Here is a 144,179-nt window from a genome sequence, read left to right on the forward strand (position 1 = left end):
ACAGATGGGCCTCAAAAAAAAAGCCATTCTGGGGAAGAAAACATCATCTCTCAGCTGACACATTTAACTACTGGATCAAAGTGAGGGGAGTAACACAGGGAAAGATGATAAAGAAGAATTTCAGAGGGACTGATGCAGTTAACTGTGCTCTCTGAGAGAGCAGAGACGAAAAGGAACAACAAATTTGCTCCGAACTTCCACATCCATTGCTTTTCAATGATCTATTTTTTCTACATTTTGAGATTTGAATAAATTGAAGGCAGGCATATTTTTGACAAAAGCAGAAATAATAACAATTCTCTAAGCCCTTATAAATCTCTTATTTCTTTCCTTCCATTGTAGTATCTCAGGGGATTTCATAAGTATGAACTTCTCAAGTGCTGAAGTACTATTCAGCTTATTTTACTGGTGGAGAAATTGCAGCAAAGGACAGGTTTGGTTATGTGTCCAATAGGTCACACAGGAAGCCTTTGGCAGAAGTAGAAACAGTTACTTAACATTAACCTGGAGCCCTTGGCATTAGTCACTGAATGTTCTTTGTGGTTAGGAGGGAACAGATGCCAGCAGAGTTTAGCCAAGTGAGCCTGGGATTAAACAAGCCCTGATAAGCAGTGCTGATAGGCCATGGCGAACCACAGGAGCAGTAACACCACACCTCAATGGGATGTGCACTTTGGAATCTGACAGACAAAAGCTGAACAACATCCAGTGGATGGCAGTCAGCTCCTGAGGTGCAGCTGGAAACCAAGTGGGATCTCTCTGATCACTTTGCACCACTTGAACGAGACCAAAGCCACCCAAGCCATCAGGCCAAAAAGAATCCAGCTCAGAAAGGTTCTGCCTCCTCAGGAGTGCTGGAACAGCCCTTCTCCACAAAATGCTACACAGATCCTGGTGCTCAGTTTACCCAATCAAAGAGGACTCAAAATGAGGTGGGATTGTGCACGGCCCAGCTGTGAAACTGGGCAGCAGGGACACCCCAGTAGCTACACTGGGCAAAATCCCCTCAATGTCAGCCTATTTACTCCCCGTCAGTGAATGAAGCTGTAGCTTTGTCCTTGTGGGTTTCCAGTTTCATTTCTTTCTGCTGCTTGTGGAAATGTGAAACAGTTAACAACCTTGTTTCAATAATATGCAATTCTGAGGGAGGAAAAATTGGGACCTAAGGAACCTGGCTTTTTTTCCTACCCTTATTATAAAGTCATTTTTCAAATCACCTTTCTGACACATTTGTCCATATTGATTAGCTGCTTTTAGAATGACATTGTCTGACCTGTCTAAATCCATCAATTGCTCTCCTGCTGATGCTTCATTCCCAGGCTACTTTAGCTTCTAATGGTATGGTATGAATATTATTCATAAAGTCTTTTTGCTGAAAAGATCAATAATCACATACATCTTACGTTTGCATTCTGGGTGTTGTTCAAGAAGCCCTTTAACTGGCCACAGACTCCTCTATTTCCCTTTTATCACCACAGACTGTAAATGTTTCATTAGTAGCATTTAGAGAGTACATACTTGATACTATATCCCCAGGAGTTTCAAGTGAGTTATTAGGAACTTGTTCAGCATTAGGATTAATGCATATTCCCAGTAGTTTTCACTGCATTTCCATTCTGTGTGCCACAAACTCTACAGTTAAGTATGTTTTGTCCACTTAGAAACTGTTTGGTAGGGAAGGCATGCCTTAATTGTTCCCAAGACAGTGGGTAATGCTCTACTGATGGGCCTAAGGTTGAACTAATAGGCAAGTAAGATGCAGTTTAGCTTCAGCAGGTTTTAAAGTACTAATGAGGCACAATATAATGAAGTTAAGAACTTGTCAAGACAGGCAGTTCATATAAAAAGTAGAAATAACCTTTACAGTTTTTTTTCTTTTAAAAAAATTCAAGATTACCCCAACACTGAGAGGATTTATTCCACTTAAATGTTTTCTGGACTAATAGAATTTCTAGAAAAGGCTTTTTAAAACTAAATGCCCTGGTTGAGCAAGGAGCGAAATGTGTCTGCCTAAAAATCAATAGGTCAAATATACTTAAAAAATAGAGAGTTTTTTGTTTGAAGAGAGAGTGAGTTGGATATCTGTATTCCAAGCTGTTTTTTATGCAACTGCATGCCTATATTTAGCAGCTTTGCCGGCTGGGAAATTTTAGAGCTTTAAAAGAACAAATACTGACTAGTCACCATTTTAACTTTATGACATTTTCCTGGAAGCCCTCTCAGAACAAAATCACAACATTCTAGGTATTTTAGTAACTACAGGATTGATTGGAACTTCATTGGATTTTAACTACTGCATGCCAGGCTGTTGTGCTCAGTGACATAAAATATTTCATTTTCATTTTCTGACATAAAAGTCTAAGTGTCCTGCTGCTGAGATGTATCAATCAAATCAGAGGTTCAAATAGAATATTATCTTTATGCTGGCATGAGAGGGAAAATGATGCTTTACTTCCCAGTCAATCGGTACCAAATGTCTTCACAGTCACTAACAGACTTCTGCACACACTTGTGCAGAGCCATTACTTCGGGGTTCATAAAGTGGAACACAGCATTTCTGACAAAGCTGTAGCTTTTTTTTTTTATTTTTAGAACATAAAAATCTTGCTTGCTTCAAAAAGGAAAATCCAAACTCATTTTTCGAAGGTTCATTTTAAGACAGGCTTTGCAAACAATTAAAGCCCAAGTGTTTTGTGGGAAGAGATACTTCAGAGATGGTTGAAGAATGGTTCTAATCTGCCCAAGTCCATTTTTTTTTTAAATGAAGACCAGTGGAGAGCTGCAGTAATGGGTAAGTTACAGGATTTTTTATTTTGTTTAATGTGACCACCTCTCTGGCCATGAAGCACATGATTGTTGTGGAGAGGTGGAATGAAGTATTCCCTGCACTTGAAAAGCCCAAAGTATTTTAATGCAGAAGGATGAACAGAAATGTTTAATTAATAAGTATTTTGTCTTGTATTACATTTATACCTTAAGTGTGATTTTTCCTTCTAGCTTAGCTCACTATTCAAGCTTAGTACAGGCCTTACAAATTTAATTTAAGACTGAAGACCAAGTGTACATCCCTCAAACTCCTCTTCTAGTGGCTCACTGAACAGTGGCTCACAGACACTTTTCTTTCAGGAGACCTATCCAGCACCATGATAAAATTCCTCAGTCAGCTGAAATATTCAAATGAAAGTTGCTGCTGCAATTAGAGAAAAAGAGAAGTCTGGGTTTTATTTGGGCTTTTTCATGTCTTTCTGGTAGTAAAAGAATAAAAAGCTGACTTAAGTGCTTAAGTGATAGAAAAAGAAGATATGACCTACAGGTAGAAACCAGATCTGGGAGAAAGAGAGAGAAAAGAACAACTCCAACAGATGAAGTGCTCAGCCTCCAGGCTAGGCTGCCTGCTGATTTCCCATGACTTGGTGTGGGAATGAGCACACACCAAAAGGCCTCTATCAGACAACCAACTCAAATGTGACTTTTTGCACCTCTCAGTACCAGAATCCTTCAGTTCCTTGCTGTAGACAAGCAAATCCTCAATTTAGTAGGAATTCAGGATCTTCTTGAGTGACTCTCCCAATACAGGGGAGAAGGACCCAGGCTCAGCCCTCTGCTCCTGAATAAAATCAGCCTGGTTTTATTTAACCAGTCCTGGAGCACAGTGGGGCACAGGCAGCTTTTTGCACCTGGAAGCCACAGAGATCATTTCTGGCCATGCTTTTGATGCTTCTCCAGGCACAGCACCAGCTCTTCTCCATCCCTGCATACAGCCAGGCTGGGTAGGATGCCTCAGTTTTCACAACCAGACATCTGAGACTGCTCTGCAGGAAGGCATCAGGGAGCAAAACCTACCCAGTGAAAACGTGCAAACTTTTGGTGGTATCAATTGCTCCTTATTGTTCTTCAATGAGTTGTCCTTTTCTAAGGCAGATGTGAATCAGAAACTTGAAGAGGCACAAATGAAGCTCCCCAGGACTGGACCCTAATGGTTACTCTGGAGGATATTCCCCTCTGTACCATCAACACATGAAACATTTCCCTCACACAGAGAGATAATAATAACACTTCACTTTTGCTGACCCTTCACAAGATCATCTTCTTTGCAGCTTCTCCTACTCACAAGTCAGTTCAAAAGTGCTGCTGTCCTGTGCTTAACCCTGGCCCAAAGGACAAAAATCATTGCACTGGAAGGAATGCTGCAGCACTCGTGCTCACTTCCTCCTTATTCCTTACTTCTGCCCACCACATCATGGAGCTTTTCTACGAAGTACCAAGGAAGAGAGGGAGAAATCCAAGTAAAGGAATTGTTCTGAAGCTCTGCTGCAATAGAATTTATGATCCCTCCTTAGCAAATAACTGAGTAAGGCTTCATTAAATGTTATTGTCAGGATTTTCACAGTAATATCCTTTTTCATCTGAGGTAGATAATATTGACAGTGTTGCCAAGTAATTACACCAACAGAGCAAATATATGGCATTGTGCCCTTACAATTCCTCTTCTGGCTGCCCAGCATGCAGCTCAGCAAGCAAGGCTACAGGCCACTGACAGTAGAAGAAATTGTTTTATTTCTTAATTGTGAAGCTCCATGTTACAGAAATGCCACTCAGACTTGCTAAGCCTCCCAAATAAATAATTGATTACTTCATAGCTCAGTACAGTTACTGTACAAGCCCTAATGCAGAAGGGAACTGGCATTTGTTGGCACTTAGAGTGTGTTGGCAATCCAGGGGAAGCCAGACTAAATTTGTTCATGTGGTTCCCTCTTTCCCCAACCATTTGATCAGAGCACAGGCTCAGTGTGGTTGTGGGAACTGCCAGTTCAGTCAAAACCCACCTGTAGAACACACCAGCACATCCTTTGCAAGATCATCTTGCTCTAGCACTGCCAGTAGATTCTTGGAAATCTCTGGAGCTCAGTGAATGTCCCTTCAAATGGTGAACACCTTGTCTCACCTTGGAGGTCAACCAGTCACATATATAAATCTTAGTCCCCAGACTCTGTTCAATGTCACTTGGTCAAACCAATTTCCATTTTCAGATTGGAAGAACAAACAGTCTCCTTCAACATGAGACACGTTTTTAAGATGCTCCATCTCAACCAACATGACAATTTACTCTGGTTAGAAAAGGTAGGGATTTTTTACTGTTTACTCTGGGAAAAAAAAAATACAGTTATCTGCTCAGTGGATCAGCTACTTGGGTTATTTCTCCTACATGTGAAAACTGCCAAGTTGACAGCATGGAAGTCTAAATCCCCTACAAGACACATTTGTATAGTAAGGGAACCAGCAAGTTATGCCTCCCCACTGCTGAACCACAGTGTTTCAGGCCTCCTTTGGAAGCACAAAGAGCTAGGTTATAAATCCCTGCAGTGCCATTCCACGCCCGGTCTGTGGCTCTCACTGCTAAGCAGAGTGTCCATTAGTGTCAGCTGTAGCAGTGGATATTCACTACAAATATTCTTAGCTGGGAATTGGACTGCAAACCCATCCTCTCATTTCACACTGCAAACCAAAACAGTCATCATGCAGTAATAACTTTTGGTCACTGCTAACCCAGACCCCATCAAAGCAGTGACCTCGAAATGAAAAGGTCTCATCTCACTCCCCTTCCTTCAATTTCTCCAACAGAACAGCAACACCAAGAGTTCTCAGGATTGGAAGGAATCCAAATGTAATGAGTTTGTCATTGAACTTTGAGCTCTAAACTGGAAGCCAATGAGAATTGTTCCTACCATTCCTCTCAAGGATGATTAAAAACAACCCAAAAAATCAAACCCTCAAGGATTTAGTTTTCAGCAACAGGTCAGGAGCTGAGCAATACCTGTGAAACTCATCATCACTGACCTCAGGACATCTCTCACCACCAGCTGATAACATCCAACATTTCCTTATGGCAACCACCTTTGCTACATTCTGATTTATACATAGAACATTGCAGATTTTGGAATCAGTCCACTGTAACGGACCACCTAAATTACTGGGTCCTTATTTATTTGAATTATTAGTTCAAATTAATTGAAGAGGTTTGTTCCTGAGCCAATGCTGCTCTGTTAGCCCTGTACAACTTGAGTCAAGTGTTAAGGTTATTTGGAATAGCAGAGATGAAATTTTGGTGGGTTTTTTTTTTAATGTCTTTAATTTTTACTTTTAAAAGTTATAAATATTGCATTAACTGGGTTATAATATAGATAGTGATCTCTTTAATTTCCGTTCCTTATGGTCTGGTTTTTGGTTGGCTTTTTTGGTACAGCACTTGCTGCCTTTTCACTTTCAGAAAATCAAGCCCGAGAATTTAAAGTGAGATCTGTATATAACTATATATACATATATGTATAGATGTGCTATAAAAATTACAGCACAAATATCTACATATGCTGTGGGTTTTAAACACATTAATCTAAGGCTCTGAAAATATCCAGTATGTGAGCATTCTACTTTTAGGTCCATGGTATTTAAAATGGCCAAGGCTGGTTTTTGCATCGCACATAAGGCTTTTTTCTGTTAAAAAATAATAACTATAAATCTGTTTTCTCATGCCCAAGTAGTCCTTGATGAGACATGTGAGGAAATGCAGTGTGGATTGTCATGAACGGAGCAATAATCATAAAATTAGAAACAAAAGAATGAGACAGAACAAAGCTTTTTTTTTTTTTTTTAAAGATTCTAAATCACACACAAAACATTTGTTCTGCTCCAGCTCTTTGTGAACTAATTGGCTCTCCTGGAGGGACAGGTAATTGTACTTGACTACACAAGCTGTCCTGAAGCTCCCTTGGAAAGCTCCAGTAAGCTTCCAGTGTTAGCAGCCATCAAGGATTTCACAGGTCAGGCATCGGATCGATACAGCTAAAAGCAGCAGGGACTGTAATGTCGACAGCAGGTTTCAGAAAACGCTGCAAGTGCCAGTTTGTTCCCCTTCATGCAGAAGCTCAAGACAGCTTAATTAACCCTTGGAAAATACAATTTATCCAGAGGCTCTGCAGGTCTGTACTGGGCCTTATTGGTGAGCTGCTGGCAGAGATAGTGTAGCTGGCAGCTCTGAATTCCCATTTCCCCCTTCAGTGCTGTTCAGTTAGGATGCAAACAAGCCGTGATTTTGGGAGGAGGTGCTGGCCCTGTCCTGAGGAGCTGCTGCAGGAGGCCACGGCAGCGGCTGCTTTGTTAGAACTCGCTTGTGCTTGCAGCAGGAGCCTGGCCCAGCAGGAGCATTGATCACTCACGGCTTGGGCTGTGTGTGTGTGCAAGAAAAAGAGAGAGGGGGAAAGAGTCATCTCCCACAGGTCTAAATGCTTCTTTGCCCTCTTGTAAAGATGTTCCCTTGTTAGTTGTCTACTTTTACTGTCTTTTAATACCGCATGGCCATGAAAAGTACAGACAAGGTAATTTTCCACATCCCAAAACACCTACATTTTAGAAGACAAAGAACTTGCCAGGGGTGACAGACCAGTAAGAAGTTAGCTTGTCTGATGTGATATTCAAATTTGTGTCTCCAATGTCAAGCCAACAGGCTGAAGGGTTTTCCTTCCACAGCTCTTTTCAAGCTAAAGGAAATCTTCTAAGACATGCACAAAACAGCTATGAAAAAATACTCGAGTTTCTGAGGCTTGGCAGTTTTAACAAAGAAATCTGTCTGTGAATTCAGTTGAATAATTTATAATATAAACTATCTTAAAACATTAACTATACATTGATTATTTGTAGTTTTAAGGTCTATAATTTCAATTAAATCATGTAAATGTATCTTGTTCAGTTTATATTTACTTCCTTTAATGAATGTAAACCTGCTGCTTCTGTTCTGGAACAGTGAACTCTCACTGGAGAAAACAAGGTAGGCACCACTTTCTGTCTACTGGTTTGTTCTGTTTCTGATGGTAAAATACTACCTGAATTGAGTAGGATGAGGGAGATAAAATCAAATTAGAAATTTGATTTTTTTACATGAGTGCACACAGATCATCACATAGACTCACTCAGAGACTTGTGGCATTAACTATGCAACTCTGAATCCATATTTTCATCTTCGATAACCATTAAAGACATCAGAATTTACAATAAAACACAAAAATGATGAACAACAAACAACAAGGATTCTAAAAAAATCCAAAGCAGCTCAGACTGTATTCGTGATTGTTGTATTAACACCCTCACAAAAATGGCACACTAAAAGCACTTTATAGAATTATTTAATACATCTATGTCACAGTCCCCCTATCCAAGAAACCAGATATTAATTTTTCAGGATATCTTGTGAGAAACACTCTGCCAGAGGTAGTGAAAGATGCTGCTTGAAGGTTTGCAAGCAAAGGGGAATGACAGATACTTGACACATTTCAACCTGGCATATTGCTACCTACTGGGGAGCCAGAAGGTTCTGAGGTGGGCCCACACTCATCCACATTCGTATTAATGACAGGCAAGAAAAAATAAACCAGTGCTGGAATGATAAATGCAGGAGTGGGAAAGGGCTGGGCTGTGCCCAACAGAAATGTACAAAAGCAGGAATCCATTGCAGAGGAAGAACTTGGGTTTATTCATTCAAAGGGTTGTTTCACATGAGAATCTTAAATACAGGCACATTGCACTCCCCTCAAGAAGAGGGGTTTGCAGAACAATTGGCAACAAAAAAAGACAGAAATGGGTGGGAGAAAAGAAGTTTTATGGCTGCTTACACCAACTGTGAGTCTGTCTCCAGAACTGGAGGAAAAAAATCCATCCTGCTGTTTCCAAGTCTTTACTTGCAGTTTGGACTACAAGCAGCATGTGCTTGAAAAGACCACAGAATCCAGCTGGCTATCTCTGATTTGTGAGATGGAGCAGGATAAAAGAAGCATTGCTGAGCACCTTGCCCCAGTTCTCAGGAAGGCTTGAAACTGGACTGAACAACGTGCAAGATTGTGGTAGATGGTACTAAGGGAAGGAAATATGATTCCTGTTAGAACACCAATTAAATAAGAGAACCTTTCTGACTCCAGAGCACTGCAGTGCATGGAAAGATGCTGAGGTACACAGATATGAAAAAGAGAGCTGAATTCTTTACCTCTGCCACTATTCTCCTGCAGTTTCTGTTTTTCCTGTCACCGTATTTTTTTTATTTTTATCTGCACTTGCACTTCTGTTTTTACTGGTTTGGTGGTGTGGTTCTTTTGCAATATTACCTCTGTAAGGGCCTGACCTGTCCGGGAGCTCCTTGGAGCCACCACAACACACAGCAACACCTGACCAGCTGTGGAGTGTGGGAGAACAAAGCAATAAAAACAACATGGTGGAAACATTTTCTTCAGGAAATGCAAATGATTTCTGGTAAAACACCATGAAGTGCATCTTAGCATTTTCTGACAGTTCCAGAATATAGGAGGATCCTTAAGGAGGGCTCTGCTCTGATATATTCTAAGCAGTGTTATTCATTAGGACCTGGAAGAGCAAAATCTAAATCTGACATAACTCAGGAATTCAATTTTAATAATATCAACAAAGAGCTTTTACATTCCCACAATACAATTTAAAACCAAAATCCTCCTGTTAATTATCAGGGAGTGCAGGCTCTCCAAGGTTGAGTACCTATTTCTGTTTAAAGGTCGGCACTTTAAGTGCTCTAAAATCCACATACTTGCTCAAATTGCCTTGAAATTTGGTGTGTCTCACGGGGAGCCAAGGGAAGGTTAGAGTCATATGCTGTGGGTCACATTTGCCTGGGCTGTTCAAGATATGCTTGAAAAAGCAGCTTTTTCTAAGTGATAAAATTTTGATAAACTGTTTGGGTTTTTTTTCTTTTGTATTCTTGCATATTCTTAGTGGATCAAACCACAGTTCTATACAACATTTAAATGTTTGTAACATTCAACATTTGTCACCCTGGACAGGGAAGTGTCCAACTTCCTGATCCTAAGAGACTACAGAACTTCAGTATCCTGAAATCAATGGCTCCCACCTCCCTGGCCAACTTCCAAATGAGCTGGAGAGTACAAGAGGATGTCTGATATTAACTGATATTAACTCTGTGCCTGGTGGCAGTTTGCATTTGGTCCTCCAAAGGAATTCTGAAACCAGCTGATCTGATATTTTGAGTGCTGGAAAAATCAAAGCCATATTTTATCATGTGGGGTAAATACAATAAAAATTGGGGTTTTTTAAAGCAAGTTACACATATGAATTCTTGGCTTAATGAGACAGGAGAAAAGGCCTGGAAATAGTGACTGGGGAGACTGCAATGTTTTTAGGAAAGTTACAGAAGACAAACTCACTCATTAGTTTTATAGGACATATTTAAAATTCCTGTAACCATCCCATAATAAAAAAAAAAAAGAAAAAAAGCCCAAATGTTGGGCAATGTGGCATATTTGTGATTTCTCTGTTAGTAAGCAGGAATTTCTGATTACATAAAGCATCTGCTTGCTGATGGTGTTGTGAGGAAAATATGGTAGGAGCTGATGACCATACGCTTTGTTATTCCCTGCAACAATTTGGTGAGGGGCTGTCTCAGCTCAGGCCATGTGGTGTCAGCCTTACCAGGAGACAGCAAACTTGAGCTTTAGTGCTGCTTAAGCTCAGAAAGTCTTATATTATACATAAAAGGCAGGCTTTGTTCATGCTCCATGCACTGGGATCTGTTTGTTTTTACTGAGAGCTTTGGAATTGGCATTTACAGTCCAGTATCTCGGGCCTCTCCTTTTCCACTCTAACATGCCTGTAATTTTTGGGGGGCAATCCTGCCATAAAAAACCCAAAACCTTTACAGACCTTCTACAATCTATGTAGAATAGGACATCTATTTATGCTTTATTGTTATTAATCAGTAAAATGTTCTGAATAGTAATTGGCTCAATAATAAATGTGGTTTAAAAAATCTCAAATCTGTCAGTGTAGTCAGGGCAAATTAGAAGTTCAGGTGAAAAGAGTACTTGAAGACAAAATTCTTATTGTGGTATTTTGGCTAGCACCAAAAATGTGGTTTTTGAGATTGTGCTTGTACAAAATTTCGTCTAAGAAACTCCTGATAGGGGTATCACTTTATTGTGTGACTTTTTCTGTCACTGTTTTAGAGAACAAACTTTGAAAATCATTCTATAACCTTTTGGATTTGAGCTAATTAGATTTTTAGTACTTCATTCATTTATTTCCCTGATGTATCACATAAAAATCATGCAAAATACAAGCTTATCATGTCACAAATTTGTTCCTTTTACATTTTGCCTTTTTTAAGTTTAGTGATTTAACTCCTCTCACCCCTCATCACCGTCACCCACATGAGGCCAAATGATTTTGGAATGCCAAAAGGAAGATCACCAGAGCCATGAAAACTGACAGCCATTGCTCTATCCCAGAATCAGGAGACATACAGGAATGGTACAGAATTAGCACAAATTCAGGTCAGGAAAATTCACCCTACTGCTCTTTTGCTCACAGAGAAAGAGAGAAAAGAGTTTTGGTGCTTTTGAAAGGAACAACTGCCCTTTGCAGCAGTTTAGGAGATCTGGCCTAAACATTCTGGGTGAACTAACTTGCTTTTCAAATTTCACCAAGGTACACCAAGATATTCTTGGGAAGTGGAATGGCACAACATAAAGTTGTCTTTAGGCTTCCCTTCACTGCAGTGGGGTGGCTCAGACAGTCTCTGAGTCTCAGAAGGGTGAAGGAATAAAAATAATGATAATGGGATGATCAGCAGTTACCTGGAGAAGTCACCAACATATTTCTGCAGGGACAGAAGAGCTCACAAAACAAGAAGTCTCTGCTAACCACAGAAATTTGTTACTCTAGGTAACCACCCACAGGTGAAGTTAGTCCCAGTTTTCTTTTTAGAGGTGTTGTGGCTCCATTCTCTGACATTTTCAAGGCTGCCCCTGTGAAAGCCATCCTGGGAAACAAGCATATGTAAGAGGGGTTTTTTGCCTTGCTAGAAAGAACATAAGCACCATATGGTTAGAAAGGGACAGGCTTCAGTTTCTTTGTCAGCATGAGGACTGTGCACACTCCAGAACAGAATAAAGCTTCTGAAAGCTGTGGGAGAAAATGGTTACTGTTAGCTATTAACTCTGTAATTTTCTACATGTGCTGGGCAAGGATCCTGTGAAATAGCAGGAGTCTCTCTGCGGTTACAGGGACTATAAAGCAACCCTCAACAACTGTTTAGAGAGGAACCTGTTTTAAATCTTGAAAGCCTGGAATCACTTTATTTAGTCAGCAGTGGGGCAAAAGATGATTTAGAAATAGCTTCCTGGTGTGTCTGGAAAAACATCTGTATTTCATCATATAATGGAACAAACATGGCGTAGTTCAAATACAGGAATGGGTTATATAGATGATGTGTTCATTATAGGTACAAATTAGGAAGCTCCTTTGGGAAGATCAGTCTATTCTGAAGGTCACTGTCAGGTCAGATTTATTCCAAAGCAGCTTCTTTTTTACAGAACCTGGAACTAACATGCTTCTTTAATAGACTCAGCTTTTGTTCAGCTGAGTTTTTATTTGTGTTTTGCTTTCTAAGTTCAGAAAAGCCCTAAACTTAGGCATATTGCTGCTGTCTTTACAACATGGCAAGCCTTCACGCTGCAGGGTTACACCTGGTGAGAGCCCACACGTGCCAGTGCTGTCACTCTGCTCCTGCTGCTGCTCAGGCTCCTAAGCCTGCACTGAATCCTGTATCCCTGCAGCTCTGCTCCAGCCACAGGGGACATTTGGGAGCACAGGAGAAGCAGCACATCTGTCCCCAGCTGGATCTCACAGCACAACAAAGCAGCACCACCACTTACAGAAGAGTTAATGCTCAGCATGAGATGGAAATGCAGAGCTTTCCTGCAATGAAGTGAGAGTGTGGAGTGGTCTAAAAAAGAATAACTGAGAGGCAAGGTGGGGTTTTCCAAGAAGGGAGTGCAATGGGAAGGGAAAAGCAAGGGCAGCAGAGAGTGAACATGCTGGCAGCATGTCACACATGGAAGGGAAGGTCCATACATTTCTGGCTCTCCATACACATCTGTTGGTGTTTGATACTGGTTTCCTGTGGGACCCTGGAAGAGCACGACTCCCTGTGCACGTGGAAAGTGAAGACAGAGAGACTTCTGCCCCACAAGGAACTGGCAGGAATTTCAGCTCCTTGGCAGGAAGCATGGCTGCTTATGTGGGCACAAACCCCAGTGTTTCTGTGCTAAAAGCAGGGAGTAAAAGTAATCCATGCAAAAGTTCAAATACTTCACTGTGGCAAGCCAGGCTGAGGAAAACTACACAAAATCCTATCTTTCCTTCTCTGAGCAGTTACCCAAAAGCTCAGGAGTCTCAAGAGTTTATTCCGTCTAGAAGGCAGAACTGGCAATGGAGCTGTGTTCCCCCTCCAAGAAATTCTGTTCATCTGCAAAGAGCCCAGGATGCTCCATGCCCATGAAGGGGGCAGGACTCAACAAGAAGAATTATTTTTTCTCAAATTCTGTAAGTCCACAAAACAGGCAGTAAGTTTTATGGCATGGTCACAGAAGATCTTCAGATTAACAAATATAATAAGACATTTGAACATGGCAAGAAGCTGTGCATACCTCCAGCCCACCCTTCTGACAGGATTAGAATTTATAAATTCTGATTTTCACACCTGCTCTTGTGGGTGACTGCCTATTATGTGAATGTATAATAAAAAGGTCTTGTTGGCATAAATGCTTGGAAGTATCTTTGAAACCTTTCACCAGAATAAGTTGTGCAGAAAAGCTTCCTTTTGTTTAATAAACTAAGCTTTCATAATACTAGACTAAACAGATTCTTTAGATGTTACACAAACCTTAACAAAATTCAAATTATTCTAGATATTCTGTTCTATATGTTACAATTTACTCAGTGGGTTTATTATAGAAAAATGACAAATCATTAATAATTGTAATCCTTACACGACAATTTAACACTGGGTAAAAAACAGAAAAGAAAGCAAAACAGTTGAAAGAATTTTCATTTGATTTAAAAAAAAAAATTAAATTCTACATAAAAAGTTGGTTTTGTAGTGGGTTAGAATATTACATACCTGTCACAGAAAATACACTTCTATGAATAAAGATATAAAAATAGAATATTTAATTCTATTTTAAACACTTTTGTTGTTATCTAGAAATCATCTCATATGTCACTACTTTCTTGAGCTACTGACAACACTGACTATTTCAAAAACACAAAGCAAACACACTTTAAGACAGGCTTCTGGTTTGCTGCTTTTCTTGGAAATCAATGGTTTAATTTAAACAAAATAATGCAAAAACTCAACTACAACAACAAAACCCCTCACATACAGATGTCCTGTGAAAAAACCCAAATTCTCATGAAAGGTTGTTATATACCTTGGATAGGCATCTGAAAAACAGATGCAAGGTTCATAAAAAGCTAAATACTGATAAAGGTGAGTTTGTTTGGTTCCCTTTGCTTTAATATTCATTAATTATGTCATCAGAGTAATTGTCTCTGGTACCTCAATGAGGCAGAGACCTGAGATGTGTTTGAATTGCACTTAAACCCGGGGAGTAACTTCACTACTGTGATCACACCATAAAAAGCTCATGCTTGTACTCTCCTTTGAACTGCTTCCCCTTGCAAAAGTCCTTTACCAGGATTTTCCCCTCCTTTTTCTGATAATCCATAATCTTCAGCCTGCTGCAGACAAAAGACTTGCACCTCTGTAGTTTGATGCCTAAACTACAAAGCTTTTGTTTCTTTTGCAAAGCTGCAAAACCTTCAAATGACTTCATATATGAGCATCGTGTGTCACTTGGGACAGTCCATCCCATACCAGTCCATAGCACATTATAACACAGGAGTTGTTTTTTAAAAATCAAAAACCCCAAACTTGAAAGCCTGTTGTGTGCTTTAACAGAAGACTAAAACTCTGAAGAGCAGCAGAAAAATAATGCACTTGGACTTTTCAATGCTTTGCCTACATTTCTGTTTCATCTGCTTGTGTTCCTTGACTCATTCACATATCAGCAAAGAAAGTGACACTGATAAACACAGCCCTTCCTTTAAGCATTTATGGGTCTTACTGTGCATTTTGAACAAGGTTTTTGATATTTTCATTTTACAACCAATTAATGAAAGCCCACTCTGAGCTATAAAGAGGAAATAATGCCACGTTCTGAAAGATGTTTTGCATGCATTCTGCAGTGTTTCCACTTTAAAGCTGGAAAGAGTAACTGCAAATCAGATTTTGTTTATCCATTGCACCTTAAAAACACATCTTGGGGAGCCCTCAGGAAAATAAATGAAACATCATCCCAAGACACTGAAAACAAAGTTCCTTGAAGGCACAGAAGTCTTCAGCATTCCTACCCAAAAGGATACAAGCAGGTAGGTTCTTTCCTGATTCTCTTTTACTTCTCTTTTTACAATGTCTTTAAACCTGTGATGTAAAATATCTATTACCCTTTTTACACTTACTACACTTGCATGTCCTCTGCCTTCTGTTCCCTGGATTTCACTGCAGGAATCAGGAGGTGGATGACTGTCACCAGAACCTCCTCCAGAGGCTCAGCCTGTGTCTTTATCCCCATGATTATTGCTTGCAATAGACTCATTAAGCTCTTTTGTCCCCAACTACAGAGTTCAGTTGAAAGGTGGCTTTTATGCTTTCTCTGTTTAGAAATAACCTCTTGTCTAATCCATAAAACTCCTCCTTCCCTTAAAAGTTTGATTTTTTTTAAAAGCTATTATTATGCCAGTAATTCTTCTATTTCCATCAGGAAAAAGATCTCTCCTTGCTATCACAACAAAACTTTAAAAATCGAGTTACCCTTGAACTTTCCCAAATGGCCTTGTACAAAACATCCCGGGCTGGCTGATGAAAAGAACATAAATCTTTTAACACTCAGACACTTGAGTTCTGCCTTTCCCAACTGAAATGATAATGACTTTCCCACCACCCTGCCTCGGAGTGCTGCATTACAGCGCCACACAGGCGCTGTGTCACCGAGGGCAGCGTGGCTCCAGAAGGACACAGCTCAGCTGAGGAAGCCAATTCCTTGGGGAGCTGCAGTGCAGTCCCTGGTGGAGCTCATCAGCAATCCCAGGCACAGCTCCATTAAGGCTCTCTGCACTGACAGCAGCTGCTTGCTAAAGGAGATGAGCAAAGCCACGGGAGCAGGAGGGTTTCCACAGGGCAAGGCAACTTCTCTGCTATGGGCTGACACCAAGTTTTTGCTCAGTGCTGCCAGGAGCCTCCAGAGAGGCCGTTCTCAAAAGAGATCAAAGGTGATCTGGGCAGTTACCAAGCACTCACTCTCCTTTAATCAGGAAGCATCCACAGGAACACTGATAAAATTAAAGCCTTGCATTAGACAAATACAAAAGCATGGCAGCATTGGGGAGTGCTCAGACAGTGTGTTTGGAACTGCCTTACTCTTCCTTTTGCCAAAATATTAAGCCTGTAATAGTACAGAATAACTGGGGACAATAAATACCTCACAAGAACTAGAAATGAACTTCTCTCCCTTGTGCATTTAGCTATTAAAAAAGAGATTTAAAAGCCACAGTGAAACTCCACTACAGAGTCAAGGAACAAAGCACATGAGAGCTAGAGAATGACAAGATCATTGATAGCTTGAGGGAAACCTTGAGAACTTAGAAAGAAAGTGAAAATTAAGCAATTCCAATTCATCCACTTGTAGGGAACAAGTACATTCTGCAGGGCAGCAATACAGACTGAACTGATTTCTTTTTGGATTACAAAATTATGTTAAATGACAGAGCACAACTGCTGTGAACCCAAAAACAATGCATATTTCTGATTAACAATACAATGTGTATAGTTGAAAGGTCTAGAAATTCCAGAGAGATGTGAAGGTTGTGACAGCCAGTGTGATCATCCATTCTAATAATCACAAGCTATAAAACCCTCTAATGTCCACACCCAACCTCCTTAATGGGGCCAAATTTGTGGCCTGTCACAACTTGGTAGGATGGAAGAGCTGACAAGAATTGACTTGAAACAAAGATTACTTTTATAGTTGGGAAGAAAGAAATTAATTTCACAAGACCCCTGCACATCTTCCATAGTTCATATTTAACAGTCAGCACACAAAGCAAACCAAAATGGTTTCAAGACATTTTAAAGTCACCCCAGTTTTGGAATGCTGAGGTAAAGATTTGCTTCCTAGGACTTGAAATTCCTCTGGAATGGCCTTTTTTTGGCTGTGGTGCTCCTTATCCATATGTTCCTAGCATACTGCACAGTACACATAGCCCTTCTTTGATGTTAGTACTCTGCAGGCTCCTCTGCTGTGAGGGTAACATTTACCTTGGCTGCATTATTGCTCCTTTGCTCGCCTTGGGAATTCATTTACAAAGAGCTTCTTTATAGATTTTCTGCCACCTATTAGAATAGGGAATGTAAGTCCATTTTCTTTATGCATATTGTCCCTCTCATTTGGATTCAGGTGCCCTTCACTCTGAAAGAGGAGGGTTATGGCCCCCGGGGCAGAAGCCCAGCGGGGAGGCCGGTTGTCCAGGATAGCTCAACGAGGGTCCAGGATCGCCCAGCGGGGGTTCAGGCAGCCCAGGCAGCTATAGTGATTTGCAGCTCAGCTCTTTAGTGATTTCAGCTCTTTCAGCATGCCTGGGGCCGTCACCCTGGGTATAGCCGCAGCAGACGCAGAGAGAGAGGAGCAGCGCTGTATGGGTTCCGCAGGGTTCTTTATTGGGGTCCCCGCGAAGGTTCCAGGGACAGCTCTCCTCTGCCGAACCGGGCAGAGCTAGGGGTTTTTATACCTTATAGGGGGATTGAAAACTGTCCAATAGTAAAGGTCAGGGGAAAAAGTGGCCTATGGATCTACAGAGAGATAACAGGGTCCGAAGGCGGAAGAGAGGGGGCTTCTAAACCCTTAGTCATGCTGACTTGGTATTTCCTAGCTCAGGCTTCTGTTCTCCAAGGCCTTGCAGGCCTTGTGCCTGCTACAACTCCACTTTCTGTATTTAGAAAAAAGGCGTTCCCTATGGTTCTTTTAAAACAGTGGACAAGGCATGAGAACATAAGTAACACGATGACAATTACAAGAAAAACCCACAACATTCCCTTAACCAAAGATGCAACCCATCCCGTTAATCCCCATTGACCGAAGAGGTCATTGACCCAGTCTGGGGTCTGTTCTACTTTTAAGTCCTTCACAAGTCCCTTCAGTTTCTGGATGTTGGCGTGGATGGATTCCGAGCGTGAAGAGAGATTGAAGCAGCACATCCCTTCGAAGTCCTCGCAGCCATGTCCATGGGCGAGCAGCAGGAAGTCAATCGCTGCTCGATTTTGGAGTGAGGCGTGTCTTGTGGTTTCTTCTTCCTTTAAGAGATCGCTCAGGGCAGCAGAAGTAGCGTTAGCCTGCTTACTGAGCCAGCACCCAAGGTGATTTATGTCCCCCAGGGCCTTAGCTGCAGCAACCCATGGTAGGAATATAGAGACCGCTATCTTTTTAGGTTTGTTCCAATCGTATAATTTGGGATCGCAATTTTCATCAAATGCTGTGTAGGACCTTTTGTGGCGTTTTAACTCGCTCTCTTTTTTCCAATTGTGCAACAAGGTGATATTTGGAGTAAGGGTAGAAAGTTTTCCTAGGGTACAGGGACCTCCCTGGAGTCGTGAGGGGATCCCAGCCCATACTCTGTCACCACAGATGAGAAACGTTCCCTTGGGTAGAACTTTGGGATGGAGAGAGGACACAGAGATCACACGAGCAGTGTAATTACACCAATCGTGAGGGTTGTAGGCTTTGTTAATTGGTGATATGTCTTTTCGGTATGTGTTTTTGTTCAGATCAATTTCAGGCAAATTATTCTTTGGACGTCTAAAGTAAAATTTGACACAGAAGGTGGCCTTAGAGGACCCCAATAGATCCAATTCTTGAGGTTCCTCAAGAGCATTGGGCAGTATTTTTGTCCACTGGTCCCAAGTTTCTACCTGGTGGGGTCGCTTACCTGTGGTGCGGAGAAGCTCTGAATTATAGGCGGGCCAATCATCGGCTACGAAAGGAATTCCTACTAGACATGTGGAAAGTGGGTTATCAACGCTCCCCATGGATAAGCACATGTTATCCTGTTTTAATGTTCTTGCTAAGGTTACCCAGACATTATGGCTCGGCTGTGGGCCGATCCAACCGACGGCACATGGCACGGTGAGGAACATCCAGGCAGCAGTGAGGACAGCGCCAACGGAGATATTTTTCATCTTTGGGCAGGAATGGGGCTTCTGATAGGGAATATAAGCAAAACTTGTTATTTTTATGGTAGGAGGGGGGAGTTAGGGTTCCTTTCTTGTTCCTTTCCTCTGTTCCTTCCACCTCCCCCCTTTATTTTTAGTTTTTTACTGTTTTTTGGTTTTGTTTTTTTTCTATGGTGCTAAGGGTGGGGGAGTGGGTAAAAGTTTAGAGGCTTTTGGTAAGGGTAGATAAAAGGGATAATAGGGTTTTTAGGGTAAAAAGGGTATTAACATCTAATTCAGAGAACAGTTTGTTTTCAGGCTGTGCCTGGCCTAGGGCTTGATGCCGCAGAATGTTGTTCAGCTTTCTGGTTTGTCTGCTGCTGTGTGATGGGACAGTCGTCTCCTCCACCTGTGGATGTTTGGCGACGTCTTCGTCTCCAGGCCGAGCTGGTCTGGTTCTGAGGAGGTCTTGTGTTTGACTCAGGAGGATTCTTGTCACTGCTTGTGGAAGTGGTATTTGCAGTGCCTAGGTATGGTTTTATGTTTTTCCCTGGGTACCATCTTGGACCAGATGGTAGCAGAACACACGCGTATCCTCTTCCCCACGTGATGAGTTCGAAAGGTCCTGAGACTTTATGTGTTTCTGGGTCCTTCACCAGCACAGGTGGTTTCTCTGTGAGCTTTGCTTGGGTGGTATTTGCAAAGTGGCGAAGTATGGGTGGATCAGGCTCTGAGGTTGTACAGTTCAGGAAGTTGATGACATAGAGAGCCTTGCAAAGTCTTTCAACTGGAGAAGTGATTTTTGTTCCTCTCTGTTGCTGATTGAGGACTCTTTTGAGAGTTTGGTGTGTCCTTTCCACGATGGATTGTCCTGTGGGGTTTGCAGGTATACCTGTCTTGTGTTGTATTCCCCACTCACTGAAGAACTCTTTTAACTTACGAGAGGTATAGGCAGGTCCATTGTCTGTTTTGATCTCCTTTGGTACTCCCAGGGTTGCAAACGCGAGGAGAAAATGTTTTATGGTGTGCTGCGCAGTTTCTCCTGTATGTGTTGATGCAAATACTGCTCCTGAGAATGTATCAACCGATACATGCACGTACTTTGACCTTCCAAAAGGTGCAAAGTGGGTTACATCTGTCTGCCACAGCTGGCAGCTGTTTAAACCTCGGGGATTGACTCCCGTCCCCATAGATGGTATCTGGTAGTTTTGACAGTTCGGGCATGTGGCAACAATAGCTTTTGCCTGATCTTTTGAGAGCTTGAACATTCTGATAAGGGCAGGCACATTTTGATGAAAAAATGAGTGTGACAACTTTGCCTGGGCAAAGATGTTAGGGACATTAGCAGTCTCTATTGCCATGGCTAAGGTGTCTGCTTTCCTGTTCCCTTCTGCAATGAAACCTGGGAGGTCAGTGTGTGACCTCACATGCATTATATAGTAAGGTTGTTTTCTGTGGGAAATTAAGCGTGTTAATGTGGAAATCAATTGGTATAACTTTGGATTGGAAACCTCTTTGAGAAGAGCATGTTCTGCTCTCATAGCTATGCCAGCAACATAAGCTGAATCTGTGACCAGATTAAAAGGTTCGTCTTTGAATTTCTCAAAGGCTCTGACAACAGCTGCTAACTCCGCAATCTGTGGAGATCCCTCCACTATTTTTATGTCAGATTCCCAATTTTGGGTCTTAGGGTCCCTCCATGTCATTACCGACTTGTGGGATGACCCTGAGCCATCTGTAAAGACGGTTAGAGCTTTGAGAGGTGTCCTACTTTGGACTAATTTTGGAGTCAGATGAAATGTTACATCACGATTAAAAAGCTTATGTTTTGGGATATGCACTGAAATTTGGCCTGTATAGCTATCTAAGGCATACTGGAGACTCTCATTGGTCTGGAGCAAATGTTCCAGGTCCCCAGTGGTCATTGGCAAATATATGCATGTGAACTCACACCCTGCAAGGGAACGGAGGCGAGTTCTAGCCTTTTTTATTAAATGTGCCATAATTTCTTGGAAGGTGGTAATGGTTTTTGTGGGTTGGTTATTTGTAAAGATCCACTCCAGGATTAGTAAAGGGTCTCGAAGTTGAGTGTCCCATTGAAAAATCAGTCCATAGAACCTAGGTGCTTTTCCCAGAATGACGAACTGGAAAGGCAGGCTGGGCTCGAAACGATGGGCTTTGCGTGAAGACAGGGCTTCCTGGACCTTGGTGATGGCATCTCGGGCCTCTGGTGTTAGAGTGCATGGAGAGTCCAGATTCTCCTTGCCCCGAAGAAGGCTGAACAGTGGAGCGAGGTCCTCTGTTGTAATTCCTAGCAGTGGACGTACCCAGTTGATGGATCCGCACAGACTGTGTAAGTCTCTCAGGGTTTTTGGGTCGTCTCGGATGGCGAGCTGCTGGGGTACGATGGTCCGTTCCCGGATCTGGAGTCCAAGGTAAGTCCATGGGTTGGTGTACTGTATTTTGTCCTCACGGATCTCAAATCCTGCCTTTTCTATGGTTTCAATAGTCTTTTTAACTGCTTTGTCCAAGTACGTTTTTTCTGGTGCACAGACCAGGATATCGTCCATATAGTGATGGATGATCGCATTTGGGAATAGGTTCCGAACAGGAGACAGGATGTGAGCAACATACCACTGGCATATACTTGGACTGCACTTTAGTCCTTGTGGAAGAAAACACCAATGATATCTCTTGAGTGGAGCCTCTCTGTTAAGAGAGGGAACGGAGAAGGCAAACCGTGGAGCGTCCTGGGGATGCAGCGGGATGCTGAAGAAACAGTCTTTAATATCAATGATAGCAAGTGTCCAGTCTCTAGGCAGCATCGATGGTGAGGGCAGGCCAGGCTGAAGGGGACCCATGTCCTCGATGACCTCATTGATTTTTCGAAGATCGTGGAGGAGCCTCCACCTGTCAGTTCCAGGCTTTTGTAGTACGAAGACTGGAGAATTCCAAGGGCTGGTGGTCTCTACGATGTGGCCTTTGGCGAGCTGTTCATCCACAAGGGCGTGTAGTGCGCGCAGTTTGACTTTAGAGAGGGGCCACTGCTCGATCCAGATCGGGTCATGGCATTTCCAGGTGAGACGAGGAGTGTCTGGCAGTGCGCGCTCCTCAGTGGCCCCAATTAGAAATCCGGACTGGGAATACGTAGGGAGGCTCCCCACTGACATAAAATGTCCCGTCCATACAAGGTGATGGGGGCCCTTACCACGAACGGGCGGATGGTTGCCAACTTGCCTTCAGGCCCTTCGACGAGGATGTTGTTCTTGCTCCTCATGGAAACTGTAGCTCCACCGATCCCTGTGATCATGCCTGCCACAGGTTGTAGCTCCCAGTGTGCTGGCCATTCAGAGCGGGCGATGATGGTCACGTCTGCACCGGTATCCAGCATCCCTGGTAGGTGGAACTTCTCTCCTCTGCAGGTAAGACCGCACTCGATGACAGGCTTACTCGGTCCCACAACTTGTATCCACATTGCTGTGGGGTTGAGAGGAAGCTGTTCCCTGTGATTCTTAGGGAGTAGAAAGGCCTGTGCAAATGGGGTACCCTTTGGAAGAAAATATGGTAAGTCTGTGCAGTACACCTGGACAAAGATTTCTTGTCCCGGGTGCACTGTTTGTACTTCTGGAACAACAAATATTTCCTTTGGGCTATGGAGAGAATCACCTATAATTAGGATGTTAGAAGGACCTCCTTTTGGCCCACGTTTGCCTGTGGGAACACGATAAACATTGTCATTTTTAAAGTCAATGGACAGTGCAGTTACCAGCTGACGGCGCGTTCCCTTTGGTATTGCTCCGTGTGTTGGATCCTCCTCATGTGGTCTGGAATCTCCTGGGATGGTGCGTGACTGGGTCTGGGTGGCCTTTGATTTGGTGTCTTTGCGTGGGGCCCCACCACGCTCCGATGGAAGTTTCCCGGACGCGGCTGGTAGTACTGCTGATTCTGGGACCTTTGGTGGAAATTGCGAGGGTTCCTGGGAGGTGACCTCTCTGGACAGTCCTTTATAAAATGTCCAAAATCTCCGCAGTGGTAGCAGCGGACCTGATCCTTAGAAGCTATTACTGCATATGCACTAGAAACTCCTTCTGCAACACCCTTAGTCACTGCTTGGGCCACTGTGTCTTCAGTGGACAGGTGACGTGTGCAGCTTTCCAGCATTTGCTCTATGGTAGGTTCTTTGTCTATGGGTAAGGCTCTCAGAATTATTTTACATTTTTCATTCGCATTACTCATGGCAAGTTTACACAACAGTTCTTTTCTTGCCTCTGTGCTCTCTATCTGTTTTTCCAGAGCATCCTTAATTCTATCCACAAATTTGATAAAGCTTTCATCTATTCCTTGTTTGATAGTAGAAAAATATTGGGTGGGGGTGGAATCATCTGGGGTGAGAAGTAAAGAGGTTTTTGCTGCTATAGCCACGTCTTGTAATGTTGCCTTAGGTAAAGTATCAGCTTGGTCAGAGGGTTTCTGCAAATCCCCTTCACCAGCCAGCTGTTCGAGTGTAAAATTTGGCTTATCAGCATCTGCAGCATAGTTATCTGATAATGTTTTTAATTGCTTTTTCCAATGCCTTTCCCAAAGCATGTACTCGGCGGGAGAAAGGAGGCACTGGGCAATATTTTTAATATCGTGGGGTACCAGAACATGTGCTGAGAACGTAGCTTCTAGGAAATTTCTAAAAATATGTGAACTTCTACCATGTTCTGTGGCTGTATTTCTTAATTGCACAAGTTCTTTATTTGTAATAGGTTCCCATGTCTTTCTATTAGTGGCACCTCCTTTTTTCCCCTTCTTATATTCTACTGGAAAGGCAGTAATTCTCTGAGCTAATTGCCAGTCCCCTGCCTGTGTGGCTTCCATTTTTATTTTTGCCCAAGGATCTACATATTCTATTTCCAAATCAGAATCGCTGTCACTGCTGTCATCAGATGACGAGAAGTGAGAGCTATCAGGCCTTGCCTTATGTTTCTTATGGCTGGCTGGAGCTGCATTTGGCAGAGGTGCCTGTGGCTGGACCGGGTATAAGGCAGCACATGGCAGGACGTGGCTACACGTGGCACATGGCGGGGTGGCCGTGCAATGCGTGATACAGCATGCACAGGACTGGGGGGCGTGGGGAGGGGGGGCAGAACTGAGGGAAGTCTGGGGGGTCCCGACCGGGGGCTGCGGAGCGTGGGTATGGGGTTGCGCAGCGAGGGTATGGGGGCAGGGGGGGTGCGGGATGGAAGGGGCGGCGGGACTGAGGGAGGGTGCGGCGGGCACGATTCCGGCGGCAGGCAAAAGCGCGGTGGTGGGGGGGGGCGCGGGTACCCAGGCGGGCTGATCCCGTGCCGCAGCAGGGATGATGCCGGGGGCAGGGAAAGACGCGATGGTAGCGGGGGGGGCGAGGGCGGGGGAGGGAGTGGGGGCGGACGCGGCAGGGACAGGAGGGACGGCAAGGGGGGTGGGGGTGGCCTCAGTAGGGTCGGGGGGAGCAGGGGGAGGGGTGGGGTTTGGGTCAGTCCCGGCGGGAACTAGCGCAGATGCTCTCGGAGATAACGCAGAGCAAGGAGGCGCGCAGGATGTGGCTCCCGAGGGGAAGGCGGGGGGGAAGAGGGGGTGGGCAGGGGCCGTGGGCGCCCTGGGGTCGGGTGGTTGCGGCGCAGATGGCGGGACCCTAGGACCCAGCGGAGTGCTGGATTCCAGGGTGGAGGGGCTGTTATCTCCTCCATTAGCATTTGAAATAGGCGCTTCTGTTAAGTGAGATAAGAACTTTTCGTTTCGTTCGACAGAAGTTAGCCCTGAGGCTAAAATCTTTTTGTTAGTTTTTTCTACAGCCTTAGTTATAGCGTGGAACATAGGTAAAAACCGAGTTACAGAAAAGTCTTGGTTAGTTTGAAACTTATATATCGTGGTCCCAATTGTATCCCAAAAGGAGTCTAAGGTAATAGTCTGTGTATTAGTATCTGGGAAGTGGCAGAGAATCCATTTTATAAAACGTTTCAGGTTAGTTTTTGAAAGGTTACCTTTAGAAAAAGAAAAGTTGTTAGAAGATAGGATTTCTAGGATTAGGGAATATAAATCTCTCTCGTTCTGGGATCGTTTCAACGTACTAAGCTTTGATCCCATTTTTCAGTTCCCGCCAGCAGAAAAAAGAGAGAAAAAAAGAAAAAACCCAAAAAAAAAGGACCCGAGGAAAAAATATTTTTGCGCGCAAGAGAGGCTGTGTTAAACTTACACTTTTCAGCCTGTTGTGGGTCAAAGTTCTGCTGGGGGTCGTCTGCTCATCAGCCTCCGCGGACACTCGCGTGCCCAGGTGTCGTTGTTGCGGGTCGGCTGACGTCCTGTCCAGAAGAGTCCTTCTAAAACGAAGAGCTTCTCCTTCCAGGATCTCTGGCGAGCGGAGGCAGTGACAATTTCACGAAGAAATGCTGCTCCTCTGAAATGCCAGGTCCGGCATTCAGTTCCGCGGCCAGGCTATCACGGCGGTTCAGATGTTGGCCCAGGGGCCCCCCGCTGTTCGGGCGTCGGCTCTGTTCGGAGCGCCAGCTATGGCCCCCGGGGCAGAAGCCCAGCGGGGAGGCCGGTTGTCCAGGATAGCTCAACGAGGGTCCAGGATCGCCCAGCGGGGGTTCAGGCAGCCCAGGCAGCTATAGTGATTTGCAGCTCAGCTCTTTAGTGATTTCAGCTCTTTCAGCATGCCTGGGGCCGTCACCCTGGGTATAGCCGCAGCAGACGCAGAGAGAGAGGAGCAGCGCTGTATGGGTTCCGCAGGGTTCTTTATTGGGGTCCCCGCGAAGGTTCCAGGGACAGCTCTCCTCTGCCGAACCGGGCAGAGCTAGGGGTTTTTATACCTTATAGGGGGATTGAAAACTGTCCAATAGTAAAGGTCAGGGGAAAAAGTGGCCTATGGATCTACAGAGAGATAACAGGGTCCGAAGGCGGAAGAGAGGGGGCTTCTAAACCCTTAGTCATGCTGACTTGGTATTTCCTAGCTCAGGCTTCTGTTCTCCAAGGCCTTGCAGGCCTTGTGCCTGCTACAGAGGGTCAGCTCTTTAACACAGAGAAACTGCAAGACTGTACTTCTCAATCCAGACTGGATGAGATCTAGGCTGCACCAGGGGAGGTTTCCATTGCATATTGGAGAAAATTTCATCACTGAAAGGATTTTCAAGCATTGTCCTGGTAGTGGTGGATTCACTATCCCTGGAGGGATTTGACAGACCCTGTAAATGTGGATGTCAGGGATGTGGTTTAGCAGTGAACTTGGGAATGGTCAGACTTGACGATCTTAAGGGTCAACCTCAGTGATTCTGTGATTCTATTCTGTGTGAACAAGGGGATGGACTAGGATAGATTATTAGAGCTTAATGACCCCTTGATTAATTTGTTGTTGACATTTACTCAGAGGAAGCAGCAGAACAGAGAAAGGAGCCATAATCAAGGGGAAGGATGTCTCTGGAGACTGTCTGGGGTTTGGTGTGCATAAACAAAGTTAGTCCAAGCTTTCAATGGTTACGCTAAACAGCTGCTTCATTATTTATGTAAAAAGTAGTAGCATATGATGACTCGGATTCTTGGAAGGAAATCTTTTTTCTTTTCCTAAAGACATGCCTCTGGATTCCTGCAAGTGATATTTATATCCTTAAGGGATTTCCTCAAATGCCTTCCCATGGCAATCTACTTTCCATAAAGGCTCGATCTGATGAACCACTCAATTACAGTAGGTCATTGTAGTGATGTAATGACAATGTCAGGCACAGACACTTACACGAGGCAGTTTCATCTCAGACAAGTAGAAAAATTACAGTCATCTCAGCTGAATTTCTAGTTATTTCAGTCACTGTGCTTAATTTTGGAGTCTCTTTTATCCTCGTGGTGAAATTTTCTAGGTGGAGGCTGACACAGTAGCAAACAGTGCAGTCAGCACAAGGGTCTGTGCACCACTGGTTGTGCTGCTGGAAAGTTCCCTGCACCACTGAAGAATTCCAAGATGGTCTAAACATCATCTGCTTCCCAAATTTGTCTGTTCCCAATGGCAGCAGCAAGCCTCTTCCTACACAACCCACTGTGGGTACCCCCCAGGCTACTCTGTGACCCTGGCTGCAGGGTGAACAACACGAAGCCTTGAACATCTGCTCCCTATCTCAACCCTGCCCAGGAGAGAGTTGTGTAATCCACACACTCGTGATGATGCCTCTTGTGATTTACATCCTCTGTAAAACCTACAACGAGCTCTCCTTTGCTCCCTTGCTGCCAACTCTCTCCATTCTCATCTAATCTCCTCATCTTTGGGAATGTTGCTGCCATTTGGACTCTCTTCTGACTATCTGACTACTCAAGTCCCCTTTGACCTCACATGTCAAACATTTCTACTTCATTCCTGCACTTCAAAATGTATGGGAGACCTCAAAGAAATGTCCAGAGCTGCCAAAATTATGGACAGAGAGCCACTCAAGGCCATCACAGCTCCTTACTGACCCTCAAACACGTGGCAGTGTCTAAGGAAACATTCAGCCCAACTTTCTCCTACTCAGCAATTCCATGACAAAGTGGCCTCAGAGTTAATAACTGCTTTGCTTTTCCATGGGAGCAAAATTTATTAGCACAAAAAAAAGACTGTCAGACAAACATCCCCTCAACACTTACTGCCTCTGGCACTAGATTCTGTATTCATTCATTAGCACGTACAGATGAGTCATGAATCCAGAACGCAGAGATTGTCTATGAGGTGCTGCACAAAAAAAGTGAGAAAGATGGTTTCTACTACCATGAAACATCCCTGCCTAATGATCATAAACTACATTCCAAATAGCTGACACTTCCACCTCCATGTTTCTGCCGTGTTTGCTCTAGGAAAGATCCAGCCCTACCAAAGACCTGGGGATGCCACTGTAACATACGTCTGTTATTAGTGCAGATGAAAGCAATCAGGAAAAATGTAAATTGTTATAAAACTGCCAGACATTCAATAACAAACTGTTACAGCCTTCAAATGACAGGAAAACTCTGGCCTTGAGCAATCTCATTGAGCTTTGAAGACTAATAAAGCTTCAGAACTGGTCCTGCTTTGTGTACTGGTGTTGGAACAGATGACCTCAAGAGATTTTTCTTGGCCTAACTTACACAATTTTATGAAATTGTAGTTAACAAAGTGAAATATAAATAGTCTTGAACTTTTACACAGTATTAATTTACTCCTTTGAACTGTTACTTGTATATATGTTGCAATTAATTCCATGAGCAATGTAAAAGCCTTCATTAGACATGCTGTATCACAAAAATTTATGTATCATCTAAGGGATCAAATCCCCAATAAAGAAATTAATATAGTACATTACACCCTAATGCACAGAGAAACCAGATATTTCATCCAAAATCTTTATAACCACAGTCTTTTTATCATCATGTGCAACTCACAGACTCTCCCGTCTGGAGATGATGGTTTAATAGTAGCTCTTGGATCTGGACCTGTTCTTCCTTCTCCTTGTTTCCTTCTGAACTGGGGATGCATCCCCACCAGTATTTGGGCTATACCTTCAAAACAAAGCTCCTGATTGTCTCCCCTTATCATGCTTTGGTTTGTGGTACAAACAAGTTGTGGAGCAGTAGAAGTAACTCCATTTGGAGTGAATGAAGCCACGTTAATTTTGGAGTGAATATGTCTAGAAAGGCATTTCCTGGTGAGTTCTAGAACACTGATGCTGTACAGCTGAGCTGTCTTTTTCAACTCTGCACATCAAGCAGTACTGGAAAATAGTCCTGTGATTTCCCTAAAGGGTGAGCAAACCTGATCCATATATTACTGAGGATGGGAAGGGAAGCTGAATGTCATGGCCCACCCAGCTAACAGCAGAGCACTGGCACAGCAGCTGACAGAAAGCCCAGCTCCCTTCTCCCCTCCCTCCTCAGGCATCAAGATGGAACTGGAATGTCAGTAAATGAGAACTATTGCAAGCTCCTGCTCAGGGGGCCACAAGTTCTCTGAGTGGCCCAGCATGGAAGGAACCGTTTATGGCTTTCTTACAACCTCTGACACCCTATTTGCAACTTTGAGAGATGACTGCTGTAACTGATCCTAATGCCCAGCCCCTGGCTTGCTCAGGAATTCACAGTTTCACTGCTGGGTCTATATAATACCTTAAATATTGGCAATCCAGTCTCCATCCAGCAGTTAAAGCAAGTCTGGAGTGTACTGTAGCAAACCAAGCAGCTGCACCCTACACAGAACAGTCCAGCCTCCAAATGAAGCACTGAAATGAATCTCTCCAGTGCATCTTTATTGCACAGGGAGATGGCTCCAGGAAGACTCCATACACAGAAGCATTATTTTTTGATGGAAGGATTGGACTCAGCTTTTAGAAAAGCAGTGCTAACTGGTTTTCCTGTGCTCCACCACTTGTAAGCACCATGGACCCAGCTGTCCCTCCCACACAGCTTTATGTATCGTTCCATGTATTATTTATTCTTGGAAGACACAGAGCAACACAGAAGTCAGAACTTGTTTACATTTCAGTTATGGAATAAGCTATTGATTCTATTGCATCAAAGGCATTTCTGTTTGTTCAGCAGTCCTATGATCCACACACAATGAAAATAAAATTTAAAAAATTAAAAAGTTCCAATTAAAATAGAGTTGAGATAGTTCACCCCAAACATATCAGAGTTCTATATTGATTTCATGGCCTGTTATTTTTAAAGTGACTGCTTTTAAAACTTTTGCACACTGCTGCCTTAGCATTAAAAAAGTTCTGCCAAGTGTAGAAGTATGGAATTAGTGTACTTATGTTAAAGAAAATTAAGGCAGAATGCCCATATTCTTAACTTTGTTTCTTTAACAGACACTCATTCTTCATTTTTTCCTTTCAAATGTAAGAAAGCTTGAAAGACTTAAACCAGGTTTCATTTAATAAGAGAAAATAAGAAGCCTGCCACACAGAAAATTACTAAATTACACTCAGTTTAGGGGTTCCACTCTTCTCTTTTGCCTCAGGCTTTTGGGACATTAAGGCCACGATATAAATCCTGGTCAGTGCTTTTTTCTAAGTAGCAGAAACGAGAGTTTATTAGCATCACAGTGGTTGCCTCAATAATGACAAAACAGTTGCTCATTACTGCTCATTAGATTCATATTAGATTCATTTGCAATAGCAATACATCTTCTATTCATACTCGATTGCAAAACAACAGATATGATTTGACACCTGCTGTAGTACAGAATTCATTAGAAAGTAATAATACAAATAGGATTTCAATGGATGGACTTAGTCTTATGTCTCTGATGGGTCTAAAATTTGTCATTTAATGTAGAATTTATATAGGATAAATATCACAGCAGGCAGCCAGCTTCTCCAAATCATGTGCTCCAATAAAATGCCACACACAGAAGCAGAGAAGCAAAGAGCAGACAGACACACAAACAAGCAAATTAACAGTACCATATGCAGGAACAGACATTAACTTTTTCTTTTGATATCCCTAATAGATAAATGTACTTACTAATTTCTAGAGTCACAGAGAAGTGCAGAAAGCTGCATTTTCATCAAAAGATTAAGTCAACAAGTAAACAAGTTCGATTTTCCCTTGAAAACTTCCAGGACAAACAGCCCAGGATGCTCCTGAAACACTCGTTAAGTGCCATTGTCTTAATTTACTTGCATAGTGCAAAACCATTATTGTGTCTCTATGCTTCGGAAGCACCAAACTAATAACAGTGTTTAAATGAGCTGAAATCTCTTCTTTTTCCTAGAAAATCCTAGGAGGAAAAGACAAAATTATCTCCAAACTTATCAGTTCTTGCCTCCTTTTTTTTCCTGTGCAAGGGATGAAAGTATATGGAAGTAATAGGTCTTCATATCATGAAGCAGAGAGAGGTTGATTGCACAATGCAGCCCTGCATATCATGAAATAATTCACATTATAATAAATTCAGCCTCATTATTACCTTTCCTGGTATTTCGGAAGGTACAAAACAAATATCCTGTTTCTGTCCTCTGCCCAGCTCTTAATTCAAATATCAAATTAATTAATTCCCTACTATTTGCAGCTTATGCAAAGGAGTGTGTTCCTATCCCTCAGCACACCTAACATCTGAAAAAAACCATAATTTTGCTTACTCTGCCTCTGGCAAGAAACTTCTTCACAACTTCTTATCAAATCTGTTTCTTACCAGAACTCCTTCCCAGCAGATGGGTTCCTCTAATACTCAATCCAGTCATAATCTAGCTCTGCTCTCCACAGAAAAACTGGGTATGGCCATTGCCCTCTGCATTGTTTGAGATATCTTTCATGAGTTAACACTCAAGGACTGTAAAGATGAATTCTCAAAGGAAGACTACCAAACAGGTATTCTGAATTTCATAATAAAACACTTGATCTGATACAACCTAGAATCAGACCTAACTTTCCTACACTTCTAAAATCACACTCTGTTTGCCACTTCATCACTGGTTTTAGTTTTTTAATTGAATTAAAAAAACCCAAAACACCTCAAACCAGGAAACCAAAACACAACAAAATATAGAAAGTAGTCTCAACAATCAGGAAAGTCAATGGCTCCCTGATTTCTCCTGGGAAAGAAGGCATTGGCACCCTGCCTCTATTTTTTCTGGTTGGGATTTGAGAAATAACAATGCAAATATATTAATATTGCATGGTCAGGGCTACTTTCTATTAATATGCCATTAATATAGCAACCTTTGCACTACATTTAAAGATCATGAAGATCAATATTTATTCTGAGGTCAGGGAAAAAAAATCAATCTTGCAGTAAAATGAGTCATATTTAATATATCCTATCAGCATAATTAAGTTTATACATAAAAAGTAGCATTGATATGTGAATAATGAATGCCATGACAGATGAATTTCCCTTCTTGAACAACTTCATGTGGGTAATCTCAGAAATGGAAAGATTTCCATGGATAAAATGAAACAAATATGAAATAATTCCTGTAAGGCCAGTCAGTGGCCAAACCAGGATTAGGATCCCAGGAATTACTCCCATGAGAGGAATCTTCCTGATTCCCTTCTCTGCTCTGAGCACTCCCTGCAAACACAACCCATTCCCAAAACACCAATAAACTTACATTACCTCCTCACACATTTCTGAAAGAAAATAAAAATGGATAAGAAAACACTTTTTCTTCAGTGCTCAGCAATAATTGCTTTCTAAAGGTACAAGCAACAAAACCTCTGACATCCAAGAGAGGAGGAACATGCCCAGGCTCTGACCACCTTTGCAGTTATAGTGGCAGGAACAGGGAGTAACATCTCATCCCAACAGCCATGAAAATGATGAGAGAGCAGTATTTCAAAATTAAAATAATTCCTCAGTGAGAAGAATCCTGACCCTGACTGGGCACATTCTGTAGTTCATTCAAAAGGCAGGCGTTCCTTCTTACCTTTTCCAGGGCTTTTGGTGCTTTTGTTGCCAGGAAGTTTGCCTTCCTTGTATTGATTTCCTGTTCTGGTGAGTTCAGGGTGTAGAACTGGCCGCACAATTCCATGGGATGGATAGCAAGGTGAGTGTTAAAGGAAGGCAAGTTCCAGAGGCTAAAGTGGTCCCTCTGGAAGTGTGGGAGTCATTTATTCAGGCTACTTTATACTAAAGCAAATGACACCTATTGCCACTTCTCAAATGATCTGTTTATTTCAAATGACAGTTCCCAGATCTCCAATATTTTGTATTTTCTTTAAAGAGAGGACTAATTTCTTACCTGCTTTTTCCAAGTCTCTGCTTCTTTCTTCTGATCTGCTTAACACGTAAACACCTCTAATAGGTTGAACTTACCGTGAGGTGCAAAATACAAGAGCTGTCTACAAGAAAAGCCTTAATCAGTCATGAGTTTGGTAAATGATGCCTCCATGCCATCCATATTGAGTGTCCATTACTCCTGGACATAGCACATTAACTGACTCATTAGCTATTTCAAACCATATGGACTTGGGTTTGGGTGGGTTGCTCTGATAATATCCTGAGGTGAGCTTCCTAATTATCGTAATTACGTGATCTCAATCACTGGGCCAGCCACACAAAATAGAGTCAGGAGGCTCAGAAATGGGTGTCAGTGCACCCAGGCAATGACTGAGCTGAGGAACACGGCCCCTGGATGCTGGAGCTCCCTGGATACTGCAAGAAGTAATTACTCCCAAAGTTCTGAGGAACTGGCAGGGAGCAGCAACAATGGAGGGAGCCCGGCAGGAGCAGGGATCTGCACAGATGCAGGGACACAAATAGATCTCCCAGCACAAACTGGGAAGCGGTCTGAAACTTGATGCCTTGTTGTCAATGCTCTTAATATCGAGATGTTACATCTCTGGGGTAAATTTAGCCATGATATTTTAAGCATCAGTGAGATGTGGAGCAAAGCAGGGGAATTGAATGTGGGAGTGCTAAAATGTCAGTGTTAAATACCACAAAAGCATCACAATGCAATGGTGAGAGAAGCTACAAGTGCTCACCTACTGTAGGAAATTTAAGGGGTTTTGTGCACGTGACACTGCAAGATTTCATACAATTGACTGCAGTCTTTTATATTCGAGCTTAGGTTTGAGCAAGGAGAAGAAAAAAATTAAAATAAATGGAAGATGGACCAAATGTTTAATGCACAGTGCTTTAAGACAGAGACAGAAACAAATACAGCTTCAGGACAGGTTTGCTGTCCTGTTAAACACCTAAAGAAAGCACTGACTCCCTGAGAATCTCACCACACTCTTTAAATGCAGCCCATGATAAACCAGCACAGCTGATTGTTACTCTCCAGAACCTGTGCCAGAAAGACTTTGGTACTGGTAGGATTTGTGCATTTTTACTCTTATTAGCACATTCCCATTTCTCCTACTAGGATTTTTGAATTTGGCAGTAGTGGTAGCTGTACCACCTTGAAAGGAAATTGCCTCCATCATAATCAGGCTTTCCTGAAAAACCCAAATCCCCACATCTGTAACCACATCTGTAGTTATTATGGCCATTCATCCCCTTTATCACCTCCCCAAACTGCTAATTTGTAGCAACTGAGAAGAGGGCACTGAGCTTCATTTACCGGCCTAAATGGAGAACGGTTTTTTGGGAGGGCTGCTAATTGGTTGATTATAAGCAGGGGTAAAGAAAAAAGCCCCACCTCCAGTTCAATCCAACAGGGAAAGAGGATTTCTTAGTCCCACCCACAAAAAACGTGCATGTGCTATTAGCAGGGCTGAGGCTGTAGAATCAACCTCTAATCTGCTTGGAGCTTTTCTCACTAAAGCCTTTGGTCTTTATTTTTTAAAAGTATGTATGTGTCAGTTTTGTGTTTTAAAGTCTCTGGAACCAAACAATCAGAACTTTGCTGGTAACACACACCTTTTTGTGGGCCTGCTAGTTACGGCTTTTTATTAATAAAGATCTGGATTGAAAATACAAACTTATTCTTCAGGAACAGCCTGGTATGTGCAGGAACTTTTCTTTTAGTATTTCCTTTTTAAATATGAGTCATATGACTAGTTTCTATTACATTCCTGAGTGGTTGTCTTTGAGGATTTTAACTTATAATGACTGATAAGAGCTTGAAAATCTTTAACTTTGCATCTGTCCTCTCATTAAAAAAAAAAAGGAAAACCAACACAAAACAAAATAAACAACAACAACCCAGCAAACAAAACAACCAAAAAAACCCCTCAGAAATTTCCCACGGCTTGTAGGATAAATACCTTAAACCCTCTTATACCACATATTAACATTAATTGCACAAGTTGTGATAGAGCTCTAAGTTATTAAAGATGGTTCACTATTCCTCAGAACTCCATGAATTATTCACACTTAACCTGTTTGGGTTGGGTTTTTTTTTTTTTTCCCCTCTACCTCATCTGACTTTATTTCACTTTCTCATTCTAGTGAAACTTTGTGGGCAGGGAAAGAGCCTGGAAGCAGGAAGCCCTTTGATAATGCTTTCATTTCAGTTTAATCATGTTGATACCTCTTTGCAACAGCTGAGCAAAGAAGTTTTCTCCTTAAACAGAGGTTTGTCCTGTGATTCCCAGGCAACTATTTTGAGATAATTTTCATCTGGAAAGATCCTTTACCCAGGTAACACAACACTGATATTGGTGATGGTTTCTTTGATGCTGAACTGGGCAGCTGTAGTTGCTTTTTTAAATAAGCCAAACAACCCCAACACCACTCTCCTACAGTCTGTTTTGGCAATTGTTGCAAAGGGGAAAACTCTACCAAACGCTTTATGGAAAATTTGCATTTGTCTCCTTTATGGCTGAGCTTTCTGCTGGTGATTCTTCAGCTGGTCTTCTCAATAATGATAAAACCACAGAGTCTGCAAGTCTGATGAAGCCAAAAGAGTTGCTACATGAAGGCTTAATGGTCTTTGCAGTTGTAATATGTGTTACTACTTTTAAGTTTACTTGCAAATTATGTGGTTGCCTGATGTTTTGGATTTTGATAGTTCTTTTAAAAAAGACACAAATTCTTCCTTTAAAAAAAATGCTTAAACTTTTAAGTTTTATACCCTGTTTTCTGGAGAACGACTTGTACTCATGGTGTGGTGGTTCCCCCTCGGGTCTGCCTAGGTTGTGTGTACCTGGGTGAACGGACCCTATTGATAAAGCAAACTTGCACAAATTGGTGGTTCGTGATCAAAACTATGCCCTGGGATCTCGGGGAATAAAAACTCACCTCAGAGCGTCCTTTACTGCCAATTTACAATGGGATGGGGCTGACGGGCTCCTGGGTCAGCAGCATCTCTCCTCTGTCCCTGCCTGGAACCAGCCCGAGGTGGCCATCACCTCTTGCACTGGGCTGTTCTGGGGTGAGCACCTGTGTTTCTGGGTGGAAATGGTTACCCTTGGCCTCTGCCAGGAAGATCCTGAGGGAAAACCGAAGTGGCCTGAGGGAAGCGTGGCACCTGACAGTTCTGTGACTTCGCTGCACCTCCTCAAAGTGCCCGGAGAACAGTTTTGGGGTTTTTATTTTACTTCAAATCCTGTCAGCTGAGATTTTCTTTTTTTTTTTACCTCAGGCAGGAGACCGTCTGATCTCCTACATCTCTACGCACGAAATAATTTTTTTAAAGTTCCTCCCTCGCGAGGCGCAGCCTCAGAAGCGGGAGAGCGGGAACGCCTGGGGCCGATGGCAGCGGACGCCATCTCCCTCACGATCTCCCTGCTCCGTCTCCCTCCTCCTCCGTTCCCCTGCATGTCCCTGCTCCTCCGTCTGCCTTCTCCCGCAGCGAGGAGCCGGAACAGCCGGGACACACCGAGTTCCCGGGCACCATCTCCCGCTCCGTGCCCCCGGGGGGAGGCGGCGGTGGCGGCGCCTCAGGGCGGGGCTGTGGGAGGCGGGAATGGCGCGCGCCCCGCCCCGCCCCGCCGAGGGCCGTGAGGGGGCGGCTGCGGGAGAGCCCCGGCCCGGCCCGGGCTGCCCCGGCCCGGCCCCGATCCCCGCCCCGGGTTTCCCCGCCCCGGGTTTCTCGGCGGGAAGACGGCATCCCGCCAGCTGTTCCTCCTCCTGCTGCTGCTGCGGAAGTGCCCGGCTGGGAAGTTTGCGGCCGGCGGCGGGGGGAGGCCGAGGGGGCTCTGTGGAGGTGGGTGAAGGGGAGCGGGCTGAGGGACATCGCCCCCTGCTCCGTGCTGGTGGGCAAAGCACATCGAGGGGTGTTGTACCTTCTGGCAGCAGTTTTTCAACAAGCTTTCTCTTTCGTTTTCCCCTCCCTCAAGGTACGATGCCGCCCAAAGGTCCCGGCAAAGGCAAGCTGCCAGTCCCGCTCCCTAAAGACATGATCCTGAAAGACACCGAAGGAAAAACCTGGAGGCTGGGCAGACAGATCGGCCAGGGAGGATTTGGCCTGATCTATTTAGGTAAAATACTGCTGATAATTAAGAGGGTGACTTGCAAATTGCTTTGTAACTTCCTGTACTGGAAAAAGCGGTAACTTTAAAAAGTGTGGTTTACATGCCGATCCTTGTTCCAGTGTGGTTTTCTGAGCTGTTCCTGCTCCATTCCTGCTCATGATGCAGAGTGCTCTCCGTGGCCTGTCCAGCTCATTTTGCTTCATACTAATGTGCTTTTCTATGGATCTTGAGTGGGGCAACCAGGGTACCCCTGTGTCAAAGCACTGCCAGGTGATGCTTTGCAAAGTAAAAGTACTGTTCCTCAGCCAGAGTTTTGGCCTTATGCCAACCTCATGCTCTATAGCATTCTTTCAGTTTCCGGTTATTGGAAGTGTTATTTTCTGGCCAACAGTAAATTATTTTGACCCCGAAAGTGAAACAGTAACAATACTCAGCTGGGTGCTGCCTCTGAATTCATCATTTCAGCAGAGGGGGAAGTGGTGTTCCGTATTTGCTCTGGCCTAGATAAGAATCACTTATCTTCTTCAGTGATTCCTTCAGAATCACTGCATTTCAGTCAGTTTGTGCTCTGCTCTGTGAGGAGTGAGTAGTTGTGAAAGGCAGTTTGTAAAGCATTCTGGGTCACTGCAGAGGGTGTAACGTATGTTAGTGTTGCTGGTCTCTGTGAAAGGGCAAATCCTGTGTCCCAGGCAATATTATGAGCTTGGATGGTTTGGTTTTTATTTTTTTTCATGGCAGCATATAGAAAGTACTTCACAGTGTCTATTTGGAACTAAGTTGAGCTTGTTTGGAGCAGCGAAGAATCACCTAGAAGCAGTTTACTGCATTGTCCCTGAAGCCTAGCATGGTCTTTTTGAGTTACAGCAATGTGAATTCTATTTGGAATATTAAGGCTTAAAACTTAATAAGCAAGTCACTCCTATACACAAACAAGTTTCCTTTTATGTAGAAATCAGCTACACATATAGTAGCAAGGTTCCTGTAGTGAAGTTTCTGGTTTGGTTTCCCCTGGAATTTCTGTAGTTCACACTGTTCCTCACTGCTCTGCAGACAGAGCCAGTGGGAATGACAGGGATTTCAGCTAACAGATCAGATACAGAGGTGTCAAAGGGTAGGGCTCTTGTTGGAGTATTTTTCTTTTTCCTTTTGGTATATCTTATTACCTGTTATGACCACCTTTGAAACATTAGCTGGTTACATTTGAGAGGTGCTGTGAGTTGAGCACATGAGGGATGTTACCATGAGAAAATGGACCTTAGCATGGGCTAAGAAGTGAAGGTGACTCTGGGTACTTCCATTTTGAGTTGAAGGACAGGAAGATGGGAACCTGCAGAAGTCTCCCACAGACTGAAGGCTTTGAGGGAGCTGGGGATGCAGTGCAGAAAGCAGTTTGTAGTGGGTGTGGCTCTCCATGTGTAGGACTGGTAATGCTGTGTTCCTGAATCACTCAGAATATGACTCAGCCAAATCACACTGGATCCTGAGGGTGGCTTAGCACATGGGATTCAGACATGTGCTAAGTTTTGAGTTTTCTGCCTGATCACAGAGCCCACCAAGGTGATTCCTTATATTGAGGTGTTTGTTGCAGTTTGGCTCCCACTGAACTGAGGTGGAGAGCAGTCAGTGGATTAGAATGAGAATCAGAGACTCTTGGTATTACTATTTTCTGTGTTTTTTGTGACAGCCTGGCTGAGGAAATGCAGCTGCCACTTTTGTAGTGGCATTTGTGTTCATTTAATCCCTTCTTTCAGGAGGAACAGTGAATGCTACCTGCTAACTGCACTGAAGGCTCAGTTCCCCTTGTAGCTCATCAATTAAAGAGAAAATGGACATTTATCTCTAAGTATTGACACTGAAGCTTTCTTTTTCTTTGTCCACCTCTTGATCTCTGTGTTATGTATACCATTCAGCAGCTTTTTGGTGCCTTGATGCTACAAAATTTAGCTGTCTTTGAGAACCAGGGGGAGTGAAGTGGATGACAGATTTTTGTGATCAAGGTGCAGGTGCTTGGAGACACCCCCTTTTCTCTGTGCTGTTCAGACCTGTTTGTAGAACATCTGGAGCAAGGTGTGAGGACCACTAACTTTGAGAAGGAGCTGCAGAGAGGTGGGAGACAGGAGGTTCGATTGCCTGCCAGGTATGAAGAGCACAGCCCTTTTCTGAAAGTAAAGGTTAACTTTGCCAGCTATATCTTTTAATAAGTATTTTTACAGTGGCAGTGTAAAGATTTTGATGTGGTTGTTACAGCTTAATTTCCCATTAAGGGTATTCTATACTCCATTAATCCATAACAATGTTCTTGAGAAATTTTACAGTATCTCTGCAAAATCTATTTACTGGGGGTGCATTTTGTGGAAGAAGGTTCTGTTCACTAAGTCAAAGCTGCTGAAAGCCACTTACTGACCCTGAGTCCTAGGATGCAAATGTAGGGCTTTGGAACTTATTGTGTGCATGAAAGTTGATCATGCCATGATCTTCAGGTTCTGCCCTGCCTCACAAATGCTTTCCCTTGTTTTCTGATTCTTCTTACTCTTTCCAGTCTGTTCCAAATGTTTGTGTTGCTGGTGCTGATTTGCTCTCAGGTAGAGCTGTCACCCTTTGATGAGGGGAGCAGAATGGAGAGCACCTGTGGAAGGCTGTGGCATTGATGTCTCACAACTGGTTTGTAGCCCTGTGGAGAGCAGTGGAAAATGAACCAGGAGCTGAGGAGCCTTACATTCTCTCATTTATCTCTCTGATCACAGCCAGTAATTAACACCAATCTTTATATAAATCATTCTCTAGTCCTGCTGCAAGCACTCTATTAATGTACAATTTGGACTGAAAATTTAAATGCAGAAAGGTCACACAATGTTTTGTTAAGATTCCTCTGTCACGTGAAGCCTGCAGCATCCAGTGCTATCTATTTGCAGGCTTCTTTCTCATGGAAAGAGATGGTTCTGAAAAATAGAATATCTTTTTAAAATTTATGTACAAGTGTTTGTTAGATGGTGTCTTGTATGATAGAACTTACTACATTGTAAATGTGTTTTAATTTTATGAAGCTCGGGAAAATAAATTGATAAAGTCATCATTGAATTGTACCCTGCTTGGAGATCAGTATAGCCAGTGCACTTTCCTTTCCTTTTGAGGTTTTTTTCTCACATTTTCAAGGAAGAGAGAAATAATTTCTTCCTGAGCAGTAAGCAGTGATTAAATGTGTGAATATTGTCTTTTGATACTAGCAGTACAGTGAGCCCTGCTACTGGTGGAGGTAAGGAGGTCTGGTAGGGCCTCTTCTTTTAAGCTTGGTCATAGTGCTAGTATTCTGGAAATCAGGCTGAGGTGTGAAAGAGAGTTTGTTTCTGTTTCAGACTAACTTCCATGGATAATTTGTATAGTTGTGAGCAGGGATGTACCTTTGTCAAGGGAGAGAAGCATCAATGGACCCCTGGTCCTATTGTTCATTCCTTGGTTTGCTTGGGAAGCTGCTTTAGCAATTGCTTCTGGAGAAACAAAGTCCTTCAGCAGTTGCTTAAATTAAAATAATGCAGCAAATTAATTAAAAATGCAGTAAAATGATACCAAAAGATAAATTCAGCATGGTTTTTATTAGCTCAATGGAAGGATTGATCATAATAGCAAAGCCCTGTAATTAAAAGCACTAGCAGGTAAGTCGGGTTAGGGATGGATTTTTCTCAACTTCAAGATGTTAAAATACCTGCAGGTGTGAAGCTTAGTGTGAAAATAAATGTGTTAGAAGACAAACACCACTTCAGGAAGGCTCTTTTTGTCTAGTCACTAATATTAAACTGTACAAATAGAGATACTGCAAGCACCCTGTTTGTAGACAAACTAAATTATAAACTTAGCATGATTTTACTACTCAGAGGCTACTTAGGGCTGACTGACCTGCACCATCTCTCAAAGAGAAAATATTCCTTACCTTTACTAGTTCTTGCTGATGAGTGCTTCCTCTGGAATCTTCCCCCTTTCTTTTTCTTTTTGGGTCCCCTGCAAGCTGAAAGTCCTAACTTGGAATGTGTAACTCATTTTCCATGGTATTCAAAAGCCTGTTACAAAGCCTGCAGAAGTCATTGCTCTTACACTGCAGTGTTCTGCCACATCATGTGTGGGGATTCTTCTTCCATATGCTGAGTAATGCTGGGAGGTCAGGAGAGCAGTTTTAATTGAATTTATTTATTATTTACTTTCAGTGGGGGATGGAGGAGGAGCTTTGGAGGACAGCTAAGGTACCTGTTGCCTCGCAGAGGGCACTGCTTCAGTTGTCTTTGGCACCTGTACCCTACTGAAACTGGCATTGTATCTTCTGAGTGGGCACCATGTCAGACCAGCAGATGGGCTGCAGCAGAATCTTGCCAGAAAACAGTTTGTGCATCAAGTTTTAAATATTAGAGGCCTGGGCTCCCATCTGAGAGTGCTGTAAGAGCAGGCCATGCAAAGCTTTTCTGCCTGGGGTTAAAGGATGTGTCATCCCTATTCCAGCTTGAAGTAATTAACTTTGAAAGTCAAACAATTGGCTTCCATTAATGTGGCATACAAAACCTCTGGTGAGTCAAGATTAAGGTTTCACAGAAACACAAGTAAGAAATGTTGTGAAATTTCTTTACCAGTACTGTAAAACAGTAGAGCAGTTGAACACTATTTTGTCCCAAAATGAGTTTAGTTTGGTCTTGCAGAAGATGGATCTTGTGGAGGGTTATGTATCTGTAATCTGTATAAAACCCCTCTACATTCTTAAAGCCACCTGTAATAAGAATCTTGAATAAAACCTGGTCAGAAATGCTGCTCAGCAAAGAGGGTGTCCAGTCTGTCTGCTGCATCTATAAAGAAACAGAGAGGCTGATCTTCCTTAGGCTGCAATGAAAGTAGGGTGCAAACTCCCTTCAAACATGGAATGTTTCAGTTTTTGGGAAATACTGCATATTGCAGTGTCAGGGAGGGGGAGGCAATGTGCTTTGTTTGCCTTTAAACGTTTGCCTTAGCACCTTCCCTATGTAGGAGGGAGATGAATTTGTGTTTAATAGCAAATGCTGCTTTTTATTTACTTGTGTTCGTTTTGTTTTTAGGAATTCTATTGCTGCAGCTTGGGTCCTTTTTTATTGTTAGAAGCTCTGAGCAGCACTCCTTCCCTGCTTTTACCCATTGAATTAAACAGCTCTTGGCTTGACTTGAACAGGGTCAGAACTTCTCCAGCTTTTTTATAGGTAGCCTGTAACTTCAAAAATGTGATATTTTTGAGATTAGTTTTGATTGCTGCAAAAACGAAGCTGATGTATCACTCCTCAGGATTAGCTAATGACAAAGCAAAAATAAAATAGTAGCAACTAAAGAACTTCTGAAAATACTTTTATTTGTGTTTCCCAAACAAATATATCCTCAAAATAATCCAGCAGTGGCAAAGACACCAGCTGTGGACAGGAGCAGGGCTGTTTCTCCAAACTGCCAAATCAGTGCTGTTTTCTTTTCCACTGTGTAAACTTTGTCAACAAAAGTGGTTCTGTGAGAGCCATTGAAAATATTTCACCATATTCCAAATGTGACTGCCACAAATTAACTGCTAAAACTACAACAAGCACGTTTGAACTGGCAGAGGGAATTGGCACGTTCCTCTGAGTCAGGCTGCAATTGTGCTGTGTGGTTGTAGGAAACGGCAGTTCAGCCACAAACACCCTTTTGTTACCGTAGCTTGTTAACATTTAGAGAGTGCCATTAATTAAGAGTGTGGTACTCGGCAACAAAAAGGATGAAATTCATGGTTGAAGTGGATGATAAGACTGTGCTGTGCTGGGTGCAACCAGGGAATCCTGGACGTGGGTTAACTCCAGGTGAGATTTTTGTGCAGGCAGAGCAGTTGGAAATCATGGCTAGGATGTGAATCTTGCTGCACTGCTTTATTTCAGAGGGCATTTTAAAGCTGTGTGCCCCACACTGGTGTGCTAGCTGTGACTGTGGGTTGAAGGGGAGGAAGGGAAGGCAGAGCTGTGCCCTTTGCCCTCTGCAAATGTTTTGTGAGACTCCTCTTGGCATGAGGTGAAAGCAGCCACAGCTCCTTCACAACTACATCCTGCACCAGTGCTCCCAGTCATGCGGACAATGGTTTGTGCTGTGTGCCTGCATCAACACCCCTGTCCCAAGTGTCAGGGGTTGTGCATCTCTAGTTGACAAAAGCAGCATAAGCTGGGAACTTGTGCACTTGTTATGCTATTTTAAGGCTTTCTTGCAAACATAATCTCACCATATAGTGCTCCTGGTACCCTCTGTGAGTACTTATCTGCCATCAGAGACCTCCTGCCTATCAGCACTGCTCTCCTGCAGAGTCTCTGCTCACTGTCCTGCAGTCTAGCATTTAACTGATTGTAATATTATAAATAGCCATGTGCTACCACACAGAACGAGGCTAGCACATGGCTAATTACGAGTGTACAGTAATTAACTATGAGCTAAACTCGCAGGAGAGTATGTGGTGGTGGTCTATGAGGTATGTAATCAGACTGTTTGTTAAACCTTGGGAGCCTTTCCAGTCTGTTAAATAACTATACATAGTAATGAGACAATTTTTAAAAAACCATTTATGTTTATTTGTGGACAAAAAAATAGTCTGTCTTTTTTCTGAGCTGCAACTGGAGTATTGCTGGTTGGCATCTGAATGGGTAAAGTGGTGGAGCAAAAGGTGCACATGCAACTTCTGCTCATCTGTGGGGATGAGACTGATTGTCCCAGCATTGTCTGTGTAAGAAGTTTAGTGTTATTCGTGGGGACTGTTGTGCCTTGCTCCATGTATGTGCAGTAAAAATAATACCTTTTCTCCTTTTGTACACTTGAATGGGACTCATTATGTGGGGCACCTGTTTCAGTATCGTGTTGAGCTTTGACTTTTCTAAGCCTTTTCACTTTGTAACCATTGCTGGTTGTTTTTGGGCTTATTTTCCTTCAGGATGTGTGACTTCCAGTGTGACTCCAAAAGCATCCAAGCCAGCACAGTGGAAGAACCACGGGGGTGAAGCCCTTTTGCTGGGCGGCCGCCTGTTAATTGCTCCTCTTCATTAGCCTGACAGCTGTTACTCTGTTCCAGATTACCATGAATGAGGCCTCTCTTTATAAAATGTCAAGAAGTCTACAGGGAAGTTAGATCAGCCTCTTTCAAATACATTTAAATTTGATACTTGCTACACCTATCAAACCTCTGTTGAGTAACTTGGTATTGAACTACATTTTCTTATCAAGAGGTTCTTTTCTGACCTGTGCCAGGGAAGGGAGCACATCAAATTCTGTTTGGGTAAAGTGATGTTGTTGAATGCAGTGAAAGCATATGGGATGTGCTTCTTTTACTAATGTCTTCTATTAATACATATTCTATATATGGCAGAGAAAAATGAAAGATAGAAATGCCTGTGCCTTAATTCCCACTTCAGTACAAAAATATGGTAAGAACAAAGTGTACCAAAACTTCTCTTCTAGTAGGTTTAATGTGTGTTCTGGATGTGACTGTTACTTGTGTGAGTCTGTGGATAGTTCACACCTTCCAGGTCTACTGTTTTAATATTTTAATTTTATTTTAATGTGTTATTAGCACAGCGGCATTCACATGGGGAAGTGTCAGTGGGGAGCCTGTGGGTATTTGGGGTGTGTACCCTGCCAGATTCAGTCAAGATGCTGAATAGAATTGAAGGAAGATGGCAGCTGAAGGAGGCTGTTCATTGTAGAAGTATTTTTATGCCCTGACCATCAAAAAAAGTAAGCTTGGATGGTTTGATTAGATCCAAGTTTACTTGATTTTTATTATGCGGATAAAAGGGGTCTATTTTTGTGTGTGCTCATGGTTGAAGTGTTTCACACCTGGACTGTTGTTGGTATTTGATCATTATCAGAAGTTTGAAAGGGACACTTATTTCCTAGGAATTGTATTCTTTTTACCTTTTTTCAGTGATGATTCTAAAAGATGATTTAGTCTCATTAAATTTTAATCCCAGTGTAGCTCTATGTAGCTTCAGTAGTATCAGAGAGAGCTGATAGTTCTCTCAGGGTCAGAAGAAAATAGGATTGCATTGTCTGTGCACAGAGGTTCTGTCTCCTGGGCTGTAATTGGCACATGTGGTCAATTATTGTTTTGAAATCTCTACTTGCACTGAGAGGCACAATCCCTCAGCTCCCCTTTAGGCAGGTGGTGGCTGTGCTATCCCCAACTTAGGCCAGTGTCTAAATAATGCCAGAATAGAAATCAAGGTTCTAGGGCCAAATTAATTTGTGACAGAGGAAAGCAGACAATCCTGTCTAGAGGCATAATGTAGGTCAGAACTTCTAAGTGGTGTCTTTGTCACGACAGCAGATTGACAGCAACCAAATACAGTGGTTTTCCAATTGGCTGGAATGACTTAAACAGGGTCTGTCCTAATGGAATGGCTCATTGTGGTGCCAACTGCACTGAGGACATCCTGCTTACTCCTTAATTAACATCCAGGGGAGACTTCTGAAAACAGGGCTTCAAATTGCTTCTCTACTTGTTGATTAAAACTTCTCTCTGTGTGTTGGTTTTGTTTTATATTTCTTTGAACTTGCCAAAGCTCTGACCTTTAAAAGCAGGAATTCAGACTATCTTTTGGTGTGTATTTTTGGTTGCCTGACTCAGTGTTAGCACAGTCTTTATTTGCAATTACGTTTTGTTGCATACAGCTTGATCTCCATCTCTTTTTTCCTTTACAGCATCCCCTCAAACTCAGGTTCCTGTGGAAGATGATGCAGTGCATGTCATTAAAGTGGTAATGTGTAGATCTCATTTAAAATTATTAACTTGCATGCAGTTCTTTCTCTTAATTATCTGTCCTTAGTTTCAGCATTGGGTCTTTATTGCATGCTTGTTGCTTTTGGTGCTTTGGGTTTTTTATATCCTTTCCCTGCTTGGGGATATATTTGGTATTTCCATGACACACAGTATTTCCTTGACTTGATTTTTTTCCTTGATTACAACCCCTCCACAGTTTAGTAAGGAAAATTAGACTATGATCTCAAACACACCTGATCTCCAATATTTATGAAAGTAGTGTCCTAAATAATATCTGAAAGAATCTGTGTTGGTTATGAAAATGCATTGCCAAACAACTTTTCTTTTTAGCTACTTAAATTTCAGGTGACATGGAATCTGGGAGATAAAAGGGGTTTTGTTCTCTTGGTATTTCTTATATGCTTTTCTTAAGAAACTGTTGTCTTTCTAATGCCTTTTATCATACCAACTTTATTTGTTTCTCAACAGGAATATCTTGAAAATGGCCCCTTGTTTTCTGAGCTGAAGTTTTACCAGAGGGCTGCCAAACAAGAGCACAGTAAGTAATGTCTCAGCTCTGACTCGGGCAGGTGTAAGGACAGCTCTGGGTTTAACTACTTTTGTTAAGAGCTATTGCTTTAGAGCTCAAAAGCCAGTTCAATTCATATACCCTGAACCAGTGCCACTTGGTGCTGTGGTAGTTCTGGATTGCTGTAGGTTTTGTTATTTGCTGTAGGTTTTGTTATTTGGGTGTTGCCCTTGTCCTTTTGGTCAGAAAGGAGAACAGAAGCCAGCCAGCCAGGAAAGGGACACATTTATTATGTGCACACCAAGGGATGGACTCCAGAGACAGGACAGCCCTAGGACAGAGAAAACACTCCAAACCTGGAGCTCTCAGCTGCCTTTAACCCAATGTTATGTTCTTTTTATTATTACAGTAAGAAAATGGATGAATCTCAAAAAAATAAGATGTTTAGGAATTCCAGTGTTTTGGGGATCAGGCCTGGCTGAGTACAATGGAAAAAGGTAATGAGATAAATGGTAATTAAGCCTCAGTTTGACTGATGACCCATTTTCAAAAATGGAGATTTAGTCCTTTCAATCTGACACAAACTTGCGGTCATGTCTTAAATGATTCCTCCCTTTTTGTATTTCCTGACAGCTACAGGTTCATGGTCATGGAGAGACTGGGGCAAGACCTTCAAAGAATCTTTGAAGATTGTGGAAGCAGGTTTAAGAAGGAGATTGTTCTGCAGCTTGGGGCACGGATGGTATGCACAGAGAGAGAGGAAATGGCTGTGTCTCAGATTTGCTGAGTTCAACTAGAGAATCCTCTTGCTAATACAGCTCCTTTAGGTGGCTGCTGAGTTCAGAATTAAATGTGTAAATGCCATGTATTTTCTTAGTTCTCTGGGTTTTTTTAGGAAAAAGAAAGTGTTCAGTGGAAAATCAGGACTCCCCTACAGACTGAAATTTGGTCAAACCAGTTTTTTCTCCCTAATAGGTTAAAACACAGACCAACCACTTCAACCTGTGTGTCTAGACTGAGATGTGTAAGCCTATTCTCATGTTTCAACATGTATTGATTTTTTTTCAGTGTCTGAAGGGTATTGTATTAGACATCCATATTTGTCAAAGTTCACAATTGCATGCCTGAATGCCAAATTTTCAGTGTGTTTGCTGAACACACCAATCACACAGGCCAGGATTTGGCCAGTCTGCAAAGACCAGTTTTGTTCTCAAATGGTGTCACTGGCACATTCCAACAGAAAGTTAGGGATGTGCTCCTTTGTAACATGATTTGTGTTGTGAAATACTGTGAAGTGCTGCTATTGCTAAGCAGAGGTGGATAGAAAATAGAGTAGAGGCAAGGTCTTAAGTTAGAGAAGAGGAACTCAGACTGGATGCATTCAAAGCATCCCTTTAACCTAAATGATAATATTTTTTTAAAAAATTGAAGGGCTTTCATAGTCACATAATTGAAAAACTTCTAACACTGTTTGTGTTCTCCAAAAGTCAGGATTAGCTTGTCCTTTGTATGAGTTGCCAAGTGCAAATGTGTTTTTTAATAAGAATTAGAGCTATTGTGCCTCAGTAAGAAGCTGGAGGTGTTGATGCAAGGGGCTGTGACATCAGATGCTGGTCATGTAATCACTGGCAGGATCAAATGCATGCCAGACCTTTAGAAATGATGGAATAGGATCTTTGTAAGAGCTTGGTGTTCTCAGCATCTCCTCTGGTGTTTGTGAAGTACTGGAATTTGGCAGCTCAGGCTGTGTTGCCCTTGGTTCCCCTGTCTGAGAAGTATTTGGGGGCAGAGTGGAGAAGATGATGATGTTCTCTCCTCTGTTCTAAACTCTTTCCTAGTTGGATACTTTGGAGTACATACATGAAAATGAGTATGTCCATGGGGACATTAAAGCAGCGAATCTTCTTCTGGGCTACAGCAATCCACACGAGGTGAGCATGTTTACTTATCTACACTTCTACTCTACTGTGTTCATAACCATTGAAAATTTCTAAGTTTTGCAAATGTTTTGCTCTCACAATTCACATATTAAAAGGAGTTTATGCATGAACATTCACATCCCCTCACAACAGATCTGAGAGTGGCTCTGTGGAGTCTGAGGGCTGAGAAAGAAGCAGGACAAAGCTCTGCTTTGTTCCCTCTCTGTTTTGCTGACTGGGATACTGCTGTGGATGAGTAAACTAATGAAGAGGATAAATTGTGGGACCTGATTGCTGCTCTAGGTTATACCAGTTGAAGGATTGAATGTGGCCCATTGTACTTTCATTCTGGGAACTTCTAGATTTCTAATACTGCTATGAATTGTTTCTGTGCCCTAACTCTCCTGTCCTGCTCATTGTAGTGGATAGAACACATAAGTAGGATTAAAGTTGCTGCTCTCTAGCACTCTGAAGCCAGCCTTGAAATGGAAGACTTTGGGTGAAATGTTTTAAAACAAATCTTTTGGTCCTGTCGTATTCCACGTGCTCTTATGATGTCTTTTTTTCCTTCAGGTAATAAAATCTTAAGTATGCTTTTTTAATTGGAAAAAATAATTTAGGAAAGAAAGGACATCTCCAACTTCACTTAAATATAATTAGCTGTAAGCAATTCTTCTTTCAATTTTGGTTTCTCTGCTGTCATAAAGAACCAAATCTTGCAAAGCAGCTCACTGCCATTGGAGGTGAACCATCGAGTATATCTGCTCTTTTAAAAAGCTTCAAGTTAAATGGCTGAGTCAAATTTAACTTGTCAGCTTTCTGAAAGACATCATTTGAAACACAGCATGGCTGTTTAAGACAACCCTGGGTTTATACAGTGGGAGCAGCCAGTGCATAATCACAGTTTATGGTGTTCTGCTGAATCCAGAGGAGGAGGCTCTTTAGAGCCAAATTGATCTGCAACCATTAGCATAACTCAAATGACTTTTCTTTTGTCTTGGCTATTGTGTATTTTTATGACAGCAAGAAATGCTGCTGTTTTTCAAATTGCAATCACTTTGGAAGTGTCCACTTACAGTAATCATAAAATGTTAAAACTTGGAGCTGGCTTGGAATTGGGCAGATTGCTGGGTGGTTTTCTGATTTGTTTCATGTGTTATTTGTATAAAGATTGTGCTGTACTTGTAGTTTGCTTTAATGATAGTAAATTCATTGACAGGTTAAAAATGAAGTACTTGTGAGTTGCTGGACAGAGGTTTTAGCATTTTTTTTCTAGGGTTTATTAAAGAAAAGAAATCAGTAGATGCTCCAGTTTGAGTAGCTCCTAACTCAACATGTACAAGTGTACATCCCTGCTGGGAGGTTTGCTGTAGAATTTTGTTTCACCAAAATTTTTCTTCCACTGAAATTATTCTATAAAACATTTTAAAAAGTTCCCATTATAATTCAGAAGTGCTAATGGGGAGAATTTCTAATATTTGCTTGCATTTCTATGGTATGGATTAAATTTTCATTCCTGTATGTGTGAAGTGTTTGTGCCACCTTTCTCTCTCTGCCAACACAGTGAATAACTCGATTGCCTGGGTCTTGGTTGGATTTTTAAAACTTTTTTAAAGGTAAAATGATCAACCAAATCTCATAAACAGGGAGTGAGAGCATCTAGCCTGTGGCAAACTCAAACTCAGGAATACAAGCCCAGGGGCTTCTGTAGCTCCAGTGGAAGCTGGCATAATAAAACTGCCTGACCTAACGATTTCTGTTATGAGGTTTTTCAAAAATTTAATGCCAGTGGGTCTCTTTAGGGTCTAGGATTTTGAGAGAAAATATATTGTAAGTGTTCTAGAATTAAAGAAACTTGTTTTTAAAATAAACCAAAACCTCATAGCTTAAAAACAATATTTATCTCTATTCAAAATATATTTCCATATTCTGTTTTGGTAAAGAGAGATAAATCTCTGTTCAAAAAAACAGGTGTACCTTTATACTCAACTTTACCTTTTCTTGCAACTGCAGAAAGTCAGTGACAAATTTGCATCTAAGAACACACATCAGCAATCACTAAATGACAGAAAAAAATGCAATTTTCCTGTGTTAGACTTCCTGCTGCTGGTCTCTCTCTCTTCTGTAAATTAACCTGGTGAATTTACACCACAGCCAATAAATAAGAGTCCCCTTTCTCAAAGGGCATGTGAAATCCATACTGCTGTCCCCTACTTTCTGTGGCACGGCAGAGAAACAAACAAAACAAAGGTGCTGTCACTGTGTGACCTCCAAATGATGGTGGGAAATGGGGAGAGGCTCCCAATCGAGTGACCTCCAGGAGCTGCAGATGTGCTCAGCAGGAGGCAGCGAGGCCATTCCCTGAGTTACAGGTCACAGGATCAATTCTGCAGTCAATGGTTCTGAGCACGGGCCTGCACAGGGACTGCCAAAGCAGCACTGATGGACTGAGGGGAGTGCACAGCCCATGAATCTCACAGAGGCCTCAAAGGAAACTTGAAGTCATCAGACCTATAAATTACAGGTGAAGCTCAGTCTCAGGGCTGTGGAGAGTTAAAGATAATTTGTTGCGTGGTCCTAACTGCTTGTATGATAAAGCAGAACAAGCAGCATGGATAGAGACTCCGAAAGAAATTCAAATCCATTCATCTGATTTAAATGGAGATATTATTAAGAGGGGCAAGTGGTCACCAGACAAGAGCTTAAAATCTGCATTTGGAATGTATGAGGTTTGGGAGAGCACCTCTTGCAATCACCTTGTAGCATTTTTTCCCCATGGATTTTATGGGCAGACCTGTTGCAGACTCAAGTCTGTTTGGGTTTAAAAGCTGTGAATTTTAATTGCATGTGCACCTCAGTCCTGTTTTTAAGTGTTTCTTAGACCAAGACAGTTGGTCTAAGAAACTCTTATAGAACTCTGACTTGATTATCAGAGATAGGAGAATACAAAAATTGTTTCAGAAGATACAGAAATCATGCATTGATCTTTTGGGAAAAAGTTGCATGAAAGCAATTCTGACTTCAAGCTGTTTTTCATTGTGAGGTGAAGCATCCTGATTCCTGCTTTTTAGCCCATTGGGACAGACTTGCTAAAGTGCAAGTGAATTGAGAAAAATTCAGATCTCCTCTGTTCTCCTTCAGGGCAGAGATGCCCTGTTCCCCTTCCCCTCTCTCTGCTGGTAACCAAAATGGACCTCAGTCTGCCTTTACCCTTTTTGTGGTCCAGTGCCCAACTGAACCAGAAGCACTCTGGCCATTAGCAACCAATCTGCCTCTTATTAGTAGGTATCTACTTAATTATTTACGGGCATGACGTAAACCTAGGAATGGAAGCACACAGAGAAAATCACTGTACTTCATCCTTCCAGCAATAAATCTCCTGCTCTGTCCTTCAAGATAAAGGGAATACCATGAGAATCCAAAGGGCCAGGCTAGTAACTGCCCAGCTCAGTGCAGTTAAATATCATCATGGGTCCAAGTTGTAAGAATTGTGTGTGTTTAGCAGATATTTGGCACTTCAGACACCGAGCACTGTGAGGGAGTCATGCACAGAAGGGGCAGAGAATGGCTGAAACTGTGGCTGGCTGCTTGTGCTCACAAATAATTATTTGTGCCTGTGCTAACTCACTTGACCAAGATGGGTGTGTTTACGTGTGCATGAAATTCAAGGTGAAGACTTCAGAAATCTGGCTCATGGTTTGTAACAAAAATCTATTAATAACCGACCATGTTAAGCACTGCAGAGCCTGGTGCAAAGTGGGCTATGTAAAGAAGAGAAACCTGAACAAAAACAAGAGTTAAAGTAAGTGAATGGGGAGGAGTGTACAGTGTACCACAGCTAAACCCTGGGCTTATGGCCCTGCTACACCTTCATCATCCATGGTACCTTTTCTTATTCCAGTGTCCTGTTTGCCTTGATTGCTTTGCTCTGTTTTGTTCTTTTTTTTGTTCTTATTTGGGTTTTTTTCCCAAAAAAGCATGCAGATAAAAAATATTTATGGTATTGAAACACATACTAAAGCTCCCTTATTTTTTTTCAGTATTCTTTAATATTCATCTGCTTTTCCCCTTCCCTATGCCCTTAAAAATCCACAACAACTATGAACTCTAAATGAGCTACCTCTACCATGTTCTGAGCAAATTTGGAAGGGCATGCAGTATTACATTATCAAAAAGTGACAACTAGCTATAAAGAACTATATATCTTTTTAATGATGAAAGGGTTATAATGAGAATTGATGAAATGAAATTAATGGTAATTTAAAATAACACAGTCATTCTGATAATGGTTGTGGCAAGGTTGTAACAGTGCCTTGCTGGTTTTGTACAAGCTGAAGGGGATTGATTTTTGTTGGTGGCCAAGAGGCTTTGCCTTGAGAGGCTGCCATGTTTATGGAAAAAATCTGATGTGAAAATTATGGAAGTGATAAATGGCCCCTCTAGAAACAAGCTGAACTGGTACACTCATGGCCAACTTTTGAGGAGAACTGCTGTGATCAGATGTCAGGATCACCCTGCATGTGAGTGGCTTTAAGAAGCAGTTGCTTCTTTATTTCTAGGTCTCTCCATCTTCAGTCAGTGCAGGATAACTTGAAGTTCCTTCTCACTTCTAAGGGGGTTTTCAGTATAAATTGAAAACTGCTCTGCTGATATGGCTAATGAAGGTATTTTATGCAAATCCATTGGTTTAAAATGTGCTGCATTATGGAGCTGCCTTAAAAATAAAAAAGTACAAAGTTACTGTGATAGGATAAGATGGGGGGCAGTTTAAGTTTGAATAGCAAATACTTGAGGCTGCTTTCTGGGTGGCCTGTTGTTGGTACAGTTTGAAAGATCACTAAGGCTGGGCTGTCACATGGGAGTCTATCACATAAACAAGTAAGCCCAGCCCAAATCAGAGAGCTGCCAGAGGTGCTCTGGGTGTGTTTTCTTTCCTAACAGTTGAAATCTTACTTTAATGTAAGTCAGAGCCTTAATTTTTAAGGGTATTTTATCTTCCTGTCTGTCAGAAACCTGTAGGCAAGCAGAATCCAAAGCACACCTCTGAGTCTGGGAAGAATGCAGCTCCTAGGCTCCTCTCTCCTTCCCAGCCCACAAAGGATGCAGAAGACTCACAGAACTTGGTTTTTAGGGTAGTTTGAGTGAGTTCTCTGAGTGGGCTCAGGTAGGGCAGCACCAGAGCATCAGGAATGCACCACAGAACGGATGCAGGAGAAAATCAAATCAGTCAGCCCAACCAAGCTGATGCCCTGTCCCAGATTTTGTAGCCATCCATGCCTCTAGTCTTTAATCTTGTATCCCAGTTTGGCTGGGCTGTCAGGTGAGAAACATCATCAATAATCTTAAAAGCCACCTCCCTGCAGGAAGTGAGCGCTGCAGCCCGGCTTACACGCTCCAGATAAGCTCAGATCCTGCAGCAGAAACAGTAAAACCAAGAGACCAGCAATCCCAGGATTTGAAGCTGCCTGGAGCACAAACAGGAATCAGTAGTTCAACAGAATGTGCTACAAAGTAATGCATTAAGTTTTCTTGAGGCTTTTTTGTTTGTTTGTTTTTGCCTTTACCAGGACTGACGTAATTAAATTGCGAGTGAGTGCCAGGAAAGTTTGTTTTGGACTTTTTTAGGATAAACTGTTTTACAGCTAAAGAGGAAACGAAACTAACGTTCAAATAAGATGTTTTTCTTTATCGTATAAGATTTAGTAGAAGTGATCTGTATGCCTTCAGATGATTTTCAGTTTTTGCCCCAAAAATCCGTGGATGGAATGGTGATTGTGGCACTATTGCAGTATACATAATTTGAGCCCAATTTTTTTTCTCTTACATTGATTTAACTCTGTGTATTTGCTTCAGAGCAACTGAGAGACCACAGTTTGGTTCTGTGTCTCTTTAAAATGCATTCTAAATCCAGGAGTGGTTTACTGGGATGGCTTTCTGGGTTGGGGAGGGCTGGTGTGCTTTGCTTTGTTTTAGCCCACACTTTCAATAGTTTATGTGGGAAGTTAGTGACAGTGGCATTCCAAGGGGTTGGATTAAAGGTGGGCCAGTGCCCAGCAGCCCACAGGCCCCATGTCCAGTCCAGATGAGGAAGCTGCTGCCTCTTCCTCTGGCTTTGAAGCTGCACAGTAGAGTTGAATTGGAAGAGTCTCAGCTGCTGGAAAATCCAAATGGGGAAGTGAGTGTGCCTGCTTAAGTCTGGGGAGGAAGGGGTCCCATAAGCAACGTGAGGCTGCATAAAAGGCATATTGCAGTTTATGATGTCTGGATGCCCACCTGGAGAGCAGAGAGCTCAGGAACAAAATGAAATGACTGAAATCCTGCTCGACTCTGAAATAAGATAAGAGTATAGTAGTGGAAGGATTTAAATGGGGAGGGCAGCTGTTATAGCCCCCAGTTGTACATATTTTATCCTGAGGCACCATTTGGTTTAATAAAATTTAGATCTAAGGCTGTCCTTAACCTATCAGTTTCTTAAGACTTAATTATAAAGGTTATACTTTCAAAGGACAAAAGCATTATTCATTTGTCTGTTCATGTCTTCCAGGTTTATCTTGCAGATTATGGACTTTGCTACAGATATTGTCCCAATGGGAACCACAAACAGTATCAGGAAAATCCTAGGAAGGGCCATAATGGGACAATAGAGTTTACCAGCATAGATGCCCACAAGGGAGTAGGTAGGTTTCTTTTTTTTATTTCAGATGAGTGATTATAGAATGAGTAATCAGGCTGTGAGTGCTGCTGTACACAGGAGAAGCAGTGTTGGGGATTGCTCAGCCCCTCGTGTGGTGACCTCCTCGTGTGCCTGGGAATGCTTCCCCAGGGCTGGGGGAAGGGCAGCAGGAGGAGCCCTGAGAGGCTCTGCACACACAGCACTGGAGCAGCCCAGGACAGCCCTGAGAAGGGCTCAACATCAAACTTAATTGGTTTATGTTGGGAGCACTGGTCTGTGCTTGCTGTACCCGGCAGGATTTGCTAATGCTGCATTGTCAAGGAAAAGGGTTTGGAGTCTGCACTGTCCTTTAGGGAGAGCTGTGTCTGAGTGTCTCCATCTGTGTTATGGGAGGGTATTTCAAGATGACATTCCTTCTGCAAGGAGAAAAACCTTTTCTGAAGCCATAAAGTGTTAACTTTTTGAAATCTTTTTCCAGTAGCCTTTCATATATCTTACTTATTTAAACTCACTTTGATGGTATTGGAAACACATTTGCAGGTAAATTACATACATAGTCCTTTTATTGGATATTGATTGTACTGCCTTGCATTCCAAGGCAGACTTAATTCAACAATTCCCTAATTAGTTAAAGTCATAACCTATGTCTTGTATTCATTTACCATTAATTAAACCTTAGCTGTTTATTACGCTGCAGTCCAAATCCAATAGCAGACCCATAGAGCCATGGAAAAGGGACTGGGAGGTCAATATTGAAAATATATGGTGTAAAGTCCCACTGATGGCTGCATTGTTCACAATCAATATGGTCAATGCAACACAACTTTCTTAGTTGCTATGTCAGCAAGACAAAAAGTCAATTCTAATGTTATGCTAGTGAAAAAAATGGTGATTATTGAAAAACTTTGACTCTTGCTACAAAAGAGTGTTTTTGTTAACTTTTCTTTCCCCTTTCCCCTCCTTCACCCCAAGATCATCTCAAGCAGGAGGGGATGGTTTGGTGCTGCCAGCTCTGTGAGCATCAGTGTCACGAGTGATAACTGCAGAATTTGTGCTTGTTAATAGCTGCTGAACTGTTACCTTAAACTAATACTTTCTAACGAGTTTTAGTTGGCACAAACAACTGTATATTATTGCTTTTTCTATTAAAAGGACCATTGACCATGTAATGTAGAGGGTCTTGATAATTTGCTGGAGCTGTTAAAACCTGCAGTCGTTTAACTCTGGTCATTAGGAAAAATGAAATAAGACTGGCAAGTATTTCCTGCTAAGACAACTGCACCATTTCACCTGCTAGAAAATATTTTGTAGTGAGGAGAGCATCTGTTTTGGACTCTTCTGGCCTTCCCAAGCATGCAGGCTGTTTTCTGGAGACCTGACTCTGCCTGCTTTGCCTGGTGGTGTGAGTGGTGTGGCTGTGCACCGGTATTTGATGTGCAAGCTCTTTGAAGGGTAGGTGGAAGCTGGAATATTTGGGATTTGGCTGTTGGATAGTTATAGCAGCCAGTTTGGTAGTGTTTGTGGATGGGTATGTGATTACAGGACAGATAGTTCCTTCTATTTGAAAGTGCAGGGAAATTTTACAGACCTGTGTGACAAAAAGTGTGCAGAAGAAGTGTGAGGTAAGTTTTGCAGTCTGTCTTAGATGACCTCCTCAAAGAGTTAAAGTGATGAAATTGGTTGAAAGCAGAGGACTCCACAAAACAAAATGTCCAGAAAGATGGTTTGAGGGAGCTTACTCCTCCCCTCTTACACTTGAAAAGTGTTTCCTTGATAGCTGCAAACAGAAAATCCACAGATTTTTCTGGTGCTCCTGCTGGAAGAGACTGCAGAACATGATGTGGGATCTGGTATGTTGCAGAGCATCCAAACTCTTCACATGGAATGCCAGCTCTGACCTTGTGGTGGTGTCCTGCTTTTGGCTGGGACAGAGTTAATTTTCATGCCAGCAGCTGGTGCAGTGCTGTGGTTGGATTTAGGATGAGAATGACACTGATAGCACAGGGATGTTTTAGTTCTTGTGAGCAGTGCTTACCTTCAGTCAAGGACTGATGAGTTCCCGTGCTCTGGCAGTGAGGAGCTGCACAGGGAGCCGGGAGGGAGCATGGCCAGGACAGCTCAGCTGGCCTGGGGATGTTCCAAACCCTGGGATAGCAGGGACAGGGAAAAACCGGGAGGTTGGCAGGGATAAACCGGGGGGTTGGCAGGGAGGGACCGATCACTGCTCAGGTGGTGCTGAGCAGCTCTGTTGTGCATCACTTCTTTGTCAGGGGGTTGGTTCCTTTCTTTACTTTCCTTTTAATCATTATTATTATTATTAAAATTTGAATTCAAGTATTAAATTATTATTATCTCAACCCATGGGTTTTAACTTTTTTCCCTGATTCTCCTTCCCCTCCCTCCAGCGAGAGGTAGGGGGTGAATGTCTGTGTGGTACTTTAATTGGTGGCTAGGATTAAACCATGACAAACAGCCTGAATCCATTAAGATCAAACTGCCAGAGTTTCCCCACTTGCAGCAGAGCTCTCAACATCCCAGGGACAATCTGCATCTGCAGTGACTTCTGTTGGGGATTGCACAGGTTCAGCTGGCAGAGCACAGCAATGGGTTTCCCTGCTCTCTTGGTGTGAGGCTGAGAGGCACAGAGATGGCTTAGGGTGCTGAAAGGCTTCCAGCAGCTGGGCCAAAGGGCTTCTTTGTCCTTCAACAGTCTCCTGGATTCCCTACTCATGGTGCAGTCTCAGCAGTCTCCTGTACAAAGTGAGGTGGGGTGTTCTGAGAAGTCTTTAAAGACTGTTGGCATATGGAAGGTGCAGACAGCCTTCATTTTGTTGTCACCCAGATTTTCAGAGTGGAGTGCTTTGTTATTCCAATGCTCCAGGAGTATAATTCTGATTTTTAAAATGTTATTTTATATAAATGAGATCCTTTCCAGAGGGCATTTCCTGCATGTGTGTAGCAACATAAGTATCTCAGCCCCCCTGAACAGCATCAGCGGCTGTGCTGAGCCAGACAAATGAGAACATTTTGACTTGTTCATGAAGCAGCTACTGAATACATGCAGTGGTTTGAGGGACATGCTGAAGCTTTAACAAAATTAGGAATTTGTAGCTTTTAAAAGTGCCTCTTGGCAATGCTTGGAGCTGATACCCTCCTTGCACAGAGCCAGTCAAATGCATTCCCTTCCCAGTAATTTAAGTCAGTGCTGGAGTTTCCGTGGTTGAATGGAGAGTTTAACCCAGCTGTGTGCTGGGTTATTCCCCAGGATCTCTGTGGAGCTCACCAGGTGCAGAGTGTGCAGTCCACTGAGATCCAGAAAGGTTCCTTCCAGTGGCCACTGCAGGGAAACACTTTGGGGTGGTGGGATTGGTCTGTGTTCTGACAGCCTCTGGAAAGGCCAAGTGGGATGGATGTGCTGTTCCCTTGGCAGCTGCATCCTTGAGCTGTGTTTGGACTTCTCCTGGAACCAAGTAGGGCCCAGCCTGCCTCTGCCACAGGATCCAACCTACACCATCAGCATTCCTGGATTTGTGGCAGGATCCCATCCCAACCAGCACGTGGGTATTTGCAATTGAAACCCTTTTTATTGATGCAGATTTCTCAGGGCACAACTGCGTGGTTGGTTTTAGTGTCTCATTGGAGCGTGCTCACTGTATTCATTTTTAAAGACCAGCCTGTATAAACAGTATTGCATTTTGGTTTGTTGATTGATAATTAAGGAGAATTATATCTGTACTCATTGTACATTTAAAAAGTTGTTACATAGTTAGTGTTAAAAAGTAATATTTGGATCAATGCCTCCTATGGATTTTTGTAGATTTTCCCCTCACTGAGGCATGCAGTCAATACCTAATTTCTCTGGAGATTTACTGCACTTAACATATTGAGGTTCTTTTAAATACTCCAGTCCTGCGCATTGAGTGTGCAAGCCCAGTTTTAATTTGCTATCATTGATGAACATAAGAGTATGAAGTATCTATGCTGAATTCCCTCCAGCATATATTTGTGTTTGCCATCGATTCCAAGCTGAGTCCTCTCCCTTCTCCCAGCATTTCACAGGAACTGAGCAGTGTTGCCATCTCTTGCATCAGTAGAGACCCCACTGAAGCCTGTGCAGGACTGATCTCTACACCTGCAGGAGTAAAAGCTGCTTCCCACAGGAGTGGGGACTTTGGACAGGCTTCTCTGTGCCCCTCTCACGGAGCTGTGTGCTCCTTGAGCTCCATCAGAGCCCTGGGACACTGGGTTTGTCCAGGGCAGTGCCAGCCTTGGGCTGATGGCAGGGAAAGCCCTGCAGCCCTTGTGCTGGTTTTGAGCTCAGCCAGAGCTGTTCAGTGGTGTTAAAAACACAGCTCAGTGCTTGGCTGTTTTTCCTGTTCTGCTGACTAAAATATGTGCAGGGTTCATTTTGTGAGGAAGGATGTGCAGGAATATAAACACCTATGCCTGGAAACACATTCTTTGGGAGCCTGCTTCCAGAGAACAGAGCTCTGAGTGGCTCTGGATCAAGAGGTTGATTTGGCATCTGTCCATGCATAGTTAGGATTCAGAGGGAGCCTGCAGGATTTTTTTCTTTTTTTTCTCGGTCAAATGAATTATTGATCTGCTGCAGTTTGATATGTGTTTCCCAAAGACTGTGTACAGGACAAACTGTAAATTCTAAATAATAAAAGGAAAATATAACCAGTCTGGCAAAAAATGGGTGGAACTTTGCAGTGGGAAATAAATAAAAAGATGGTTTAGTTCCTGAGAGTTGGATTAGAAATGTGTGCCCAGCAGAGGAGGGAGCAGAAAGTGGTTGTAAGTGAAAGAGTCGTCACTAGCAAGGAAAATACTGGATGGGCTTCTACAGCCACCTCTGGAAGCTGCCAGGAATGTTCAGAAGCAGCAAAAATAAGATGAGAAGCGTTTACAGCTCTGTCACATCTGAGGACTGTGCCTGGGAATGGGCTGTTTAATTTTGGCTGTTGTTCTCTACACCAGGAATTCAGAAAGGTAGTGAATCTCAGCTGCTTGCCCACCCCTACTTGTCAGGCCCTTACCTTTGTGATTCTTTTTTTCTGCCACACAGATGTGAAAGAAGAGTTAAACTTCCTGTCCCCACTCTCCTGCCACATGTCCTTACTGCAAGCCTGGAACCTTTTGCTTCTGACCAGGTACCAGCATCTCCTGCCACCACCACTGCATCTCCCACCCAGATCTCGTGGTGACCTTCCCTTGCACCTCCCAGCCTTCCCACTACATGAACTTCTCCCCATCAGAGCAGAGCCCCAACCCTCCTTCTTTCAGCACATCCCATTGCACCAGCCCTGATGATTCCCTCCTGGCAGCTCTGCTGTGTGTTCCATGCCCATCCATCCCATCAGGTGTGTATCTGTAGGATCCCAGTTTGGGAGAGAGCGTGGCTGGCCCAGAAGTGTCCCCGTGTGCCATGTCACAGGCTGGGCTCTCTGGCAGAGCTGTGATGGTGCCATGGGTTTTTCTCTCCAGCAGTCCGTGGTGGTGGTTATTGTCAGGGAGTGCTGGAGCAGTGTGCCAAGCAGGGCTGGGCACGAGGAGAGCAGAGATGGTTCCTGGCTGCCTTTTGCCCTGTGTGAGGCTGGATGACTCTGTGGAATGGCCTCCAAACACTAAAATGTATCATTAATTCAATGTATTTCTCTAAACTCTTCTGTGGAGCCACCCACTATTCCATTGGTCATCATCCTGCTGCAGGGAGCTCCTCAGACTGAGCAGGACCTGGGGGAAGGAATACTGCCTCATCTGCTTTTTGGGGTTTTTTTGTCTTTTCATTTCTCCTACCCCTAATAGAGGCACTGATTTTTGTCAAGTCTTGTATTTGTCTGGTTTTTAATCATCTCAGCCTTGAGTTAAGTTATATCACTTTGTGATGATACATTTTTATCATAATTGTGTTTCACCATGATCATGTTAACCATGCTTTCCTTGGGCTTTTGCATTGCTGGCTGTGGTGTGAGTTCCCTTTGCTTGTGAGTTACCATAAATTGGTGTCCTGTAATGCCAGTGGGAATTGGAGGTGCCACTGCACATCCATGCAGTATGAGCAATCAGGATGATCCTGTTTATGAAAAGCTTCTAATCCAAAAAAATCACCAACAGTGAAATTACCATGTAATAGTGCTAATTAAAAACAAGAGAATATTTCATCTGTCACTTGTTAGATCTTTACAGCAGGCTGGAGAAAATCAGCTAAACAGAGGCCGTAGAGAAACCTCCCATTTTTACTTCTGTTTCAGAGGAGTTTCTGGGAGCAGTGGAGATTTGAGAGCATATTGTGGCTGTTGTGATATCCCTGATCTATTTGGAGATAAGAATCTGAATATAAATTAGAGTGGAGATAGCTGCCAAATTCAGTGTACAGAGATACATCATCTATTTTCTTCTCAGGTGAATTGCTTCAGTTATTCTGAGTTATTGGAGCCTGTGCCTGTGTGTTGAGTGTGTTTGTGGTATATCTAAAACTGATTTCATTGATGTGGTTGTGAGTTCATCAACTTCAGGGGAGTTGTTCCTGATTTATCTTGGCAGGACTGAGAAAAGAATCAGGCCTTAAATCTCCAAATTAAAAAATTAAACTTTAAAGACATTGTGAAATAAAATACCACTGATATCTTTCTGTTAAATACTACTTCATATGAGACTAAAATAATAGTAAAAAAATCCTGTGAGTGGAAAAGCAGAAATCAAACATCTATCAAAAAAGAAGAAAAAAACCCAGCAAGTTTTTTAGCAGAGAAGTAAGAATTTGATTTAAATAAGTATTGGTTAGAGTGTACACTCTTGTAACTGTGACAAGTTATCAAGCAGAATTGTTTTATTTTCACCTGGCTGTCATATTTAAAGTGAAGGCAGATTGATTTCTCTCCGTTGATGTTTATCAAGAATTCCTGTAATCTTCAATTGTGTGAGCAGATTTATTTTTGCAAGTAAACATATCATTGAAATTTATCTATTAGTGCTCGATTTGACATGAAAATCTAATAATTACATTGTCCACAGATCATACTAACTCGTTAAAGATTAATCAATTCCTTTTTAACAAGGATCTAAATGATTTAAAAGGTTGAGGGATTTCACTTATATGGAGCAGAGGGAAATAAGCAAGTACAACCAAAGAATCAAACGCTGACATTTTCAAGAGGTTCTACAAAAACCCCAAGTAAATGTCTGTATTTAGGAGCACTTGTGGTGGCCTGGGAGTTGCAGGGATAGGGGACTTGCTGTCTCCTGTGGAACTTTTCCTGTTGCTGCTGGGCAGAGGTGCTTTAGCTCCACGGACCTTTTTGTTGTCCCTGTGCCTGCTGTGGCTTTGGGCAGGTGTCAGCCAAGGCTTTTGCTTTGTCATGGCTTTGTCCCAGGAGCTGCAGGTGAGAGGGAATGTCATTAGTCATGGCCAAACTGTGAAGAAACTTTAATCTCTGGGACTGTTTTGTCAGAAAATGACTTTTCTTGGGGTAACACCTGAAATCTCATTGGTTTGCTGTTATTTATAGATGCACATCAATTAATCCCCCCCCGTGGAAAAAAGCTGTCCATTGGAATTCTGACAATTTTCCTCAAAAGGCCACTTTCTGTAGCCTCTCTCACACAAACAGGTGCCAGAAAGACATTGTGAAAATTAGAGGATCAGCAGTCAAAAACGCTGGTTTATATGGATCCAATCTGGAATTGCCATAATGGAAAAAAGAGTTGTGAACACGTGTGTGTGAATGGAACTGTTCCACAGTTACTGGGAGATTTATGGCCAGAGAAATCACTACAGAACAGCAAGTGGTAGAGATTGTGTTTTTATTTTAATATGGGAGCCAAGTCTTGCATTAGGACGTTGCTGAATCCAGGGCAGGAAATAAACGACGCCCAAGGGACAGCGCAGCGGTGTTGGATCCAGGGCCTTTAATAATCCCGAGCCTAAGAGCAGTTAAGATAGGGAATGTATAAAAACTAATCTGCTGCTTTTACAGTAATGTGTGTACAGCAACGAGGGACAGTTATGATGTGTTGGCACCGTGGCTTTTAGCAGATGACTTCTTAAATTAAAAGATAAGTTCACCGAGTGACTTTCTGGAATTTATTTAATGAAGGCCCATAAAATATGATATCTGTTTACAGCTGGATTAACAGCACAGTGCTCAGCTACTGGTCTTTACACTGGATAAAAAGTGCCAAACAAGTCTGAACTCTCCTTTCCTTCTTGGAAAGCACAAATTCGTTTTGGAAAAGCATAAATTTAACTTCTACATCTGTCTGTCTTTAATCATGACAAGCAGTTTCTGGTTTTGTCGATTCCATGTGGTTTTGACGTGCAAACTGTAGGCTGCAAGTCAAATCCTGCAGTGCTCCTGCTTGCTCAGTTTTAGCAAGTTTGGTTTCCTCTGGGTAGCAGCAAGCACTAGCAATTCTGTTGATATTGCACTTTTCTCCTCCCTCTTTCTCTAGGAAAAGCCAATCTATAGATTTGACTTCAGTTTTTCTGCAGAGATGATGCTCAGGGATGGGATTAATTTTTGATTTAATTTTGTCTCCTGTATTTGTGTCTGCCTGGAGTGTGCAGAGAGTAAGTTGTTCCTGAAATAACTTCCTTTTTGGAAGCAGCAGTGGGAAGTTCACCCAGGACTTTGCTAAATGCACATTTTGGGCTGTGCCGAGCTCCGCAGGCGCTGCTGGAGCCGGGAGCAGGCTCAGGCGAGTCAGTGCACACTAGATGGCACTTTTGTCCCAGCATCCGAGTTCAAACGGCTCCACGGGAGAACAGGAAAGGCCATCAGTGTTTAGTCTGCTCTCACAGAGTCCCTGCATGACCAATGTGGACCCCATGGACTTCCTGGAACATGTGTTAGCAATTTAGCAGCAGACATTTATTTCTTTGTTTTACTGCTTGGCTCTTTGAGAAAGTGTTGGTACTCAGTTATGGGCTGTCTGGATCATGTCAGAGGCCATGGGGATCAAGTCCATGTGACAGGCCAGACTGAGGAAGGATGGAGTTGGAGGAGGTGAGGAAGCTGACCCTCACTTGAGCAGGAACAAGTCACTGCCTGTCTGTGGCCTGTGGCCAAATGCCGGGGCGGTTCAGGTCTAATACAGCTGAACAAACAAAACACTTTGCCCGTTTGGCTTCTTCATATTTCATCAGCACCAGTTCAATCAAAGTCTTTTCTATTTCCTAAGAAGAGGTTCCTATTCTTAATTGTATTTTTTTTCTCTTCCCCCCTCCCCCTTTCCCACATTTTAGCCCCATCCAGACGAGGTGACCTTGAAATCCTTGGCTACTGCATGCTGCACTGGCTGTGTGGGAAGCTGCCCTGGGAGCAGAACCTCAAGGACCCTGTAGCTGTCCAGAGTGCGAAAACAAAGTAAGGACAAACCCCCCCACACATGGACACAGCAGCCTGGAGCCCTGCAGCATCCTCACTGCTTCCCAGGCCTGGGAAACACAGCTTTCCATGCTGTAGAACAGCACCTTAGGAGAAAGCTAAAACAATTTTCCTTAATTAAGAGAGATGTTGGAAGCAGTTAAAATGGGAACTTTATGTGCATGTCTACCCTCCTTTGCATGTTTATGTCTGTGCTGCTGTGAGGAGAGGATGGATTCCAGTGCACAGCACACAGGCATTTTGTCTGCTGTGTATTTTTCCAATACTCTTTTTTTTCCCCAAGAAATCATTTGTAAATTAGCACGGGCCTTGGTGCACATACAGAAGGTTGTTGTGTGGTTCCATTAAACTTCACGGGCGCTTTGTAGAGACCGTAGTACAAACATCTCTTGGAGGTTTTTCCACATGTGCACTCAATTTATTTAACTTTCTATATGATGCTGTTTTTCTGTAGGTTTTTAACGTTACATAAGCCTACTGCCATTACAAACAATTAAATACCAAAACACTAAAGAGCTTGGTGAAAATCTTTCCTTTTTCCCAGCACAACTTGGAGCAACAGTGCATCAGTGTTTTCTTCCTCTGCCCTCCCAGCCTGGACTGCAGGCAGTTAACTGCACGTGGTACCTGTAGCAGGCTCCGCAGCAGAGGAGTTACCCAGAGCTGTAACATGACAATGCAGGAGGCAGCAAATTTTAAGTAGGGCAGGTGACAGCAGAGGTGCCTGCTGGGGCTGGCCGATCCCCGAAATCCTCGCGGGCAGCGGCTCCCGGTGGCTGCAGCCTGTGCACGGGCTGAGCTGCATCCCAGCTGGGGATGTTGACACCCTCTGCTGTGTTTAATATTTCTCCTTTTGAAGTTCTGATCATTACACAGCCCCCCTGCAAGGTAACACTTATACAATTCAATGGGAAATCAATTTAATCAATCAAGCTGCTCCACGGATTCTTCCCTTTCCTTTAACCCTTGGTTGGCTCATGTTTTCAGGATGCTGGGCAAAAGGAAGCTTCAAAGAAATGCACAGAAAATTACACACATTCCACTTATCCAAATATCTTCTTACTCTAATTAATTGCATGCCTGGAATTAGGTATCTTGCCCGAGTTATCCCTCTTATCTGTCTTAATTTTCAGGTTCTTCTGGGTGCTGGACTGCCCAGGATGAGGGCTGGTCTTATTCCTGTTTTTAGGAATTGATGCCGAGCTTCTTTGCTGTTCCTGTTTCTGGATGAACAGGAATTCCACCTGTGGCCCTACTGTTTATGAAGCGTGTGGCACTTTGGGTGATGTGACCTCCCTGTCCCCTTGTGGTCCTGCCATGCCTGGGTGTAACTTTGGCAGCCATGTGCTCCATGGCAGAGGGACCTGATGCTGAATGATAGGAAGGCAGAGCAGAGCTGCTGCTTAAATTCCAAAATAGAAATGGGAATCATCAATCTGAAATCAGAACAAGCCATTTGGCTCAAAGGCCTTTTGTTTTTCCTTCTAAAAAGCTTAAAATACATGCAGAGAAAAAGTGCAGTTTTAGGTGTCAGCTGGTCTTGGTGAAACTAGCAGTGTGCAAAGAGTTAAAAATGGAGCTGGTGAGGGGAGATCTGGGTTCAAAAGCAGTCCTGTGAATCATTAGCTATCCTGGAGGTCCACTCCCTTTGGAGCTGAGACTTGCTGTCTTCCTAAATCCCAAATGAGGAATCACCTGCTCCAAAAGCACATTAAACTGTTGCACTCTGGTGTTGTTTCAGACTTATGGATGAGCTCCCAGATTCAGTGCTGAGGTGGGATTCTCCTGGAAGCAGCTGCAGTAAGTGTTCTTGCACCTGTACCCTCTGGCTCTTCCTAAACACAGTTCAGTGTCTGACTCTGGTGGGGAGCTGAAGAGAAGGAAAGTAACACAAATTGAACAAAGTCTTTGAAAAAAAAAAAAAAAGAATCTTGCTCAGTCTGTGCTGTATCCCATGGAGTGACATAAGGGATCTTGGCCATATGTAATCCAAGGTGTTGGGAAGCAGTGACTATCTTGGAAACAGAAGTAGCTGTTAGTATGGAAATAGTAAGCAACTGTCTACCAAAGGTTTATTGCTCAGTCCTCAGAGTTTGAAAAAGCAAATGGATGCACAGTTTGTCTTGTCTTGTTTCTTCCTTCCCTGAAATACAAAAGTAACCCAGGGAAAACACCAAAGGTCAGTATCTATTTTTGATTTATTCCCTTATTTTCCTAGCACTTTAGTATTGGAATTACTGGAATGCAATGTGTATTAGGTGAAATTTATTCATGATGTGTATACATATTTAATAAATCTTTCCTGCTGGGATTTGACCAGATGCTAATATCTGGTGTAGCACTCCAGTTTTAGGATACACTTGGGTCTTCAACTGAAAGAAAAGTTTGAACCCCCCATATGTTTTTCCTACTAGCATTATTTCTGCCCATTCGGTGGTTTCCCTGTTTTTTGAACCACTTGATGGAAAAATGTTGCTGCTGTTGGACTGTTTTGGGATGCAATCAGAAAAACAATAGTAGAGTTTGAAGAAAAAAAAAAGTTGTATTTTTCCAAAACATTTCCAGTATAGTATTTATGCAGATTAAAATAATACTGTTCAGAGTAATTAATATTTAAGGGGGTATTGTGATCTATCAAAGACTTTCCTCTTTTACACAGAACTATCAATACCTGTTGGTAAAATGTTTTAATTTTTATCCTTGGATAGCTGTCAGTGCTGTGGGAATTAGTGCATGAACATAACAAGATGGAGCATTTCAAGCCTGGCTTGTTTATCCAAGTCTGTCTTTTCCTTTTCTCCTCCCAAAAAGACAAGACATTGTCAGTTCTGTGTTTTGAGTGTGCCTTCAGCTGAAATTGTGTTGTCTCGCTTGGCATCCGTGTTGGACTGAGATCCTTTCTGAACTTCTGGGGTTGCACTCAGTGAAATTCACACTCAAATCTGCTCTACAGGTGAAATAGCCAAGTTTCTGGCCTCTGTTTCTGGCTTAGCTTATGCTGAGAAGCCCAAGTATCAAGTGCTGAAGAGAATCCTGCTGGATGGCCTGGAGTCGAGCGGGATGCGCTACGACGGCCCTCTGGAATTTTCCACGGCAGCAGCAGCAGCAGCCTGTGCACGGAATCACCTTGCTGCTAAGGTGTCCAGAGTGAGTGAGACAGCCCTGGGAGCACTCCTGACAGCTCCTGCCTCTTCCCTTCCCTCTTGGAGAGGAGGAAATAGTTAAGGCTCTCGAAATGAGACTGACACAGCAGTTCTTCTGCCTTAAATACACCATGTTTGTTAATTCCTGTTTCCCCTGGCTTTGCTAAAAAGTGGAATGTCAACCCTCAAGGAGGAAGAACTGCCATGAGTCCTTTTGACCCACAGGCTCTCACTTCAAAGCAGTAGGTCTGTGGAGAATGATTTACTTTCAGGATAATGGGGAAGTCAAGGACTTTGTTCACTAACATCTTGAAGACAGGCCTGAATGCCAGTTTTTTCCTTCGTCCCAGATTAAAAGCAAAGTTACCTTTATTAGTGACAGCATTTAATTCATTTTCTTGCTTTCAGGCTGTTCTTTGTCATTTGCCTTTATCCTCGTGCAGCCCCAGTGTGGAGGAGATGTTCCTGTGGCTTTAGCTGTGCTGTTGGTGTGCACTGGCACAGGGTTTTCCAAGTGACACAGCTCTCCTGCGCTGTTTTCCTGCAGTGCTCCAAGTTAATAAAGCCCAGCTTCCCTAAGCAGAGAGGGAGGCAATTAGCAGTTTTGCTGGGAAATGTCAGTGCCGTTGTTGCTGTGGAAGTGCCCGCATGCAGCAGCCCCGTGCGGGGCTCTGGGGCGTGTGCAATAAGGCAGGGTCAGGGTCCCATCCATTTTTAATATTCCTGGTGAACTTTGGACCATCACAAGTGTACGTGAGCCAAGAATGCAGGATGCAAACTAATGTGACTGATAGGCTGCGAGATGAATGGTGATTCAAGTATCAGTGCACAGATGGTTCTGATTTGCTGAGTTTTGTAGCTGCTGCAACTGAAGACATAAAATATCCTTCTAGTCATAAATTAGCTCTTTGGAAGCAAAACCTTGGCACCAGAGCTTTACAACCTTCAATTAGTAGGGAAAGAAGTATTTGAATGACTGTGGTATTGACATCTGTAGGCCTGCATAGTAATCATTCCTAATAGAAGAGAATATCTGTTTGAGGGGGTTTTGCATGGCTAATTAACCACCAGTGAGAATATGTAATTTTTTCATGATCTCCTGATTGTCACCTTTCTCTCATGATACAATTAGATTTTATTGTAGCAAGTGCCTCACGAACCAATTGTCAGCACTATTTACGTATTGTGGAAGGCAGAACAAAAGTTCATGTTTAATGAAAAGGTACTGGGTTTTGATCTTGGTAATTACAGATACTTACTTTAGCACTTTTATTGACTTTTCTGGTTTTACCCCTTTTTTTTTATTTTAACAAAACCAAAAGCTGTTTTGGTGACTGGACTTGTGTGGCTGTGATGATGACCACTGTGCCCTCACTCATTTGAGGAGTTCTTTTAAGTTTGCACTGTTTTGTGAACTGACTCGGAGCATCAGGTAGCTGTGAACTGATCTCCAGCTGATCCTGCTGGATCTCTGTTTCACAGGAGTCTTTGATTTCGCAGAGTCAGACACTAAATAGTAAATCTGTTTCCTTCTTAAGCCTGGTCAAAAGCTCGACAGTCTGTGGCATAAAAGATGATTCCAAGCTTGCTGCAGGAGCTGCTGCTGCACGGGATATTTGCAGGTCACACCCCCCTGGAAAATCCCTGGCTGAGGAGTGTGAATGGTTATCACCATTCCTGTGCTGCAGGATTCGGTGGGATTGGGTGTGATGGCCAGGAGCAGGATCAGGGGGAATGCCTGGGTGTTTCTAAATCTTGGCACCTGTCAGCACTTTCTCAGGGAAATCTGTAATGCTGAGTGTCTCACTTCTTGGAACAATGAGAACACCAGGATCACCTGCAGCCTGTTCCTTCAGCCAGCTCTGCTGCTGACATGAGCCAGTTTCCTCTAAGCACTCACTGCAAAACAGCTGCAGAAAGGCAATTTTAGGGTTATCCAAAGGATTTAAGGAGTACTTAAATACAAGTAGAAAGGGCAGGTAACTGAACTCTCTTGAAATTTATTGCTATTTTTAGAAAATGCAATGTTTTAGTGGCCTGGTGCACTTGGTGCTGCAGCCCTGACAGTGCTGGGTGACAGGCAGGCTCTTTCCAAAGCATTCCTTTGTGGCATTGCCTGGAGTGATCCTAAGCCTGATTCTTTTCATCTCAGTGTTCCCTTTCCCCCTCTCCTTTCCCCACTGAAGAGATAACTTTGGAACAGTGGGAGCCACTGCAAACAAGTCACTGTCTCCTCACTTGTTGCTTGTGAGCAGGATCTGACTCCAGCTGATCTGATTCCTCCTGTACCACTTTGGTACACAGGAACTGAGGAGGTCTGGGGTTAATTCCCTTCTGAAGAGCCACGAACACCTGTAACAGAGGCTCCTGTAGCATCAGCTCCTTGATGATGTGAAGAAGATTGCATGGATTTTAGGATGTTGCTCCCTGTATAGAATATGAATCTAATCTTAAGATGGCATAAGAAGTGTAGCAGTGGCTATATGCTGATTCTTGCTTCCAATTGCACACCAAAGATAGGTGATAACATATTATTTACATTAATTCCCATATTTGTTTACCACATTTTTTTGCTCTGGATAAATATTTTCAGCTTTTCCCCCTACAGTGAAAGTGCTGATGCTGGGGCAAAATGAAAGTGGTGTGAAAGTGGGTGGAAAGCCAGGTCACTGCTTGCCTGATCTTGTAGAAATCAGACTAAAAAACAATTGCATTAATACCAACCTGTAATTTCATTATTATGAAATATAGTCATTTTTAGATGTAAACCCCCTTATTTTCACTTCTGGACCTTTAAGTGAAAACTTGGTTTTGCTTTAAGTCCCCTTTGGAAAGTGATGCAGTTGTTTAAGGTGTGTATATATGGTGAAGATCATTGTTTTTCTGTGTGAGATCTGGGCTTTTTCTCACTGTACAAAATGCTTACTGTGCACCCCAGGTTCGCCTCCCAAAGCCTCCATCAAAACCAGCCCAGCAGAAGGGAAAAAAGCCACAAGGTGAAGAACCTGCCTATCCAAACAAAGTGTGTGTGGGGGTGACAGGCACACAGCTCCTGGAGGAAGGAAAGCCAAGTACACGGAGCAGGAGGCGTCCCCAGGCAGAGCTGCAGCAGGTGAGGATTTGGGTGTGGCAGCAGCCAGCTCTCCCTGTTCATTAGCTCCATGTCCACCTCGTGGGGTGGCTGAGGAGGAACAGGGCTGGAAAAGAGCCAAGGGCTCTGTCACAAACTCTAGGAGCTGGCAGATGCTTGCTGACTTCCAGTATTCCAAAGAGGAACCCAAGTCTCTGGTAGCCCAGGACATAAGTGCCAGGAGGGCAGTGCCTGACCTGCCCCAAAGCTGGCACCTCCCAGTGCTGGATCAGGACCTGGGCTAACTCTGAACTTACTGCATTCCTTTCAGCACACAGAGTTACTGCCTGTACCTCAGTGGGCTCCCTTGTCCAGGCCTTCCCTAAAATCAGTGCAGCAGAAGGAAGACGTGGGGCACGAGGACCACCCCAGCTGCCTGAGCAGGCCCCACACCCGGGGAACACGCCGGCCGTTCCATCTGGAAGACAAACCACTTCAATTGTACACTACATGTCAGGAGCCTGCACACCCAAAAAAGGTGAGGGGTTTGTGTTACCATACAATAGTCACAGTGCCTTGAGAAGGAAAGATCAGCTTTTCTAAAAACAAGAGTTCCAAAAACCCCTTGAAGGCTCAACTACGTGTACACAAACTGTGTTTGCCACGAATGCCAAAGGTTTGTGGGTAACTGCCTGTATGCACTACTGGCCAGCTGCCACTGCAGTTTGTGTAGCTGCAGAGCAAAGCCCTGCACGTGGATGCAAATTGTTATTCCCAACTCTTCTATCTCCCTTTGTGGACCCTGCTGTTTGCTTGGTAGAAACTTCATTCAGTAGTTTCCTTCTCTGTGTAGTGGAAAAATTCATAGGGCTCATTACTTAAGTCCTTAAATTCTGAGATTAACAATAATATTCAAGGTGAGTTTGTTAACTGCTAAAATCCTCTGATGTAAATTTAGTGCATAAAAGGGGTAAATGAATAGTTTCAGTCTTACTCTTCAACCATACAGGAAAAAAAAAAATTAAAAAATCAGTTTTAGCACAAATAATACAGCATCACGTCCATCTCCGTGATCACTCTGTGCTCCTGTTCTCTGGAGCTCTGGTGATTTTAGTGAGTAGATTCCACCTGGTTTTCTTTCATGTAAACAGATAACTTGGTTAAATGAGGACAGTTTCTAATGAGCACAAAAATGCAACGTTAAAGGTAGCCTTATGATTAATGCAAAATTCTTTGCTTCAAAGCAGTCTGATCATCACTGCCTGGAGACTCCGGTACAAGCTGGGAGAGGGAAGCAGCAAAAGCACAGCTGTACCTGAGAGCACCAGGCAGGACAGTGGTGAGCAGAACCATCCTGGGAATGTTTTGGCTGCCAGCAGGGGACGTGGAGTCTGACAAGTCAAACACAACTTTGGAATGGAAAAACATTCCAGTGTTACTTCCTAGTCCTCAAATGTAAAGTTTTTTGCAGAAAAAAGACCAGTCACTGGGCTGGTGGTTAGATGGTATTTGTGTTTGGATTTAGTTTTTCTAATGGAAAAGCTGCTATTCCAATAGGATTAAACATGCTGTTTCTATGTAGAACTATTCTGTGGTACTCACTGAATATTCTGCATAACAGGGGAGACTTCAAATGGGTGTTGGATAACATTTAAGCCATTCAAATGAGAAAGTGGAGAAGGAAAAAAAGCAGGATTCTCTTTGCTTCATTTTGCAGAATTCCTCTCAAGTAATTCAGGAGCTTGGTAATGGAAAGCTCTGTAGGAAACCAAAGCTGTCCCTGGTGCTAAGGGGCAGTTGAAAAGAGAGTCAAGTCTTGGCTAAGTGAGAAGTGGGAGTGTGGTGTTTGGGAATCCCTTTCAGAGGTGGAGGCTGGCCAAGGACAGCATTGCTGCTGGAGATGTAGAACAGCCCTGGCACCCCTGGCCAGCCACAACTTTCTGTTCCTTGTGATGGGCAGAAGTTCAGCTTCACTGTGAAATGCAAAACTTACACAAATCAAACCAGCACGTTCACCCTTGAAATCATGTCTTGAGTTTCCAGGATAAACCTTTATTAGTAGAAACACGGCAGAGACTGAATATATTAAACATTTTTGGACACAAGTCAAAGATAATGAAGAATTTCAGCTGTAGACTTCAATAGTAAATATAGATATGTCTCTTCAGGAGGTGTTTAACCATGCCTTACATTATACACTTACCATACAATACCCATACAAGTGCAAATTCCAGAGGTAAGACTCTGTAAGAATTGTAATACTTTCTCTAGGATAACTTAAGTATCTCAATGGCATCTCTGGTTTTTTGATTCACATCTCACTTCATATAAGCTTTATAATCACACTTTTTTTCCCCTGCAGGAAGACACTGCAAGAGAGCTGCCACCATTTGACCCCTACAGAATACTCTCAGAATTCCAAAAGAAACACAATCACCTTGTAACTCCAGCTCCTGCAGCAGCATCCCAGGCTGGTGCTGACACCACTCGTCCCTCTCTCTCTGCTGTGTTTAAGCTGGCATTTGCTGATCAAACCTACCCCTACACTGCAGCTGTTCTGGTGCTTCTGCTGCTCATTGCCCTGTCCTTGTATCTGCTTTGATGTTGCTGTTCCTGTGTCTTCAGTGGGAGTGCAGTGGTGCTCCCTCCTAGAGTTTCTTCATTGAAGATTTCAGTGTCAGGGGCTTGAAAAAGAAGTTTTTAAATAATCCTGTCAGTACATGCCTTGTACAGGCAAGTTCTCATTTGCATTCAAGAGTTATGGATTCTCTGAACTATTTGTGTTGGCTTCTGTTATAAATGTTGGGAGTCTTTTTGTTGCTTGTAACTGAACCTTTTGTTATGGCATTAAAAAGTATCATTAAATACAATGGAGTGTGGTCTTTAATTATTCTGGTGTTAGTGTGGGGCTGTCTTTATACTGTGTCAGAAAACCTTCAGTTAAACACTGACACATATGCCTCTTCCCCTCTAGTTCACTCCCACTCCTTGGATTTCCTTACCTTATTACAATAGGGACATTCACCAAAGATGACATTAAAACTCTGTCTGCTGGTAGGAAGGCCTTGTAGCCACTGCAACACAAGAAATGGGTTAAATGTCACATTGGTTTCATCTCCAATTTAAGAAACATCTGTTCATTACCAGGGTTCAGCTGATGAATATCTAACAGGGTGCATGCAAAGTCAGCCTGTGGTTCCCTTTCCCAGAGAGCTCATGTAAGAATCGGTGGTGACAGGACAAGTGACTGCCACAATGTTCCTCATGGGCTCTTGCTTAATGCAGAATTTAAGTGGCCAGTGCTTGGTGTCCAGTTTGTGCCCATGGTCACTGTACCTCATAGAGGCAGGCGTGGTGGAAGGGCTGCCCACAGCGGGGATCGTCGCACACGTGGTCGGGTGTGCTGCCGCCCAGCCGGTAGGCGTAGCAGATCCCACAGTCCTTGGCAAAGTCCTGGAACAACAGCACAGCTGAAAGCAGGGCTGGGCTGCTCACACACAAACACCTGCACCTGTGGTTTTGCTTTTGCAGTTTCTGTTGGCTGGAATTGCATTTTTTGCCTTTAAGACATACATGTTTATGTCACAATGGCTTAGTGACACTGGGTTCTAGGTGTGCAAGACTTGACTGGGGTGTATTTCATCCCTTACTGAATTATATCTCATTCAACAAGCATTTTCATACTTTTGTTGTTTATTAACCACTATGATCTGTCATTATGATTTAACATTAAGACACAGATCAGATCTTAATTTAGAAGCTTCCTGAGTGAAAGCAAAGCTCGTAATCCAATGTTATAGCATTGTCAAAAATTAGTTCCCAGTTTGTTTGAAATGCACCAGTATTTGGATGGCCTCTTGTCCCCTCTCCAGCTCCACCTAATTAGAACTGAAGTCATCAACATCCATAACAGAATGTTTGGATTTTCCACATCTCATTAGCCACTCTGGAACATCCTCTTTTCCTTTTAATAGTGGAGCCTGTTATGAATGCCCTCACTGCTATGAAGGCCACAGGGAAGTGTGCACCTCTCATCAAAGGTTAACAAGCTCTGACAACTGTTGCTTGAAGTTCAGAAGTCCTTGTGACAATGAATTAATCCAATTACCTCTCCAAAGTCCCTGATTGTCCCTGGCTCTTAGAAAGTGACCATTTAAATGTGACTTATGCAGCAATAACGACTGATCGTTAACCAAAACCAACTTACGCTTTTTTCCAACACAGCACGAGATGGAAAATCAATTCCCAGGAGCTCTCCCAAGTTCTGTAACAAACTGATTTCTGGATCCCTGCGGGTGGGAGAGGAGAGAGAAAAATCCACACGAGGAATGGCAAACACCATTTGGGTTTCCAGCCTGCTTTGCCGGGGACACTCACCACAAGTGCATGTTGTTGTTGAGTTTAGTTCTCAGAGGGTTCACTTCTGCAAAGAGACAGGAACAATGGCATCACCCCAGTGAGCCTCCCAGGCTCCAGGTAGGGATTGGGATCAGAGGTCTGAGTCCAGAGGAGAAACCAGTGGAATTTGCTGCCTTACCGTGATCTGCTCCAAGGAAATAACACTCTGGAAGCATGTTTGGATGGCGAGGATCTACCTCTATGTTCACTGAGACATTGTTCCCTGCAAGGAGAAAGCAAGGCCATGGAGAAGCTTTGCAAGGATTTGAAAAAGGAACCATCTTCAAAGGTAGTTTTAAATTGGTTAACTCAGGCTGCGTTTCATTAGGATAAATAATAACAAAGTTGGGAGGTATCCAAATGATTGTACAAAATGTCAGTATATATCAAATATTAACATTTTCACAAACTGTAATTAAAAATAGCAACTGATTAATAAAACCTGTCAGGCTTGTGTTTCTTTTAGACTTGGCTTAACCTTTACATTTATTCAGAAAGAAACATAATCAACCCAAGCTAGATGACAACAGCCATCCAAAATCTCGGTGAAACTTTAAAGGTAGAGACATGTAACTTACTAATTCATCTCTGTCTTTTATAGTCAAAAAGAGAAGTCCAAACCCAATATTAAGCAGCAGAAGTCAGTCCCCTCCCCAGCATATTCCAGGACTGAGACAACAACACTGTATTTTTGAAACAGCAAGTATTTGGCTTTACAAGAACTCCCACCACCCCTGGAAGAGCTCTGTTCCTCAGAGGGAAGCAGCTCAGTGGTGCTCTGGATCCAGCTCCAAAACACCACAGCAGAGTCTCTTCTGAACAAACCCAGGTCAAACCCAACCTTTTCTGTAATTAAAGCTGTGTTAAGCTTTCCATCCTGGAAGAGGTGGGAATGAATGAAATCAAAGTTCAGAGGTGGCTGAAGGTTCTCTGTGCCTGACAACAAAGAGCTCAAAGCCCCGTCCCTCCTCTGCTCAGCTGCTCCAAGGCACTTTTTGAGGCTTTTCTTCCCTTTTCCTTGGCCTGTGACAAAGGGCAGCAGGACCAGGACAAAGCCCCCTGACTGCACACAAAGTGGTGCCTGACCCACGTCATTCCAACCACTTGCTGAACTTTTCCTGTCCTTCCCTCCACTCCATGAAGCAGCTTCCCTCCAGCTCCTTCCTCCCTCCCTCCCTCTACAGCTGTCAGGGAGAACGTGGGTCCTCTGTATTCTCACATTTCTACAATTTGCTATGGATGATGTGGATTTTATATAATTATAAAATTCCTTATGCTGTGTATGTTAAGACCTTAAAATGCCAGACATCAGCATATAAACTGAGGTACATTTTCAGGTGTTGACAGGGAAGCCTCGCTTCTTCTCTTTTATTTCTGTCTTTTCCCCTTGGGCTGCACTCAATATATTCCTTCCACTCCAGGATAGGATGAATCTAAAGTTTAAAACTCTGGAATTTGTGATTGAGGGCTTCATCTAAGGGCTTCACCTAAGCTGCTATTTTACGAATACTGATTTTTCTAGGGTTACCATGTAAGTGCTCAGCTGTTGACAGTTCCATGTTCATAATTCACAAATACACAAGGTTTTCCTGCAGAAATTTTCATTTATCTGACACCAAAAAGTTGTAATGAATTTCCCAAACAGGATCGGCATTCTGTTATGGAAAGTTATTTATTTAAAATGCAAAAGAGGAGTTCTGTCTTTGCTTTTAAGTGCTGCTTTTCCTTTCCCAAACCCAAAGAAGCACCATCTGATGAGACAAGCAAAACAAAACAGCTGCCTGAGTTTTACTTCTCAAATCCACTGTATCCCTTTAAATCTTTTCCTACCTATTGCAATTCTTCTGGTTGTAGCGCTCCGTGTGGGATTTTCTGGCTCAAGCACCCATGTCTTCCCATCGATTTCATCAAGGGCATCCCAGAATTCCTTCAGCGACTCCAATGCTGCCAGGAACTGATTGTAAATGTCTATTAAGGAGTTCTAAGAAACAAGAAATTCAAACAGATTTCATTGAGTTTCCACCAGCAGCTTGAGAGTATATTTAAAAACCAATTTATTCATTTAAGGAGTGTTGAAATCCATGTGTGTGTCCCAGTGTATCGTGACAGCATAAAACATGGAATATCACCTAACAACCTCATTATTATCTCAGAATTGAGCAGTATAAAAACAGGTGCTTAAGATCAGCTTTCAAACCCTGTAAATAAGGCACAAAAAGGAGAATCCATCTAATAAGCAGAGGATTACACGTGGGGGATTTCAATATTTGAGAGTGGATTACACAGAATCAGAAATATCTTTTATTAGACAGGACAATATACAGGCCAGCAATGCAAAAGAAATCTTTTGAAATTATCAGTGGGCAAAAAGAAGTCACCATTTCCCCAGGAAAAGACTTCTGCAAGAGGAAAAAACACTTGGTGGTCAAGGGAACCCTTTGCAGGTGCAGATGCCCATTGAGGGACAGATTTCAGATATCTTGAGGTTCAAAAGAAAAAGCAAATTAAACATTCTGTTCTCAGACAGGTATTTTTCTATGAATTAAACAAAATACAGAAGGAATGGTTTCCTTTAATCTGTAGTGATTATATTCTCCCTTTCTCACCTGGACAAAGAGCAGCAAATTATCTGAGTGTTCTCAGATGAAGAAATAGAATTTTTCTACATAATAACTTTTTATATTTTGTGCATGTGTATTTTAGAAAGAAACGGCGTAGCTTGGAAATAAAATGCTACATTTTTTCCTGCTGTTGTTAAATTATATTAAAGTAGGAAAGCACCTAAGCAGAGAAGTGTGAATTCTGCCAATCTCAAAATGTAACGCTTATTATCTTTAAAAGCATTTTGTTACTTTTATAATACCTGAAGTGATATAATAGTGTCAGTCACTTAACCACATCTTAGAGTATAGTATCTTCATCTTAAGTACTATTATTTCCAGTATTTTAATAATTTTCACACAGTCCTGAAATGTGATCTTTTGTGCTCTGATGACACTTAAATTAATAGCATAATTTTCTGGTACTTGCAACAGTTGCTTTCCATTTTGATTTTTTACATTTTTCTATATCACATACAGATAAATCCTCTAATAATCATTTTTATCTTTATCTTCCGGGAATTCAAAGGGTTTCACTAGAAAAAAGAAACATCAAGGGATTATAACCCACAGATAAGTTTTAAAATCCAATTAATTTTAATACTAATTGTAATTTTTCAATGATGTTCCTTAAAAAGGTAGTTAAATCTTTTTTTTTTTCCTACACTGTTCATTTGATCTTATTTGCATGCTTCACTGATGTTGCCAGCTGTCTCCTGCTCTATACGTAACTGCATCTATGGCTATTTAAATACATCACCTGCTTGTCATGCAAACCATGAAAACTCCAAGATTCCTTTTTATTTGATTAACCAAGTAATTTTTGGTTGCTGCCCAGCACTTTTAGAACAGCCTGAGATCACACTTTTCTTTGGTCTCAATTACACCAAGACCACTGTTAATGAGTCAAACAGCACAACTCTGTTTCATGGTCTCCCCCCTTGTACAAATGGATTAGAATTTGTGTGAAATAGGTCAAAATTCCTTGGAAAACAAGACATTCCTCATTCAGACTGTCAGTGCTGTTCACCCTCCCTGTAAAAGCACTCACAAAGCCAAACTGGTTCCTCCATAAACACCCTGGCTTTGATGGGTCCCAGGAACTGTGACCCCAGTGTCACCTCTGTTATCAGATCCATGGATCCCACATCCACTGACACCCCTGACTTTGTCCAGGGAAAATCAGATACTCTGCACCTCTCCTGTCTCCAAGGGGAACACGCCTTGTCTTTTACCAGGAAAGGCTCATGTGATTTCTCAACCTTTTTATTTCCATTCCTATCCTCTGCACTCTCATGTCCCCCTCATCACCAGGACCTCCTCATGCCAATTCCTTTCTTCCTTCAATTCAAACACTCTCCCAAGCCCACCCTTATTGCCCACACACCATTCCCTCCATTCAAAGGAATAAGAAAGAATGGGGGGAATAAAAATCTCCCTCTCCTCTTGGTTCTTATTTCTAGAGCCACAGAGGCTGGGGAGAATAAAGACAAAATCTCAAGTCTGTGCCTGCCAAAAAACCAATGAAGCCTTTCAGGAACTTCTAAGAAGTGCTGCAATCTATATGGCTGTTCTGCCAAAGTCCAAGCATCTGCCCCAAATCCTGGATGAACTAAATAGTAATCAAATGGTAGGAAAAAAAAGTTCCAATTAAGGTAAATACAGAACAATTAATAGCAAATTATTTTTCAAAACCAGATAAAAATGCAATCTTTATTCTGAGATTTTTTGGGTAAAATTCTTCCTAACACAAAATTTGCTTATCCAAAATTAAAACAACTGCACAGCTCCCTAATAAGAAAGGTGAAATAGCCTAAAATATAGGTACCATTACCTTCTTGCCCTTCATGAATTCATAAATAAAATACAATTTAATAAAGCAAACAGTCATTAAATGGAAAAGGGGTCACCTAAAGAATTGATGATTCCTTAGATTTGTTTGGAAACAGTTTCTCATCAACAGCAGTTTAACAATTTCCCCTCTCCTTAACAGAAATCAAGCCAAGACACAAGCCTGAAATCTTTATAAAGTGTCTTGTCAACCATCTCCATTTTCTGCATTTACAGCTGGTGCCTGTGAAGTTCCTTTGCCAAGAAAAAGCACAATTACGATGCTTTTTAGTGTGTTTTCATCTAAATAACCCAGGAATAATCTCATTCCCACCACTCCACCTTCTGCACCTTGCATTCCTGTTTCCTTGCTGGCTGCTGCACGACCTCATTAGTCATTAATTTCCACTCCTGTGACCTTCATGTAGCCAGCCAGGTGGGCAGTGGTCAGTCTGGAAACCTCACCCTGACGTGAGACACCCTGATTCTGCAGAGCTGCACTTCCAGCATGTGCTAAAACTGGAGCCAGCACATTTATCTGGTTCTTTAGAAAAAGGCTATAACAGAAATAAGTAGATGTTCTTGCACTTGTCATTGAGAAGCACTCTGCATTTATTTGGCACTTAGAGCAGGAGCAGCAGCAGCAGCATTGCCCTTGGTGCTGATTTCTTACTACTCTAAAATGTCTCCTCTGAGCCAGAATCCACTGGCTGTTGCTGCTCATGCTGTGAGACACCTGCACTGGCTACTGGGCTTGTCATGACGCACAAAACCCCACCATCTTCAGCTTGACATTGTGCAAGTTATAATTATTCATCCAAATGAATATGTCAGAGCAGCAGCAGCAGACCTCTCATCAGAGCAAAAGAAAAATACATCAAAACATTATCAACCCAGCAGGAAGACAGGGACCATAAGGAAAATTACCCATTTTTAATATGGATGCCATAAAGCCATGTCTATTATTATACGGAAGGGAAAAAAAAAAAAAAAGAGAAGAAAAAAACCCCAACAACCCCTCAAGTTTAAAATCCATGAGCCTGAAATAGGCAGCAGCACACACAGGGGGTGGGAAAGAAAAATCAATTACCTGCAATCTATTTATATTTTCTTTCACAGGAGTTTATATTCTAATGGTGCCAATGCACCAATTTAGGTAAGCCTTGTCAATTTATACTTTAAAGGCATAATATTAAAAGTTTAAGACGAATTGGTACCAAAACACCACGTTATTTCACTAGAGAAGAGGTGTAGCCTGTTCTTTTTTCCTTTTAGGAACCAAAATTTTCATGCACTTGAGTACCTGCTGAATTCTGCTGCCAGTGGTGCTGCAGCATTATCTAAGCTTAACCCGTATTTTATCACGGTGTGAGGGCTGCTCGCCACAGCGATTCCCACACATTTGGAAAATAAACACAATTTACACAATTACCAAAGCCATTTGTCCCCACAAGTGTTGGGTTCATGTCACTCCCACACAAAAGGTCAATTTGCAAAAGCTGCTGTGCAGCTTCAAGCATTTCTGTCTGCTGGTATTTGGTTCAGGATTAGAGCAAGCTCTCTGCAGCTGGAATTAGTGGCTCATGATTTCAGAACAGGCTCTTCACTTACACACAACACCTTTTGCTCATGTTTTCAAATAGTCCCCAGGTAATTCTAACTGGAAAAAGATTTTAAGCATCAGAGTATTGTATTTTTAACAGAGGATTTTTCCTTGGCTGTAGTGCCAGTATCAGTATATCCACCCCCATTTTTAACTTGTCAAAGGCTGCTCCATGTCAGTTTTTTCCAGAACATTTTATTAAAACATGAGTCCATCTTTAAAATTACTAATAGTAAACACAGAGAAGCAGTCACTGTCAGGGATGTTTGAAATGTTGTTAATTTGAGGCAACATAAATTGCAAGGCTGTAAAATTAAGAAAACACTGTTGAAAATATGTATTAAGTTTGAGGTGAAAAACAGCACTTGAAATCCTGGCCGGAGTGTAGGGACTCCAGTAAAATTCAAGGGAAAAACATTTATTTAAACTGTTCCAAACCATACCAGAGAATCAAAACCTAAAATTACATAAATAAATACATTTTTCATTTGCAGTGGTTGATTCTTGCAGTTATTTCCTCTCACTATTAGTGAGTCTGAGGTGACAAACAGAACCCTGAGCTCTGCAGAAAAATTATATGCCCAGCTTAAACTCATCCTGCTGCAACCTCCCAGCCATGCTCCCTATGCAAGTTGTTATTTATTTCTGGGTAGAAACCCTTGTGAGAATTAAAATCATCAGGTGCAATTATTTAGGTAAAAACTATTTTCCCAATTTAAATGAAATATCAATTATTTTCTATATATAATTAAAATTAACTTGCCTCTGAGTGATCACATTTAAACTTATTTAATAAAGCACACATGCACTATTCAGGAAGAAAGGTACATGAAATAATGTGAAAGACCCACAAAAGAGTATGTTTTTTCATAGCAGCAATATCAGTTAAATGAAGAAATTAGAATTTCATTAAATACTTTCCTATATTGATTATAACTGGAAAAGTTCTAAAACTCCATAGGATAACAAACTGGGGAACACTCTGTAGGATAACCAACTCTTTTTCTCAATGTCTGTCAACTTCAGAGGGTGTTTCTTTTCTAGAAGACAAATTTTTCTACATTTCACTTCCTTTTCACTTTCCCACCATAATTCCTAGACAATTTTCTGTCATATGAACAGCTTTAAAAAACCCCAACCAGTACACACAACATGCAAGATATATCTCATGGCAAGGAGGATATTTAAGGTACTGTGATAAGGAATATGGAATTCAGTGCTGTCACATTTTCTTGAGCATGTACAGAAATGAAATGCACACAGGGAGAAAAGCTGGAGTTAAAAAACAAAGCCAACCCCTTGTTACCACCCCTCCACTGCATGTGTATTTTTATTTTAAAAAGCTGCCTAGTCCAGCAGTTACCTGTGGCATCCAGGAAACAGCAAATGGAACAGGAAAATCCACAAGGCAGTCTGGTGGTTCTGTGGGATACTGAGGGAGGGAAGGAAAATACAGTTTGGGATTTTTTTTTTCTTAGTGATTTAAAGTCAGACTGATACTCAGCTGCCAAATTTGATAACAAAATATGAGCACTTCAAGCATCTTGAGAACTTGGCTCTGAGAGGAAACAGTATGTAAAGCATTTTCAGGAATAGTTATGAATGTTAATTATCATTTAAAGAAGAAAGCTACATTTAATGTTTTATATATCAGTATTTAGAAAATCAAAATATTCTGTGTTCAGTGGTCACAAAGGAACATTAAAGAAACCTTAAGAAACAAAGTATGAAATATTTTTTAAAATTTTTCCTCAATTATACATACTAGAAGGCAAAGTTTAAAAACCAAACCCATGAGTCAAGAACTAATTTTTGTTTAAGCTGAACTATTTGTTCTGAATGGAAACATTTTGTTTTTTAAAACTCTAAGTAATGTAGAGTACTTAACTATTTAAAAAGAGATGAGTGAACACAGACACAAAATTAAAAAAAAACCCTCAATCCAAATTAAGAGATAACAATAAGAAAAAATTTTAAAAGGCTGTATTAAAAAAAAAAAGCTATAAAAGGTTTGATAACTCCATGACATCTTAGCTTATTACAGTTACAATCAAATGTGTGTGTCAGAAATCATCCTATTTTTCTTAGGCCAATCTAAGCAATTATTCAATACAATATTTATGTTGCTTTTCTGAGTATGCAGATAACTTTATGTAGAGAAAGCATTTTCATAGCCCTTGCCAGATCATTCAGATAATTACCAAAGTGTCTTAATTACTACACATCAGGCAAATCCTTTCAGTGGCCTATTTGAAGCCTTGAGGTCTGAAATGCTCCTGCACTGATCTTAATCAAAGAAACAGCATAACAGAAATAAACACACTTTTATTAAAGCATGCTATCAAAAGAAATGCCTTCCCAAAAAACACTTCAGCCAAGTCTTCTCAAATGTAGTGTCTGTGTGTATGAAGGCAAATCAAACCCCCAGGTCACCAAAACAGTATTTCACACACAAATTTTGTCTAGCAAGTTTAAATGCCAGATATGGTTTAAAAAGGACAAGCAACTGATCCTTCCTCATCAAAAACACTTGAAAACAAATGAAAAAAAAAAGAAAAAAAAAAAGAGGATGATTACTTATTAAAACAGACAAGTCTGATAATCTAATCTTTTTGTTATACACATCTTTAATTGTTAGATGGTGCTTTTTCTGCTATGAGGACTATTCTGCTATTTTATTACTCTCAAAAAACCCCCAGGAGCTTGTACAAGGACAGAAAATGGGAATCTCCATTCCCACAGGACAGTGCTAAGTTAAGGCTGGACAGAACCAGCCAATGCACCAGTGTCAGTCTGACCAAGGCAGCTGCTTGGGAAAAAAATATTGCACGGTATTGTTTTTCTGCATTTTTATACTTTTAAACAGTTAAAACAGCTTACTTCTGTTGTCCTAAGAGCAAGAAAGCCTTAGGGCAACAGGTTGCACCAAATTTCTAGTGTCACACAAAGCATATTTATCCCTTGTAAACAACACAACCTGGCTCCTGTCCTTGCACATCAAATAGGCCATAATTGTACTTCCAGATGGATTTTTTCCATCAGTGTATTTAATATTGGGCTGACTAGCAAATTAATTAGGCACTCATTACTATCTGCATGTAGGACAGTTTTACTCTTTCTAAAAATCCACTTGAGCAACACTTATTCCCAAACCAGTATTTTGTCCCTTCCTTTTACCCTTCAAAGGTAAAACTTGTTCATGTCATGTAAGACCAAAAAACTTTTAAAAAACCCCTGGTTTGTTTTAAAAACTTTTAAAAAACCCCTCCTGGTTTGTAAAGGAATACAGGATGCCTGTGAAGGTGGGATTTCATCCTACAATACCACGTCCCTTCCTCATGCTTTCAAGGTTATAACTTGAGATGATGGACCACAGACAGTCCCAAACAACATCATCCTGAGACTTTTAGATCCCTTTTTCCCCTGGACTGATTTTCTGAAGACAACAGTTATTGCCAGGCCATTGTCACCACACAGCCTGGATATTCACAGTCTCTGGTGAGAGATTTATGCCTTGAAATGAGACATTCTATGAAGAAACATTGTAATTTGAGTTCAGTGATAAGTACCAGGAAGAATTAAATTTTTTCTGTTTCTGCAAATGCCATGGGTTTGATTTGCAAGTACTGTCAAAATGAGACATTTATTTAGACTAAAAAGAAATAATTTTTCTGACTTCAGTTTTTCATAAATCTTTACATCTCTGACTTTAGCAGCAAGACTTGTTAATAACCAACCCAACATCCTCTAATTCTTGTTCTGTGCACAGTGTCTGGATGGAGTGATAATGAAGGAAAGTCTCCCAGATGGCTTTGTCTGTAATCCAGTAAAATGAGTACAATATCAAAGTGTTTTTCATGTGATGCACAGATGCATCTTACAGATAACCATAATCCAATATTAATTTTAAATATAGTTAGTCTGAAAACTCAAGGGAAAAAAAAAATTAACTGACCTATTACCTTGCAGAAGAGACACACCAGCAAACAAACCAACCCTCTAAAATCCTAATGAATTAAGAAAAATCAATATATTTCAAGGAAGCCTCAAGATATTTTGTCCCACATCAATTTACCTTTGCATTTAACTTGAGAGTGATGAGATGCTGTCGACCACAGGAGTCTTCAGCTTTTAACTTGACTGTGGTCAGCCCAGTGTCCACATAGGCCACTCTGGAAGAGAGAAGAAAACTCTCAGAGCCCTGCAATACTCTGATTAGTCTGTTACAAATATTAATCAGAAGGAGTCCTATATGCCAAGCATTTCTGCTGCTGCAGATTTACTGCTGTTAATACACCAGCCTGGTGCTTAATGCAGTCATATATCTCTGGGTTATTTACAACGTGTGTCAGGGCTCACGCTGTGGTCAGTGAGCTCCGTGTTGCAGTTTTCCATCACCGGAACCTTTGACACACACAGCATGTTCCTGTCAGCCTCTACTTATGTACACATTAAACTTCCTGTCAAATCTTTGATCCATTTCTGCAGTTTCTTACTCTATGAGACTTTTATGCTCCTGATTTGCTTTTCTCTTCAATGAAGTTCTTTTTTATTATCAATACTATTATTGTGGGAAATTCAGTGCATATTGGTTCATATTCCAAAATTGATTTTCTGCAGAAAATAGTACCTGAACAGGTACAAAATGAGTTATTTATGATGATTTGCCTTCATTTCATGACAGTTTTACACAATATTCATGCACCCTAGCAAGCAGAAAGTACATACTAAATGTGAAAAAGTTTTAAAAGTTCTGACTCTGCTTAAGATGTCACTGGTTCATTTCTCCCACCACAATGAAGATGGACACAATTGTAAAATAGATTGTTCTCTACAGGTGGATTCTGCTTAGCAGCATCAACAATTGCCAGAAAGGTTCAAACCTCCCCATATATTTACCAGTAAACTGGGCATGTGGATATTTTGGCATTTTTACTATGTCATTCCTGTGTAAAGATAAAAAGCAGTCCAAGATAATTGCACAACTTATCACCCAGACTGATGGAAAGGCCTAAGAGAGTTCAGAGAGAGCATCTGCTTGCTGGCCTAAGCAACATTTATTTTTTTAAAACCACTACATACTAGAAAATGTCACATGGTTCTCTCAAGTGAAACTGGCAACGGAGTTGTAGAGGCTTGTGGAAGAAAAAGCAGATGTACACTAAAGAGTTGCACATCCCTAGGAAGGAATTGAAAAGAAGAAAATTGTCTACATAAATGAAATAGCCTCAATAGGAGGGAACTGAAAAATAATCATGGAGAAAACAGCAGTGGTAGTAAGAAGGGAGAGAGAGATTATTTAATGTTTAATGCTCATTAATGCAATATTAAAGAGACCTGCAGATTTCTGGGAGTATTTCTCCACAACAGCTGAAAGAAACTCAAATCTTGATAAAAGTGTAATTCAATTGGAGCCAGTTAAACTTTATATCTTTCAAAGAATTAGAGGATTCTTCCTCTAACTGGGAAAAAAAGTCATTACTCCTGCTTTGTTCCAACTTTACCTCAAAAGTGTATCAGAGTTGTCTAAGATGAGAAAATACATCTATATCACCCCTCCATCTGCTGCTTCCTGGGCTGGGGGATTCCTAAAGCACCAGCTAAGGCCCAGCATGGACACTGCAGTGAAAAATGCAGTGAAAAATGCAGCAGTGTCCACACCAAAGCACATCTGGTGTCTGCAGCACTGTGCTGCAAAGAGCCACAGCGAAGGAAAACAAAAATTAAAGGGATGCTACCAAGGTGTCTGGGATTTTACCTGTTCAGACAATCATCTTGTTTGGAACCACTTCAATCTTGATTTATAAGAAAAGTATGGATTCTTTTAGTTTAAAGTCACACTTTTTATATAAACACAAAGAATTGTGTACAAAGGTGGTAATTCACTTCTACAGACTTTTATTCCTCTGTAGGCTCTGTCATTTTATCACAGAAAAAAAATGGAAAAAAAAATGGGAAAAAAATGAATAAAAGGAATCAGCATAAAGATGAAAAGCCTCAGGTAAATCTCTGAATTCCAGCATGACACACAAATGACTGAGAGCACAGGACCAGGCAGGATTCCCTGGAAATGGAGAAGGCAAGAGGAGAAAACACTTTGTATTAAATAAATGGGAAAGTATCAAGAATAAGAGCTTTGAGATTTGAGACAACATGGACTTCAGAGATACTGGCAATCCCCATGGGGGTTATAAGAGTCCTGCTGGTGTTCTGTAGTTGATAATTTGCCTTCCCAGGACACTGTCACTGACACCACCAGCTTAAGGGGAAGTTTTAGAAGAGCCTTTCCTATAACTTTACATCTGCAGTAGTATCTCTCTCCCCCCCACCCAAATCTTTCAATTTCTCAGCTGGATTTTGGTGCAGTCACATTCCAGCATGACCCAAAGCTTGAGAGGAATGAGTAAATCTGGGGTACACAACAAGTAAGAGGTTTTTTCCTAAGAAAAATCCTTAAATAAAGCTGAAGGTGTGAGCAGTGATTGCTCCTCACTGCCAGCACCAAACACAGGCAGTTCTGCTGAAAGATCACTGCAGGATGTTCTTAACTGCCATGCAAATAAAGCATCACCTACAAGTCAAAATCAGCCTCAGTTAAAAGGTTTCTTAGAGTCACTTCAGTGTTAAAAGCACTCTGAAACCAAAGGTGTGACTTACTAATGGAGTTCACATTGCCTGTCCAGGTGATTCTCCTTCCAAGTCAGAATAAACCTGATGTGATTCCTTATGTGCTCCACAGTGCTTTGATCAATGACCAACTTCTCCAACCCTTCTTCAAGATTCTGGGTGTTGTTTTTAGTTGTGTTTTGGTGTTTGTTTTTTTTTTGGGGGTTTTTTTTTATTTTTTGGTGTTTTGGTTTTTTATCCATTTTGGCAGAGCAAACATAATTGAAAATTTACTTCCCATGTGATTATGAAATTCTACCTAATATTCTCAGACTTGAGGGTGAAATTTGAGTATGACACAATTACATATTAACAATGGCAAGCACTGACAAAAACTTCAGCTGATTTCTCAAGGGTGTTTCAAGTCTTTAAATGAAAGTGGGCCTTGAAATTCCCACTTAGTGTTAATCACATGTTGTTTACCTATATAGAAATCAGGTGGGAAAAACTCAAAACTCTTCTTCCACCTAAAGCTTCTTTATTCCATTTAGCACAAGGTACACCTGTTAATGTTTTGGGTTGAGAGCCTTTCACATTCTTCCCTCCACTTAAGAACTTTTTGGGGTAGATTTACCTTCCTGTGGAACAAATAATAAATTCCTCTAAGAAGATTCTTGTGCTGAAAGAGCAGGTTCTTTAAAAATTATTATGTTAATCTAAAAAAAGTATGAAATGTTTTTTATGAAAGCATAAAGGTGATCAACATTATGCATAAAAGCATAATGATGATCAACCATAATCTATTGGGATAGTCACAACCAGCTGTAAAAAATAGGGGAAAAGAAAACTATAAATATGAACACATAAATATGTTTAATATACCAGTAGTTTATAGGTCAAAGAAGAAATGATTTCTTAGTACTGTATCACCTTTCAGCTCAGTTATTTGAGACAGAAGATATCCCTTCAGTTGATACAGGTTTGTTGGGTGTTTTTAATTTAAAAACAAAGCAAAATCAGTTTCTGAATAGGGTAAATGAACAGAACAAGTGCATTTGATATGTTCAGCTCACAAATACAAAAGAAGAACAGATATTCTAAAGATGATGTTTTAGATAAGAACTAAAATAATCATACCTATTCCAGCCCAGCATTTCTAGATCTCTGACAAGACAGGAGTAGTACTCTGGAGGCCGTGGGATGTGCAGGTCTTGTGTATTCTTTAAAGCAATTTCCTGTTTAAAAGAACATTAAAAACATCATTAAGAGCAATTTCAATATTTTTGCATCTATTTAGCCATGTGATTTTTGCAATTCATTTGGAAATATTAAGCTTATGTAAAATTAACTGTACACTGCATTTGTTTTGTTATAGCCTCCAGCTAAAGCAGACAAAGAAGCTGTTTGGTAAATTACTTCAGATACTGGTAATGAAAACATCTGCAATTTAAAAAAAAACCCCACAGATGTTGACAACGGAGTCTTCAGATGCAAATATCAAATGTGCTTCTTTTTCAGCTAATAAATTTGAAGTCAAGCATCTTGACTGAAAGAACATTTCAAAGGAAGGTTCTATTAAGCCCACAGCTGTCTCCTGGGCTCCACTGCCACAAAAGACAACACATCTATGATATTTCTCATATTTTACATACATATATATATATACATATAAACTTTACATAGCAATCAAAAAACAAAATCAGTTTCTCAGCTTTAACATCACAGGATCCCTTGGAGTAAGTTTTGGTACAGACACTCATCAAGAATGTAGTAAGGTTTCAAAAAGAACTTTTTATAAAAAAGTTAATGTTGCTGTGAAAAATAAGCCCTAACCATGTGTTTCAATTGTGTTGTGCTACTTGTCCTTTAAAAGTACATTTCAGTTAAAACTATGCTTAAGAACACATACATTTATGACATTTAGAATAAAAATATTAATAATTTAAAAGAAAATAAATTTAAACGAAAATATAATTTATAAGACAAATTTAACAATCATTCCTGCCCAGGTCTCCTACACCACTGTCAGTGTTTTCATTCTCTGCAGTAACTGAGAATCACTATTTTGCTGTTTTGAATGAATTACACTTTCACTGCACTCTCATTTCCTGAGTGCTTGTGTACGTAAGCACATAGATTGGAATAACTATTGTAAAGCCTTCCAAAACAGACATTCTTATTTAGGCCCATTCCAAGAACAGCAGAGCAGCAGTGCAAAGCCAGGAGGAATTTCTGCTGTGGTTTTGAAGAATACTTCCTGTGTTTTATTCCTAAAGTAAAGTAGGTTGGATGAAGTATTCATCAGCCAGAATGTTCATATAATAATGTTTTACTAATAGATAAGAACTCCCATTTACATGTTTATTAGAGGATTTGCTACTCCTCAACCCCAGATCTGAAAAAACTTTTAAAAGAAGAATAAACAGCAGCCTCTGAAATATTAGGGGGAAAAAAAAAAGCTTTCTGCATTAATTTGTCAAATTGTTAATCAAGTAAAGTATCTTCAGCAATCCACTGACTGTATAGCCCATTGTATCATTAGAAGCCTGCTTTACCATCCAGACAATAACAGGAATTCCAAGAAAATCACTGTAAAGAGGATGGCTCTACACTGAGATCCCTTGCTGGGATTTTAAATTTTCTATAGCACTCTAACTTCCAAAGAATACAGTCACTTACAATCCTAAAGGATATTTATACAGCTATTACATGAACAGCATATATACAAAATCACCTCTTCTAAAAATAAAAAAAAGAGCTATATATCTATGGGACAGTAATCTGTAAAGCACTGAAAGTGAAACCCAAAGCTCTAAGAGCACCCCATGTCTCACACACATTTGCTGCCACTCACCAAAACAGTTTTCAGCTCCACCATAAAGCTGACAAGATCTGGGCAGCTGTGCAGCCTCTGGAGGAAAGAGAGGATTAGTTAATTTTCTGCAACTTCTGGTGGTTCAGCCCAACTGTTTTTCTGGTATTATCAAACCAACATAAAAAAAGACCCAGTGTATACCACATGCTTAAATTCTCCAATTAAAGAAGAGAAGTTCCAGGAAACTTTACTGAGAATGAAACATCCCCTGGCATCACTCAGTTATGAATTAATTGGAACCACGTCCATGAGATACAGTGTCTCAAGCAGCACCTGTGGCAAAGGCTCCTTCTTGGAAACAAAGTATTCTTTGGGACTCAGAGGCTGCTGTAGCCTCACTCCAAAGCTGCCTTTGGATACTGAGATGTAATTTAGATCCCAAGAATGAACTGAGTATAATATTAATAATTAATGTGAATTCTCTCCTTTGCATTGTGAACAATTTGTAAAAAATTAAATACATTTTTAAAAAAGACAAAATCTGTTCTAATTGAGAGAGTAAAGAAAAATTCCAGTAAAATGTCATCAGTCATTTCTTAAAAATTGTTCTAGCCTGACCTCAAAAAAAAAAAAAAGTTGAATAAAAATAAATATTTAGTAAATTCCATCCATTTCTTATTATATTTATTTGTAAATCTTCAGGCATTTAAAAATAAATCTTGGCTCTACAAGGAAAGGAAGATTTTTTTTTAACCCTTTTAGAACAGGCATATGAGCACAAGATGTCACAGAATCATTACAAACAAAGATTTATGACTGTTCAATGATAATATTTCAATAAGTGGTTTTAAACTTGTATACCTGCTTTAAAATGTGCTGATAGCCATGCAGGATCTTCTTCAGACGCCAGCTGCACTCCACCCTGCACAAAGAGAGTTTTGCACACATGTCAAACTGACAGTACATGATCTCTCAAAGAGAGCAGAAAGCCTTCTACACACAGCAGCTTTTCTTGGAAAAAAACAAAGGAAGGAAACAATACTTCAAAACTGCTTTGAGTTTTGTGCTCCAAGTTACTTAAAACTTCCAAATGTCACTATGCCAAAGCCCATTAAAAATTAAGCATCAACCTGCAAAAGCCTGCTCTGTGCTGAAAACAACAACATCATTCCTGCAAGCGAGTGTAACTTCATAAAATACACTAATATTTAAAAGTGATAACCTGCAAATGTCAAAGTTACCTGTAATGCAGTTTTAATTACCCAGCCCAGGATGTAATAAAGCCATGGAATGCCACATCTGCTCCCAGTTTGGAGCGGGCTGGCCTGGGCAGAACTGTGGAATAAAAGTTAAAGGCTCATCCATGTATTTGTGGATTAGCCTCCTTCACCCCACTTCCCACAGGCTGCTGGGATAAACACAGAAATAACAACAGGGCTTTTAAAGAAAGTTGGGTCATACCAATTAAAACATAGAAACAGCAAACAGAAAATGAAGTTAAAAGGCTCTGCTAACCATCATTGCTTAAATTGCTTACATAATTGCTTAAATTTACAAATTTGCACTGAATTTGCCGTTTTCCCAAATGATCTATAAATACAAATTATATAAAAAATATAATTTTTTTCACAAGTGCATTGCTTCATATATGTAAATACAACCAATTAATTACAACATGTTTCAAAGTTAATTAACAACTAAATATTTTGATATAGGCAATGCTTATTGTCAGCATTTATTAACACTGATGCTGTGCAATTCTGTTGCAAGGTTAAGCTGAAACCAGTGAGAATTAATTAATCACACTGATATTGGAAAAAAAAATCATTTTAATATCCATTATTGCTTTTATCAAAATTAACTTTGTTACATCACACTTAGAAATTGCTACCATAAAAGTCTCTTACCTGGCATTTTTCAATTGCAAATCCACTGGTAGCAGTATCCTGATGTGGAAGTTTCTACCCTTGAAAAGAAGGACTTAGTTAATAGGAAGGTCAGAAAAGAAAAATATTAGACACTTGTGGGAATGATTCCCCATCAGATCAGCTACTAAGAAAGAAACTTTGTCTTTTCTGTCTTTCAGGATATTATTCAGAATCTCTTTCCTTAGGGATAAAAAGCAGCATGAGTGACTACAAATAATGTTGATTTTAATTCTAAAGCTGAAGTACTCTTAACCTTTAATTCTCAATATTCAGTAAAAACTCTTCAGTACATCACATTTCATAAAACAAACATAACACCTTTCAGGAGAAAAATAAGCCTTATCCAAATCTGAACAAGACAAAAACATATAATTTAATCCAAATCATGCTACTGTACATTAAAGTTTGTCTTCAACTCCCAAAAAAGACAAAACAGATGCTTATTATAAAAGTACTACACTAAAAAGAACCTTGGGCACTGATCCACAGTACATTCCAGCAGAGTTTTACAAACTGTAAACAAAAGCAGCCCCAAGTACATAAATTAAATTTTTTTGTTAGTGCAATCCACATGGGGCAGCTTCTATATCCCCCTACTTGTATTTTCAGTCCTTACTGACGTTCTCCTACTACTTTCTTATGGGATGATCAAAATAAAACTGAAATAAAGAAAGTCGGTGAAGCCTTGAAGAAAAGGGGGCAGATAACTGATCTTAAAACTTTTATTCCAGACCCTACCCCAGCTGAGGACACCTTGAAGTTGGGAGTACTGGGTCATGGACATACTGGAGTTAATCCAGGGAGGAGCGCTGAAGGTGACCAAGAGCTCAAAGGGTCTCTCACACCAAGAGAGCCTGAGGGAGCTTGGACTATTTAGCCTGGAGAAAAGAGGGATCATGGAAGACTAAAGCAGGTACAGCCAGACCTGAGTGACATGCAGTGACAGGAATACAGGAAATATCACTTAAATAGAATGAAAAAAAAAATCCTTAAATAGTTAAGGGGGGATCAGAAACTGGAACAAGCCATCTAAGAGGCTGCACACTCTCGGTAGAGATATTCAAAACCCAACTGCAAATGGTCTAAAGCAACTACTTAAGACAGAGGACCTCCAGAGATTCCTTTCAATCTCAGTATCAACTACATTTTTGACAATGCTAGCGGACACAGCCCGTGTCTTTTGCCATCTGCTTAGAGGAGCAAAGCCTCATGCTATTTCTAAATTAAAATGCACCGGTTCAGAGCTGTGTGTGCGATATTTTCAGGAGCCCAGCTGCTGTCAGTGAAGGCAAAGCCGGGCTGGCAGCGCGCCCCTCTCGCTCCGTCCTGCCCCTGCTCCGCGCCTCCACATCCCGAAGGGCAGCCGCTTCAGCCGGAGCCTCAAAAGTAAACGAAAGGAAAACACCCTCCATCAGTCATTTATGTCAACTTTTACCACAGGCCGTGAACGCACGCTCAGCCTTGCCCCAAAAGCGCTTTTGTCAGCACAGCTAACCCAGCCCAGAAGGCAGCAGGAAGCCATTCCCGGGGCAAACCCCCGGACGGCGGCGGGATCCCTCAGGGCAGGGAAACAGCATTCCCCAGCTGACATTCCCGGTGGCTCAGGCAGGAACCCCGGCAGGGCGGGAAGCGCTTCCCCCTCAGCGCCAGGCGCGGCACGGCGGGAAGCGGTTTCCCTCCCCAGACCCGGCAAGGCGGGAAGCTCCCCTTCTCTATGCCAAGAAGTAAGGTGCACCGGCCAAGCGGCGCCGGGGCCGCGGTACCTGGGCAGTGACAAAGCCCTCGTAGGCGGTGCCGTGGCGGTCCTGCGGCAGCAGCAGCGGGCACTGCCGGAGCAGAGCCCGCGGCCCCGCCATCTTCCCGCCCGCCGCCGCCGCCGTTCGAACGCGAGGCCCCGCCCCCGCCGGCGGGCGGCGCACGCGCCTGAGGGGGAGGGAGGGAGGGGCCGGGCTCGTGAGGGGCGGCGCGCGCGCACCTGAGGAGAGGCGCGTGCCGCTGAGGGGAGAGTACACCTGAGGGGCGAGTACACCTGTGAGGAGAGGAGCACATCTGAGGGGGGAGTACACCTGAGGGGACGAGCGTGTCACTGAGGGGAGGAGCACACCTGAGGGGGGAGTACACCTGAGGGTAGAGGCACACCTGAAGGGACCAGCGTGTCACTGAGGGGAGGAGCGCACCTGAGGGGAGAGTACACCTGAGGGGAGAGGAGCACACCTGAGGGGACGAACGCGTCACTGAGGGGAGGAGCGCACCTGAGAGGAGCGCACCTGAGGGGAGAGCAGCACACCTGAGGGGACGAGCGTGTCACTGAGGGGAGGAGCGCACCTGAGAGGAGAGGAGCACACCTGAGGGGGGAGTACACCTGAGGGGGGAGTTGTGTCGCTAAAGGGAGTACATCTGAGGTGAGGGTTGTGTCGCTGAGGGGAATACATCTGAGGAACAGGAGTCTCACCTGAGAGAGAGCACACCTGAGGTGAGGGTTGTGCCGCTAAAAGCAGCACACTTGAGGTGAGGGTTGTGCCTCTAAAGGGAGCACACCTGAGGAGAGAGAAGCACACCTGAGGGGAAGAACGCACTCCAGGGGTGAGGTTTGTGGCACTGAGGGGAGCGCGCCTGTGGAGAGGCGAACACCTGAGGGGAGAAGCTCACCGCGCTGAGGGATGAGCACCCTCAGGGACGCCGCGTCCCGAAGGCGGGAAACCCTGAGGGGAGGCCCCCGCGGCTTCCAGAGCTCCTGAGGGGCAGCTTCCACAGAAGCCCGAGGAGCAGCTTCCAGAATCCCAAGGAGCAGCCCTCTCTTCTCCCACAGCTAGGACGGGCTCCTGCAACTTTGAGGAGCGTCTTTTCCAGAGTGCTGAAGGAGCACGGCTTCCCTAGAGCAGAGCCGGGGTTTCTTTGCTATTTAGCACACCAAGGGACTGGATTAAGTAAGGACTAGCTGTTAAGTAAGGATTAATATTAATTAAGGGTCATGGTAGTCAGCTGACTGTGGAGATTTTTGTGCCACCCAGGGCAAGGGGTTACTCGATTTGTGCATTCTTTTCTAGTGGTCAACATTTCCTACCATAACACTTTTAGGTTTCCTACCATAACACTTCTCACACAGGTGCTGGGATAAAAACCTTCCTCTCTTTTCTGGGTGGGTTGCTGCCAGGACCTGGCAGCCACAGTGTGTGGGAAAGCCTGAGGAGAGAAACTTAAAACTTTAGGGGTTTTTGCATGTGTTTTGGAAGGCATTGAAACTTTGCACATCACTGAGGCTGAGTGTCATGCCAGATTCAATTTCCACCTAAATAGGAATGTTTAAGAAAGAAAACACTACTTTTGCCTAATTAGGTCTATTTGAGCAAGAAAATATAGTTTTATTAAGAGATAGGTGACTTACCACTTTAGTTTTATGAAGAAATACATGACTAAGAGGTGTGTGGCACAAACAACTGTACCTCTGTGGGACAGGAGGTGGATTGAAAGAGAAATGAAGAAAACCACACAAATGTTTACACCTGCAGCTAAATCCTGTTCCCTTAGCTTGGGAGACCCATTCACAGGGAAATAGAAATTTCATGGAAATAGAAGAGTCAAAAACAGTGAAACCCTTTGCAGCTTTATGTTGTTGTAAAGGCTGTTGGAAATATAATATAGAATGCACTAGGAGGCAACAGATAGGTGAAAGAGTCCCAAGATTTGACATGTAAACTCATCATAGGAAGATTTTCAGGAATATGTCCTACTAAATATATATTCTCACCACTGTTTAACTTTTTTTTATGCCTTGGAAGTGTCACTGGTGATTTCCAGACTTCCAGCAAACTACCGGTGTATCTGAGAAAGGAAGATTCGGTTCTGTGCAAGAATGTTGCTTTACTCACCCTTTTCTGCTCCAGAAAAACCTCTGACAATGCAAGATTGTTACCGAGGCAGAAAACATTTTCTAAACATATGCACAATCAGTTTTAAAACATCGTGGTGTTCAGCCCTTCTGCAGTTTGCTCCCCTGAAGCTGTTCCTGTGCATTTCACTACCCAGCATGGCTCACCACGAGCAGTTAATCCAGTGTTTCACAGCAATTTGTATCCCTCGTGTTATCTATTAATTTAATTTTGACCAAAACATTTCTCCTCTTGAGCTGTTTTCTCTCAGTATGCGTTGCACTAGAAATTACCTTATTTAATTGTGAAGTAGCTCTGTACTTTGCCAGGCCCACTGATCATTTCTTAATTGCATCAAGTGCAAAATTGTAGGCAGGGGGTTTTTTCTTCATTTTTTGGCCATGCTTATCCAAGTCTCTGGCATTAAAAAAATGTCAAGTCCCTTTAGCCAAGTGCATTTATGGAGCAATGTATCTAAATAAAAATACAGTAAGATCAGAAGCATAAAATATTCTACTACTGGAGTCCAGAAAACATTAATCATTATCTCACACTGTATATACTGCAAGCTTTGAAACTTTGTAAAAAAATGCAATTACTTGAAGCATCATGTTACTTTGAGCTGGCACACAGACCAGCATTTTTAAAGCAGAAAAATTGAAAAACAAGATCAGTGAGAAGTTGGACAGCTCTGCTCCTCAAGGGAAAGGAGCACTGATCTGATCCTTCAGCCACAGGCCACATAGACCAATTTAATTACAATTATTGTTTGCCTGAAGAATCATAATGGAGTATGTTATTAATTACTTGTCCATTCAAATATCATATTCAGCCAGTTAAGCCATCAATAAAATCATGGCTCCAGTGGCAAAACAAGCAGCATACAGAGCAAACACTTGAAAGAACCAATTTCTGGGCTAAATTTTGTTAGTTAAGTCATCCCACAAACAGGCAGAAAGAAAGTACATTCATCAGTCAGAATGCACATGGAACCACACTGAAATAATGTGGATTTTTTAAGAGCTGATTTTTTTATTTATTTAAGGATGTTATGAAAGGCAAGAAAATAACAGTGCATTGTTCTCCAGCATCAGTGTCTCCAACAAAAAACAATCCATTTAAACCCATGCAAAATGGCTAATACTGTTATTGCTGTCCTTTTTCATAACTCAGTGTCATTTCATTCATTTCACCCCTAAGAAATGACCTTTTCTGTGCACATCACCACCTTTTCCCACAAATCCCCTGAGTGACAGAATCTCATCCTAATCCCATTTCCATTTAGATGTTACAGGAAAGCATTGTAGACCTTGGAGGCAATAAGTAATCATAATGGAAAGATAATAATATGTTTATGAAATCTGGATTTTAGAATAGTAAATTGAAAAATTACAATAGTATTTCAAGCCACTGAAGGTCAATGTTACTAAGAGCAAAAAGCCATCGATCAAGTGTTCTCAAACTTTTCTAGTTTAGATTATTTTTTGATACAAAGCATCTCTATTTCAGAGAGCAGCACCTCTCTCCTGAGGTGATTCCTCATCTACCTAGCAGTCACACAATATGGTGTTTTAAACAGGATTTAATATATTTTCCTACAAATAACTCTTTTTCTATTGTTGCTTTATCTTTTAAGCAGACCTAAAAAACAGAGAACAACTTCCCAGGCCTTGCCAAAATGCACTATAGACCCCAGTTTAAAAATTCCAGCCCTTATTAATTCTTAAAGGTAAAACAATATGTCAGAACTCATAACTAAATATACCAAAATAATACTTTGAGTATTGTGTAGTTGTAGGGTTTTTAAATAAAGGTAAATTAGCTTCCTTGTGTTTAAAAGCTATGAAGTTGTATGTATAGAAAACCACTGAAACTTAACCAAAGTACTAGACACAAAAAAAAAAAAAAGAAAAAAAACCCCAACAACCCAACACCACCCAGAACAACACTCCAGCCTTGTCCTCAGCTAGTGAAGGAGTTCTCCTCTCTTCAATTTCCCACTGTTTTAAACACACCTCAGACTCACCAACAGCCATTTTTGGGACTCGCTGAAGTTTTCTGCGAATAAAGCAGCAAACCATGGCTGATACCTGGAAAGGGTTTCATTGGACTGCTGCTCCCCCTGAAAGGCTCCCTGCTGCTGTCAAGGACCTGTGCTCTGCCCTTCCCCTGTTCCTGGCATTCCTGGCCCTGCGGCCTCTTCTCCCTTATGCCAGCTCTGGTTCCCAATCAATGCCCTTGTACAATGGGCCAGTTTGGTCACTGACCAAGAGCTAATGTGCTTTTTTAATTCTTTTTAAACTGGCCTGGTTTGCTGAAGCTGTGACAGAGGCACTAGAGATGACACGAAGAAAGCATCGGAGGGCACACCCACAAGCCAAACCAGCCCTTTTGGAAGCAAGATGTTCCATCAGACAGTGGAAGAGCAGACAGGTGAGAACCACCAGGCTTCCCCTTCTACCACTCCTCTTACTGGCACAGTTTCCACAGACACTTCATCCTTTGCTTATCCCTGGAGTGACAGGACAAGGGAGAATGGCTTCAAAGTGAGACAGAGGAGGTTTAGATTAGGTGTTAGGAAGAAATTATTCCCTGTGACGGTAATGAGATCCAGGCATAGGTTGCCCAGAAAACTGTGGCTGCCCCACCCCTGGAATTGTCCAAAACCAGGCTGGTTAGTGGAAGGTGTGACTACTCATGACAGGTTTTGGAACTAGATGGTATTTAAGGTCCCTTCCAACCCAAACCATTCTGTGATCCTATGTGCATAGAGCTGTCTTACACTCTACTTTTATTTCTGGCTATTTAAAAACGTTTTTCATCATTAACAGCTCACAAACTCAGGGACTCTGGACACCTCCCTCATAACACTTCAGCACAAAGCAGTGCAGCTGTTCACAGAAGTGTCAAGGCAGCAAACACCTCTGCTCTGATGAGTTTGGATGCAATTATTCTTCTGTATTTAAAGAACTTTACTATCATATCCCAACCAAGAGCAGTGATTGATCTATTAACAGTATAAAATGATTAAGTAAGCATTGGCTATTTTAAAAATGTCTTGGGACTAGAGAGCTCTCAAAGCACACGTTCATCTTTGTATATAAAGGCAAAGTCTTGGCACTCTTTTTGGCAGATGACCCAGCAAAATGACTGATGTATGAACATTAATGCATTCACATAAATTAACTCTGCACATAAAAAACACAGAGCCTTTAAGCCCAATTACATCTTCCCCAATTGTACAAATACTCCCTTTGCAGTCAGTGGCAGCTCAGGAAGATGAGGCCAATCCATATGTTATATTGATTCTAAAGGCACAAGAGTATGCAGTTAATCCCCTTCAAACCTTGCAGAGCACAAGCTCTTGGAGATCTTCCAGGCAGCCAGATGAAAGTTGCCTTTCAGAAGCAGGGGCTGTGTGTTGTTAGAGATTCCAAAACATGCTGGGCCAAAATCTGGCCTTGCTTTAACCAGTGTAAAATGTGACTCTTTCAGGAGAGATCTGTATATGTGCACTGATATAAAACTAATCATTATCTTGCAAAAAAGTGTATAATACTAACATACTTTCCTCTTAATGGCCGAGAAAAGCAAAGCAAAGATCAACAAATGAAAATGTTTTCTTCCAGCCAGCAGTGTTATAACATCTAAAACACGTCACACAGTTTATGATAGTTTTTAGGGTCTGTTGTGCTCCTAGGTTTTATGTGAAGATAATTCAGATACCAGAGCGATGACTGACGTGCAAATCTTCCCAGGTAAGTCAAAAAAGGTAGGTTAAAAATTGCAAACCCACACATGAATCTCCTGTAGAGATATGGCTTGAAGCATCCAGAAGAGTCATTAGAGATGAGAAGCACCTTCCTGTAAAGCTAAAGGTCAAGCACCTTTAGATACATTCACACTGCATTTCTCTCCAACAGCAGCTACCAAATCTGAGTATCCTGAACTTCTGGTGTTTCACCTGGGTGTTGGCACTGCCTTTTTGTGGGATTTTCTAACACAGTACACAAAACACAAACCCATCTCTCCAGCATAGCTCAGAATCCAGGCTGACACCCAGAATCCAGTGCAGAATCCTCAGATTTTACAGCGTAGCTGGATCATGCAAGGTTGCATGAGGTTGAAAAGAGCCAGTTTACAAAATAAATGTATCTCTGTGATGTTGAAGTACATTGTTATGGCTAAGTTACAACCCTAGTGCCCATTTTAAGTCAATGTTTTCTAGCAAAATAAAATGAAATTCCTATTATCCAAAGTGAGGAAAGTCATTAAGACAAAACTGTATCACCAGCAGCAGTTTCAAGGTTTCTTCAGCACACTTTAGAAAACTTGCATAATAAAAACAAATTTTGAAGCGAAACTAAATAGAAATATATTCTTTTAAAAATATCACAGTGAAATAAGCATGAAAACAAAAAGGACCTAACAAGTCACAGAACAAACCCAGCCATTATCCACAAATAGCAGTTGATAAATTGGGGCAAATCCATTATTTGTCTTAGAAACAAAGGAGATAAAAAATTAAATTTAGATAGAACAATAAGTATTATGTGACCAGTTACTTAAAAATTCATTGTAGATGCACCTTATGAAGAAAGTTCTGATTTGTTTAGATCAGTTTGTGAGCCACAAGATGCAACTCCAGGGATTTTGCAATAAGCAAGAAGTTTACATTATAGCACTTTATTTCATTTAACTTTATAACAGTTTTAAGTAAATGCCTAAGAGGAGCACAGACCATAAGAGTAGAGAATACTGTGCAGAAATTAGAAAGAAAAGAGGAAAATACATAATGTATGATGTAAAAAGAAACAGATAACGAAAATTAAAAGGATTTTACTAGAGGAAAACAATTTCATTTTATTGTAAAGCTCTAAATGAATAAAATAAAGTCTTTGAATGTGAAGATGATTAAAAAGACAAAATCATTAGCTAAAGATATTTACAAGTTTAGACTTTCATTTTGATTGTAATTTTAATTAGCTGGACACTAGGGGGGATGAAAATGAAAGCCTACATCATCTACTTACTCTTTAAATTGCATTCCACCTTAATTTTCTGCTCTTCAGTTCTTAATTTTCTCTATTTTTGTTCTAACTAATCCGGTTATCAGAATAAAGTGATTTTCTCTCAGCCAGGTTTAACATTCAGTATTTGAGTCTGTGAACCAAAAGTTCATCCCACTGCTTCAATTTTTATTCTTTCAATAGCAGTAACTCTCCAGGAAACTTTTCCAGTCTTTTGTCTGTACAGCAGGGTGCTTTATGTACACACGACAGTTATGCAGCTAATAACAAAGGATTCTATTTTAAAAATAATTATGTTCCATTTACACAGTTTCCCATGAAATTTGCTCATAAAATGCAGGATGCACCAGAAGATTAAATGCCATTTTCCTGTTCATTAAAATCATTTTTCTAAATGTAACCCAGTTACTTGCCTTTTTGTCTTGAAAGAACCACATGTCCAAGCAGCAGTCAGTTTATTCTTAAACAAAAGAACTAATTCCCTTTGGGCTGTCTCTGCAGTGCACAGTTAACTCCCAGATTTGTTCCCTTGTCTCAGACCATGGACAGACAGACAGACAGCCCATTCATGAAAAGCTGCGCTGAAGGAGATCACATTGCCTTTTCCAGAGAAGCTCTGGAAGTACAAATCCAGAGCTGAGGTGGCTGCTGCAGGTGCATAAACAAGGTATTCTATCACTGTGTGAGCATCCTCACTATCAAGCCTTATCTGTTTGAAGGATTCCTCAGCTCCTGCCTTGTCCTGAAGAGGCTCTGTTATCAAGTCATGTGGGATTCTTCTGACTTGTAAGACACCTACCTAGCTGTGGAAAGGGTGTAAAGGGGCCATCAACACACCGGGGATTTCACCTGCACTGACCATGGAAGGTGTTCTGGAAAAGGGAGCAAAAGCTGTATTTCTGCCCTTAACCTTGCCAGGTTAGCTGGTTTGGGCTAAAAGCAGCTACCCTGCAATTTATGTGTTCTCTGAAAGGTCAGCAGGAGAGTTAATATTATCTCAGTATGTCCTTGTTCCTTTCTGAATAATTCCTTTCAGGAGAAATTCAGTCCTAAGAGATGTTTTATATACCATTCTCATATTAGCTAGGTGAAACCCAGAAAGGATAGTTTGATCTTGACAAGATAAAATTATCTTTTTGTTTCAAGCAATTGATTCACAGGCCTTCTTGCCATGTTTTCTTCTAAAGAACAGTGAGGATTCTCTCAGGGACTTTTTGTAAGTTTCCACAGAGAGTATAAACAATCTTCAGCAAAGCCTACAAATAGCTCTCTGGACCTGGGAGTTCTTATTTTAGTGTCATTTTAGTTCAGATCAGCATTGTGCTTCTTTTGAAGTGAATCTCTGATTGTCCTCATGTTCTGTGCTTTGATTCACATCATGATGTGGTATTGAACCACATGAACCAAATTCCTTTTGGATTAAGCTCAAGTGGAAAATGCTGAAATGCACCTAATGTACTCCAGCTGTAAATGTCCAGTCAGTCTTTTAAATCCAGCTAGAGCTTAAAAAAAATGCCATGGATATCACACCCTCATCACAACATATTTTACTTTAAATTCACATTTCCTCCTGCTCTGCTAATGTAGATGGTAGTTCAAGAATAATCTGCTTCAAATTCAACACTTTTCTATTTGCAGTTTTACTTCTCTCTCTTTTATGAAAGTTGATGTTCATCATCTAGTCACTCTCTCCCAACTAATTCAAATATGTTCAGAACTCTGTCAAGATACAGTTGTCTGTTCCCTGAGCGGAACAGCCAATTGCAAATGTTTTATTTAAAACCAAAGGTCCAATTACAGGACCAATTTATGATCTCGGTCGAGCCAATATAAATCTGATCTAGTTCATTGACTTTAACCTGACTGCAGTAACTTTATTCCAGATTTGCTCATGTGTAATGAAATTGAGTTCAGACAATGACTCTGATCATTACTTTTTAAAGAATTAACTAGTAATATAAGTTGCAATACAGAGTCCTTCCACCTTTGGAACAAGGCTTCATAATTATCACTTGTGGGTCAAAAGCATATATCCAGTCCAACACATCCTTAAGGACCAAAGTGTTTTAAAGATTTTGCTTAAGAAAGCACAAGGTGGGCATGGCAGGACATGAGGATTTCAGCAGCACCACCTGAAAATAAAGACAGAATTCCCCCCCCCCCCCATCCCCGTTCATTCCCTTATAGAAATATAGTAGTTTTCTGATGCATCATTAAATATCTGGTAGAAACCTGTATACAGTTTGGGTTGGGTTTTTTGAAACACAGAAGAAAAAAATACACTGATTTCTTGGCCACTCTGCAGCATGTGGTTAAAAAACCTGAGCAGGAACATATGGCTTCCATAATGCACACTACTCCACAGTCACTTTCCAAATCAGAACTGAAAGTATGTTTTCAAGTTTCAGGTGTAGACACCCCTTCAGATATTTAGCACTTATAGCTTCTTTTCTCTGTTTTTTTCAAGTTATTTATCTTTCTGGAATTTCCTTAAGAATCACAGACAATGTAAAGATTTTTATTCAGTTTAGGGTTTTGATTTTAGGACATTCTTGTTTGGTTTTTTGTTTTTTTTTTAAACTTTATGCAGTGGAGTAGTTTAAATTTCCTTATTTCCTAGGGAAAAAATCAAAAAGGCAAAAAACAAGACAAACTCTGTCAAAGGAAGAATACAGCTCTGATACTCTTTTGGGCTTTCTTTTTCAGTCTAGTACCCTGGTTTCTGTGGCAGCTGCTTGTGAATTGAGACTAAAAGAATAAATATTTCCCTTTTTAGATTTACAGACTTTAACTAAAAGGAAGCAGAGATGGAAACAGCTGACTACAAGAGCTGTGGATAAAGCACATAGAGATTGAACACAGGGTTAAACCAGGATTCAGTTGCTCACTCTCAATTGACACTGCATACAATATGCTAGATATATAATATTAAATATATACCATAAATACACATGTTAGTGCTAAAAGTGAAATATTTGACAATAACAAAATTTTCTTACCTGAAAATTAGAATCTATGCTATAACCTGCCATAGCTCTATGAACTTATGCTCTTATGCTGGCCCTGGGCTTAAGTCTGTCTTTGAGTGCTTGAAATTAGTTTCAGGTGCAGTAATCACAGAAAGAAAACATGTGCAGGGAGATAACTTTTTAAAGAAACAACAAAACTGAAACAGGTTTGGAGATTATCCATCAAATTACATTTTTAAGAGTGGCTATTAAAATGTTGATGAAAGAATATAAGATGATGAGTCAGGGACACTAAAAGACCAAACACATGGTTCTACAAGATATTACACTGAGTAGTAAGAATTTCACTTTATAACCCAATGTGATTAAACAGCATACTGCTGAAAATGCAGATGTTATACTACTACAGTAAAAAAAAATAAAAAAGGTTTTTTAAAGATTTTTCTAATTAAATCATGAAAGATCACAAAGAAAATAGGGAGGAACTTTGCTAAGAGTGCAGTTATATAGAAGGACTAGGATTTAGGGGTGGTCTTTGAAGTTTTCTTTTTCAAACTACATGGCCTTGAAACTATTGAAAGCTTGAAAGTTTTTTGTGATGAAATTGTGCAATGTTAGAGTTATGTTGTACTACTCAATAATATGTGTGAGCTGTTTGTAAGGAAGGATTATTTTTAAGGAAAATTGTTTTCATATTGACCTTGGATTCATATTTCTAAGGCAGCTAAAGCAAAGGCAACATTCCCAGCAGTGAAAATTCCTGCCAGGAATGTAACATTCAAATCTCAGTTAACATGTTTAAAAATGGCAGTGATAGAGAGAAAAAGCACAATAATTCACCGATTTTTCAAAACAGAGGTGTTAATATGCAATAAATTTTCAGCAAGGACAGCAGGATTTATCAAAACATCATTTTTTAAAACTTGTTTTCATTTTAAGTAATCCTGATTTCTTAGGCATTATACACGAGAGTTTCTTAACTAAAAGAAGTTTAACTATTCTGTAACATTTTCTAGGGTTATAAGCACATGTCAGTAAGTATTCATATAGTCCATAACATAGTTGAGATTGTAAACTATGCTTAATGTTAAAATATTCCAGTACCTGCAGAACTGTATCTTCTGTATTCCAAAGATTTTCCTTCTACTGTTCAACCTGCTGTCATTATGTTTTGTATGAAGGAAGTCTTGAACCATAAGAAGTCATGGATGAATATGTTCAAGAATTCCACGCACACACTTGTACAGGGTCAAGTCTAGCTTTCTGTCACTGTTTTCTTCTGTATAACCAAATTCCTCCAGGCTGAACAAAAAGTGCATTTCTGTTGAGTCTAATCTTCTTTCCCCTACAGAAATTCTACATTCTGATTTGGGAGCTGAACTTCCTCACTGCTCAGCAGGTGAGTAGTAATTAATTGATTTATTGCTGTCCATACCCTTCAATGTCTACAAGAAGATACTCCTAAAGATCAGATGAGGATGGAATTGTGAAAAATGTTAATTCTTGCAAACCTCTTCTGAAAAGAACTGAAGGAATAAATTCTTTATAGAATTAGACTTGCCCAGCTCCTTGGCTGATAGCCCAAACTGAAAGCTCTCTTGTGTTTGGGAGTCTAAACGTGATCCCTTCACCTCCTGTTCTAGGGAACCCCTTTAGGTTGTTTGCTTTATTCCTGTCTTTCTTATCTCTAAAGCTCTTGTAAGTTTGTTTGTTGTTTCAGCACAGTGACCATGCTATTAACCCAGGCAGAAGTGTCTGAATTAACTCCAAATGATTGAGCCATCTGGAGAAGTTCAGTTTCTATTAAACTCTGAGAATTAATTGGGTTTTATGTGGCAGAGTTGCTTCAGGAAGCTCATTGAATCCTATAGCAATATGGTGTAGATTTAGTGCACCCCTATGCATTAAAGGCTCCATCAGACTCATTTACTGTGGTTTGTACATCCATTTTGGTAGATACATTTATTTAATCCTATGCATTTGCAGTGGGCTGTTATATCTAAGTGTTCTTCCTTTTCCACTGCTTGTAACTTTAGCCAGTGGCATCTCCTCCAAGAAAGAACACTTTGGCTTCATCCCCATAACATTTTAATTGCTCACTAATGAATCATGTTTAGTATCTGAGCACTGGGTGGCTGTTAGATTCTCTGCATATATTTACCACTGTGGCATTTCACACAATTTGCAAAACTATTGCTTCTTCTAATACCATAAACTATTTCTGAATTCCTTCCTTATGATCCTTTAGAGATTGCAAGTATTATGCAGTCTTTCCCCATAGCTTTTGATTCTGGAATATTTTTTCAAATGTTTAGTCTTGAATTTTGTCTTATTTGAGAGAAACTGATTTTTTTTTTTTTTTACTGACTTGCATTTCAGTTACTTTCCAGTTTGCTGTTTCATCTTAGGATTTTTTTTTTGTTATCAGTGTTATTGATTCACTGCTTTTGTAATATGCAAATTACTTGATACAATAATCTTGTAAAATGTGTAGGAAAATATGCACTCTGCAACCAATTACATGGAACCCAAAATGTAGCAGATCTTTAAAAATATTTTATGAGAATATTTGTTTTATACTTATCTAGACTATATTTATTTAAAAATTTATTGTAATAGTGTTTTTATAGTTATTTTAAGAGAAAAATATTGACAATTATTCTTACATACTTTCTCTAGATTTTTTTTTATAAAGAAGGAATGACATTTTAATAGAAAAATAGACAAATCAGAAAAGGATATTGTCTTCCTTACAATACTTATAAGGCTTAATTAAAAAACAAACCCTGAATGAAAAATTAAGCACGCCTTCTGAATGTTTCTTGAGTAGAATATTCAAACCTTAAACATTTTGCATTGTCACATGTATGTTTAAAATATCCTTTAGTGATCTTTCCATGCTACTACTTTAAAAAGGAAATATTACTGCTCCAATAAATTTGCAGGGGAAAGATAAATGTTTATTTGACTTTTTTCCCTAACTACCCAACAATTTTCGGCAATTTCTGGCTGCAGGGAAATATGCAATAGATTTTAAGTTCTCTGGGCTTATGACATGCAACAGTGTACATGATTTCTCTTTCTTTTCTCTTATATTTTACAGTTCTCCTCCCAGAAAAATTTGGGAGTGCTTCAACTGCTCTCAGGGTTGCAAGATTCCTTCCAGCACAAGGAACAAAGTTAAGTTCATATTCTCTACTTTTGTCAAGATCCCATTTCCTTATGACACTTTACGATTAGGACAAGTGGGTTTTCAATTAGAAAAAGTTCTCCCCAAAACCAGTTTCCTGCTCCCATTCAAAAGCAGAGATCAAGGTCATGACAGCCCATGCTCCTCTCACATCTCAGCATGTTCTGACTTGCACGGATGCTCAACAAAATTCTAGAGCTGATACACATAAAGAAGACATTTCTTCCCTTTTTGAGACAACCCAAAACAGAAACCACAACCATTTAAACAGAAGTTAATTGGGGAAATTACACGTGCTCAACATACATCATCCTTAAACACCTGATATTTTAAATCTGTGGCAAACTTCAAGAACATTTTTACTGTCCTCCCTACATTACCTCACTTGGATCATTTGTCTTTCAAAGGACTAGTAAACCTTAATTTGCTTTAGCAGCTTTGAATGGATTTTTATTGTTTCTTACCACAGCCTTTCAACTCTAGTAATTTGAAAACTAAATATGAACTGCAAAACTCAATCAATCCTGTAGTATTCTTTTAATATCAATTTCTATATAATTAGCCCCCAACCTGTGTTCAATTGCTGACAATTATTCCCATGCACTTTGAGGGACAACACTAATTTCACAGTTAGCAGCATTTAAAAGGAAGGTGATTTGAACACTATATAAAAAAGTCCCTGTCTCAAGAGCTACAGAGCATTGTTGCAGACTTTGTGAGATAAAAAGGATTCCACTGGTACAATATCAGAACTCAGATTTTACAGCCCCACACATGTGTGTGTGATTCTGTCTGGCAGGCAGTTTGTGTCAGTATTCTTTAAATTCTAACTAGGCTTATAATAACTTTGGCTGTGTTCTTTTAAAACCAATAAAAATATGGAAAAATCCATGAAAACTGATGCACCAGACAAAGACTAATGATTGAAGTGATGTAATCGGGATTTCTCACATCCAGATTTTTTTCTCTTGTGCTGTCTTGCAGATATTTGAAACATCTCTCTTATAACTGTTACAAGGTTAACATTGTAAAATTCCCTTCCCTCACATTCTAAAATCATGTTTTATGACCTTCAGCCCATTTTGTGTCCCTATCCTATAAGAACACAGATGGAAAGGATTGGTGGTGTCATGGTGGTTCTATGGTAATGATGTACAGCTCCTGGTCCAATGAGGTCACTGGAACTATCAGTCACTTTGTAGGGACACATTATTTTTGTTATATCCATTTTGTTGTTGGGCTCTGATGGACCTTGTGACAACTGGAAATTGTATTTATATATGTGCATACTTAAAAGGTTATCAGTAGAGCCCAGAGTATTGACTGGGTACTCTTATTATAGAGTAGTAAATATCCAAGTAAAGAAATAAATCAAATGACACCTTTCTCAAATGAGAGTTACAAAATGGAGCTAACAAATATTGATAGGCAGCAGTCTTCAGAAGATCTTCTAAATTATCTCGTAAGTGCTATGAAGTTTAAGCAGAGGAGACAAGGAAACAGAAGAGTTACTGTCAAAACAGCACACAGACACTTAACAACAAAAATAACAACCTTTTGTTGGTAAATGACAGCCAATCTTGGCTCTAGTGTATATCTCAATGATCCAAAGGAAAGTTATATGATAAATAAAATTGTGTGCATTGTAAATTCAAAACACACTGAATAGCTGAAGAATAAAGACCAGTAACTAAATTCATGCAAAAGACAGATAAAAGGCTTTTATGGTTTAAAAGTAAATTTTGGGTAGAATCCTGCAAACACCAAGAAATGTGCTGGTTTGTTTTTAAGATTCCATTCTTTATAGCAGTCTCTAATTTCAAGTGAAATGCTGATTTAAACCTTTAGATTCGTGATTTTAAGGTGAATCAAAACCAGCCCACAGTACTAAAGTACTTGTAGGTTTTCCCAGTATGTTTTGTTGGGTTGGTTCAATTTTGTTCCAAAAAGCTGAGCAATAACTTCCTTCACCTTTATGGCATAGGAATGCCATCATAAATCACCAGGAAAAGGTCAAAATTTTATACAGCCCTAAGAGTCAACTACAGATCACACCAGTGACTACCTGGGTAAACATGAGGGACAAGATGAGAATGTAACAATAAAAGAAAACTCCAAATCATGCTCAGACAGCAGCACTGGAAAAAAAACCAAGACCTGACTTGGGGGAAAAAGGTGACCAAAATGCAATGGAGTCCCTGAAGGACAAGAATAAATTATGACTCACATGCTGAGTAGCACCTGTCTTTGGGGACAAAGGGGAACTGTGCATGTGTGAACGCACTGGGAAAGGTGTGTTAAAATGTAGAATAATCCAAAGCCCAGTGAAGGCTATAATTTATTTTTCTGCTGATTTGGGAGGCTTTGGGTAATGATCCCACAGGTGACAGGAGCAGCCTCAGAAGCTTTTGTGGACTAAGGAAAGGTAAGTTTTCTCCAGGATTCCACCACTTGCACAGGTGCAGGTCAAGAAAAGGTAAGATTTCTCCAGGATTCTACCAGATTTCTCCAGGATTTCTACAGATACAGCACAAAGAAAGGTAAGATTTCTATATAATTCTTGCATTTGTACATGTAAAGGATTGAAAATCTCAGTGCAGGTAATGACACTGAATAGTCCACAACTTCACAGCCAACAGTTATCCTCTCTAAACTGAATAATGACTATGAGAATTAGAGGCAAAAACTATTAATAAAAAACATTGCAATGTTTCTGGTAAGAGCTTGTACAGTGCATCAAGTAAGGAACAGGAATTTTAAAATTGGATTGCACTAATCTAGCTAGTTGCAATTATGTTTTTAGCATTATACATCTAAATAATTATGTGAATAATGTAATTTAAAACAATTTAAAATATTTAATGCATTTGCACTTGCACAAGGGATCACTAAGGATATTTTGTGCTGGGTCATGTAGCCTCGACAGACATTTTAAAATTGAAAAACTGAAACAGCAAATGATACAATTCAGGTTTCCAAAATTGAGCAAAAGACAAAAGGTCTAGTTAAAACAATGAGGCACAGAATCTTACAGGGAAGACTGAATTGTATTATAAGTTCACCTGCTTTTGTTTACCTATTGCAGTGATCCTGGTATGTACCAAACAATATGTACAGCAATATCCAGGCACAATATAGTGAGGTAATAATGGAGCTTCAGTCTTAACTGTGAATTCCCTTGCATTACTTGGTATATTGCTGATACAGATAGGGTTTTGTGGCTTAATTCGTGGCAGCACATAGGGTGTCAGCTGGAAATCCATTTTGTCGTTGTAGAACAATATACAGAATATAATAAAGCCATTCCCACCTTCCCATTCTTTCCTTACAGTAGGAAGCCAACATTTAGAAACCCATAGCAAACAAACACCTGCTAAGCATAAATCACGAGCACAAACACAGCGCTGGACAAGTTCAGAGAGATACGATGGGAGAAAAATCCATGGAAAATCTTAATAGTCATTAGGAAAATCTAACATTTGTTTCACAAACTGACAGGTGGCTACTGAATCGACTTCAGAACAACCATAAAGAGAGAGCTGGTTATTATGCCAGTAAAACTTAAACAGCAGAGCTTTTTAATAAGCTGCACTCTGTTAGGAGTACACTGAGGGAGCCCAAGCAGGAAAAAGCAATAATCACATCTAGCAATAACAAGAGGATCAACTAATATCCATCATAATTTCTCCCTGTTTTGCTTCTCCCTATTAGTATGACATATAGTAGAAGTAGAAGCAGCCTAACAAGATACTGAGCAGAACAGGTGCAGAAACTAAAGCGTCTTCCATTTAGAGAGTCAGCATTTTTCTTTGAAAAAACCTCTGTGCGCTGTGCAGGTTGAAGCCTGGGTTGCCCATTGCTTATACCCATTGTGTGATGTGTGCACTATTTTATCTCTTCCTGCAGAGTTTGGTTGTGACATACATAACACATGTGCCCATAAAGTTACCCAGAAAGGCACTGAAAAGGTTCAATATATGTCATGGCAAGCATATTTCTTTGTTAATTCCATAAAGACAGTCTGGAGGAGCCAAGTCTCCTACAATTTTTGTGTCCGCAGTGGGGAGAATCCAGCACATTGCATGCTATCATTATCACAGAATTATGGTGCACTATGTAATACTTTCACTCTTGCCAGAGAATGATAGTGGAAATGGCATTGCCCCATTACTAATGCTTAATGTATGACCAATCAGAAGCTGAAAATCATATGACCAGTGGCAGCTTATGCCATCCCATCAGTTCGTAAATTGGATGCAGTTTGTCAGATGGACACAATATCCCTCCACTGTAGGTGGTCTCTGTTTCATTAGGTTTCAGATTGATGGTAGTGAACAATAATCCAAAAGTGTGCAATAGGTACATCAACCTCATTTTTCATTAACAGTGCTTCCCAGACGTATTGGGAGCAGGTACAAAACATAGATTTTGTTTGGCTTACTTTGATCCGTGCAGAGACTATTGGGTATCTGACTTCGCTGTCGGAGGCTTATGGTTTCGGTTAGCAGAACCTGGTACAGCAACTGGATGAGGTGTTTTTGATATAATCTATTCATTTAGGTGTGATGCAGAAATAGTGGGTGGCAAAGCTGCTAATTTTTTTTTTTAATGAAAAAAATGTAATGAGCAACCAACAATTTATTTACATACAAGGCACTGCAGTTACTAGGGGACCTTTTTAAATTATGGGGTAGATACATGAGTGGTAGTGATTTTTTTTTCTTTATTTCCCAAGAGATTAACAGAAATGTTGGTGCATTTTTGCAGCTTCTAAAAGAAATTAAAAGACTGAAAGCCTTTGCCAGGGTCACTGAAATGACAAACAAACCAACAACAGCTGTAACTTACACAGTTTTGACTTATAGGGATGTGTCTTACTTCACAGTGAAATAAAGTAGAATACAATGTTGTTCAAATAGTGAGTAATTGAAAAGCCATTTCTAAAGCAGAGACTTTGAATCCCTGCAAATGATATAATATTTATAAAGCTGGCAGAAAACTGATATTAAACTGCAGCAGATGAGTAAGAACTGCTATCATCAGGACTGATCAGGTACCACATGCTTTCACTATCTTCAATGCAGTTTTCTTCCTAATTTGTATATTAACAAAGTGCATGTACATTAACAGCAAGTTAAACATACTTATTTAAAAATAAAACCAAAGTTCTAAGTAATGTATCATGCAGGAAAAATCATGTTTTAATGTTCAGATAAATGGATTTTATTATGCAGGAGCACATATGCTGTTAATCATGTAACATCAAGCTATACATGTAGTCAAGATAGGCAATATGTGGTTTACTCTTTGGATGCACTTCTTATCTCAGTGTATGAGAAGTTTCCATCCACAATATTTCATTGTCTCTTTCTAAGAAATGTACCTCTAGGCCCTGAAGATTTAAAGAATCCTCATCATTTGCACAGCACGAACACGAGCTCTATTCTGTGTGGGGCAGAGGGGGGGAATTCTGTGTGTGCATGTATTTGGCATGAATTTCTATGGAATATATGGACGCAGGCTCTCACATCACGCCACTTTTCCAACAGCATCTCTTATCATTGTTTAAGAATATCTTTTCACTTTCATGCTTTTCTCTAGTTATTTAACATAACTGGGCAACTTTTTTTCTGAAGTTCTAAAACATGTGTCCATTGCCCTGGTTTGCCAGCCTTGAGCAAATCTCTTTAATAGATCACTTTCAAGATGATGATACATTGATATTCAGCTTTAATTAGTGTCATGAAAGAGAAAAAGCCCTTCAAATGTCAATGGCTTGCAAAAGTTGTTGGAGCATCTTCTTAAAGCAAATCTGAAGGCCTGGCCCTCAATATTTTTTTCTTTCTTTCACATGATCCCATTACAGGAGTTTTTTGTAAACTGGTGTTATAAACGATTATTTTTAGTTAAGAGAAGCACCAGGAAAGATTAAAAAATGGATATAAAGACATTCTGGTTCTTGATCTTCTTTCTTCTCATCTCAACCTTTAGAAAGTCTTGCTGGAAGAACACAAGGAACAGCGGGAAGGTTTCTAACAGATCTTTGAGACCTCCTTGCAGTCAGATCCCAGGGGAGCTAGAACAGTATACCTCTGTGGTTCAAAAACTCTTTGGGCCAGAAAAAGGGGCCTTTATCTGCTGACATTTCAAACATATTCAATCAAATATTGATCTAGAAAATCAGCCACTTTTTCTCTAGCAAAGAAATTAAATTAGTGCTACCTACTGAAGATCTACAAATGGTTCTCCTGAAGATAATGATAGTACCCTAGGCTGTTCCTAGGATCAAAAGTTTTTATGGACACCAAACTGATTTAATATTTTCTGTAATGCATGGAGAAAAAAGGGTGAAAGATCTGCGTGCCAATAGTAATGTGCTGGAGATTATCTCATGTGGCGAGTCCTTGCATCAAGGAGCCAGGTAGGTTTTTCAAATCCATCTCATCTTTGGAATAAAAGAAACAGAATGTAGCCCATTTCACCTTAGACAAAGATTTTCATCACCAGAAATATCAGACACCTCTTAAAGTTGGTGCTGGTAGCACATGCTCCTCTAAGTCATAAACATTTCCTGTTCTATTTCAAGATGTCCCTTCTGTTGCTTTGGAAGAGGAGAGAAGCCTCTTCTTCGAACTCTAAACACTAATCGACCACAAAGCATGTCTAATGTGAAACAATGGGAGCAACATTTCTTAAAATATATTTCAAGTCCCATTGTTGAAACAATGTCATCATTTGTATTATGAACAAAGGTAGGCTATACAAAAGAGCACAAGGGTTTAATGATTTAATTAGTACTTCATTCTATGAATTTACTGGAAAAAATAATGAGGCATTAGTTCCTATTAAAGCATTTCTCACATTCTCACCCACAAAATCAGGTCTTGGTGATTTAACTATACTGAGACAAAGAACTGAATTGTTACAGGTCAGGTCAGTCAACAGTGGATTTATCACTTCTCTCTCTTCTTCATGAAGTGCAACCAGTTGATGATGTTTTGAAATTCTGACAGTTTACATTTATCACTGGACATATATGACTGGACTAAATCTATGCACAAAGAAGAGGCACTCAGCATACATTTAATAAATGTATCAAAGCATCTCAGAGATTTCAAAAGACTGTCTTCAAATGGAGTTAGTTCAGTGGAAGTTTGGAAATTCAAAGCTTCACCAAAGATTCAACCAGTCCCATCTGTTGTTTGGTTTGTCTGGTTTGGATTCTGTTTGACTTGTTCATTAATTCCTGTGTTTAGACTGTCTATTAGGTAATTTCAAATAATGATAATTAGATATTCCATATGCAGTCACACAGATTTGTTCAAGTTGGAAGGGACCTCTTGAACCATCTAGTCCAAAGCCCTGGCTCCAGCAGAATCAGCAGGAGCTGCTTGCCCAGGACTGTTCCCATCAAGTTCATCTCCACAATGGGCCTCTAAAGCCTCTCTGGGCAGTCTGTTCTAGTGTTTAACCATCCTCACAGGAAAAGGGTTTTCTTTTGTTCACATTCTATTTTACACTTTCTAATTTGTCTCCGTTATTTTTTGTGCTGTCAGTGGCACTACCAAGAGAAGTCTGGCTTCTTAATTCTTCACTCCCTCTCCTCAGATATTGATGCACATTGAGATTCCCTATTTACCTTCTCCTGGCTGCAGCCCCAGCTCTCTCAGCCTCTCCTCATATGAACAGATGATTTTAAATCATCTCTTTAAATCAGATCTCAATTAAAAAAAAAAAATCAGTGCACATATCTTGAAACCATTGGACAATGCAATACACATTTTCAAGGAATTTAGAACCAAGAAAATGGTGTGTGCCACCCTTTCATAAGAATTTTTCTGTCAGTATTTTGTATGCAGCAGATAATCCAGCAATGAGGTAGAGACTCCTTGTAAAAGGACTCCTTTGTGTAAAAATATTTCTATTCTTCATATTGAGCTCAAAGAGTTCTATGTCTAAATTAACCTGATCTGGTAAATAAAAATTGTCTTTCTAGTTTTCCATGTATGTCAAGGCATCCTTGTACCCATTTAACTATTAGAGCTCATTGAATATGTCATAAAAATGCAGATAAAGGGAAACTGTCTATTCATTTAAGTCTCACCTTTCAAACCTTCAGGAAACTTGAGGATATTAAGCAGTCAGAAAGCTGGAAACAAAACCAGAAATTTCATGTCCAACAAACTTCCTATATTAGTCAAAAAATATTTCACTTAATTTTTGTTATGGATCATTCCAACTAGGAGCTATAAAAAGAAGAAGGAATAGATTCTCAGTTTTCACCATAGTAGAATTTGACATCAAGTCTGTGATATTCTGCAGCAGGAGTGGTATAGTTTAATATATTTTTTTAATGAACTGGAAAAAGGGATGAGCATTGAGGTGATAAAATTTGCAGGTGACACAAAATTATTCAGGTTAATCAAATCTGGAGAGGGTAATAAGAAACTTCAGAAGAAAATAAACAAGTTAGGTGAATGATCAATCTGATGGCAGATTAAGTTCCGTGTTGATATATACAAATTAATGTAATTTACAAGGTTGAGGTTTTTAAAATCTATTTTTACACCTTAGCAAGTTTTAAATTAATTGTATCAAAGGAAAAGGACCTAGAGAGCATTGTCAAGAGTGCAATAAACTCCTCTATTTGGCATGCAGCTATAGTAGAAAATTTTGGTACAGGAAGGAAGAATAATATGAAAAAAATCTTTAATGTCATTAAATTGGTTGTCCTCTGCATTTCAAATACCATGTGCAATCCTGGTCACCAGCTGCAAACAGGTTTGCAGAAATAGAAGCAGCTCAGTGCTCTCTGGCAAGAATGCAAAGGATAAGGAGGAAAGACTGGAACAACTGGCATCACCAGTTTCACAGGAGCACTATAGAAATGATAAAAAGCCATGAAATAATACCTTGATAAAGGATAGTTAGGATCTTGTCATATGACAAGAACACTCAAGGAAATTAAAAGCAGAAGACATACTCCTCAAACTTGTTGCTCTACAACAAGTGGAATGTTAGTTTGGCAAAAGTGAAAAAGGGATTGGACATTTACATGAACTCAGAGATCTTAAACTCTGGAGATAAATTTTTCAGTTTGCTTTTTTTGCTTTGCAAAGACAGTTCTGCAGGAATTGCTGTTACCTAGTACACTGAGGCTCCTTAATCATAATTTTCCTCAAAGTGTTTCCTCAGGATGATAATTCCTGATTAAGGAATTCATGATTAAGAACATCTGTAGTAAGATAGAGAAGACTAAACTGAGGGTGAGTGATAGAGAGGAGAAGAACTGTTAGGTAAATAGAGCCTAAATGCAGGTAATGGACTTTTAGTATGGGTCAGCTGTGCTTTAATTGTGAGCTAAATACAACTGAATTCATAGCCTGCAAGCAGTGACACAGATGGCTAAAGAGCCATCCTTGAGGTAATTCAGCAGCACACCAGTCCTTCTGAAGAATGTTCAGAGCATTTCTTTAAGGAGAGTTTTCACTGCTCTGTTTAAGGTTGATTGCTATTGAAATGGAATCCACAGGAGCAATTAAGAGTCAGCAGTGCTGCACTGTAACCAGGGAAGAAGCCCTACACAGAAGAAGCCACTATACAGAGTGGTGAACATGAGGTTTAATAAATAGAAATTCCAAGGGATTTTCACAGGTTTAGTGGAGTGGTGACATATGTTATCATCTTGCTCACCATAGACTGGGATATGATTTTACACTGTCATGTCACATCGGCCCATGATAACCAGAAGTCATTTATTTCCTAACAAAATAGTAACTGGATATGACAACCTGTGCTGCCTCATGGTGAGGTTATGGTAGTATTTACTGATAATGTGAAGTGTAACTTGTGCTATCCATTACATTTTTCAGTAGAAATTCAGAGCATTTCTAATGTAAAAAGAACATCCCAGCTTTTTTTAGTGTCTTTTCTTTTTGCTTGGTACTAGAATAGGAACTTCCATCACTTGCATATAGCTTAAACTACAATTTATATAGCAGTTCTCAAATTTAGAATTAATATACCTTCAAAGTCCAATAAGTAATTAGACCACATTGTTATTATAAAATTCCTCATTGTTTAGCTCAATTATTTGCAGAAGTAGGGTATTTGTCTGCCTGTGTTTCTGTGTATCTATTTGGTCTCTTCTGCTTTTATTTTTTTAGATAGGATATACTGGTTATATTTTAATGCTGCAGAATCTAAAATGAGCCCTCCATTAAACTAAGAATGCATAGTTACCATTCTGCTTTTATTTTCCCCAGAAAACATAAATAATTAAACTTGACTTCAAATAAAAAGATGAAGTTAGCCTTTCTACTCTATCACAAACATTTTTCCTTTATGGTTTGTCTAGCAGGATGGTAATCCTGTACTCTTGCTAGAAATTATCACATAAGAGTTCTCTTCATTTTAGTCCTTTTGCAAGGTGGATTCAGTGGATGTCTACACCACAATTTAAAAGGCCTTTCATCAGGCCTCATTCTTGATTTCTATTGTAAATTCCACAAGCTACAGTAGTTTAATGCAGAAGCGTAGATGTCCATAAAAAGCTGGAGGGAATGGTGTAAGTTATAATGCTGTTATAAAACTGTCCGTGATATTAACACACACTGTATTTTAAATACACAAAACTGTTACAATAACTTGAAGGTTGAGACAAACTCATGAAAACAAATAAATTCTTTAGGACAGTAGGCAAAAGGTTGTTCTTTGCAAAAAGATTTAAATACAGTTGTACAGCAGTCCAAATTAAACCCCTCAAATAAAAAGCTTTTTCCACTACTCATAAAGTCTATGCACAAAAATCCATCTACAAAATAGATTTTCCAGGGAGGCCGCTCCCCTCCATGCAAATTTAGGCACTGGGGGGATATGTACTGGGGGGAGGGCAATCTCCCTATATATGAGCTGAGTGAAAGGACCCTTCACTGAGCAGTTCAGAGCAGAAGCCTGATTCAGGTGCTCTCTGACACTCCCAAGAGGAGCCTGTCTTTCCACATGGATTTTACAGGAAGCTTTGGGATACTGACGGCCTCACCAGGACAATGTTCTCAGCTATTAGCAAATATCAGGAGGACGAATATTTCCCTGTTGTTTGCCACATTTATACCACTGGTCTTCCCAGTCTGGTAAATCATGTGAAAACAAAACTTGGAAAACTACATGTAAAAATTAAAACACAAATACATGCTCATACTCTGCTCATAGTCATTATTGTAAATCCAGAATAATTCCTTTGTTTAAAAAATAATGACTTTATGTCACGGGAGGTGAGGTCAGTAGGATCTTTTGTGACCATAAGTAAGAACTCTGCATGGAGCAGCTCAAGACAAATAGACTGGTTATCCCATAAACTAGGTGGGGTTTGAAACCCTTGAAAATGTTTTAGTTTCTTTAAGCAGAAACAACCTTGTTATTGAGTGTTTGCTAGGTACCATGAAGGGCCAAAGAAGGGAAGAAATCCAGTTTGCTCTTAGTTGGTTAGTTTTTTATAGATTACTTCACTGTAAGCACTGCTCTTCTGTGCTCTGCAGCTCTGGTCAGTGCCATCAGGGAAAATGAGCTGATTTGCTGTGCTGAGCTGGTCAGTAATCCTAGAGCAGATACCAGTGCATCACTAAAGGATGTGCAAAACCTCACTGTTTTAACATTGATTTCTCAGGCACACATTACGGGTCTTTAATGTGCAATGCTGAGACAGACTCAGTTCAGGGTAGGACAGAGCACTCAAACTTAATTTACTGAATTATGAATTTTTTTCTCCTCAATTTATAGCATTACCACCTGAGTGTAAGACTATTTTACATGGTAGGGTCTCTCATTTTTTGGCCTGGCTTTTAAAATGCCTCCTAAAACCACTCCATGTTCATCTTTTCATGGGTTTTTTGTCTCTTGAAACATGAATAGAGGGAAAGTACAGATGTGCTTAGGGACAATTGCATTGAATTAACGGTGGCTGCCATTTCAGGTAGTCCCAAGGTCATGAATAGCAAAATATGAAAATTTCAGCTTTTTACTGTTGGTCGAAACCTTAATATGTTCCATGACCCTACACTAGATTCAACATATAAAATGAGAGCAGCTTAATAAATCTCTCACTGTAACAAGTATTACACATTATGAGAAGGAAAACTTAGATCAAGCTTCTCCTTTGAAGTTTTAATGGACACTCCAATTTGATGATAGCAACTCACCTGTGCTTGTAATAGGTTTGCAAAGCCTGGAGCAGCTCCAGTCATCTTGGGCTGTGGCTCTGGATGACAATGAACTCAGGCAACTGCAAGATTCCAAGGCCTTATTCAAATAGTCCAGCTCTGGCCTTACTAGGCATGGCAGGCAAACTTTTAAATACTTTTCTCCCTCTGGAAGAGTATTTCCAGTCTGAGCTGTTCATAAGAATTTTGTCCTGTAATAAAACTGCAAAACCTTCCAATCTGAAAAGGATTGATCGGTTTATGCCCCTTTGTTCCACTCCTGTGCAAACCAGAAGAAGGGGAAGGGGGAAGAAGAAAAAAGAGAGAGAACACAGGAGGGAAAAGGGAAAGGAAAACTGGGTCTTGGAGCTGTGTGCTTCTCACTGCTCCGTATAATTACATCAGGTCCTACCTGAGAAGTCCACCATACTGGATGTTTTCTTCTGTGGAGAAAATTCTATATGAAATCAGGGGGTTTTGTTTAAAACAAAACTTAAATGTGAGTTTGCTATTATGACCCAAAACTTGCTAAGATTTATGCAAATATTTACCTCCCTGCATTGCAACTCTCTTGATTTTGGTGGAACTGCCAACCACGTGTACAGACAATCATTTGTGTAAGTCTGTCTGATAATGAGCATCTAAAGGCTCAGAACTGAATTAGTTCTCTCTTTGCATAGGAAGGATGAAGCCAAAGTAATTCTGTTTGTCTGGCACCGTGTGTTGTAACCACAGTGTTATGTACCCTGTAGACATGAGTCTCAAGTGATTAAAAGTGCTTTAAAAAGCAGGGAAACGTCATTCAACATCTGTAAGATTAAAAGAGGAGAAGGCAGCACTGTACATTTTCAAAAATCAATTATGTAATAAGGATGTAGTTTACCACGAGAAAACATAAGGCAATCATTTTAGCAAGGCTGTTCTTCCTGTTAAAACATGGGAATCTGCCCCTGTCCAGGCACAGATCTCCCTCTCTTATCCTGTGAGTCAAAGACAACTTTGATTTCCTCAATGAGCCTTCCTGGGTGAATGTGACACCACATTATCTTGGCTTGTATTTTTCATTCCCAGTTTAACAGTTATAAACACCTTTCAACATCAAATAAGAGCAGCAGGGTAATCCAGATAAAAGAAAATTCTTCAACCCTAACAGCCTGACTCAGATTTATATGCCTGTTTCAAATTTCTGTTCCTCATTCCAAGACTTGCAACATTTCACAAGTACCATATAATGTGCTACTTGATTGGCCTTTCCAAGGATACAATGTGCTGCAACACATTGTTCAGGAGTTTTATAGGTAGGCATCCCCACCACTTCTGGTATTCATTGAAAAAATATATCATGGGCTTTTCTTTCTGTGCTCTACAATCTTGACGTTTCTTAATATAAGGTTGTCTTCCAAGATGTCAAACTGGTTTTGAATTATTTTATGGTGTTCTCAGTTAAAACACTGTCATGTAAATCAATCACATCCTCAGTTCTTTGTCAGGGAACTGCAATCTTGAAGTACAGCCTTCAAATGGAATCAGTACTGCTACCAGATTTCACTGTAGGAGAGCAACCATCAGTCTGGGATTTACTTGTTACTGTCCCAGGTAAAACCTTTGCCAATAAATTACTGCGAAGGATATGAGCATTCCAAGTGAGGTTTCACTTGTTTAACCTTGATCCCAGCTTTGCCACTTATCACTGTTAACCAAGCAAATATCACTATTACAGTCCTGAGCGGCTTTCAACCCCCGCTGGGAGGTGTCTTGTAGCTTTCTCTCCCAGCTGAGCTGTTTTCCCAGCAGATTATGGAGCTGAACCATATCCAAGCTGACTCTAAACACAGAGGAATGTGGTTTAAAGCACCATTACTGATTATTTTCTTAATGCTACAAAGTTCTTTAAGGATTTTATAGAGACCCGTGCTTTATAAATTATTTCCTATGTCCCAGAGCTTTAAAGTTTACAGCTGGTAGTTAGAACATAATTTCTTAAACATCTTTTGAAACATCACCCATATGTGTTTCCACATATTGAAACATACATACTATAACTTATTTTTGAAATAATTTCTATCAATCTTGTAACATTAGTTAAATATTTATAAATGCACCTTTAAGTGTCACCAATTTATTCTCAGAAGTCAGTAACTGGTGATAAATTACTGGTGAACAATAATGGTGCATTAGAGTAATCCACAATTTTGGAGACTTCAAAGCTTCAATGCCGTTGTTTCTCCTTCCACAGGCAATATATATGTAATTTTGCTACTTTTCCCCCTTTCAGATTCATAATGTATTTCCTGTTGTCTCTTTCAATGCCCTCAAATCCTGAGGGGGGCAATCTTGTAATTACATGCATTAACTCTATTATATTGTGAACTTGTATGATTCTGCACCCACAGAATGAGGAGCTGCTGTGTTCTTAAATGCCAGCTACTCTTTAACTGTAAAGGCACCTACTATTTTATTGGAACTATTCTTGCTTTATTACTGTAAACAACTTTGATCATAATGATGCCATTTGAAAGAGCTGATCAAGCTGAGAAAAATGACACCACAGTCATAAAGTCACACTAAATTTTGCTATTAACATTTTATAGTGCATATAAGGAAGGCGTTCCAAGTTGCAACTACAGACAAAAGAGAAAATTAATTTTATATAGAAATGTAGATTTAAGCATTAGCAATATACTGGTACAATCATTTGCACCATATTCTTAAGCACAACAGATGACCCTCCCTGTAGATAAGGAAGCCTGCTGGTTGTCACATCTTTGTTGAATCTGTGCTTGCTCTGTGGCAAACATGAGAATATATTACAGCCCTTATCCCTGCAACAAAGATAGGATGATTGAGTTGGAGGAAAATACAGAAATGCCATATAGAACAATTTGTAAAGTTATCAGGAAGAAAACTCAGTTCACAGGAGAGCTTTTGATAGAAAAGAAAGCCTTAGCTGAAGGCTGAAACAGTTTTTCCAGCAAAACTGATCACCTGACCCCTAGGATAAATTTGCTTTCTGACATATATGCAAAGCATGGAGTTTGGACACAACTGCTGAAGTACTATTCTGTGGCCACAATTGAAAAATAAAATAGACTGGCATCTGTACTGGGAAATTTTGTTAAAAATAGTTTAAAAATAGTTTAGTTTGGGCTTAAAAGTAAAACAAAGGGATTTTGGCACAACATATATTGTGAATTCACCGAGGAACTGCAAGTGACAGATCCAAACAGTGAAGTAACTGCTAACTGTGCTGTAATACAGAACAAACTGTAACAGAGTGAAAATAAGTGGCAGTTTGTAGGAAAGATAGGCAACTGTTTAGATGTCAATTAATGAAGTTTGATGTGCAGGGATGGAAGCTGCCTTTCATTAGGGTAATTTTATTTTCTTTTTCTTTTCTCCAAACACATCGTCAAGCAGCAGTAAGTGGGAAGTCCTTGGATGAGGGTACCTTGGTGTTGCTTCTCTACAATAAATGGCAGGGGAAAAGCAATGTCACAGGAGCACTCCTTATTCTTTATGGTTTCCAGCTGCAGGAACAGCCTTTTTTACATCTTTTCAGTTGCCCAAAGCTATGACAGTGATTGCAGTTTCCTGTAATGGGAGCTCTTGTTGGCCTTGTCTTACTGCAGCAGTCTGAACTGGAGTTAGGGGGGGCAAATATCCTGCAGTAGGAAAGTGAAGCAGAGGAGATCCAGTTCCAGCAACTCTTGGATCTCTCTTTGAAGGGCAAAAAGGGCTGGAAAGGAAAGAGGATGAACTTCCAAAGATCAGCAGGCAATTTGAAAGGAGTCCAGGTTCACAGCTTTGGTGGACATCATGGTCTGGAGACACAATGTGGAAGTGGAATAAAATCATCTCACTTCAACCTCTGACATGGGCCACTTGCCTTACTGGTTTCTGAATATTATAAATTTATTTTGTATACTTATTTATATGAACTGTGAGCTTTCAAGTCAAAGGGCTACTTAGGTCTCTGTGCTTTTCTAGGTTCACTGCCTTCACTTGGCCAAGCCAAAGATTCAGCAGAAAATCAGTGCATTTAACATTTAAAATATCAGAATTTAGGAGTATCATTTTATGGACATTTTACTTTTTCCTAATAATGTAGAAAGTTCCACTGTAGAAGTGGAATGTAGAAAGTCCACTGTTTTGAGAATACATTTTTGGTTTTTGTAAGGCATGCTAAGGGGAAAAGAGGTATTTCAAACAAATATCTGGTGAACTATTAAACTTCCTAAGTTACAAAATCTCTCAACCCCAGCTGTTGAAACTCTCTGACCTAAACCTACTAAGTAAGTCTGCTGAAGAGAGTGTCTACCAGTGCTGTAAATTAAAAATAACTTATGTAAAAGAGTACAAGGTATCTTTGCTAGAAGCAAGACTGCTGTCCACTAATATTCATCCAGAGCACTGATCCTCTGCTATTTTGTACCTTTTTTTTTTTTAATGTAATTTTCTAGAATTATGCAATTATCAGTAATTTGGTGATTTGGTTGTTGCATTTTGGAGAGCTGTATTTTCCTACTGTTAAATGCAAATGTTGGTATCTCTGGCTTTGGGATCCTCCTCTCCCTGATAGCCTAAGATTTCTCTATGTACTTAAGCAAGTGAAATAGCTGACAAACAAAACTGTGAAGAATTTACTGTTTATGTGGAGGAAGAATTCTGTGTTTGAAGATTGACTAATGGCACATGAAAGAGAACATAGATGAGAAGGAAAAGAAACAGCAATTTTTGAAATATCAGATATCTTACAAGGAGAATAAGAAAAATAAAGCATGGGGGCTGAAAAGAGAGGAAAAGAAATAATTTTTTCTTAATTGGGATCTAGGGAACCTGAAGTCATAAAGCAGGAAGCTTTGCACTGTTCCTCTGACATCCAAGTTTGATAAATGGCAGCTTGGTTATTCCACATCTCAAATGTCCCCATTCTATATAAACAGAAAGTTACACATAAATGTGTAACAAACCTGAGTGTGTCTAAACCGAACCAAACCAAACCAAACCAAACCAAACCAAACCAAACCAAACCAAACCAAACCAAACCCAACTCTAAGCAGGTCCCTCTAAAGCCATGGAAAGAAAAGTGCTGATGCATGTGGAGAGACCACCTGATTTCTTACTGACACTTTTATTTCTGTAACAGGTTTTTGTTTATTCTTCAGGGCAGAAAGGCTGCATTTTCTCTTGCCTTGAGCTAAATTCTCTAAAAGTGCTAGGCAGGAAATATAATATCCAGTATCCCACTATTTCTCACTTCATTATACTAATATAGTTTCACATACAATGAGGCAGAAATAATGAAGAAAATATGCTGTAGCAATGAGTCTTTATGCGACTACTTTTTTAATAGAGTCTTGCATAGTGCATTTTCAGGTCCCATAGATGAGATTTTCTTTCTATATCTATTCTAATACATTTAACAGTACTTTTTAGGGAAGAATCTAAAACCCAGCACCACAATGGCCCTGGTCCTCAGCTGTCACAGGAGAGCTCTCAGGCCTGCAGGAATGGTGATCAGTGAGTGGAACATCGTCCAAGAAAAATTTTTGCTAATGTCACAGAATCAGTAGCTTGGGCTGGTGCAACTGCGCATTCAAGAAGGGCCTGAACTTCTCTAAGGACTCATATGAAGGACAAAGTTTTAAAAACACTGTTCTGAAACTACACTGTAATGACCTTCACTTACTTCACATCCTTGCTGTAAAGGTGGTTTCAATACCAGAATCATTTGTGCCCCATGACAGGCACAGACCTGAGCTTTTCACAGTGGAAGTCCCTTTGAGGGCTGTATTGACTTCAGCAATTGCAACAAAGGCTGTTCAACAGTGTCACAAAGGCTTTCTCAAGGAAACAAATATGAAATATTTTCTTGTTCTATCTTGCCTGGATTTCTCCGATACTTAGCTCCTGTGAATACCTGAAGCCCTCCAATAGTCCACGGCTTGTAGGAGCAAGGAATCCCAGCTGTAAATGGGAAATTTAGGCTGAGAAAAGGCCCTGACTGGCATCCCTAGAGGCTAATGACCTCCATCTATCTGTAAGCAATAGGGCATAGGCAGGAACTCTGTTTGCTCACTTCTGCAGAGCCACAAGCATGACCCAGAGGAGCCCATGTGGGGCTGCCAGCTCTATTCATTCCTCCTTGTGCCCACTCAGTCCATACCTGCGTGAGACTTCCAGCAAGGATGCTAACCTGGATCACTCCAATGGTAATTCCTGCAGTGTGAACACTGCAGAGACAGGAATTGGAACAAACCCAGAAAACTCACTTAATCTGGGCCACAGACAGAGTCGTTGGATAGTGACTCCTCTTGGTAACTGCTAACTACAGCTGAATTCAACCCAAACACTTAAGAAGTTCCTTGTAATGTATTTGTTAACTCAGTTCAGCTCGTCTCCCTGGATATAATTTCTAAATCTATGCTTCCAACCTAGTTGTCATTATTCATGAGGCTTTCTGGAAGTGCTGATCCTTGCACTTAGCTTCATCATTCATTTTCTCCATTATATTCCATCTGAAATTGCATCTGCTACTTGTAGATTGATAAACACTGGCTATATCTCCTAGGGGCTCCTATAGTTTCAAAATCAGATTGGTTGCTATTATTATTTAAGGCAAACATATCATTAAAACACATATACAAATAGTGCAGAGTAATACATTACATATGAAGAAAATAGTTTTTGCTGTATGAAAACCTTATTCCAAATTTTCCAAACTCTAAGCAAGCTTACAAAGCTTTAAACCATTCTGTTGCGTGTAAAACGTAAAAGCTATTTTACCATTACAAGTACTCTTTCTGTCTGTTTTCCATGAACTGGATTTAAATATATTTACATCGTTCTTGTGTGGACCATAGTTGTATAATTGTGTGGTTTAAGGATGATTTTTGTGCAGCATAATGAAACAATTACATGTTTTAAAGTTGTTTTTCTGATGACTTTAAGAATTTACTCCCTTGGATTAATCTACCTTGCTTTACTTTCTCCACTGTTGACTCCTTTCTCCACAAACAATTTGTCTTTGAGGCATTTTTATCCTTTTGTTTTCAATACTGTCAGGTCACAGTACCATAAAAACTTACAATGAATCCTGACAATTAAACAAAGCAGTTAGATTGTATTTAGTGATTATTTGACCTACTGGATTTTATCAGCACTACTCATAGGGAATAGATGAGATTTCTAGATGCTGGTGGGTAAGTCTCAAATGTGAGAAAGGGATATTCCAGGATGAGGACACTGGTTCTGCATCATGTACACACATGGTTCAATGCAGAAATTCCATCTTCATCTGACACTCTCTTTGTTGCAGCGTTTTATGTAGTAAAATGGTACAGTAAAACTTGATAGTAAATAACAGTAATAGTAAAACTATATAGTAATAGTAAAATAGTAGATAGTAATAGTAGGAAAAAAAGTGATAGTAAAAAACCCCTAGATGGTAATAGTAAAATAGTAAAACTAGATAGTAATAGTAAAACTTAATCATAAGATGCAATGAATGAATTAAAAACAGGGTAAATGGCAGAGAACAAACCATAAAGTGATAATAGATGCAAAAGTATCTCAATGGCATCTCATTTTTAATATATTACACAGTAGGAAAAATTGGCAGGTTTACTTGTCTTTGCTACAGGCAAAGAACCCCCAGGAAGTAACTTTGAGTATCTGACTGATTTTCCAAGGTGGCTACATTAAGGTTCTTTCCTTGGATAATCTAACCTGGATTGTTATAGGACTAGTGCAATAGAAGACTGGAATTCCTAAAGACATTGTTTCAGGGTGTATTTCCCACTTGTGGAGCAAGTGAAAAAAGGAGAAAAATCTGTCAAGTGAACTATCAAAAGGAACAAAATAAAAAACAAAATAGATATAATAACACTTCAGTAGAATCACATGCTCTTTTGACTATCAGCGAGTCTCACAAAAGGCTTTCCAGAACTTTGAAGGATAAAACGCTCTCACATGTTGGCGTCAGACAGCTCCGCACAAGCCGGGCGTGATGCATTTCAAATGGAAAAGCTGTCCTCTCCCAGAGATGGAACTTGATCCTGGCCTGTCTGTGTCACAAATAAATACATAAGTAACTGCACAGTAATTGCCAGGCAGCAGGGAGGTCACAGAACAGAGGGAACCATCCCTTTTGGAGCAGAGATGGCTTTCCCAGCCTCATGGCAGACACACATGCGATTTAGGAAATGGAAATTCCACACTGGATCACATCAGCGGTCCGGTGCTCTGTCTCTACAGTCAGTGGCCAGGACCAGATGCTTCAGTGGAATTTGCAAGAAAACCCATAATGGACAATTATTGAATAATTTGCTCATAGGGGAAGTTTCTTCCTAATCCCAGACAGCTAATGATTGGTTTATGCCCTGAAGCATGAGGGTTCATACATCTCCACCCCCAACCATTTTTATCCTATCTAAGGTATCCCTGGGCGCTCTCATTATCCAAATAAGTGTATAATCCTTTTTGAATCCTACTAAGCTCTTGGGCATAATGATAGCTTGTTGCAGTGAGTTCAACAGGCTAATTATGCATTGTGTAAAAAAAGTATTTCTTTTTATCAGTTTTAAATTTGTTTCTTTTCAATTTAATGGATGTCACTTTGTTCTTACATTATGGGGAAGAGTAAATAGGAGCATTCAATTGACCTTCTCCATACCATTAATTATTTTATATCTCTCTATCATGTCCCCACTTATTAATTTCCTCTTCCAACTGAACACTTCTCATCTTTTAAATCTCTCTTAATATGGATGTTTCTCCTTGTCTCTGTTCCCTTCTGTTGCCTAACTTAGGGCTTCTTCTATTTCCTCTACATATTTTAAGATGGCATGACCAGGCATGAATATTGTATCTGGAGAGAGTGTGCCAACAATGTGCATAATTGCAGAATTACAATATTGTCATTGTTTTCCACCCCATTCTTTCTACAATCTCACATTTTGTTTGCTTTTTTAACCTCCACTGCTCATTGATCAGATGTTTAATTGAGCTGCCCGCAGTGACCCTCAGGTCCTTTTCCCAAGTTGTTACAGTTAATTTAAAAGCCAGCAATGTGCATGAGCAATTCAATCTGTTCCTTCCAATATGTGTATTTTCATATTTGTCAATGCTGAATTTGGCTGCCATTGCTGAATTTGGCTGCCATTGTGCAGCTTATTAGGTTGCATTGAACGTCTCTGCAGTGCTCTGAAGTGCTGACTAACCTAAATAATTCTTTGCCATCCAGAAAGTTTTCCACCCTCCCAAATGCTTTTTGCCAAGTGACTGAATTTATTTGTCAGAATCAACCATAAGACAATGTTTCTGGTGTGCTACATGTAGTTTGTGGCTGGAAATGTGACTACTTTTGATTAAGTATCTAATAGGACACAGGGGTTAGAGTAACTAGAATTTCCAATCATAAAAGCTAAACCCTACCTGGAGTTATACAAGAAATTAACTCTGATTGCCTAATGAGTCCCCATTTGGACGCACATCACAACCACAGTGAATTTTCACATGATGTGCAATTTTTTGTGCAGTCAGAACTATAACAGTATCTTCTGCAAAGAGACAGAAGTTTGCTGAGACCTGTGTGTGAGACTTTAAATAATACTCTGCATTTCAGACTGTAAAAGCCAAAGGTGCAGACTGTCCCTTCCCAGTTTGTGTTTTGCACTGGTTAATCCATGGCCCCTCCCTGGTGGTAGATCAAGGTGCCACAGCCTGGAGGTCAGCAGGAGATTCTAGGTCTTTAGCTCTTGTATTTCTCTTGTGCAACAGAGACTCAAAAAGTTTCTCTTTACATGCACATTTTTTTTAGTATTAATTAATCTTCATAAATAAGATTACATTAGAGTTTTAAGAGTGACCTGAACTTAAGGATTGGACAAATTTAAAACAAAAAGAAGTTTCTGCAAGTAAACCAGAGACTTAAGTTCTCAATTCCAAACTTGTACTGAAGATTCAAGTGGAGCATCATCCAAAGGCAATTTTTGTTTACAAAGAATAAGAAGTTTCTTTGGAGAGCTAATTTTTTTTGCACCTGTACTGCTTTTCCAAAAGAAATCAAGGTAATTGCAATGGTAAAGCTTGCTTTTATTTGTGGCCTCTTGCAACCCACTCCCCAACAGCTTTTCCTGTTTTGCTGCATTTTCACACATCTCCAGCTAATTTACATTTTTAGAGAAGCCACACAGGGCACAATGAAAGCTCCTCAAAGATGATGTTGATTTGAGGGGTCACTATGCCATGTTTCTGTTCATCTCTCATTTTCACAAACAACACATTGATATAAAATCTTAGCAGGCCCAGATACTTTTAGTTGTGCTGATATGAGAGCTGAGGGAGACTGGAATGTAGCACGCAGCCTTACCCACTTTGGGATATTCTTGCTTCTTAGTATCTCTATCCCTCTGAAATTTAAAGATCTTCTGTACCCTCTGGCAGACAAAACCAGCCAAAATAACACAAAACAGAGGGAAAATCTGGGAAAAAAACCCAACCTGGTAATATGGCTTGTCCATGCAGAACTTGTTCTTCAGAAAATTTAAAGCAACAGACATGTAAAGCTGATTTAAAGAAGAAAACATTCATGATTAATTTACTGTAATTAATTAAAAGGCTCTTGATAACTAATATTGTTGTAGGCACAATTTAAAAAAAACACAACAGGCTATAAAAACATCTATGTGGAATAAGATACATGAACTCCATTCCACTGTTGTTTTCATTTAGCATGCCTACAAGGAAATTTATTTACTCACCATAATAACACAGAACTTCTGGATATGCTCCCTGTACTAATTTACAATTTTCATGTGCACTGAAGATTAGTTGCCCCACTTTTTCCTAGTAAGTGATATGTTTCCTAGTAAGTGTTGCTGACAGTTGCCAAGAAAGCAGTATATTAAAAACCTATCAATTATTAATTGCTTCAAGATATTTTATTAAATGCATTCCGAAAACTGAGCACTGGACATTTTTTTCTAATTGCAATACACCTGTTATTTTGCACACTTGCATTTGAAAACTTAGTAAATTTTTTCAGCTGATATGAGATCTTTGATATCTGTATCTGCAGAAGTATCTTGTGAGTAAATATGACGAATAAAGAGACTATTTAGTAGTTGCAATTAACTGGCATGTGACAACAGCTTTGTGAATGGCACTGAAGAGGTAAATTCTACACTAAAATTTCCTTCCAGGTTTTTATATTTAAGTGCATTCTCAAATCAGTGTTAGTAATCTTCCAGTAAGACAGCCGATCCTAGAAGGTACTGAAAAACCCCAAAATAGCATTCAAATAAATCAGTCCTTATAGGACTGAATCCTAAACCAAGGGACCAGCAGTACCAAGCAACACTGTCCTGTTCAGCTAGGGACAGATTCTAACACAAATTGATGATTCTCCACTCAAAAATCCTTTTGTTTGAAAAAAACCAAAACCAAACTTTTCTGGTAACACTCATGTAAATAAACCTATTAAAAAAACTCCAGATAATCTGATTTCAGTTGTGATGTGAATAATCATAATATATGATGAATTGTCTCTTCAGAAAATGTGCCTGTAAAACCTGCTGCACCCCAGTGCTTTAGTACAAAGCACAGTTTAAGAGATTACATATGTACAAGGTTAATGTGATTAAAATTAGAAATAAAACCATAAATAAAACATGTGGGTCTGCCAAGGCCTTGCTTAAAAATAAATATAACAGTCATACAGAGACACAGCAATGACACGTTACAAAAGGAATTAGCTATTTAGCCACAGAACAGTTACAGTGCCAAAGGCCATCTGAAATGAAAGGTGTTTTAAACACAAGGGGAGAAACAATTTGTGAGAATAATAACTTATTGTGTATATCCATTATCCAGCTTTTCATCTCTGTTATCCTGGACCAACACCTACCTGGGCAACTAAAACTGAACATGACCAGGTTTTACCATTCAGCAGCCATTCTTCTAACTGGGGAAGCAAAGGGGACACTGTCTTTTAGAAAAGAAATTCTTATTTTTTCATGAAAGTGTCTTTATATTGCCAGCTCCTAAATCTCCTTGTCTGCCTCAATTTCAATGTTGTCAGGTAGTTTAAGTTTTAACAAATTTCCATATCTAAGAACAAAGAACCTAAATTTTAGAACAAAGACAAATACTGCTGGGAATTAATGAAAAAAAAAAAAGAAGAAATAATGAAGAAATCTTAATTTTCTGCATTATGGCACATTCTGAGACTGAACAGAAAAGCTGTTTAAAAAAAGAGGCCTGTGAAAACTGTGCTGATATGATATAGATTGAGTGCCCATAATTAGATCTTGTTCTTTATTCAGGTTTTACTTTTTGAGTTAGTCTGTTCCATAATTTGATGAACTACAAAATATTTGTGAGTCTGCAAACTCATGAAAATGAAGTAACATAGTGCCCATTCAATATTGATTATTACAATTCCAGTATCACATCATGAGACTGTCCTGGGAACTTTGTCAGGACACCAGATATTCCCAGAGTCCTTGGATATCTGCTCAGACCATCACTGTGAGACTGCCCAGGGATGGAATTTCCAGTCAAGATTTTGCCTGGCTTTACCCCAATATATTCCAGAGATTTCTGTCCTCTAAAGAAACTCCACAGTCTTGGAAAAGTTAGAGTGAATATTTCTAACCTCCACTAACAACATATTTCAGTGCCTTGATCATAGGTAATACTTCCAGTATTACCCCCTTCTGTTCTCCTCCATCTCCTAGGTCTGTATCTCTCTTCCTGGAATAAAGCCAGGCCCAGATACATCTTCTGCCCCCAGGGCAGGGTGGATCAGCTGGCCAAGATCACACTGACCTTGGATCTCCTCTCAGCTCTGTCTCTTGCCCCCGTGTCCACACAACAGAATTATTCCTGTGTGAGTGTGTCTGTGCTCTCAGGAACTGAAACACCGTGAGAGTTCATTGCTGTACAATGGCGAGTGACATGTGGGCACAGAGGACATTAAAGGTGGGATGGTGCTGGAGGACTGGAGAATGGTGGGAAGCAAGCTTAATGCAGTTCTGTCCACACAAATCATGTCCTAGTGTGGATTCAAAACTGAGCCAGGGAGCAAACTACATATTGTGCAAGAAAATATAATAAAATTAACACAATATGATATAATATCCACACAAAGAGCAGCCAGGTTTGCTTTCAGGCCCAGCACACAGTCTGTGGCACCAGCCACACGGAAGGTGAACCTGTAACTGGCCCTGCAGATGACCTGCCTGAGTAACTCTGGCTACTGAGTAAAGTATTGTTAGGGAATGAGGACAAGGAAGTCTGTATGGGCGGGTGCCACAACGCAGACGTGAGGAGGTGCAGTTTCTGGGATAGATTTATCATGCTGCAGCTCCCACTTGCATTCATATGCATGCATCCTGTTAGAAATGTGATACCAGATGCTGTTTCCTGGCAACAGGCCCAACACCCCCTTTCTCTTAGGTGTGAATTTTGACAACTCCAATTCACTGGAGCCCTAGTTATGTTATCTTTTCTAAATGCTTAGAGACTAAAAAGACCTCTTGCTCTTTCTACCATGGACTTACATGCCACTCGGGCCAATTTCCAATGCTGGATTACTCCAAAAATATCTTCTCATATGTGTAGCACAATTACAACCACTAAATAGGGAAGGATGGAAACATTCTGACTCGGGCATGGATAACACAAGTCCTTTTTTGCTGTGTTGTCAGTCAGAGCTGTTGTTATGCTTGGCATATGTCACATCAATGTATAAAAAATGCCCATGTCAGTCAAATGCATGTTACGTGTAGATTGGATGTCAATCTAATGTTTTGTATTAAAATCAGTGCCACAAAACATGCACAACTTTATAAACATCACTGGGGAGATTTTCATTTGGAAGTGTACAGCTGCTTGCAGCCATCATCTGCACAACACCTTAAGAGCTCAGAAATACTTGGGAAATTAAACTTCAGAAGAGGGACACTAAAATACCAACTTCACTTCTCTGTTGTTACTCACAGACCAAGGAGAGGTCACCTATGCCACTTGCTTCTCCCCATGGCTCGTCTGCTGCTAGGAAAAACACAGAGAAAAGCTGAGTTTCCAACAAAGGGAACTGCAGAGCAGGGGGTGCTGGGGCTGGCACAGGCTGACACTGTGGCCCCTGTGTGAGCTGTGCTGTGCCTACGTGAGTTCTGCGCACAGGAGTGGGAAAGGTTGGAGAGGTGGGGACAGGGGCCAGTCCCAGCTGAGAGCTGGGAGCTCAGCAGCACTTCCAACCCTACACAGACTTGCTGCCATGGGAGAAGCTGGGAGGCTTTCAGGGCAGATGGTCACTGGCTATGGACTTGGGGTCACTGCAAAGCTGGTCCCAGCATCACTCTGGATGTCTCCTAAGGAACTTTTTCAGCCAAGCACAGCCCAGGTGTAACAGCTGCACATACTTTTGTTCACACAGATGCTGTGGCCTGGCTAATCCAACAGCAGTTTTGAGAATAAAAGCTGTTTGTGAGCATTAATTAATCTTTGCAATGAGGGCACTGCTATTAACCCTGTTGTATGTGTGGGTCACATCTGTGGTTGGTGCAGGCTCATTCTGTGGTCTGACTCTCCTAGGATGGTTCCAGCTTGTGGCAGTATGGATTTTGTCTAGAGACAGTTTAGCAAAAATCAGACTGAGGATTGTTGGACAGATATTGAGAATTCTGGTTCTGACTGTGCTTCTGAATTTCCAAAATGCTTACTGATGAATCACGTGGTCAAAGAAAGCAATCTTGCACACAGACAAGAATATAAAGGCATCTTTGTGGTCATTCTGAAAACTCACAAAATGTATCATTTCATCTGCATTTGATCGACTGTGATTATTGAATAAAAGGTGGCCTGTTGTGGCCTATTGCTTGCTCATAAATACTTATTTTCCCAGTATGACATTCTGTTGTTAATCAAATGAAATCTGTTCATATCTTCCACTAAATTAGCAGATTTTAGTGGAAGAAACTGCTTAGTATAAAACAGCTAACCCAAAGTAGATGCATAAATGGGGAAAATGCTGTATTTTGCTGGCTTCTAAACACCCAAAAGGTTGAAGATTTACCTCTTGGTTTCACAAAGCAGTAGGCAAAACCAACGACTCCAGTTCCAAACAGGATTCTCAGGATTCTGTCAATGTTTTCTCTTTTTTTGATTCTGAGGCACCAGATGTTCATGAGAGAAGGAGCAGGAAATCCGCTCTCTAACCCCATTCCCTAATTCAAGTTGTTACTCTTAGAGAGAAACCTATACATCATCTTTGTATATTAGCCAGAGATCCCATGGCAGAGATAAAGATGCTGTATAGGCAAAAGGTCAGGATGAATAAGTGGAAAGGAGGATGCTCAGAGGGACTTGAAGCTACCTCCCTTCCAAACAAACAGAAACCCCCTCAAAAATGACCCTAAAAAAGGAGGCACATGGACAAGTTCACAATAAATGACTCTGCAAGCAATGTTCCTTAATCCTTTGGAACGGCAGCTGGATTGTGCTCCAGAAGTTCACCAGACAGTGCAGACTCCCAGTCCCCAACAAATAGGGAGGTAATGGCCTCAAACCTCATGCCAGGGGTTGTGAATGGCAGCACACAGGCTCTTAAAAGGCAGAATGCAACAGTATTAGACTCATAAAAGAATACACACATTTGGCATTAAAAGGATGGTATAAATATGTTTAAATGGCTCCTGGGCCATGGACAGAGAACACTGTAAAACAGTCTCTTTATCTTTGCAAGAAAATATATGCTCATTGAAAAACTGCTGGATTGGGAAAAAAGTGATTTCCTTGCAGTGTTAGAGCCCCAAAGCCTTGGTAGCAATTTTTCATCATTTTGTTAATTTTCACTAATATGACAAGTATGCTACTAATATGATTGTTCTGTTTAAAAACTAATACCACTATTAATATGTTACAGTGATGAATTACTAACAATAATCTATCACGAAGGAAAAATAGTGACATAATTAATGCCGTGTTACTATTGTGCAATAGCAATTTGTTAACTCCATGCAAAGCACTCAAAGAAAACTTTATTTTTCATATTTTCTTCTGTAATTGCTTTTACCCATATTTACAGTGGAAAGATCTGCTTGCAAAAGAGAAACTCAGCACCTGAATCTTTTTTTTTGGTCCAGTAGATGCAGGCTCTTAGGCTGACAGATTTAATCTCAACCTTACTTTAGGATCTGGATATTATCTTTTTAGGCAAGACTTTTACTGCTGTTTTTAGAATTTTTTTCTCTACTCCCTTGTACAACAGTGCAGCTTATTACAGAGCTCCACATTGCAACCATTTTATGACCAGGGGATACACTGTCATATTGCATTGATTAAAGCACTCCCAGTGTACACATCATTGCTCTTTTACACACACATTTCAAATGCAATCTCAGAGAAGGTAAACTAATACAGAAAACAGCTTTGCAAAGAATCTAGTAACTTTACCATAAAGACTTACGCCCCAAACGAGAACAATGAAGGAAAATGTGCATATCCACTTTATTTTTTTTCCCATCGTTTTAAAAATCTGTGACATTCTTTCAAACTTTGTCTGCAAGAGCCTTTTACAATGCCCATTTCCAGCACAAGATACTCCATCACAGACATCATAAAGACTTGAGTATGGATCACATTACTGCAGCTCTGTGCACACTTTCTCCTATGACCCTTCTACTTCCATTCCCACTCAGGCCAGTGACTAGTGCCCCTCTTCCAAAGTGTGGAATAAGCAGCCTGCTCCCTGCCCAGGTGAGCAGGGCAGTCAGGATGGACTCGGCCATGGATCTGCTGGATTTGGGCCTGCTCGCTCTCAAGACAGGCACTGCCACTTATCCCATTTGTCACCAGCACCACAGGGTCCTCTCTGCTCCTGCTCATCACATCGGGGTGTGATACAAGAGCTAATTATAAAATCAATCATTAGCAGCTCTGTAAAGTCAGAGGAAATACTATCATGCAGGTCTGGTGTGATTTTCCATAACTCCTCACAGCTGGAAGCAAGAGGTTGGAAAACTCTGCCCAGTCTGACTGGTGAAACTGTCTCTAACCAACAGTGAGTGAAAGACTGCAGGATCCATCACAGGATCCCTCTACCACCTATGCATGTGCTGTGATAAAAACCACAGTCTTAATTACATTTATTTAATACTACCAGTGACTCTGCCATTTTCTGGTCACTGTAATAAAAACATTATTATTATTATTATTATTATTGTTAATAATAATAATAATAATAATAGTACAACACTGGAGCAAACAAAAGTTTGACTTGGTAGAAATATTTCTCAGCTGGACTTACACAGTGGAATGAATCTCGGATTAAGTAGTGCATTTGTTTCTTAAATGGATAAATAGAGAAAGGAAATTTAGACTATCCAATGTAATCTCATTTAATAATAATCTGCATGTCATTACTTCTTCATATCTGCAGAGCCAACACAGCAACACAGCAATGGCTAAATATTCCCAAAAATTAATAATACAAACACAGTTGTGCAAATCTGTTTTTCAAAGCATAACAAAACTCTTGCCCTCTTTTAAGCCCACATGAAAACTGGCTTTGCTGTTCAGCAAGCCATATCTAAGAGTGCAATAAAAATACCCTCGTGCACCCACAATGCTTAATTTTCATAAAGTTTTATGCTGAAATAAACCGTTCTTAAAGGACTGTAAAGCAACATGTTTCTAAAGACACATCATCAATGCTCTGGCATGTCCTTTTGAAAAGTTAGTGGAATAAAGACAAGATCTGAAAGCAGTACAGAATGATGGCACCATTTGGAACCACAACAAAATTATTTCTATCTTCACTCTCATTTAAAAAAAAAGAAAAAAAAAGCCTAAGAGCTGAATATAGATTAAATATAGTAATTCAAATCTGGCTGAGAAGCTGCGAACTTTTATGCCAAGTTCTAGCCTGAAATGAATTTAAATGGCCACAAGTAAAAAATCCACAAAGGGGAGATTGCAATGAAATCCTAGAAGGGAAATAAAAATAGCATCGTAAGCAAATAGTGTAACCTTAAAAAGAGAAGCAGAAAAAGCAGAAACTGGGAAATATTCTTGAACTTCTGTATAAAAGAACTAGAACAAAGTAGGACAGCAGAGCTAGGATTGCTGTGGAAAACCAAGTGCTGGTGTTTGTTTGGTATTTGAAGCACAGGAGTGAGGTCAGACTGTGAGGGGTGACCTGAGGGCTGCCAAACTCTTGAGAGCAACTCCAAGGCCTGCATGGCACTTGCTCCACTCTGGCTGTGACCCAATCAAATTCCCAGTATTTTACTGCAAAATAGTTTACAAATACCTGTGCAGTTCTAAAATGTAACTTGCAATGCAACTCTGTATTCCTATAGAGTGTCAGTGTAACACATATGTATACTCTTTGTTTTTGTTTTGTTTTTTTTTTTTCTGTGCTCACTGTACCTGCAGACCTCCTTATTCCAACAATTAACAATGGCTTTACAAGGGAGTAGTGAGACAGACAAGGTTTTGGGAGTCCAAACTAGTGATCCCTTTGCAGAGAGAGGACCTCTATCCATGGCAGACACAATATTAAAGGTACAATAAGGCACAAACGATTTGTGTATTTCCAAAGCCAAGGCAGTTGCTTGTGGGAATGGTGGCCAGTATTGTAGCAAGAGGTTCAGGGCCAAAAGGATTTGGAATCCATCTGATGATTGGTAGCTGTCACAGAGCATTTTTTCTTTATTGTGTAATAGGGTGAGTAAATTGTCTTGTTTTCCTATATAATGACTCTTTATAGTCTCTGCTGTATTGCTCTTTCTACACATGAACAGCAAAAGTAATGCTGTACATTCTATAGCATTTGAGGACCTCCTAGAAATGATTGAGTAGGGAGACATCAGGAGGTGGTGCTCTTCCTTAATACAAAAAGGACTAAAATACAAGCCATGGAGAATTTCTGGAATCTTTGGCACAATTCCTGAGAGCTGTGATGCCTAAAATTCCTCAAATACCCCACGGGAATTGTGGGGCATCCTTTCTGGGTAGCTGACAGGCTTGGCACACTGCAAGTCAGCCTCCTGCATCCCTAGGCACCTCACCAGAGCCTTGGAAAGTTGAGATCTGAGGGGATCAGGTCTATGCAAAGGGGTTTATGGACACTGATGAAGTGCATTGATGTCTCTCTCAAGTAGTACTGACAGGAAATACATTGGTATTTCCAAATAGAGAAACTTGCTGCCAAAGGAGGGCTGCAGGTGGAACTTGTCATGATCACACTTCCTGTACAGTTCCTATAATAAACCCCTAGTTCCCGATAGGGAATTCCCGTACAATAATAATAAGAATAGATAATAATAATATGCACGCTTTCCTGTCAAGCTTGAATTTTAAAGAAATGCAAAAAACTTAAGGCTGGAAGTTTCCACCCGTCTCCCCCCTGCACACAGCATCCTTCCCGCTGGAGCGGGCGATGCCTTTGGAACCGCTGCCTTTCTCTGGGAGTGCCGGGCGCTGCGGGAGGTGATGCGGCCGCTGCCCCCGGCCCCACCGGCCCCAGCAGCCAAAGGAGCAGGAACAACCTCAGCCCCTAAACCTCCGGGAACAACTTCCTGTCCTTCATGCCTCCCACCGCCACCTCATAGGGATACATATAAAGATTTTTTAAAATTTTTAAAAAAGTATATATAAATATTTGTAAAACCAGCAATTGATAAACGCAGCTAGTAAATAATCACGCTTAAAAAAAAAAAAAAAGAAAAGAAAAACACCCCACACAAGCCATAATGATGATGATGATGATGACGGGAGGGGGGGAAATAAATAAATAAAAGCGAGCGAGAGTCGGCGAGGGAGAGGGAGGCAGGTTCAATTATCTAAACAAAGAAATCATGGCGGAGTGTTTACATTTGGCAGCCCAAAGCCTCTTGGATTACGGAACCCCCCCCAAACCCAAGCGGCCCCCCCCGGCCCCCCGCAGTCGCGGCTCGCCGGAGCCCGCCCGCCGACACCTCGCCGCGGCCCGGGTAAGTGCGGAGCTTGCGGCGGCCGGACCCGGGCGGGCGCTGGGGCGGGGGCGAGCGGCTCCCCCCGCCCGATGCGTGTGTGTGTGTGTCTGTGTGTCTGTGTGTGTGTGTCTGTGCCGCGGGGGGAACACGGGCTGCGCTAGCCGCCGCGCCGGCCAGGGGCCGCCTGTCCCCGTGCCCGTCTCTGTCCCCGTGCCCGTCCCCGCCCCGGGGTCACGGCGCCCGGCGCTGACTGGCGGCTCCGCCCCCGCGGCCGCCCCCCGCGCCCCCCGCCCGCCGCCGCCGCCGTGCCCCGCCGGGCGCAGAGAACTGCCCGCCCGGGCAGGGGGGGGGCTCCGCTGCCGACCCTGCACCATCGCGGGGCTCCGCTCCTGGGGAGCGAGAGGCCCCGAAATGGGCAGCGGGGGGAGACGCGCGGACGGTGGCGGGGGCGGCTTGAGGCTCCTTCTCCCGGTGTCCGAGAGCCGCGGCGCAGAGCGAGCGTGGGCACCGGCGGAGGCGGTTGGGAGCTGGCAGCAGCGCAGAGCCCCTCTCTCCAAAACACTCACCCTCGAACATGCCGGCTGCCAAATACCCTTGACCCAAATGCCCTCTCCCCGAAATGTTTTTACTCTGCAAATGCTCTTATCCCCCAAGCGCTATCAGCCTCCAACACCCTCACCTTCAATGGTCCTTGCCCTTGCTTCCAAACATCCTTGCCCCCAATGCTTTTGTTTCAGTCTCCCTCGCTCCCAAACGCCCTTGTCTGCAGACAGCTTCACCCCCAAACAGTACCAACCCCGATCTTGCCCTAAAACATCTGCACTCCAAACATTTTATCCCCCAAAACCCTCTTGCTTCCAACCTCTCTCAATCAAGGAACGGGTTTAGCTTTTGGTGCTGCTCAGAACTGTGTTCCACGTCCTACCCCCCCACCCCCGAAACAGCCAGAAAGGCGCCTGGGTCCCTCCCCCTGCCAACACCAGCCCCCAGACTGCTGATCTGACACTGCCCCCCCCGCCCTCCACCCCTCTATAGGCCACTGCTGTGAAATGTGGAAATGACCCTTTCAAGCAGGCTGCAAGTGTTGCTCCCATGTGTCCATCAAAAAGTCCCCTGGCCCCAGACACATCTCAGTGCTAGAAAGCTGTAAAACTAATTTGGCACCTCTGCCCTCCTGGATGTGGCTAAGGGGCAGTGGCCTCCCCCTGGTTTTGTGACCCGAATATACTGGCTGTGAGTCGTGCTGAACTGCACTTATCCCGATATCGGCATGCTTGGGAGATGCAGGAATTGCTTCCAGGGCTTGGCAGCAGAAGGACTGGCAAAATGACTATGGAGGTAGCAGGATGTAGGGGCTGGGGAAGACACTTGGCTGGTTCCAGGCTTTTTCTGTCGCAGTGCTGAACCTACAAATATTTCTGAGGCTGTGCTGCTACATGTCCCAAATTCAGAGTGCATTGAGCTATGTGAGATTGACAAAAGTAGCAAAGATAAGTCTTTATTGACTCTTTGAACTGTTTGACTTCAAAAGTTTGTGGAGGTCAAATTCATGAATGAACGAAAAATGATTTATACTGTAGAGTTATGAAGCAGTGTAAGTCAAAAAGGGTTTGGGACAGGGAGTTTGAGACATTCACTTTTCTTGCTCATCTGTGGGAGTGGGTTTTAATGTTGTGTGTTGTGTGATGGTGAGAAGCCTGTGCTCGTATCAGCAGAGTGGTGGTGGTGCACTGAAACATGGAGTGAAACAGAAATGGGTGGAGGTGCTTGTGGGTGCCACGGCTGGGTGTGTTCATGCAGGGGCTGTAGCTTTGGTTGTCAGTGTGTGTATCCATCCCTTTCTAAGTCTAGGGCCACCAAGGGAGGGGCAGTGGCCTGACCGAGGGCTGTGGCTGGCTACAGACCCTTGATGTCTGTCTTCCATTACCAGATGTTGTGGTGACATGTTGAATGACAAGGGTACAAAACACAGGTTAGCACCAAATGTCAAGTCATGAAAAATTTTGGTTCTGGAGACATCAGTGAAGAAAGTTATGTTTCTATTGCTTAGAAGGTCATTACTCAAAACTTCTTGTTTCCTTTCCTCTCTTTATTCCCTCCTCTGTGCAGCTACATCCCCCTCCATCGACATTTCAGCCAGGCTTTTCTGGGTTTGTACACTGCAGATAAAAGGTCTTGTGAGGAAATTCCCCATGCACTTCCATCTTTTGTCACTTGACTTCCTAGAATTTCTGAAGGTCTCAGGCTGTTTTCTCAAGGAAAGCTCTTAAATTAAGTGGCTTGTTAACTGTTAATTGCTGTTCTATTCTGGCTATTTGCTTGAGTATCATGTCAAACCTGCTGTTCTGGTCTGGAGGCTACACTGGTGATCTGCTCTGATCTCTAAACTGCTGTTGCTTTCTACTGTGCTATTGAAGACCAAGGTAATATTTCTCTTCTTAATGCAAACTGGCATTGCCTTAGATTTAAGAATTTCAGTGAGCAAGGTGTTTCACTTAAAACCGTTAAAAAAAATCTCAATTTTATGGCTGCTAAAAAAAGAAACAAAAAAAAAAAGGCTGCCCTGAGACATTGCACTGAAATTATTTTGTTTCTGTTTCTGCAGTAGGAATGTGTTTAGAGGAGAGAAGCATCTAAAGCTGGGCAAAACAATGACAATTGGATGGGTAGGTGGCTCACAGAGTTCTGCAGGAACTCCTGTTTATCAAACTGCAACCATTGGTGTGCTCAGTGTAAGCAGAGCTTGAACTTCCAGTGTGTGCTCCTAGGCTGACTGGGAGTCTGGAGGAGGGTGCATTTTCTGTCTTGAGGTCTGTGCAGTGTTTGGAGCAGTGGCAGTGCCAGAGAAATTCCATCCCTAGAAACAATTCCATTCATTTATTGTGAAGTTAGGTACTGTTTTCTAGTAACTGTAAAATCAATGCTCTGTTTTGGCTGTTTGACCACGATAGTCACACTGAAATGATAAAACAATGCTGGTGGAATGGATATCATCATGTCTCAGGCTGAGGAGAGCATTACTGGGGCTGGCTCTCTCGTGGTGAGTGTTTGTAGGTTTTTGATTAATGAGAGTTCATTCGGGTATTGAGAGAAGAAGAGACCTCTCAAATGATGCTGAATCTGTTTCCCCAGTATGTAATAGAATGAAACTCCGGGGCTGTCGCTGGACAGTAAGATATTCTGACATGAATATATATTTCAGAGCTCTGCACAAAATGAGGATTTCATGCATAGGCAACACAGTGTGACAAGTCATATCCTGTGTGACCTTGTGCTTACAGTATAAAGTTGTGTAATAATATATTCTGCTAAATTAATACACAAAATAAATAGAACATACCTCATTTTTATGCTAATAATGATATTTTTCAATTCTAAGCACCTTGTATTCTAAGACCTCAAAGTAAATTACAGGTAGGAATAAACCAAGCTTCACAACACCATTGTGAATTTCTGTATTATCATACAGAGAAAGGTGTCATTATTAATTACCGTTATTTAATTTTCTGGTAATTATTATCTGATTTGCATGCTCTCTGATACTGTTCTCCCTTCTAATATGTTGACGATAAAATATGATCTTATGAAACAGAAAAAAAAATTAATTTCAGCCACAGGAATGGACAGATCTCTCAGAGTTAAGAGGGAAAATAATACTGACTTATTCCTGAAGGAATTAGCAGAGAATTTTGACAGTATTCATGTATTTCATGTGGCTGGAACAGAAAGTAAATTTGGAATCACTCTGCTGTGTGGTTCATCCTGTGATGTAACTGATGTAGGTGAAAGGCTGATGAGACTGTACAAAGACATTAGCTGAGGGAACAAAAGAAACCCAAACTGTTTTGTTTAATTCGAATCACAAAGAATAGGATTTGTTTAATTCATGTCTCCCAGGACAGGGTTTCCAAAAGGAGGGATTACTGGCTTAGTTCTACTGCCAGTGGTGAAAATGCCATTTACTCCAAGGAGAGCAGATTTAGGCCACTGACAAGTGCTTTTGCAATCCTGTTCTTTATGTTTGTAAAGTGGGAGTGCAACTTTGCATTCTTGATACTCAAGCATCTGTTTCTTACAAACTTCAGCACAGGATTTGATTCTCTGTCAGACCCCTGGATGTGGAGGTAGAATAACATTTCTGGGGTGAGAACCCAGCTTGCAATGTCCTTCAGCAGCTTTTTCTCCATCTATGGCAGTGAGGTTGTGTGGGCAGGCAATTAGTACAGAATTTGCTCTAACTTATTAATGCATATTTACAACCTTAATTCCAGTTTAACAGAATGTTTTGTGGTGGAACATTTACAGAAAGAGCACGTGAAAAAATTATCACTGCATGTATTAAGCACAAAGAAAGCATCCCAATACTGCTGTGTAGGAGCAACTGACAAGACAGAACATATTACAGAAAACTATCTTTTTCATTAAGTCTGCACAAAATGAGGATTTAACGCATGGGCAGCACAGCCAGTCCCAGCGGTTTAGTGCCCATAATCCCACCTTGAAAATGGCTTCACAATAATAATTACTGCTACAAAATGGACACTGCTTCCCATTTTGGTGGGTCTACTTCACACATAACTAATTGCAAACACACAAGGCAAGGTCTATATTTTCCCCTCCACCTAGTTCCAGAAACCTTCCCATAAGATTTCCAGTCTCCAGCTGACAACTTCCCACTTGGCCTTGTTTTGCCACACTAAGGCACAACATGTGGGGC

The 144,179-nt window shown here is 41.0% G+C and overlaps 3 protein-coding genes and 2 long non-coding RNA genes across 13 annotated transcripts; 2 read left to right on the forward strand and 3 right to left on the reverse strand.

Annotated features, from left to right (window-relative positions):
* Positions 1 to 17,410: 17,410 nt before the first annotated feature.
* Positions 17,411 to 26,150, reverse strand: LOC135297739 (uncharacterized). Its single transcript, XM_064415589.1, has 2 exons — positions 25,353 to 26,150; positions 17,411 to 19,180 (listed from the first exon to the last, which is right to left on the reverse strand). Exon 2 carries the CDS (start codon positions 19,157 to 19,159, stop codon positions 17,858 to 17,860), a length of 1,302 nt encoding a protein of 433 aa, XP_064271659.1. The 5' UTR covers positions 19,160 to 19,180; positions 25,353 to 26,150; the 3' UTR covers positions 17,411 to 17,857.
* An 8,884-nt stretch (positions 26,151 to 35,034) lies between these two features.
* On the forward strand, positions 35,035 to 73,312 carry VRK2 (VRK serine/threonine kinase 2). 6 transcript variants are annotated; one of them, XM_064415592.1, is made up of 14 exons: positions 35,035 to 35,180; positions 36,821 to 36,961; positions 45,659 to 45,714; positions 46,206 to 46,275; positions 46,655 to 46,742; positions 46,879 to 46,987; positions 48,084 to 48,176; positions 54,709 to 54,841; positions 64,088 to 64,208; positions 65,971 to 66,029; positions 67,183 to 67,376; positions 70,311 to 70,484; positions 70,774 to 70,980; positions 72,805 to 73,312. In XM_064415592.1, the coding sequence occupies exons 2-14, from the start codon at positions 36,826 to 36,828 to the stop codon at positions 73,042 to 73,044; spliced, it is 1,680 nt and encodes a 559-aa protein (XP_064271662.1). In that variant the 5' UTR covers positions 35,035 to 35,180; positions 36,821 to 36,825; the 3' UTR covers positions 73,045 to 73,312. The 6 variants fall into 6 exon arrangements, with proteins under 6 accessions (XP_064271662.1, XP_064271663.1, XP_064271664.1 ...); XM_064415593.1 differs by lacking the exon at positions 35,035 to 35,180 and adding an exon at positions 36,491 to 36,687; XM_064415594.1 differs by lacking the exon at positions 35,035 to 35,180 and adding an exon at positions 71,687 to 71,781 and having other exon boundaries at positions 72,805 to 72,944.
* Positions 39,496 to 41,447, reverse strand: LOC135297744 (uncharacterized). Of its 2 annotated transcripts, none has more exons than XR_010359667.1 (3): positions 41,192 to 41,447; positions 40,881 to 41,098; positions 39,496 to 39,626 (listed from the first exon to the last, which is right to left on the reverse strand). It is a non-coding gene; the product is annotated as an uncharacterized LOC135297744 (long non-coding RNA). The 2 variants fall into 2 exon arrangements; XR_010359668.1 differs by lacking the exon at positions 39,496 to 39,626 and adding an exon at positions 40,361 to 40,468.
* Positions 72,467 to 104,204, reverse strand: FANCL (FA complementation group L). 3 transcript variants are annotated; one of them, XM_064415597.1, is made up of 14 exons: positions 104,121 to 104,204; positions 92,202 to 92,260; positions 91,156 to 91,216; positions 90,334 to 90,390; positions 88,617 to 88,714; positions 84,949 to 85,045; positions 82,237 to 82,305; positions 76,671 to 76,821; positions 74,980 to 75,063; positions 74,820 to 74,865; positions 74,650 to 74,731; positions 73,779 to 73,895; positions 73,445 to 73,516; positions 72,467 to 73,126 (listed from the first exon to the last, which is right to left on the reverse strand). In XM_064415597.1, the coding sequence occupies exons 1-14, from the start codon at positions 104,151 to 104,153 to the stop codon at positions 73,091 to 73,093; spliced, it is 1,062 nt and encodes a 353-aa protein (XP_064271667.1). In that variant the 5' UTR covers positions 104,154 to 104,204; the 3' UTR covers positions 72,467 to 73,090. The 3 variants fall into 3 exon arrangements, with proteins under 3 accessions (XP_064271667.1, XP_064271666.1, XP_064271668.1); XM_064415596.1 differs by lacking the exon at positions 104,121 to 104,204 and adding an exon at positions 93,986 to 94,117; XM_064415598.1 differs by lacking the exons at positions 73,779 to 73,895; positions 104,121 to 104,204 and adding an exon at positions 93,986 to 94,117.
* LOC135297743 (uncharacterized) lies at positions 94,197 to 107,284 on the forward strand. Its single transcript, XR_010359666.1, has 4 exons — positions 94,197 to 94,253; positions 98,412 to 98,524; positions 105,442 to 105,489; positions 107,194 to 107,284. It is a non-coding gene; the product is annotated as an uncharacterized LOC135297743 (long non-coding RNA).
* Positions 107,285 to 144,179: the final 36,895 nt, after the last annotated feature.

The sequence above is a fragment of the Passer domesticus genome, chromosome 3 (genome assembly GCF_036417665.1).
Source record: "Passer domesticus isolate bPasDom1 chromosome 3, bPasDom1.hap1, whole genome shotgun sequence".
In the NCBI taxonomy this organism is placed as follows: Eukaryota; Metazoa; Chordata; class Aves; order Passeriformes; family Passeridae; genus Passer; species Passer domesticus.

Excerpts from the sequence above, each read along its gene's own strand:
- LOC135297739 (XM_064415589.1), bottom strand. The coding sequence starts at position 19,159 with ATGAAAAATATCTCCGTTGGCGCTGTCCTCACTGCTGCCTGGATGTTC.
- VRK2 (XM_064415592.1), top strand. The coding sequence starts at position 36,826 with ATGCCGCCCAAAGGTCCCGGCAAAGGCAAGCTGCCAGTCCCGCTCCCT. Across the intron at positions 36,962-45,658 it reads ATTTGGCCTGATCTATTTAG|CATCCCCTCAAACTCAGGTT; the intron begins GTAAAATACTGC and ends TTTCCTTTACAG. Across the intron at positions 45,715-46,205 it reads CAGTGCATGTCATTAAAGTG|GAATATCTTGAAAATGGCCC; the intron begins GTAATGTGTAGA and ends GTTTCTCAACAG.
- FANCL (XM_064415596.1), bottom strand. The coding sequence starts at position 94,078 with ATGGCGGGGCCGCGGGCTCTGCTCCGGCAGTGCCCGCTGCTGCTGCCG. Across the intron at positions 73,517-73,778 it reads ACCACGCCTGCCTCTATGAG|TGGCTACAAGGCCTTCCTAC; the intron begins GTACAGTGACCA and ends CTTGTGTTGCAG. Across the intron at positions 73,127-73,444 it reads AATGTCCCTATTGTAATAAG|CCCCTGACACTGAAATCTTC; the intron begins GTAAGGAAATCC and ends TTCTTTTTCAAG.